Genomic DNA, 142828 nt, shown 5'->3' with positions numbered 1-142828 from the left:
TTTTTCCAGAGCTGAGGGACACAACAGTCTCACTGCTGGGAACTCCAGAAATGGTTCCGAGAGACACTTCCCCTCCGATTACCACCCAGGAGATCCCAGACGAGCTACACTCCCCTCTGCGGTCCCAGCTGTATACTAGGTCCCAGAAACTGCATCGGGCTCTGGCCGTTCCAAGGTTCGGTTTCTGTCATCGGTGGCGGGGACTTCATGCTGGAAGGAGGAAGTGTGAAAGGCCCAGAGCCAGCAGTGCTGGGTCCATCTCAGGGGCCCCTCTGGGGAGGGAGCACCGCCCCGCAAGGTCGCTTCGCCGCCGCCTTCGGGAGGGAGGACCGCGGGGCCTGGAGTTCCCCCTGACACATATGGTCTGTGGATTTAGGTGTCAAAAACCGGAGAATTAGAAATGGTAATTTTCCGTCATTATGGCTGAAATGCGATCTGTCACAACAACTGGAACATGTCTCCGGCTAGCGAAAATAATGTTCGTGATTAGGAATCATTACACACGTCAAGCCGAGTCCATTAAGTTGTAGGGAGAAATTAGCCTTGACGGGCGGAATCAAACTACAAATATACAGGCCTCGCCTTCAGGAGTCCAAGCATCAGCCCCAGGGAAGAGGCCAGCCAGAGCCCAGTGTTTTCTTAATACGGAACTGCCCAGAGAATTAAAGCCTCCTTCCTTACCGACCCCACCCCCCGTTCCTCCTCCTTTCTCCACGCAGAGCCCCCACCCTAGGAGTGGGAGCAAGGCAGGGAGGTGTCCCTGGCAGTAGCCGGAAGCTTTGAAGTCCTGCAGGCCCAGGGGCCATATCCCTGCTCAACACTTGCAAGCTGTGTGACCCTGCCCTAGTCACTTGACCCTTCTGAACTCGGCTCCCTCGTCTGTAAAGGAGAGATAATCCCCTCCACTTCATGGGGTTCTCCTGAGGATTCAATGAGACCCAATGTGACCACATCTAGGGCAGAGCACGAGAGGCTCTGGGCACTTGTGAGACCCCCTTGTCTTTCCTGGAGCGCCCATTTCTGCTCTGGGGACTCCAGTGATGGGCCCGAAGTGTGTCTGGGGGACAGGGGGAGGTAGAAAATGGGGTTGAGAGTCTACTGCCAATCAAGCCCCGGGAAAGGAAGTCAGAATCTCTGAGAATCAAGGAAGGGTGAACTCAGAGCAATCATGTGCCTTGGCTAGACCTTGTATCCCCCATCAAAATAGACCTTGTACATCAAAATAGACCTCCCCCCATCAAGATAGACCTTGTGCCCCCCCATCAAAATAGACCTTGTGCCCCCCATCAAAATAGATCTTGTACCCCCCATCAAAATAGACCTTGTACCCCCCATCAAAATAGACCTTGTACCCCCCATCAAAATAGACCTTGTACCCCCCATCAAAATAGACCTGTACCCCCCCATCAAAATAGACCTTTTACCCCCCCATCAAAATAGACCTTGTACCCCCCCCATCAAAATAGACCTTGTACCCCCCATCAAAATAGACCTTGTACCCCCCATCAAAATAGACCTTGTGCCCCCCCATAAAAATAGACCTTGTACCCCCCATCAAAATAGACCTTGTACCCCCCCATCAAAATAGACCTTGTACCCCCTCCAGCAAAAGGTATGAAAGGGGGCCCTGAGCTCCTCCATCCTGCCTCCCGGGGACCTGGGCCAGCCACCAGCTCACGAGATCCACGATGTCGCCGGGAATCAGTTAGTCACCAGGGATAGGCAAATAGTAAGTGAGATCTGGATGTAAAAGTCAGTTCCCCTGAAGATGAAAAGGCAATTTGCTTTCTCTTGATGCCTTCCCAATAGGGCATTTGGGTGGTGGTGGGGGGATTCTGTCCCTCTTGCAGATGAGATGAATTCATAGGCTGAGAGTGGGGAGGACTGGATCCTGTTCAGCCTCGTACCCTTACGGCCTCCTAAGAGCTTGCTGGGCGCCCGGCACCCAAGGGCTCCACCTACACCATCTTCTCTTATCCCCATTTTTCCACTGGAGAGACTGAGGGCTAGAGGTTATCGAACTCACCCCAAATCCACGGAGCTGAGGAGAACCTTAAGAGAGACCCGAGCCTTGCCCTGCCTCCAAAGCCTGGACGGCGCGCTGCCATGTCGACCTGCATGGCCACGACCACGGCCGCGCCCCAGCGACCCTCCCGTACCTGGTTCTCTCTCCTCCTCCGCTAGGAGGGTGCGGATCCCGCGTCTCCGAGAGGCTGTGAAATGAAGGGCGCTGAGGAAGCTGAATCGTGCAGCTGGGCGCGCGGCCGAGCTTCCTCGCCGCGGGCCTCGTTCCTCTGCTCCGCGCACGGGCCCTCCCCGCGGGGCGCGGCGGCGGGGAGCCGGGCGGAGAGGCGCGGAGCCGGCTGCAGCCAGGCAGTCTGGTCCGAACCCCAGCTCCGCCAGGAATAGCCGCGGCCCCGGGTCGATCCCCAAAGCAGGATACTAGTAATTGAGCTGCCGGGAGGAATGAATGAAATAATTCACGGAAAGCACTCAGGGAAACAGATTAAACGCTAAATTAGGAGCTGGTTTACCAGCATGGTGATTGGCCCGCGCAGGCTGGGAGGGCTGCGTGGAGGGGGAACGAGAAGCTGCCCTGGGCCCCCTCCGGAAACTTCTCCGCGTTGCCATCAGCTCCCGGCGGGTGACGACCGGGGCTCCTGGGTCCTGGGGCTGCGCCCCCGAGACGCTGGCGCGGGCCGCCCGGAGACGGAGGGGTCGTTTGAAAGGGCGGAGAGGCCCGCGCTCAGGGCCCTGGGCCTGGTCTCGGCCCCCAAGCACCTGCGGCATAGGGAGGGCTCGGAAAGGGACCGCGAGGAAGGGACCGAACGACACAAAGGCCGCCGGGAACAGACGTGATGGAATCAGAGAAGGAGCGACGCGGCCCCAGCTACCAGCGCACCTGGAGGCCCTTACAGACATTCCGCACCCCAGCGATTTTCTGTGACTCTCCTCACAAATAAGGCCCGAACCCCACTCCGCCGCTCCGCTGCCTGCTTTGTTTCCCTCCGGGCACTTTCTTCCCGATCTTCCTTTGACCGCCAAGTCCGCCAGGGCGGGCCTTTCTCCGCGCACCCCTGCCGCACAGGTAGCCGCCTACCCAAGATCGCCGAGTGATCGGACAAACAAATGCATGGATCAGGAAAGAAAGCAGAAAAGGGCAGATCAGATAGCGGTTCTACAACAACAACAACAATAACAAAATTTCTCTTAAAAAAACACACACCAAACTTCTAGGCTTTTAATGAGCATCCAGTTCTCGTGAGGGCTTCCCCTGGTGCACCTGGGAGGCTGGGTCCCCAGTGCACAGCGCACACGGGGGCTGTCCTCCCGGCGTGTCCTGGAGTTGCATCCTCCTCCAGGCTGGCCAGGAAGGACCACCGCCCTCCTACGAACAGGAGGACCAGCAGGAGAGGCCCTGACTCCCCTCCCTCAGCATCGTGTGAACGACTGTAACCCTAGTGAACGGCAGGCACCTTAGGAAAGAATTATTCAAAGTCAATTCTTCTGCAGGTTCTTGTGTGCAAAAGGAATCCACTAGAAAGCAAAGCTCTCACATGTTTCTCTTCTAAACCTTGAAAGTCTATATACTGGATTTGTTTTTTAAACCCCACCTGTAGTTGCAAAGGATCCACCGAACCTGTCACCTCAACAATTTCCAGTGGGGGTTGACTGTTTTCACTATTGTTGTTTTTACAGTTGCTCAACTTTTCCTGTTCACCCCTTACCATCTTTATAGATTTAAAAATATATATGTGGTAGAATATTTGTGTATAACTTTGCAAAACTTACCTTCAGTTAGGCTGTGAGCACTACTGCACAGGAAGCAGGAGGTTCTTAGAAGATCCCATCTTCGTTAAAGGGATAATTATGTATATTTTCAGCACAGCAGTTCCAGTGAAGTCTTCCTGAATGGCCTGGTTTCACACCCCTGCTCTGTTCTCACAGGGTCTTTCAGGATAAAGCTCTTAACGCCTTCCCACCTGGAGAATCAGAAAGACCTCACCTGGGTCCAGCTTTCACAGCTGAGCACCCCAAGGGACACCAGCTTCTGCTCCTGTGGGCTCTCAGAGAACCGAGATCTTTGCCAGGAGATTCAACGGAAGCGACCTGAAGAATCCATCCTTGAAACAGGAAACGCCGCACAGTAGGAATCTCTCCTCCCCAAATACTTGAGTGCTTACTACGTGCCAGTCAGGAAACTGAGAACCCAGAGAGTTGAGGTGGTGCGGGAAAGCGGCTAACCCGACTAGATTAGCGGCGTTGACTTGAGCTTGCGATCCCAACCCCCACCCTGGCACTCGGGCAGGATCGGAGGCTCAACCCCAGGCTTTGGGGGAGGCCGCTCTGCGAGGGCAGCGGAAGCACAGGCCTCCTAAGCGCAGCCCCTCCACCGGACCGTCTGCCAATACCCCTCCAAGGGCATCCCCAGCCTGCCTGCCTGGGTCTCTGAGCTCTGCGGGCCACCTGTCCTTCACAGTCTGTCCAGTTTCGAGACTGGACGATTCAACACCCCCCCACCCACACACATATATACATACATACATACATACATACATGAACCCAGGACAAAACGTTTGCTCAGAGTCTCGAGCTGGTCGAGTATTATGTGTGTTATACTACGATCAAGTATGAGATGGTGAGATGTTTTGTAGAGTTGGCTCGCAGCTAAATCGCCTTCCACGGCCGGTGCCAGAAAGAAGCCTAAACCTGAGAACCTGGCCCAGGCCCTCCCGGCTCTGCGCTTGGGCTCTTGCCTAAGGGCGCGCGGCCTGGAGAAGGAGAACTGCTGCTGGTCCTTCTGCCCACCGCTGGCTCTGCGCCCAACTGTGGCCAAGAACTCAGAGTCCGGGCTGAGAGTAGGAAAGAGGGTGTGGAGGGGACAGGCAAGGACAGAGATGAAGGATCCTGAGTCCTTCTAATAGTATTGGATGTCGAAAAGTCACAGGCTCGCGCTCGGCACTCGGACCGTTCCCGGGGGCACGCGCTCCGGTCCGAGCCCTGCCTTCCCGGGGCCAGACAGTTCCAGAGTACGGCAAAGCCCAGTGTTACCTATCGCTGTGCCCATTGATAAGGCTCCTGATGGTGGTACTGGCTCCAGAGGGACTTTTAATCAACACTCAGGGGCTGTCAACTCAGAGAAGGCCTGAGACCTGTAGGTGGAGACCTGAAGGACAGGGGGTACTTAGCCAGGCGAGGTCTTCTGGTTAGCTGGTTTCACTAAGTCTCCTTGTCTTTCTCTGTAGCGTGTCTCTAGCTTACTTTCCCACAGTCCACAGGAGCCAAGGACACACCGCTGGACTTCCTTCTTAAAGAGAAGGAGGGTCGGAGTCCTGGGCCTCCTTGGGGAGCAGAAATCCCAGAAGTTAGAAATTTCTGGAAGGCAGAAATCCCAGAAGTTAGGGATTTCTGGAAGTCACCAGGGTCCAGGACCAGCGCTGTCCCAGCCCGGATGCCCGCCCACGCCTGAGGAATGCCAGCGACACCTGCGCAGGAAGGAATGCCAATTCCATTGTCACTCTTTGCAAAAACACAAGCAAAGACCTCGTAGAGCAGGACAAACCCTCACACCTGCGATTTTTTTTGTTTTTGTTTTTGTTTTTTGGGTTTTTTTTTTTTTTTTGCCACTTTGGACACAATTTGGAGGCCATATCTAAGGTCACTCGAGTTTCTCCGCGACCTCTGACCCCCATCCAGCCCTGTATCCTCCGCTGGCGCAGCCTCGCGGACCACGCAGGAAGGCATGAACCGGAGGGGACGCACCGTGGGCGCTGCCTGGCCACCCTGCCCCTCCAGCAACTCCCCCCACACACACACACCTGCGGAGAGTAGCAATAATCCTGCTCGTGTGAGCTGGAAGGTGTGTAAAAACCCCCGCCTGCACAGCTCCGCGGTGCACCGAGGGAGGCCTCAGCGGCGCACAAGGGGAGCCATTCAAAAATGTTAATAAGCTTATTAAAATAAGCGTCTTTACTAGCTCTTGTTTTACAGCCTGCTGCCCACCCTTGCTTTGCTTTCTGGTGGACCACGTGAGAGAGAGCACTTATGGCATTAGTTATTTTTCTCTTCTTCGTAACACATTTTCCATTCAAAAGACAAGGGACTCTCCGAAACTCAGTGCGTCCACAGAGATGATTAGCTTCACATCTCCTTCCTCCCAAGTCAGGGAGAAGTCCTCGCAGAGGGGGGGGGAGGCTGGACTTTCTAAAACAGCTGACCCCCCAGGAAAGACAGCAGACAGCTGGGAGGTCACCTTGGGGAAGCCTGTGGGCAATACCCTGGAGGACCCCAATTCTTCTTTTTTAATAAAGCAAACCCCCCCCCCAAAGAAAACCCTGTTCACAAAGGGCATGGCTCATTATTTAAAGCAGAAAGGCTTTTTCTTGCCCCGCCATACCAAGCCAGAGGCGATGCTTGTGGACTCCACATATTACCCAGCAGTAAAGAGCTTCCTCGCGGGTTTGTTTTTCTTAAACAGGGATACAGAGAAGAGAAGTTAATTGCCTAAGATTTCAGCAAGGCAGTGGCAGAGCTGACTCCCGCCTGCGGACTTCAGTCCCAAGGCAGAATCGCGCCCTGCATCTACAAGGCCATTGAACCTGACCTGACCACTTCCCACCCTGGGGGGTTCCAGCAGGAGAGACTCTCTCATCCCTCCCTCCCCCAACCCCAGGTGCCAGCCCAGGTGAGCAAGGCAGTGGCAGAGCTGACTCCCGCCTGCGGACTTCAGTCCCAAGGCAGAATCGCTCCCTGCATCTACAAGGCCGTGGAACCTGACCTGACCGCTTCCCACCCTGGGGGGTTCCAGCAGGAGAGACTCTCTCATCCCCCCCTCCCCCAACCCCAGGTGCCGGCCCAGGTCTGAGGGAGCGTAGGGAGCCGCAGGGAGGAGCCCTGTTCAGTCCGAAGGCCTGAGTGTGGCCAAGGGAGGAGGCTGGGCTGGGGGCAGAAAGGACTCTCCGAGGAGCTCCCAGGCCTGCACAGCCCCTGCGCTGGATCCTAACGCCAGAAGCTCAAGGTGCGACCACAGAAACAATGGGGTGAGGCAGGCACCCGCTGGAGACCGGGGAGCCAGTGCTGGGACCACACACTCTTCACGAGCCTGCCCAAAGGCTCCAAACAGGGACCGTGGGTGGGGCACCGAGGGAGAAGGCCGGGGTGCTTGTAGGAGAGAGAGTGGGTGAGAGCGTGGGCCTCAGGCTAGGGGAGCGCATCTCTCCTGCACACTCATGAGGGCACGGAGGTAACATTTGAGCCCAGGCGCCAGCCTACCTCAGAGGAGGCTCCAGGGAAGTGATGCCCACGCTCTGGCATACTGAGTATTCCCTTTGAACTGGACACCCCAACAGGAGGTGCATTCACTGGCTTGGTGGATTTTGGTTCAATTCTGGATCTGCCAGAAGCCAAGCTCATGTATTTCCCTGCCCACCCGAGAGCAAAAGGCTGCAATATATAATAGTGCCCCAGGTGGGTATGGGGCTCCAGAGCCGTTTGTCCAGTCCCCACATTCACAAATTGCCCCCCAAATGGACTTCTGTCGTTTTCTTCATAGGAGGCACAGCCTCACATACAGCCTACGAGTTCGAAGGAAGTTCACCGTTCACCATACCCTGGACCCCCACCAGACCACCCCTGCTTGTAGAGCCCTGGGAATTAATCTTCTTTTATAAGTGCTTTAATGATTTGAACAACCCAATTTCTGTTGAATAACTTCTATGTATAACTACAGAAAAAAAACCCTTAATTTATTACATGATGTAACCATTTACAATATAACACATTTTTTTTTGCAACCCTGTTTTGGCATTTCTTCATTTTTAAAAACGTATTTATCAGGAAAATCAAAAACTGTCCAAGGCCCAGCGTCTCTACACCCAAGGACCCTTCTCTGAGCACACACCACAGGGCACTTGGGGACCTCCGCAGAAGCAGGAGTTCAGGGGAGACTGTTGGATGTCAGCTGACTCAGCACCGCCCAGAAGTTAACAATAACATTAATAATAATAATAATAGCAACAATAAAGCAAGTCCTATGGACTGGACGGTGCTTCCTGGTTTTTAAAGCACACCCACACTTTGTGACCCAACCACCCCGGAGCCAGACCTGGGGAGGCCGGCTCTGACAGGCACTCTGCCCTGTCACCTCAGACCCTGGGCTTCCGAGCTCTGGACGACCCTGACTCAAGCCTCTCTTCGTTGCCTGTGGCCTTCGGGGCAAGTCCTGCCGCCTCTGAGATTCGGTCTCCCCATCTCTGAGAGCGAGTCCACCCGCAAAGCGGCCTTCTTGGACTGGTTGGTGTGGGACACAGGCAGGAAGCATTTTTTTTTCCTCCATATGTAACTTCGCACGGGACTGGGATTATTGTTGTGGCTGTTGTCGTTCCGGACTGTTTGGCTGCTCCGCTGGCCCTCCTTCAGATTAGGAACTTCTGTGGCTGCTTCTTTGGCGGCTCAGGGCACGGCCTTGCCCCGTGGCCCGGCCTCTGCAGCAGCCCCGCGCCACCAGCGGTGCTACAACCCGCCCTGACCCGCCTGCAGCGCTTCCCTACCTACAAAGCGCTTGCAGGCATTCGCTGCGTCCTGCAGTCGCCGGACAGCGCGGCGTGGTGACCAGGCGGTACTGTAAACAGAGAGGGTGGTGACCTGCGAGGCTGAAGCCCTGCGGCGCGCGGCCCGCCTTCCCCTCCTGTCCCTGGCCCGGGAGCTCCCCCACCGGTGTGCGGGGTTTCGGGGAAACGTCTGGGCCTCCCCGGCTCAGCTCTGTCGGCGACGCCCTTCCTCCAGGCAGGAGTCGTTCTGTGAACTCCGTGGACTGGCGGGCGGCCGGGTTCTACCTGGTGAACTCCAAAGGCTCGTGGGTGCAGCGCGGCCTGGCGGGACCAAACTCCGCCGGTGGAGGAGCGCGAGTCCCGTGAGCCCGGCCCCCCGGGCGTCTGCAGGCCTGTGGGGAGGTCCTGCCTCGGTGGGACGTTAGCTAGCGTGGCGCTGCCATTCCTGCGCCCCCGACGCCACCTCTCCCCAGCCTCCCGGGCTTGGGACCCCGGCCCCCACAACCCTGCCTGTCAGAGTCCTGGGAAGGGCGCGTCTGAGCCCCCCGACTCTCTCAAATAAAGTCAGATTCGCTGTCACCCTTTCCGCCTCTGCCAGGGGACCTGGAAGCCATTTATTTTTGGAGTGGAACCCATCCCTGTACTCCTCCTTCTTGACCAAGCTTTCCTGAGATACGTGTGGGGGTCTGAGAGGCCCCCAAGCCCTTCCCTTGCTGGGAGTGAGACTCCGTGTGGGATCACCAAGGCTAAGACCCACGGTTCCTGGGGTGGGAAGAGAAGGTTGAGTCACACACACACACACACACACACACACGCCCCGGAGACATCGGGCAGCCAATGGGTCCGTTTTCAGGGCGAGTCACAGCGTGTTCCGCTCCATTTCCCCGTCATAACCCCTGCCTTAGTTTACCCATCTCAGGGCGGAAGGTCCTCAGTGATCCCCAAGGCCAGCTGAGACTCGCTAAGGGCGGGAAGGGACTGAGAAAGACGCAGCGTTCAGAAGCCCGCCAGCAGCTCGGGGGACCAGGCCCGGAGGAGGAGGCGTGCGCTCAGCTAGCCCGGGACGCAGGGGTCCCCTCGGGCAGCAAGCCAGGCGGGAGGGGAGCAGGGCCGACTGTTCCTTTTAGAAAGGGGGGCGGACGTGCGTGCAGAAGGGAAGGAAATGAGAGCAGTTATATGGCCAATGTCCGACAGAAGCCGCGTGCGGCGCGGGGCCCAGTAGAGATGCGGTCCTGGTCGCGAAATGCAGCGGGAAGTCTCCGGGGGCCCGGCTGGACCTCGGGGCGCCCTCTGGCTCCCGGGCCCGGGGTGCTCGCGCCAACGCCAGACACGGAGCGGTTCGGGGCGAAGCTGCAACCATCCCAGTCAGGACGAGTTCGTTTGAATCATTCTCCCGGGTGTCTCCAGCCGGGCCAGCAGAATCGGCCCAGGCAGGGAGCCGGAGTCCCAGCGAGCAGCGGAGGGTGCCCCAGCCTACTCAGAAGGAGCTCCCCAGCTGTCGGGACTCAAACCCTCAAGGATGGAGCACAAAACGACCCTCTGAGGATGCAGCTACAACCAAATGACATTTTCAGCAGAGGAAAAAAAATCCCCCTCCCCCCAATCAGTAGTGGCTACCTCTGGAGAGATTCTAACATCATTGGAAATGTTCTTTCTACCTACCAAAAAAAAAAAAAAAAAAAAAAAAAAAAATGCATTCATGAGTAGGAAATTAAAGTAGAATTCTTAAACATGCCAAAAAGAAACAACGATGGCAGGATCTGTTTGGAGGGTAGCTGGGTTTGGGGACAAGGACGTGCGCTTGCCCGGGCTTCTGCCTTTCCGTTCCCAAACGGGAGTGTTTCAGGACGGCTGTGGAGACTTCCCGCTCCGCCGAGGGCCGGGGGCTGAGGACTTGGGGTTACCAAGACCCGGGGTCAAGGCTGGGTGAGGTCGCCCGTGGAAGAAGGCGGGTCAGCCCTTCCGGTCCTGGTTAAATTGAAAGTAGCGGGTCGGGCTCTGGCATTCTGGAGGCCGGGCCGCGCACCAGGGCCCGTGGGGCCTGCAGTGTGGACTCAGCCCTTCCTTGCTGGTCTGTGGCAGCGTGAGCAGAGGGCAGCGCTGGACATTTTGTTCTGACGGATCCACGTGGTTCTGGGGACTCTTGGAAGGCGGGCAGAGCGTGTCCATCCGTAGAATGGGGTAACAGCTAACCCTCTCCCTGCCCATCCTCTGCTCGCACCCTGGCCTGTGCGGATCACAGGGCGCTGGCCCTGGAGGAGGGGAAGCGCCATCTGCAGCGGGCAGAGGTCAAAGCTCAGGTGACCCTCCCAGGGAGGCAGCTTATTGTCACCTCGTTTGAACCAAATCGTGGCAGAATCTCAGCGAGAGTTTTTGCTGGTCTGTTCTCTGAAACAACATAAAACCATAATCCCTTAGAGAAACACCCGGAAAATGGAGAACAGAGGATGTGGGCAGGTGGGGGGATTAGCAGGTTAGATGAGGGATGGGAATTGACTTCGGGTTCAGCTATGGACTCTTCTGGACTCCGAAACCAATGCCCACGTGAAAAGTGTGGATTCTAGGGACCCATTCCTGATTCAGTGGGATTCAGCTTTGGTTCCTGCAAAGTCTGGGAAATCGAAATTCCCTGAGCTGCCAAGGTCTAGACCAGAGTGGGCAGCAGCGCCGCTCCGGGAGGGACCCAGGGCTGAAAAGAAGCCGGGAAATTGAACCCCAGAGATTCCATGTTACCGGTTTCCCCAAAGCCGGGTAGAGAGAGGCTCAGAGAAAACAAGGCGTCCAGTAAGTAGGGCATGGTAAACTAAAAGTTTATAAATTAAAGGAAAAAAAATACAGCAAATAGAGCTTCCAAAATTCACAAATCTTTTAAAGTTAATAGTCTAGTTGAGTGCACAGTGCCTTTACGGAGGCAAAAAGCGGCGAGGTTGACATGAGGTTGACAGGATCACCTGTCTTAGGAGGCGGGGACAGGGATGGGAGAGTCCCCGGTCAGGACGCAGGAGTGGCAGAGACTGGACAGGAGAGACAAAGAGACCAGCGCCGAACTGCGGAGGACACCACGGAAAGGCTGGTCAGGGATATTCACATTGAATACAAAAATAACCGTCATTTAAGTACAAACAACTGAAAAAGTGCTACAAATTTTAACCTCCTTTTTAAAAAATAAAAAGAAATGAAAAATTTCTGCGAAGGATTGCCAGGTTTGCTCTCACCATGTCCGGGGGCTCCCGGGAGCGTCCCAGTTTCTGAAGGCCCTGGACCTCAGAGTAAAGCTGGGGGCTGTCCTGTGGTCAGAGACTTCCTTCCTGACATTCAGCACCCGGCCAGGCGGGCGCCCTCACCCCAACTCTGACCCCGGAGAGGGGTGCGACGGAGGGCCAGAAATCCAAACCCTGCGCAGTTCAAACCAAGCCCTGGTCTGGGGGCTCCAGGGCTGGCCAGGTGCCACACCCCTTTGTTACAGACGCGGTATGTAGATACACATAGATGGGTAGCATGGATACCATGAACTGGTGTGGCCCAGCGCACCAAGCTCCTGGCGGGCCTGAAATTCAGGGCATTCAGGCTTCGTGGTCTCCAGGAGTTCGCTCCACTCCAGGGAAACGCCATCCCCAGGCGGATACAATCCAAATCCAAGGCTTTCGTGATAATAAATAATGTCTAAGGGCTTCCAGGCACGTGGTGGTGGTGGGGAGTCCAGGGCCCCTGGGCCACAGGGTGCCTCTGTTCACACTGGGAAAAGGCGCCCCCTCCGGGCAGACTCAGTCCCGTCACCAAGGCGCGCGTCCCGGATGCCGGAGCCAGGGCTGGATTTCGTCCTCCACCTGCCCCCTCGGCTGGGCACCTCCGGACAAACACAACCTGCACAGCCGTGGGCGGCCCGCTGGCGCTGGGGAGCCAGGGTCCTTCGCGGCCTCGCCCGCCTGGCTCACTGGGTGCCTGCGGCGGCCGCGCACGTGGACAGCGCCCAGCTGGGGAGGCAGTAGTACGGGTAATAGTAGGAGGGCTGCAGCGGCAGCAGCGACGGCGGCCGCAGCACCTCGCCCGGCAGGTACTGTCTCTGGTCGTCGCGCACCAGCACCTTCACCGCCACCTTCTTGGCGGCGGGCGCGGAGGCCAGGAGGTCGGCGGCCATCTGCCGGCGCTTGGTCTTGTAGCGGCGGTTCTGGAACCAGATCTTCACCTGCGTCTCCGTGAGCTTCAGTGACGCCGCCAGGTCCGCGCGCTCGGGCCCGGACAGGTAGCGTTGGTGGTTGAAGCGGCGCTCCAGCTCAAAGACCTGCGCGTGGGAGAAGGCGGCCCGCGAGCGCTTCTTGCGTGGCTTGGGCACCACGGGTTCCTCTTCCTCTTCCGCGCCGCCCGCCGGCCCGATGCCGCCGCTGCCGCCGCCGCGCGCTCCACTGCCCAGCGCCGGCACGCGTGCACCCTCGGGACCAACGCCCTCGTCCTCCGCCCTCGGGCTGCGGTCGCCTGCGGACCCCAGAGGAAACAGAAACAAGAGACTGTCAGCGTCGCAGAGGAGGGAGGTCAGGCCTCAATTGCGGGGGTGGGGCTGGGGAACGGAAATGTCCTTCGATCTCCCCCCTAGAAGCCCGGTTCCTGGAGACAAGCCTCAGAGCCCCGTCCCACTCATTTCCCGCATCTAGGCCCCTCGGGTGCGGCCCACGAACTCAGCTGCGGTATCAACACAGCGAGGCCCAGACCCAGCTCTCTGCTCTATCTGGGCCCCAGGCTCCCGTCAGTAACGGGGGGCACCGAGCCTGAAATTATCCTTGAAAGCCTTCTTGGCTCTCAGAGATGAGCTCTGAGCCCTGGGGTTCTAGATTGCGTTCTAGTCTTCTTCTTTGGGTTCGCCTGCCTCCCCCCCCCCCACACAGCTCACACATCCACATACTCATTGCACATTTGCATCGACTGAAAGTAAAGGAAAGGTTGAGGGGGACCGATCTCCCAGACAGGTATTTGGAGTCTTCCACTGCTTAAAACCACCCAGAATTGCTTGAGGGCTGTGGCAATGGGCTGCCCCTAGGCCTTGAATGGACCTCTCCCTCTCTCTCTCTCTCTCTCTCTCTCTCTCTCTCTCTCTCTCTCGCCCTCTCTCTCTCAGCAAGGAAATTAGACAGGGGCTGGAGCTTAGGGGTGACAAGAGCAAGGTACCCCTGCCTCGAGTCCTTCGATCTAAATCTAGCGCTAGCTCCTCGGCTCCTTCCGCGCTCTCGCCCCGGCATCCTAGCAGAGAGGTCCAGCGCTCTGGCCTCTGGCAGACACCATTTGCTTGGGGTTCCGGTGAGGCCTACAGCAGCGTCCACCCGACCGAGGCAGGCATGGGGGTCCTTCTGACCAAATGACTTGCCAGCCTTTGGCTGAGAAGGCCCCTTTCCCTGCTGTGTCTGGGATGACCTAAATCAGCCCCTGTGCCCTCAGCTGGCTGCTCGGTTTGCTCCCAGCTCGCGAGTCCTCAGCCCAGAACAGCTTTCCAGGCCCTGGGGTCTGGGAACGGTAAACAAGCTCTCCTTCCAAAGCCCGGGCTCAGCAGATCTTTGTGAGGCCCACCGGGAGGTGTCCCTCACTACCTGTCCTGGAGCTGTGGGGCCCGGGCCGAGGATCTCCAGCCAGGAGCCCAGGACACTGGTCTCTGGGCCCCTCACTCTTCCCCCTTCACTGATTTAGGTGGTTTGGAGACAGACACGGTCTCAGGCATTGGCGATGGACTCAAATCCAGGGTGCAGTGGTTCCCTCCCAGCCCATCCGGAGGACGTCTCAGGCCTCGCCCCAGGACCCGGGGCTCTGAGGAGACTGAGGACTCTTTTGGGCTCAGTAACCGTCGGTCAGAGTAGCCCGTGCCAGAGCGCAGAGCTTCGGGTCTGGGTCAGCCCGTGGTCCCCAGGGCGCAGGGTGCTCATGGCAGGCCTACCCTATTCGATGGAGTTGACGTCCTTACCCAGCCCCTCAGCCCGATCCCCTTCCCAGGGAAGCCTCAGCGAACCTGAGACGCTGGCGGACATCTCGCTGTCGCTCCGGCCTGCGGCTTCCTCTTCCAGGTCCTTGGCGGCGGGCAGCTCGCAGACCGGCTGGACGAGGCCCAGGGTCCCTCCCGCACGACTGGCCCGACCGGCCCTCGGCGGGTCCGCGCAGCGCCTCCCGCCCTCGTTCTCCTCGCTCAACGCGGAGTCCGAGTCCCAGCCGCCCGGGCTCTCCGCTGTCCGTCCCGGAGCCGTTCTGGTCCCCGCAGGCGACGCCAGCAGCGAGTCCTCGGCGCCCCCCAGCGCGCCCGCGTCCGTCTCCCCAAAGAGCCGCCAGCAGCACACAGCGGGCGCCCCGGCCACTGCCACTGGTGTGCCCCCGGATACCGGGCGCCCCTCGGACACGGGCAGCCCGCCGCGCTCCTCTTTCTTGTTGAGGATCGCCTGGATGGAGAAGGGCGTCAAGGTGCTGGCGCCGCGCACAGCCATCTGCGCCGCGGGCCGGAGGGGCCGGCCGGCCGGGCGGCTGGAGCGCCGGGCGGCTCCGAGCTGGACGGAGCGCGCGGGCCGGCGCAGCGCGAGTGAGCCCCGCGCGCGAGGCCCCTGCAGCCCCCGCCCCGCTCGGGCCCGGGCGCGGCGCCGACCTTCACCCTCACTTCCGAGGCCCTCCCCGCCCGGAGACCCCCGCCCTCCCGCTCCAGCGCCAGATGCGCTCCGCTCGCAGCTCGGCTGAATTATCTCATCGCCTGGCGCCCCGAGGGGCGGGCCGGGGTCGGCCCCTCGGAAGGCGTTGGGGGAGGACCCGCGGGGGCCCCTGCGCGGCTGCAGTCCTCTGCGCGGCGCCTCCGGAGCGCACGAGCGCAGCCACTTTTCCTTCGCTGCTCCGTCTCTTCCCCGCCGGCTGGAGTTCTCTCCCGGCGCGCCCTCCGCCTTCCCCGCTGGGCCCGCTCTTCCGGAGCCCGCCCCCGGCGGCGGCGGCGGCGGTGCTGGCGGCCGCTGGGTTCCGCGAGGCGCGGGGCACCTTCGTCCCCCCTGCCCCGGTTCTATCTGTTTCTTCTCTCGGCCCTTCCCCGGGTCCCGCCGCACGCCCCTCCCGCTCGGGTGTCATTCCTCAGCGCTGAGTGACAGCTGCAGGCCACGCCCCTTCCCGGGGCCGGCCCGGGCGCTCCGGGCCGCCCATTGGCTGGCTCCGGCGGGGCGACGTTCACTCGAACAGACAAAACCGGGCACGTTGCGCGGAGCAAGTCAGGGTCTGACTTAACCCCTTTCCTCCCAAGCCCGCTCCTCGAAGCATCCTCCAGCAACGAGGAGGCCCAGACACACTGCCCGGGAGACCGCGGTTCTTACCTTTGTCGACGTGTCCACCTATTCCCGCGCTTTTGTAGAACGTTATGTTTAGTTGAGTCAAAGTCTGGGGAGAAATCCAAGATAACCCAGTTCCATACATCGCACGCGCAGTTTCTGTTCTCTAGAAAGGTTCATAGATACGAAGAACAAAATGTGGGGTTTTTGTTTTTTTTGTTTTGTTTGATTTTCGTCCCCTAGAGACTCACGGCTCTTCATTGCTAATTCTTTTCTCTAAAATCAGTTAATTAAAATGACTCTGTTATTATTCTTTCCTCGCTTATTTGATTGGATTTCTGTAAAGGAATTGAAAAGGAAAAAAACCCGGTACGGTTAGCACTAAAGTCAAACGAGAAATTAAAAGGCATCTTTAGGAGAATTTCTGGAAGTCGCTTGATGATTCCCTGGACTGTCAGTACTGGATTTGACTAGAGTTAGTTAAATTTTACACCAGGAAGGGAAAAAAAGAAAAAAACCTTTCAATTTTTTAAAAAAAATTCTGTTCCTTGTGAGTTGTATAAGATTAGAGAATATGTGTTTGCTTAAAAGAATTTCTAGGAATTACTATATAATGATCTTGAGCCGACATGAAATGCTCTTTAAAGAAATAGTAAGGAACGCATTGTTTCTTGTGAAAGAAGGAACCAAACTAAGAAACACAAATATTGTGGGTATATCAAAACATTTTTTACTTATGTTGTTTATTTTTTTAAATAAAAAAAAATTGCTCCAGTGACATACTTTACTGTCTTCGATAAGTTTTACGAGAGGTTTAACTTAACACCAAATACACAAGTTGAATCATTAAGTAAGTTTTAAGAACTGTGATTTTAATTTAGTAAATTGCGGGGAGTGATTTTTTGGTGTCACTAAATAAACACCATGTCCCCTGGTTGCCTTCTTTTTGACGGTACTTGTTCGCACCGCAGGGTGGAATACACCTACTCTTCCTCGTTCTTCAGGCTCGGTGGGGGTGGGGGGGGGAGGAGGCGGTGGCAGCATCTCTACTACATTCCAGCATTTCACCCACATGATGCTTTCTGCATCCCAAATACATTACAGTGCAGGTCCTGTAGCGTATTTGAGGGGTAAGAAAACCCTCACACTTAAAGAGGTCATTACCCTTTATATCTCTTTACCATGACATCAGCTGCGTCAGTTTTTCAGAGAAAGGTGTTTAAATTTGGTGTCAGTATCCGGCCTTTGGAAGGAACCGGACGCTCTTCAGGCCGGGAAGGGAACAGAACAGAACTCTTTTAGAAAGTTTCAAAAGTAGCCTGTCCTTTCCTTCCTCTCGCTGACTTTTATTTATTCTCTGAATCGCCCCTCCCCCCATCACCTTAAGTTAGTTGTTGTTACTCTCGGTGGTCAAGTCAAGGAGATGGACCCAGGTCGCCTAGAAGGTGACAGATGGGCAGGTGTGAACTGCGTGTCTCAGCTGTCCCTTTGTGGGGTTAGGACTTGGTGTGGACAAATAATAGTGTGAGTCCGGACACACAGATGCGCAGACATGTTAGAGGGTTGAATAACTAAACATTAGAGTCAGTTTAGGACAAAGACTGACTTAGTTGCCCCTCCATTTTTTAAAGAACCCCCAAAGAAAGTAGGATATGCCCCTTGACACAGACTCGGGCAGAGGTTTTTCAAAGCAGGGAGAGACGTGCTCGGTGGTTGGTTTGCGCGGAGCGTACAGAGCAGCGGTGTTCCGAGTCCCCAGGAGGCGACCAGCCTGGGAGGCTCGCGTCGTCTCGGGCAACTGCGGCGGCCAGGCGACCTCAGGTCTGCTGCACGGCTGCGGGCAGGGCCAGGGGCTGGGTGTTGGCGAAGCGTAAACACAAGGGTCTGGGAGCCGCTCCTGTGCAGGGGTTGGGTGGGGATGAAAAGGGTGTGGGGGACGGAGAGCGAGGGTGGCCGGGTGCGGAGATCTCCCCGGGTACGCGCAGAGTCAAGGCCCGCGAGTGGGGGCGTGGGGGTGTGGCGAGGACTCAGCGGGTCAGTGCGTAACGCAGGGCCGGCGATCGATGGGGACAGGGACGCGGGCCCGCGGGGACACGGATTCCAGCCCACTGAGGGCGATGTGCTCCGGCGTGACCGCGAGCTCCCGCAACCCGCGATGGTGGGACCGCACCTGGAGTTGGGTCGGCGCTGCGCTTCTGCCTGGGCCGGCCGCGGGAATCGGAGGAGCCCGGAGCCCGGGCCACCCGCCAGTCTGCTAGAGGGCGGCCGGCTCGCTCCCCGCGGTGCCTTCCTCGCCCGCCCCTCGCCCTGCCCTTTCCTAGTCTCCCCCACACACCCCTTGCCTTCCTCCTGCGCAGTCTGGTTCCTGCGCGCCGCTCACGCGCCCCCCAAAACAGCCCAGGGCCGAAGCGCTGCTGGGCGGTGAGGCTGCCTCCCGCCGCGGAAGGAGCGTGGGACTGGGGTGGGAAAGCGCAGGAGGCGGAGAGGGGGAAACCCTGGCTTTCCGGCGCGCGCCGCAAGTGGTCACTTGGCTAGACCCCGCCGCCTTCCACCTGTGCGCTCGCGGGTCCTGGGTCTCCCGAAGAGGAGTTGCCATCTGTGCTTAGGGTGGCCCTAGGGCGCGCGCCAGGGGCTGCTTTGAAATGGGAGGCCATGCAAGACTTGTCTCAGACGCTGATGACATTGACTGAAGATACTTTGGCCTTTTCTGACCCCTAGCTTCCGGTTCTTTAAAAACGAGGGCTCGTCCCTGGTGCCTTTCGAGGCCGCTGCTGAACTGTGCGAGGTGGTGGGCGGGGAGGAGGCGCGGGCCCAGGCTCTCGGGAGCCAGGTGTAGGCAGACGCCGCCCGGGGACTGACCGTCTGTGCCCATGGGCAGGCTCCCGAGGGCGCCACAAGCAGCCTTAGCACCAGGCGACTCGCCACTCGCCCGCCAGCAGACACCAACTGCTGAACTCCTCAGTCATCGCCTCCAGACGTCAGGGTGTTTTCACGCACTTGGCCCAGGTATACAGGACGGCGCAGAGAAGTGTTTCCATGGGCCAAGGCAGTTTTATATTTGAACACACGCTGCTCACCAGCAAGGTTCCAGGAGCCGCAGCCTATTGTTCTATTTAATATACACAACCTTGAGGGTGTGGTGAATAGGAAACATTATTATCCTCACTTTACAGATGAGGAGACCGAGAATCATAGAATTTAAACGACTTGGCCATAAGTAAGGGGCAAAATCAGATTCAAATCTGACTTTGTCTAATGCCAGTCCTGTTGGGCTTTCTATTCTAACCGTTTTTTACATAAATCTTCACGTTTATTCTCATTAAATGTTTCTCATCATCTTCCTGACCCATTTCAATGGACTCATTCATCAGAAAAGGAGCCCAGAAATTCAGGAAGTCAAAGAAGGAATTCAGGCAGGCAAATATTATACAACGATTTTTCTGTTTTGTGCATTTGAAAATAAAGGACGCCAAGGCCTACGGATCTGAACCTAAGGCTTGTTATATAGAAAGAAAGAAACACTATTTATTATTACTATAATCAATAAACTAAATCGTGCGTAGAGGGAGACAGCCAGATGATGGAAGTTGGTTGGGTTTAGAAATACGAAGACCAAGTACTTCGCTTGAGGCGCTACGATGCAGCGATATGACCTCACAGAAGACACTTTCTCTTAGGAGCTCTGTTTTTTGTACCTGTAAAATAAAAATTTAAAAAGCCAGGGTTTAAGATCACTTCTCAGGTTTATAAAGTAAGCTGCGGTCTGGCGAACTCGCCCGGGCACAGTGGAGGACGAGCGCCACCTAGCGGGCACCCCTGCGGGGTCTGTGGCGACCGATGGACTGAAGCACCAAAAAGAAAAGTTGGTTTCACCAGACAGAATGTTCTTGCTGTTGGCTTTATGCCTCCACTGTCTGACGTCATCAGTGACCTAACAGCGGAGGTGTTCCTTTGAAAAGACTCCTGCGGACACAGTCCGGATTCCCACTGAAGACTCTCCTCACGGAAGGGCAGGGGGAAAGACGAGGGCGGGGCAGGGACAGGTAGGGACCAGTCCCAGAGTGCAGGTAAGGTTGCGGTGCCCGAGCCCAGAGCGCTCCTGGCCTGACACATCCCCGCCTGCTCCCTGCGGGCCTCGAGGCCGCCTCCTGTGAGCACTCGACCAGGCTCTCCGCCCGGGGGGGCTGGTGTAGGGCACCTGCACTCTGGATGCTTCCCTGGTGTCCTGGCAGGTGTGTCCGTTCTTCAGAAACTAACTTCTTCATAACTGTGGTATTTCACCCTAACCACCAGAAAGTTCGGGCATCACAAACAAGCCTGTCACGTCCTTCGGGGATTTTCTTCTTTGGGATGTCTATTACACAGTGGGTGAATGATGGTGCTATTTGTGTGAGTGTGTGCGTGTGTGTGTGTGTGTGATTTGTGGGGTGAAGGTTGAGTTTGAGATGCTGGTAAAATTCAAAGGAAGTCTTCTGAATGTATTATCTTTTGGAGTCTCCGTAGCTATCCTGAGAGTTCTCAAGGTGTTACGCCAGGTTCTCTCTGCAGAATTTCCCAACTAGTTTCCCTTTCTTGAGTCTCTTCCTTTTATTCATTTAATATTCAACTCACTTTTCCTGAGGACCTACCGTGTCTCAGGTGCTGTTCTAGGCTCTGGGGTTCAGGGCTCCCTAAGGCGCCACCTTCCGTGGGCTGAATACCATCCAGTGGCTGAATACCATCACGAAACACACGCTTGCTTACAGCAATGGACAAAACGTGAGATGGTGTAAGTGCTCCGACAGTCACCGAAGCAGCACGGTGTGGCAGAGGCGATTTGGAGCTCCTTGCGATGCAGTGAGATTCGAAGTAGAAAGAATAGAGAGGAAGAGATTTTCGGACGGGGGAACAACTAGTGCAAAGGGCACATGGTGGGTGGGGGAACTATTATAATGTGCTCAAGGGCCCAACAGGACGCCCTGGGACTGGAACCTGGTGGCGGAGGCACAGAGTGGCAAGAATTGGGGTCTGAAAGGCAACCAGCGACCAGATTGCAGGGCTTTGTAAGCCACGGTAAGGAGCGTGGGCTTTGTTCTAAGTCTGATGAGAAGTCGTGGGAAGATTTTAAGCAAAGAGTTAACTCGATATGATTTACATCTGGAATAGATGACTCTGGCTGTTGGCAAAAGAAGACTCATGGAAACCTGTTGGAAGCTCTGCAGTCCAAGCCAGAGAAGACAGCGGCTTCCACTAGGTGGCGCTGGGGATGGCGGGAACGGCCAGACGTAACATTGATTTTGGTAGAATTTATCACTTGTTTTTTAAAATTGTGGTAAAATATATATTATATGACATTTACCCCTTTAATCATTTTGTATGCCACTCAGTGGCATTGGGTACATTCTCATTGTTGTGCAACCGTCACCATCATCCTCATCAATCTCCAGAACTTGTTTTTTGTTGTTTTTTTTTTTGCAAAACTTAAACTCATGAACCTGTACCCATAAAATGTCAGTAGTGTTCGCTGGAGTGTGGGCCTGAGAATTAGGGGTGTTGGCAGAGAAGAGGAGTGGTCACAGACCTGGGCACAGAGTCAAGATCTCACAGGGGCTGAGGTTGCCAGTGGCACCCAGGGCCAAGGTGACAGCGATGGGTGGAGGCTTTGGTCACTGGAGGTGCTCATCCGCCTTCTCCCCAATTCCTAACACAGATGAGGTATATTCCTCGGCTACAGTCTACGATGTTCCTGTGAACGTCTTCCCCCCCAAAGCCCTCGGCCCTGGTTTCTCCTACCTACTCTCCATCTGTTCTGCTCCTTATTGTGGAGAGCCCGCCAACCCACATGTCCTGGCAAAGGCCATGGAAACAAGAAAATGCTGTTTCTTGTCTGGCCTGTGGTGCTGAAGTGGATAAAGCGTTGACCTGGAACGCTGAGGTCACAGGTCTGAAGCCCTGGGCATGCCCAGTCAAGGCACATATGAGAATCAACTACTACAAGTTGTTGCTTCCTGTTCCTTCCTCTCCCCACCTTCAATCTCTCTCTCTCTCTCTCAAATCAATCAAAAAAAAAAAAGAAAGAAAGAAAGAAAGAAAAAAGGTGCTGTTTTCTGTAACCAGCCTCAGCTCATGTATTCCTTTAAGTTCTGAGTCCTTCTAGGACTCTCTCACCCTACCTGGTGACCTTACCCCCCCACCCCACCCCCGAATCCAGGAAACCCCGGGGGTTTTATCTGCCAATGTGCAGAATTTGAGCTCTCTGTCCTTCATTAAGCCGACTAACCTGGGCAAGCTGCCACCTGGTGGTGATAAAGACGTATAATCCAGAAGTTGGCTTCCTTGCAGTAGCGTTTCCTAAATCACAGCCATTCCAGACCCCTCCGCTGACTGCCACGCCTGTGTGTCCACCCAAATCACTAGTCACGTAATACCATTGTGTAAATGATTACTGTTTGAACTCAAAAAACCATGTTTTTCAAAAGAACCTATGTAAAAACTACATAAAAATAATGGAAATGCATTTACTTATAAGTATATAAACAAACAGGACGCATCTTACTACATGCAATCTTAAAAATATATACAATGCTGATAAAGCAATGTTTGTGAACTAACTAGCTATAGCAGATACTGAGGCCCAGGCCTGAGGTTGGCTCTCTGTTATAAGGACAGAAAGACAAGGCTAGAGAGATACTATGGCATGCTGCGCCAACCTGGGGCTCTCTGGCACAATCAAGAAGACCAGAAAGGGGCTGACCTGGCAGAAATTTGCATGCAAGTTCACCAAGACATATGACAGATGTGCATAGCCTCACCTTCTAGTGGCTAAAAACCTGGAACCTACCCAAATGCTCACTAAGAGTAGACTGGAGCCCTGGCCAGTTGGCTTAGCAGTAGAGCGTCAGCCCAGTGTGTGGAAGTCCCAAGTTCGATTCCCGGCCAGGGCACACAGGAGAAGCGCCCATTTGCTTCTTCCCCCTTTCCCCTCTCCTTCCTCTCTGTCTCTCTCTTCCCCTCCCTCAGCCAAGGCTCCATTGGAGCAAAGTTAGCCTGGGCACTGAGGATGGCTCCATGGCCTCCGCCTCAGGCGCTAGAATGGCTCTGGTTGCAACAGAGCAAGGGCCCCAGATGGGCAGAGCATCGCCCCCTGGTGGGCTTGCTGGGAGGATCCCAGTTGGGCTGTTTCTCTGACTCCCTGCTTCTCACTTCAGAAAAATACAAGAAACATAAATTAAAAAAAAAAGTAGACTGGATAAATCAGTCTACTGATCTGTTCAGAGACCAGGATGCTATACAGCAATGAGGATGAACAACCCATAGCTACAGGCAGCCATCTGGATGAATCTCATAAACAACATTCTACATGACTCACTGTGTGTCTCCAGCACCGAGAGTGAGCCTGGCACATGGTATGCTCTTACCAAATATTTATTGAATGGATAGCCTCATTTGACCCTCACACAATCCTCTGAGATCAGCGGGACAGGCACCAGAGTTTCTGTTCACAGATGAGGAACCTGAGACGTGGAGATCCCAAGCAATTTATGCCAGACCACGCGGAGCACGAGCGCAGCGTTAGGACGCCTGCTAACGCAGCTCACTCCGTAAACCACGCGAGCTCACCATCGTCCTCAGGCGCACAGCTAATCCCATCGCCCTTCCGCACAAACGACATATTTCAGTTTCTTTTGTTGTTGTTAAATCATTTTCCAAGGCCTGACTTGGAGATATTTGTTTCCATTATGGGATATTTTGGAGCCCATTTTGCAAGAGAAAGGGCCAGAAGGCTGTGCTCTCAGAGAAAGGGGCTTAAGGAGGCGGGGGGGGGGGGGGGCTTCCTGGAGAGATTTATGTCCAGGCAGTACAGAAAACTGTCATTCTGTCTGAGTAAGTGTGGCTCAGAACAGGAAGGGGAGAACAGGATATCGTGGTAGCTCAGGGGCTTAATGGAATGTCAAGTGAACAGATGGGACCAAGCTGTCCTGGGATCTGTCAAAGGAAGACGCTTCGAGGAGTGTTTGGAGAAATCTCTGCACCAGTGCAGGTGAGCTGGAGCTGCGACATGTGCTTCCCTGTTGGTTCACGGAAAAAGAGAAAGGCGCCTTCTGCCCACGGCATGCTTCTCAGTCAATCTCTACCCAGCTCAGAAGGACATCGGGATCCTGCGGGTGAAGGGTGGACACAGTTACTGAAACACGGATTTCACGCAAGGATTAGATTCACTTTTTTAATTTTAAGGATCCAACATGACCAGTTACATCCTTTTAAACTCCAAAAATATTTCCTGGGGGAAAAATCCTTTTTGAAGGACCAGAGAACCCCAAAGTGACAGGGGTTAAGTTAACGGTGTTTGAGGGTAAACAGACCCAGGAGCCGAAAACAGGAAACGGCAAGTTCTTGTTGAAAGAGTTCCTTTTGGTTGGAAAAAAAAGAAGAATGTGAGTTTGACTGCTTCAAGTGAGAGTTGCTGAATACTAATAATACATTGGTTTCCACGAATAAAAACAACTCTGAGCTTTGATGATAAACTCCTTTTGAAAAGATGACATTAAAAAAAAAAAAAGCGTGGACCAGATTCTGCACGTGGTCCTAGAGAACGCATGTTTCAGATGCCAACGGAGAGGTTGATCCTTCAGGAGACTAAACTGAGGGAATGAAGATGCGATTTCTGCAGAAGACTTGAAAAATGTCTGTGGCGTTTTCCGTTTTGGAAAGCATGGCCCCTTGAGCATTTGTCAAAGCCCTGCTGCTGTGGGCTGCACCACACCCCCGAATTGTGTACTCAGGGTGCCCTGCTGAGCTGGTAAGGGAACATGGAAAATCCATAATCACTGTTGTTAGTGTCGGAAATTTCAGTTGTACAGGAAAGTGGGATGGATGGATAGATGGATGGATGGATAGAGGGATGGAGGGATGGGTAGATGGGTGGATTGATGGGTGGATGGATGAAGAAATAGAGGGATAGAGGGAGGGAGGGAGGGAGAGAGGGATGGAGGGATGGAGGGAAGGAGAGAGGGATGAATGGAGTGATGGAGGGATGGAGGGATGGATAGATGGGTGGATGAAGAGATGGAGGGATAGAGGGAGGTAGGGAGGGAAGGAGGGATAGATGGAGGGATGGATGGATGGGTGGATGAAGGGATGGAGGGAGGGAGGGAGGGAAGGAGGGAGGGGTGGAGGGATGAAGGGATGGAGGGAGGGAGAGAGGGATGGATGGATGGATGAAGGGATAGAGGTATAGAGTGAGGGAGGGAGGGAGGAATGGAGTGATAGATGGAGGGAGGGATGGAAGAATGGAGGGAGGGAGGGAGGGATGGATGGAGGGATGGAGGGATAGATGGATGGGTGGATGAAGGGATGGAGGGAGGGAAGGAAGGATGGATGGATGGGTGGGTGGATGAATGGGTGGATTGATGAGTGGATGGATGAAGGGATAGAGGGATGGAGGGAAGGACAAAAGGATGGATGGGTGGATTGATGGGTGGGCGGATGGATGGATAGAGGGAGGGACAGAGGGAGGGAGAGATGTGGGTGGGCCGACGTGTGTGTCCTGCTGGTTATTTAAGCTGTGGTCCCTTTGCCCCTATCCAGCCATCGCCATTCTGCTCTGCGGTGCCGACTGGGAACTTGCACATGCAGTTTCTCCTCAGCCAGCTGACCCTCCACCTTCCATCAGGCAGGGGCCCCCGAAAGGAGACCGGAAGGATCGAGGTCCAGAAGGGGCTTGTTTCCTCGTCTTTGGTCCCTGTTCCTTTCGTTAGCACCCCCAGCCATTTCTCTTCCTCCCGGCAGGGACGGGTGATTGCGGATGCCATCGGGTCCAGATTCCCCACTTTCCCACAACAAGCCCCAGTGTCCCCATCGGGGGGTGTCACCCAATGGGCAGCACCCTTCCTGAGGTCTGTGTCCCAGCTGGGCCTGGCTTCCTCTCCCATCGCCTCCTAACCTCAGTCTTAACGGCTTTGTTCCCCAAGCCCAGGGTGGTGACGGCTGCTTCCTGATGTTACTCCATGTCATACTGTGTTGCTTTGTTGCTGTCTTGGTCCTTTGGTAGGTGTGGAAGCCCATTCCCAGGGTAAAATTATTTGTTAAAACAACTGACGTGGCTTGACCTGTGGTGGTGCAGTGGATAAAGCGTCGACCTGGAAATGCTGAGGTCGCCGGTTTGAAACCCTGGGCTTGCCTGGTCAAGGCACATATGGGAGTTTATGCTTCCAGCTCCTCCCCCCTTCTCTCTCTCTGTCTCTCCTCTATCTCTCTCTCTCTGTCTCTTCCTCTCCTCTCTAAAATGAATAAAAAAATAGAAAAAAAATTAAAAAACAAACAAAAAACAACCAACGTGGCCCTGGCCGGTTGGCTCAGTGGTAGAGCGTCGGCCTGGCGTGCAGAAGTCCCGGGTTCGATTCCTGGCCAGGGCACACAGGAGAAATGCCCATCTGCTTCTCCACCCCTCCCTCTCTCCTTCCTCTCTGTCTCTCTCTTCCCCTCCCGCAGCCGAGGCTCCACTGGAGCAAAGTTGGCCCAGGTGCTGAGGATGGCTCTGTGGCCTCTGCCTCAGGCACTAGAATGGCTCTGGTTGCAACAGGGCAATGCCCCAGATGGGCAGAACATCGCCCCCTGGTTGGCATGCCGGGTGGATCCCGGTCAGGCGCATGTGGGAGTCTGTCTGACTGCCTCCCTGATTCTAACTTCAGAAAAATACAACCCCCCCAAAAAAACCCCCCAAAAAACCCCAAAACAACTGACGTGGTCTCTAACGGCTGACCACACCACAACTAAAACAAGGTCTAGAGTGAACGGCTGTGTTGCGTCAGGAAGAAGATGGCTGGCATCGGGCCTTCAGTCCACAGGGAGGGACGCCGCTGGCAGAGGAAGAAAGTATCCTGGTGGTAGCGATTCTCGTTGGCGTCTAAGGTTTGGCCTTCAGACAGACAGACAGACAGCCAGGCAGAGGGGGAGTTGGTGCTTAAGGAAAGCCTTTAGTGGGAAGTGCCTGGTCTCCCTGGGACTGCTTGTCACGACGACACAACAAGCAAAGGAAACCCTGGGAATCTTTGATTTGTGGGGCCGAGCTCCCCGGGAAAGGTCGCACAAGCATTGTAACACCCGAGTAGCGATGTCCCATCACTGTAATGGCCTCCATCTGTGTGCAAAACGGCAGGAGTTCTTTAGACTTTGTGCCTCTGCCCGGTCCCGTGTGTCCCGATGAGAAAGACCCAGGGAGGTAGGCCGGCTGTCCCAGAATGCTCTGCTCCCCTTGTGCCCGGTGACTGCTTACACCCCTGACACATGAGCAGAGCTTGAGGCTGGTGTGACCTCGCGTGCCTGTGAGTCTTCGTTGTCGCAGAGGCCACCTGACACAGCGCTAGAGGCCCTTCATCCAAGTACGGGAGCAGACAGCCCGAAGAAGATGTGGGCGAGAGGGGTAAGGGACTCGAGAGTAAGGGAAGTACAGGGCATTTCCAGCAGTGGTTAGAGGAGATAACCATCTCCTGGAGCCGTCTGACTGAAGAAGCTTTTCAGCCCCAGCCTCCTGGCCTTGCCTCCTCCTTTAACCTCGAGGGGTGCCTGGGAGAGTGTGTCCTAGATTCCCTGCATCCTCGGCTTGCTCCGGTCGGGCGCTAACATAGCTTTTGCTTTCTTCTCTATGCTGTAAACACGGGAGGCAAAACAACAGAGCCTTTAGGAGAATATCTATATGATCTTTAGTCAAGACACAAGAACTCACTACAGAATGAAATTTATATTCAATTACATTAACATGAAAAACTGTTCACCAAAAAGTACCATGAACTAAAAAGATCAACTACACATTGTGTAAATGTGTGGACATGTGTGTTGGCAGGGGGTCATAATGTTCACAGCACATATACGCAATGGACTACTATGCTGAATATATAAAGATATATGATTATATCTTTATTGATATAAAGAGATATATAGAGAACTCCTAGCCTTATCGGTGGTGGCACAGTGGACAAAGTGTCAACCCAGAATGCTGAGGTCCCAAGTTCGAAACCCTGAGGTCGCCAGCTTGAGCGCAGGCTCACCAGTCTTCAGCATGTGTGCACCAGCTTGAGTGTGGGGGTGCTGGCTTGGCACAAGCCCCCAAGCAAGGCACGTGTGAGAAAGCAATCAATGAACAACTAAAGGGAAGCAACTGTGAGTAGATGTTTCTCTCTCTCACCTCTCTCTCTCCCTTCCTGTCTCTCTCTTTAAAAAAAAAAATAAACTAAGAAAAAAAAAAGGTTGGTTTGATAAATAATTGAGAAACTGACCTGGAGTTAAAAAAAGAACAAAAGAACTCCTATAAGTCAGGAAGAAAAGCACCTTGAACAAAGAGGGCAGAAGACAAGAGCTGGCATTTCACACAAGGGTGGAGATAAACATATGGAAAGATGATCTGGCTCCTTTCAACTAATGCAAATAAAGACCACGGTCAGTGAGACGTCTCCCACCTACTGGACAGGCAAACCTGATGTACTGTGTTACTCAATGTCATGGAAGAACAGGACACTGCTGGGAGGAATACTATGTGTGCTAACAGCATCTGGAAACAAGTTGGCATTACCCGGCAAAGCTGGAAACATGCTTGTCTTAGGAACTGGCAGTTGTACCCTGGAGCTGAAAGTTGGTATGTCTTGGTGTGGGGGGTTGAGGGGTGGGGCTGTATTAAAGCCTGAGCCTTCAAAGTGGCTAAGTGGCCTGGTCCTCTGGTTCACCGCCTAACACTCTCCTTAGGTAGCAACCAGCCCTGCCTTCCACTTACCTTAATGTGCTGACAAAATATCATTTTCTATATGTGCAATAATATTAGTAAGTTTGGAAAAGTCTGCCCCCAGAATATTTGTGAAATATTCATAGAAGTATTGTTTAACCTGGAAACAACTTCAAGGCCAGGAACAGGCAAATAAATAGCTTAGTATATGGTGATATAGTCTTTAAATGGAATACTATACAGCCGTGGCCAGATAGCTCAGTTGGTTAGAGCATGTCTCAAAGCACAGAGGTTACCGGTTCGATCCCCCTCAGGGTACATACAGGAATAGATTGATGTTCCTGTCTCTGTCTCTCAAAAGCAATCAATAAAAAAATTTAAACAGAATACAGCAATGAAAATAAGTGAGAACTTCAAAACGCAGCATAGGAGCCCTGTCAGCTCAGTTGATTAGAGCACTGTCCCGATGTGCCAGGGTTGCAGGTTCGATCCCCGGTCAGGGCACATACAGGAATCCATCAATGAATGCATCATCAATAAGTGAAACAACAAATCGATGTTTTTTTCTCTCTCTTTTTCCTCCTCTCTCTAAAATCAATTAAAAAAACTTAAAAACCCAAAACAGAATGTACAAGAAAAAAAGCAAGTCAAATGATTTTTAAAATAGGATTCTATTTATATCAAGAATAGAAACATTGAAAACTTAAAATACTGTTTAAGGATGCATTATTTACATATGCAGTAAAATGATAAACCTTTAATTAGAAAGGTGGTAACCTTGGAGGCATGCTGGAAGCTTCCAAGGCATTGTGGGTAAATGGGATTTTAAAAAATAATTCTTTACATCATAATCATGTATGTACATTATATGTTATATACATATGTACATATAATAGCTCTTTATTTTTTTATTATTTTTTAAATTATTTTTATTTATTCATTTTAGAGAGAGACAGAGAAAGATAGAGAGAGAGAAGGGCGGAAGAGCAGGAAGCATCAACTCCCATATGTGACTTGACCAGGCAAGCCCAGGGTTTTGAACTGGCGACCTCATGGTTCCAGGTCAGTGCTTGATCCACTGCGCCACTACAGGTCAGGCTCTTTATTTTTGATTATAAGAAATAGTCTATAAAGTTCTATTTTTTCAAAGTGTATTAAAAGGTAGATATGTGCAACCTCATTTTTGCAAAAAAAGAAATCTATCTACATATTTCATGAGTTCAAAGGCACACTTCCCCTATGCACATTTTAACATCTCTGAAATTAGGAAGCATTCTAAAATTGCTCCTGACCCACAGCAGGCATGCTAGAGTCATTGTCATGCATGAAGTTCTTCATAACCATCCACATTCTTGTCTCTTCACTGAGTTATGTGCACCATGTAAAATCTCTTTTAAAAAGATTGCATTATGAGTTGATAGCCAAACAGCTACTGTGTACTCAGAAAGTCACAGAAACCTGGCAGAAGAAATAGATTTTGTATAGGTGAGGGTGAGGCAAATATTCAGTGTTGGAGGGAAACCCGTGATATTATTTCTTCTTTTTTTTTTTAACTTAGACATTAAATTTAATGGGGTGACATTGGTCTACAAGAACACAGAGGGTTCAGGTAAACATCTCTATAGCATTGAACTGCTCATTGTGTTGTGTGCCCATCACCCAAAGTCAAATAATTTTCCGTCAGCTTGTATTTGGCCCTGTTTACTCGCCTCCCCCACGGCCCTCTCTTATCTTTTCTTGAGAGCGACACCAAGTGCTTTCTGAGACCTAAAACAGGATGATATTCACAAGTGGGTGGTGCTGCTGTGTTTTGTTCCTGAGACATATGTGAAGGATTATCTAATCCGGGGCTTTCAACATTTTCACACTTGGGTACCAGCGAAAATAGAATCATTTCAGGGACTGCTAAAACAGAAATCACCCTAAGCGTATAAGCAAATTTGACTAAGATCACTGGGTCTATTATCTTCCTCTACCCTCAGGGCGGTTAACTCCTTGCAGGCTGGTACAAAATTTCCGGTGGACCCAACTGCAGATGAGCAGTTGGAAACTACAGATTTAATCCCTTCCCAGTCGCCCAGCTAAAGGTGGGAGGAATTGAGGAAAGATATTCCAAAGCAGCAACAAGCAGGTATGCTGGAAGGTATTCATTTGTCAGTTTTATTTTTTCTTTCTTAGTAGTAGATCAAGAAATGATGATGCATTTTTATAGCCAATAGCATCTTAGATTTGATGAAATATAGTATGACTTTTGTGTATATATGAAAATAGAAGGAAGTCCAAAGAAACAACATATCAAGGAGATAATATATCTGACTTGTGGGATTACAAGTGATACCCCCCCAACCCTATCGTTTGCTGTTACCTTCGACTTTCCACAATTGAGACATTACTTGTAAGACAAAAATATGATTACTTAGAGAACATTGAGATTTTATAGCATTTGTTTAAAAAAAAAATCAAGCTTCCTGCTAAGAGAATGTGGAAAGAGACTCACAGCTATAGCCACACGGTATACCACAGGTATAGCCACAGGTTACACGGCTCCCACTGCGACACCAGCAAGGCCAAGTACAGAAAACCCTCCGAGAAGCATGGGACCGTGGTCAGGCCTAGACGGGCTAACACGGAAGTTGTTCAGTGAGCCGTATAACCCCCCTGAGCTTCCGGTCCCCAATTATAGAACGGGGAGTCTGACGCACCTTCACGGGGCTGTCAGGCAACTGCGCGGAGGGTTTTCAGTTTTGTGCAACATTCATTTCCAAGGCTGTTAATTTGTGAAGTTCCTGTGTGTGCGTCTGTGTATCCTTTATGGGGGAGGAAGCAGGGATTTTAAGATGTGAAAACATGGAAAATTCTGGGTTCAATAAAGTTAGCCAGATTTCTTGGAAATCTGTTTTAGCATGTCCGATGAATTTCCCAGGACTGCAGTGAGAAAGCGCCTCTCACAGCTATTGTCTGTGCTGTACAGCTCCGGCTCCATCAACTGTTACTCCGGCTCCATCAACTGTTACTCCCTGCAGGGCGCTCCTGCAAGACGTCTCTGGCCGGGCCCATGTGATGGTGAGAATAGAACCCACCTGCTCCTCGGCTCCCAAGCTGCCCGAGAGGTGCTCACCTTGCTTGAAATACCCTTTTCCTAAGCAAAAGAATCTTCCTTCTTTCTGCCTGGAGCTAGTCCTTCGTGAGGCTTCCCAGAAAGGCCGTTTGTCCCCGCCTGCCCTGGGGCAAGCCACATCGCAGTGCCTGCAGCTGTTTGCTTTGTGCTGTGACCCCCCAGGAGGACTCGGGCTGATCTCGGTATCAGTGGTGTTGGGCATAAGATAGGAGCCCAACAAACGTGCAGTGGAAATGCTGCCTCTAGTGTTCCACCTGAGGAAAGCGTCTGTCAGTGGATTATGAAAAACTTCCTTGCATCACAAAGTCGGCTCAGCAGCAGTTTTAGGCAATGTAAGGTACTATTGCATGGATGAACAATTTAAAAAAAGGTGAAAGTGAAAGGAAAAAAGAGAAGGAAGTGAGCTTTTTCAGCATGTGAGTCCCAATGATCTCCCCACCTGCCAACCAATGTTAGGTTTTATCATTTGCTGAGATGTTTGGGCAAAACCTCTGTGCTGTGGCCCCTCAGGTCAGTGAGCACAACGAACAGCTAGGTACAGGGGTGCCTCCCTGCCGTGGGGTTTAGCAGGAAGAACGCGGGCTGCGGGCTTGAAGACAGTTCAGTCTCAGCTTTGCCAGTTCGCGGTGAGATCTTGCTGGTGGCATCTAACGCGAGGGTGATGTCACTGGCTCTTATTTTACACGGGAAAGTGGAGCAACACATCAAAGAGCACTGATTTCAAGAGAAGGAAGGGTTTTCACATGGAGAAATTTTAAAGTTAGAAAAAAAAAATTCTTACCACTAGAGTTTTGGGAAACATTTTATAATTTATATATAAAACCTCAGTAAGAAACCATGTAAAATGACAGAAATATTCACTTTACATTGAGTCAAAAAAAAATTTCACACAAACAATGTAAATTTTCATTACAAAACAAGAATATGAATAAAACATTTTAAAATAATCTCAATTATTTGGCAACTTATCACACCATTGCTAGAGACAAATTTGATCTTAAGAAAAGTTTGATCTTATGAAAAACGTAAGTTGGACAGTATGCTCATATGGGAGTTTAAAGATGTTTTAAAAAGGAGCCGGCTTCTCTCCTGAAGTGACCATGTAGGAAACAGGAAGTCCTGAAGCGTGAGAGGAGTGGCCGAGTCCTCGAAGCACTTCTCTTCACTGGAAAGACGATGGCGATGGCGTCAGGATGGTGATGACGCGGGATGGCCGCGGAGCAGCAGAGGGCACGGCGCCGAGGGAGGGGATTCCTCCGCGGCAGGGGGCGGGCCCTGACGGCACTGAACCAGACCTCTTACGCCAGTGGGGCTGGTAAGTCAAGTCACAGATGCGAGTATAATCTAGAAACGAGTTACATTCTTAAAACAGAGTCACAACTGTGAACAGAAAAGCAGTGGGGTCCCGTGCGCTAAACTACTTGACTTGAACACATGCGAGAAGGTTCTCTATTTCCCGCCAGGTCCCGTTCAGAGTTACAGGGCAGGCGGTCCTAAAACATTTCTACTAACGAGGCATAGCATTTAAAACCTTTTTATTTTTATTAAAAAAATAGTAAAATAAAATAAACAGATATATAGTAAAGTTCACAGGTAAGTTTTCTCTGTAAAATAAATAAAGTGTTCATTGATTAGCATCATACACAGAGTAAAATACAACCTATTTTTACATGTTTATATGCTGTACACAGATGACCAGTAGGCAGCCCGGTGTCGGATGGGCTGGGAGGGCTTGCGTTTGTGACCTGCCTTGTTGGGAAATCCCAATTTTGAATGTTAAAATATACAACTACTTTGAGTTCAGATACAAAGTAAACTTATTTTCCTTTATCTGAAATAAATGTACATAATATCTTCTATGAACAATAGTTTATAAAGCTGTTTAAAACATGACAAGAGAAAGCTTGCACCTAGGGACTTAGAGCACATGCATGTCCCTCCCCTGGTTAAAACACAGGCCTACGGCCCCGAGGCCGGGGCTCCTCTCTTCGGCGCGCTTGCGCAGGACAGGCCCGGAAGCGCAGGCGGGGCTGCAGGCTGGTGACCGCAGGCCGGTGACCGCAGGAGGGTTACAGGCCGGTTACCGCTTCACCGCTTTGCCTTCTTCGCTGGGGCTTCCTCCACCCGCTGCTGGCCCCGTGTGCGCGCGCCGGGGGGGCTGCCCTCCCTCTTGCGCTTGCTGGACGGGGAGAGCTGTGCCTTTGACCTGCGGCAGACAAGAGGCAGGCAGTGGTGAGAGTTAAGAGGAGCTGCTTCAAATGATTTGGGAGTTCTTTAAAAAAGAACAACCCAACCATAACATTTGAACTTGAGAGCCACGCAGAGAAAACCAGGTGAGGTTTCCATAGGGACAAGAGGCTAAGGTTTCCACAGGGCCAGGAGGCTAAGTGTAGAAGCACTCACGCTGACAGGTTATCTGTGACCGTGTCACACCGGAGCAGTGGGCACTCGTGCTCTGGCCCTGCCCGCCGCCCTGAGGTACTGTGCTGACCTCGGTCAAGTGGACCCGCTCCTCTGGTCAGACAGGTCCACACACACTGCCCCAGCAGAAAGGGCTGCACCTCTGTGGTCTGGAGAAGGGAGCGCACAGCCTTCCAGGGCAGTGTTCCAGCCTCCAGCTGGCGCCGCAGGGACTTCAGAGGCGTCTGGACCCTCGCCACCCTGCCATCAGGTCCCGGTGAACCTCCACCATCCTGCTCCCTATCTGTACGGACGTCTGCCTCTCCTTCTCTGGCTCTCTGAGGCGCTCCGAGGATCAAGTCGTCCGGAGTGAACTCACACAGTCCTTGACTCTTCACCCTCGACTTCTGCACCAACCTGGCCTACAAGTCCTGCCAAAGGGTCCCTTTTCCAAACACGTGATATTCTTTTCTATCTTCATGTTTTGGCATGTGATTTCCTTTCCTTTCCTTCCTCCCTCCTCCACCCCCCTCCTTTTTGAGTCACAACATCTCCTGTCTGGCAAACCTCACTTTATGCCCCAGTTCGAAAGCAACTCCTCGGGGAAGCGGCTCTTTGGAAACAACCCTTACCATGGTAATTTATCCACTGTTATTTTTTTTTTAACTTTCTTCAAAACTCTAGGTGGCATTATTTTAAAATAAAGTATTACCAGAACACACTAGAAAAAGCCCTGGCATCATATCCGTGAGTCCAGTTCATGCCACTTGGGTCTGCTTCCCTTTCTCTACACGGGGATGGCCATGCACACACATCGCAGGCACGCTGTGAGGAGCAATGTGACCAGAGATGTCAAAACGGGTTTTGTATGCTGTGAAGAATATGGCATATTCTGATGCTACAACGTCCAGAGAGCAAGACAAGTCTCTGATCTCTAAGAGGAAGCTTCTAGCTCAGAGCGGAACAAGGCTAATGTGCCTAAAGCACTGGCCACCCAGCGTCCGCTGCACAGCCCGCCAGAAGTCCTGCAGAAGGGAGAGGCGACGGACAGGCTGGCCGGGCCGAGGGCGGGTGGCCAGCAGTCAGGAAAGCCCCCGCCCAAGCCCAGGTAAGGGGGCGGCTCGCACAGCCCGTGGGCGCAGCCAGAGGACGAGGCTGCAGTGGGAGGGCCCGAGGTGGGCTGCTCTCTGCTACTCCATCGCCTGGCCAGCGCTCCAACTACAGCAGCAATGGTTCTGGGCTGTGCTGCTCGACCACACTGCACTGACTGACAGCTCCCTCAGTGTGGCCACTCAGGGAGAACAGACTTGCCTCTGGCCCCGGTGGACAGGGCCAGCATGTGAGCTTGCAGGGGTCAAGCACAGTCCTGTGCGGGAGGGCCAGGAGGCGAGGCCAGACTGGCAAAGCCACCGAGATGCCCTCTGCAGCCTCCCTGCCGTGTCTGGGGTAGGTCTCTGCTTGGGGAACCAGTGGTCCCCAAAGACAGTGATTAGCAAGACAAGAGTCCCCCAGGAACTCAGAAGAGCACTGTCACACCAAGAAGAGTCTCGGGGGCTCAAGAAGGCAGAAGTGTGAGCAGGGACTCCCCTTCCAGTACTTACTTCTGAAGAGGGAATTTTAAAAGGCAAATATGACAGCTACTTTTAGACCGAGAAGGCCCCTGGAACTCTCTCTGGGATGGGCCCTATGGTACAGGCTGATCTGTCCGTGACTACGGCCTGTAGACAGTGAAGAGGCCGCTGTTCTACACCTGAGTGCCAGGGTGACCTCCGCTGACCTGAGCCGCTGCACCTCACAAGCAGCAGGACTCGCCACGTCTCCTCTAGCACCAGGGCGGCTCCGAGAGCTGAGTCTCCAGGGATGAGACCACGGCACGCGTGGCTAATAACGCACCCGGCTGGAGGAGTTAGAGACCAGCTGATTTTAAGTCTTTATGTAAACATAAGACAATACCATGACACGTGTTCATAAGTGATACTATTGAAATAAATGTTCTAGAACTTTCTGATTACTCTTAGATAAGGAAGTTCCAGATGATGATACCAAGATTAACAGCTTGTGACTCACATTAGAAATGGAAAACATTCTCACTTTAGAAAAAGTTATTAAACCATAAAGTGATGTAACATTTCCCAACATGGGCAGTGGGGAGAGGACCCCGCCTGGTGCTGCCAGGCACAGTGACACGCGTGGGGCGGGGAGTGTACCAGGCATGCACTGGCTCAGACAAACCTAACAGCTTTCTTCCCTTCCGGGCTACGCCACACCCACGTGACCACGGCCCTCTTTTCCAGAGGTGCTGGCTACACCGGGGTTTGGGAGACACGGAATCGGCAGTTAAGCAATTTAAGAATGGTTATGGGCAGTTCCACGGGGCCGGCCCCCCCCACGGCATTGGTCAGAGGCACCTTCCGACAGTGACGGCTCCCGCCTGGTAGAGGTGTGCTGCTGGGTCGTTCTGTGTGTACCTGTGTCCTCACCCACGCTGACCAGCACGCGAGAGCCACCTGCTCACGTTCCGTAACTGTTTCTACAGGAATCGAATGTGTCCACCGAATAGTGTCTAACCGAGACCCGGCCGAGACTGGGGGTGGTCCTCGGTAATGGTCTAAGATGAAAAACAGGCTCTTCTAAAGAACCCAAGTGTCGGTGGGCTCAGAGCACGTGCTCTCTGGGAGACATGACATGGAAAGAAGCCACCTGTCGTGACGGAGAGCTGGGAAGGGTCTCTGGAAACTGCGGTGCCCTGTTACCTCTGAGCCTCTGCTCTGGTGACGGACCTGGTGGTGGCGCCTGGCGGCTCATCGTCATCCTCCTCTTCCTCCTCCTCCTCAGACTCCTGCTCTTTCTTGTCCTCGGTGGCTTCAGAAACAGATTTCTGGCGTTTCCTTTCTGGTTCTGAGGATTCTGTTCGAATAGAAAGGTAACACCTGGGTTGTATAATCCCCACAGATGCTTCCCAAGGCCAGACCGTGGAGCTGAGAACGTGGGCTCTCGGGTTTTCCGCTTCCCGCCCCCGCCCCTGGGCCGCACGCCTGTTGAGCTTAGTCTCAAACACAGCGGCTAGGCAGCTCCGCCGGCACTCGGCGGCCCGCACTTGTGACACGGGGTTAGAGCCATTTCACACGTATTTATGTAATATCAGGACTAGCCGGGCCCCACTCAATGGTTCCTCATCCAGAGGAAAACTCTTAAAACAGAGATTCTGGAACGAAAAGGCCCGCAATCAAAGGCCTGGTCGCGCGTACCGGCATCGTCGGAGGAGGTGAGTGAACGCTTGGGCTTCCTTCCTCTCCGACGCCCGCCCGAGGCGGCCTTCTCCTCGCCGTCCTCCTGGAAGCAACGGCATTAGAGCTGAAGGTGCAGTCACCGAGCTTATTTCTAAAGGGCGCTACTTGATAAGAAAATCAGCACTTACATGGCTTACACTTCTTTCTTGCAGGGCGCCTGCTTCTCTGTTGGACTCATCTTTAAGAAAAGGAAATCTCTGCGTTAACATTTACTGGTGTAAAGGGAGACGTCAGCAGTCCGGCGTGTGGGCTGCGGCTAACTGCACCTGTGCTGGTTAGTGCAGCTTACACACTTCTCCACTGCCTGGTTGTGAGCCAAGCAGAGCCTGAGTCGGAACACCTGGCACACAGGAACGCAAGTCAATGCCGCGGAAGACTTGTCACGAGTAAGCTTATATGATCTGGGCGAATTACTTAAATCCCGAGTCTCCGTTTCTCCATCTGTAGGATAAGGAGTTGGGTTTGACTGCCTTTATGGTCCCCTCTCAGCTCTAACCCTCTGAACCCAGAAAGTGAGGAGGAAGGGGCCATCGAGGGATCCCCCCACGATGCACCGGGAACTGCAGCTCAGGACGGCAGGTGTACCTGAAATCTCAATGTCACTCTGGAAATGCTGCACTCCCATTTTACAGTTAGGAAAAATGAGACTCCAGACACTTGATTTAAGCAATTTGTTCAAAGACATATAACTGAAAAGTTGGGTGACAGCTAGAATTATCTAGCTCCAAATACTTACAGTATGATAACTAAAAAAATAATTATAAGATGGTGTTAGGTTGTATATGCCTGTTCCTTACGTATTTGCTTTCTGTAGGTGTTAAAATTTTCTGAGACTATATCTTAGAAAAATGAACTTTAGTTCAATTCACTATCTTCAAATAGCTAAAATTCTGGGATAGGTGTAAGACACTCAGCAGCCCAGATCCTTCGCATGGTATTAGTGAACAGGCTGCAGCAGCTGTCTTTCGGCAAGTTCCATATACGAACTTCCATGGAAGAGCTGAACCAAGGAAAAGGCCCACAAAGGGGAATCCTGTCCTGAACTGGTCATCACCACCCAGACTCAGAAAATCACTGCTGAACAACAGTGCCACACAAAATCAGACAGCTGAAGTTAGAATCTTCAAAGGGCTTTCAAGTCATAAAAATTATGTTATATGGATTTTAAATATTATGAATAAAAATTGGTTGAAAGCTAAACCTAAGCAGAATCTTCTTTTTATAAAACAAGCAAACCTCAATCTTCCAAGAGATAAGAAAAACTCAAGTATCATCACAAATAGTTAAATGCGGAGAAATTGTATCATTCTACATGTGCTTGACCTTGGTGATCAGAATACATTCTCTCCCGATTTGGCCACGCTATCTTTGACCCAAAATAGCAGTCACCCCCATTTTTTTGCCCATATCAACCCTTTAAAACCCACTAATGGCTCTTGTTGCTCTTGTGTACAATTATTAAACCATGAAATAAACATACACAAGTAAAAACAGTCTGGAAAATGCAGGCAACAGTAACAGATTAACATGGATGTTACCCTACCAACCAGAGCTAATCATCAGGATTTGGAGCAAGGACAAAAATACTCGAAACAATTGTTATCTCTTGCATCCTGGCTTTGTAAATGGCAAAGACTTTTTCAAAATTCTTCTTCTGAGAACAACAGGCTCTGGAACTCAATCCCTGTCTTCCCGATAAGAGCACCCGGTTCCAGGCTGATCATTTCCCCCTCACGTGTCCAGGACACTATGCTTTGCACAGGCCAAGGGCCTTCCTGAGTTTGCTTTCTCTCGCCTGCACCTGCTCTCTGAAGGCTGCCCAGACTCCCCTCACCGAGAGTAATTCAGAGCACAGGAAGAGCCAACAGGCACAGCCTCTCAAGCTATCAGGACAACTGTCTTCAGCAAGGAGGCCCCCCACCTCAGGGAGGAACAAGGGGCGGGGACAGCCGCCCCACACCGGCCTCCCGACCCTCCCGACAGCACAGCACGCGCAGAGCAGCCCCCCAGTACAGACCTGTCTGCGTCACCTTCGGCTTGCTGCCAGGCGGAGACTGTTCTGCCTAAATTCAAACAAACAAACACGACAGTGAAGCCAGCTGTATCATTGTCACGCAGGAAGAAGGTTTGGGACCTCTATATTGTATAGCAGGCAGAACAGCGGGGTCCCATTTTCTGTGGGCAATGAGGCACACCAGGCGAACATGGACGCCGTGCCTGTCCGGGCTGCCGCGTCCCCACCCCCCCGCAGTGCGGTCCCCGGCACTGGGGGACAGCAGCACACCCCTGCTAGCAATCCCAGCCCCAGCGGACCAGCTCGCCCACCGGGGAGCGCGTTCACGGTGCCTCTTTGGCTCTGTGCTCTCAGTTGCTCTATGACATCCAAGGAAATGGGAGTTTCAACAGGGCCACATGACCGGTCCAGCACCACAGGCCCGAGAGTGGCGGAGCTGAGACTCCTCGGTCAGCGGACGTGTGTCTGTCCTAGTGATACTGTCACCGAACTCATGCATGGAATCTGGACACAGTGATCTGGCTGGGTATATACACTAGAGTCAAAGATAAAGACTGCTGAAGTTGTATAAACTACCGCTGAGGATTCATTACAAAAGAGACGCCACTGAGAGCAGTGACATAGGGAGACAGACACTGAGCGTTTCCATAGAAGGCACGAACGTTTTTAAGCATAGCCTAAAAACCACGAACACAGCAGGTTTCTGTCCTTTAATCAAGGGTGACCACAACAGGGTGAGTCCCTAGAAAATTTTTACTGTAGCCAAACTCCCAGGTGAGGAAGGGACCAGACTGAAGAACTAATAATGTTTATGTAAAAATATTAGTAATCAGGTATTACTTGAGTGGTTATTCAATGGTTTATTTTTAAATAGTCTTTGAAAGCTTTTCAAATACTTAAAAAAAAAATAAGGTTACTTAAAATATTAGAGACGGCAGTATACCCTTTCTAGGTCAAGAGCAAATACTTGAAGAAGTCTCCTTTCGCAATTACTTACAGTGACAATGCCCGTATCTGTTTTGCAGTCTTCCTCTAAAATAAATGCAGAAATAAATCCCACTTAGGAAACCAGTTTGAAAATGTCTTGTGTTAACTAAAAACCCACCAAATACCTACTTGTTTTTAATGCTGTTTCCACAGGGTATTTACGAGGTCTTCCCCTCTTTCTTTTAATAACTACTGGCTGATCTCCCTAAGGGGGAAAGGGAAAAAAATGTCATCCTCTATGACACAAATAATATCTCATTTTCCTAGAATGAGAATTAGACTTTCTTCCTGTGATGTTTCAAGTCCTGGCTCTGTCACCAAATAAGCAAAGGGCGTGGGCTCAGTGCGTCCCTCCCCAGCGACAGCGGCAGTGTGGACCCCAGCCCGGAGGCGCTGCGGTAACCAGGTAACGAAAGTCAGCGCCCCGGGTAAGCTTTCCCTTCTGTAACAGACGTGTACCTCCGCTTAAATTCAGCTCTAGTCCATGTCACTTGTGACCAAACGTTACTCCTTATAAAGGACAAAGGAGGCCACCGAGTTTCTCCTCCAGGTAAGTATGAGAAAGAGAGAGACCTCTGCGAGGACGGGCAAACTTAGCAATGGTTATCAGGGTCTGGCTGGGGCGCAGGTTGTTCCCCTTGATTTTTGGGCCGGCCCCAGGCCTCTGCAGCCTCCCACGCCCCCTGCGGCCGCTGCTCCCATTCTGTCTCTGCCGGGACTGCCGCCTGACCTGGCAGAGGCCGCCCAGCGCGAGGCTGGCCCCGTGTGGCTGTGACAGAAGTAGGTCTCATATGAATGTTTGGATGAAATGAAGATGAAGAGAACAAAATTAATCAAAATGACACGGATAAATGCCCTGTATGAATGGTGGCCCACTGGAGTTTTCTTTCTGCTCTCTTTTTAAAAGAGAGCTCTTTCAACTCCTTCACAAAGAGTCAAGAAAACTTCAGGTAAAGAGCACTGAATGCGTCTCGCTCTGAGGCTTTGAGCAAACCTGCACAGACACAGATGGCCTCCCGTACCTCCTGGGACTTGACGCTGTCGTCGTCATTGTGCTCTGTCCTCTCGCCGGTGGCTTCACTGCTGCTGTAGTCATCTGCAGAAACGGCAGGGCTTGGTCACCGCCGGCGACCCTGGTCCGCAGACAGCTGTGACACCGCCGTGGCGAGCAACGTGGGCCCATCACACGCGCACATGCACACACACACTCCACGCCCCGGCCTATGCCACCAAAGGTCCTGAGCCAGCCTCTGGTTAACTGGGGAGCACCGCACTTTGGGTAGAACAGGGTGCAAGTTAGAAGCCCTACGCATATGAAGCAGGTGCCAGACCGGACCACCCAGGGGAAGCGAGGAGAGAACGCCGCACCAGTTGACGTTCTGGCCGGAGACGCCGGCCGCTCGAAGGGCGTGCGCGCTCACGACAGCCCGTCTCAGCAGACGCCGGCCGCTCGAAGGGCGTGCGCGGTCACGACAGCCCGTCTCAGCAGAGGCCGGCCGCTCGAAGGGCGTGCGCGCTCACGACAGCCCATCTCAGCAGACACCAGCCGCTCGAAGGGCGTGCGCGCTCACGACAGCCCGTCTCAGCAGACGCCAGCCGCTCGAAGGGCGTGCGCGCTCACGACAGCCCGTCTCAGCAGACACCGGCTGCTCAAAGGGCGTGCGCGGTCACGACAGCCCGTCCCAGCAGACGCCAGCCGCTCGAAGGGCGTGCGCGCTCACGACAGCCCACCTCAGCAGACGCCGGCCGTTCGAAGGGCGTGCGCGCTCACGACAGCCCACCTCAGCAGACGTGCCCCTCACCTCTGTCTTCCATGGCCCGCAACGCAGCGCTGCTGGCGTGGGGACTTCCGTTAAACGATTCCTCCAAGTCGCCAGAGTTCTCCTCCTACAGGGGGTTGGACAAGGCAATAAGCATCTTTTTCACACTGCCTCCCTACAGCCTCCCCAAGTTTCCTTTCTATTCTGGACACAATTTCCCAATGCTCTTTTAGAAGAGTTTGTGGCAAACTGTTTTTAAAAAGCAACTATTGCTGTTGTTTGTATAACATAAAAGATACAAGTTTTGAAGGCAGAAGAACAGGAGGTAAAGTTCAACTATAAAGCACCAAGGCCACTCTCTTTTCTTCCCTGCAAAATGGCACTCCCCCCTCCCTCACCCTGCGCCTGCCTGCCAGAGAAACTCCAGAGAGAGACAGGGATGTGCAACGGGCTTCTTCTCGTGGGGGGGGGGGGGGGGGGGGGAGCGGCTGCTGAGAAAACGCCGGGGCGGCCCGTGTTCCGGCGCTGGTGGAGAGCAGCGCTCTCTCCACGGGGGAATTACTCCCTTCGGTTGCAAAGAGTTCTGAGCATGAAACACCACAATGTTTACATTATAATATTAATATGGAAATAAAAATATAAAAGTTAAACTTAGACTACTGCTAATACTGATAATTTCCTCTAAAAATTTTTATCTATATATGTGACTTCTTTTTTAACTGAAAATGGTGGGAAAATACAAAGATGCCCTTCACTCAGCGTCTCTCCAAATCCCGGACCCCTGCTCCGCACAGGGCAGGGGTGACGGCCTTAAGGACCCCTTTTTCCTTTGCTACAACCAATGGGCATTTGTAACATGTGACTTTCTCTCTTTAGTTGTTAAAATTCCTTTTCTACTTTTTAATACTTAGTTCATCAGTTATTGAGAGGAAAAGGGGACTATGAACTAGTTTTAGTGACTAGAAGTCAGCTCCATATATTGATATTTCTATAAGCTGACTTAAATCCTTTTGGAACCAGGTAGAAAACAAATTAGGGAAAGGGAGAGAACAAGGAGACGGAGCTCATTCGGAATGAGACACTGAGAAGAGCTATGAGACACTGAGAAGTGCTATGAGACACCGAGAAGGGCTATCAGGTGTATCTCAGAATGGAAGGGCGCCCCAAAGAGGTGTCTACCAGCAGGCGGAGCAAGCTGGGCTGAGGGCTAGAGAAGGTGGCGCAGAAGTAAAGACTGCGAGCCACTTCCCTGGACAAAAGGTGATGGGGAAGGTGATGGGGAAGGTGATGGGGAAGGTGATGGGGAGGGAGGGCCCGCCCGTTCTCGATCGGCAAATGTTTCAGGGGCAGGAGATACGGCAGTTAGATACTCAAGTTTTGAAATAACACACGACAGTGCATTTCCCTATTTGGTGTAGAAACACCTTATTACACTCAGCAGGAAAGCACCCAGACACCTAAAGAAGTCAACAGTGACTGAATAAAACCCATGCAAGGGTTATATCTAAAGCTGTGATGAAATACAATCATATAGTATAATATTATGTAAGTCTACAATGGAAACCTGTATCATTTTATTACCCAATGTCACTCTAAAAATTTAGTAAGAAAAAAATGGTACCTGGATTTCTATTAGTGTCTACCTTATAACAAACATATTAAATGAGATTATTTTTCTGTAAAAAATAAAAAAATAATAAAGTGCAACATTTGTTTCTCTTCTGAGTCTTAAACATAGACACTTTCTTTTTTTCTAATATGGCAACTGTGGTTAGAAGTACATACATAAAAGGAAAACTGGAATGAGAAAACGGAGTCAGTGAGCAGTGACGCAGTCAGGTCACTACCAAGGTTTAACTCTCAGACGCAGATGAATACCTTCGCGTCCCGCGGCCCGCAGTCAGTGCTCTGCCCCGGTGCCGCTGCTATTACGGGATCCAGGGTGTCGGAACTATCATCTATAAATCAGTTTGGACAGAAGCACAGAGGAACAAAAGCTAAATGAAAAACGAAATGCATAGTTTTATTTTAAGACAGGCTGAGATGTCTTTCTTAGTCTCGTGATACAGCGAAGCTAGTTATTCTAAATGTGAGTACAAGGTCATGTGAACTGAGCACTGAACACTGGCCCTGGCCAAGCCAAAGCAATAAATAATAATATGAAAGTCCACAAATGCTCAAATGACACCAAAAATATCACAGCTGTTCTATGGAAAGGGCTAGGCACGTAGTCCTCAGAGACACCTTCCCTCCCCACCGATGGCCAGAGAGGCAGTTTAGTGATTACGGTCATGGGCTTGGCTGGGACGCTCTGAGAACCTGATTTCCCTTATTAAACGGTGACAATACCTGGCACCTAGTTACTGTCAATGTGTATCAAGTACCATGAATAATACCAAGATATTGTACAGACTCAGTAATTATAAAAAGTTACCTTTCTCACCAAAAATGTTACGGTTAAGTATTTATTGAATTTGTACTTGTTGTCAGGGATTCAACTGTTCAAGTCTCTGCACTGTCCAGTATGGTAGCAGCCACTAGACACACGTGGCTATTGAAATTTAAACTGCTTTAAGTGGAATGCAATGAACTACTTCAGTTCTCCTTTTACACTGCGCACAGGAGGCGCTCAGCGCTCACACAGACCAGTGGCTCCTGCACTAGACGGAACAGACAGCATATCCATCACAGCGCAGGTTCTCCAGGATGGCACAGCTGCTGACCAGCAGGAAGACCACGGCACGGGGCGCTTCCTCAGCCTGCAGGGCCTTTGCTTCTGATCTAATGTGAGGAGCTCGGTGCCGCCTGGCTGGCTCCGAGGCCTGGGTTAGGGACGGAGCCCACATTATGAGTTCCAGGAGGTAGGTCTTGACCTCGTTTCCAGATCAAGTCCAGAAAGACCCCCGAAGGTGCCAAGCTAGTCCGGAAACTGGCCTCAGGAGCTGGGAAATAAAGATTACAGCTCACCCTTGAACAACGCGGGCTAGGGTTGTTAAAATCCGTGTATACCGGCTAGACCCGTGCAGTTCAAACCCACGTTGCTCGAAGGTCAGCTGCACGCCGATCCTCAGCTGGGAAACCGTGCACGCACAGGGCTGACTTACTGCTACCCTCGGGTTTCAACTGCGTCGGGGCCCACAGGGCAACTGTACTACCCTCTAGAATTTTCTGTTACTGACCCACTAGTTTGCATGTGAAAACAGCATGACTGTCAAAGGTGTGTGGAACAGGAAGACGTATAGTCTAAGTACCCAGCTCGTCTTCTGAAGAGGGGTAATGCTTCTTCCTCTTCCTCCGAGGCGCATGCCTGTCCTTCTCCACCTGGAATGGAGGACTCTGTTAAAGGCACTGGAGTTGGCATCCTGTCCACCAAAAGGGGCACAGTAGTGTCTAGTCTCTGGAATACATAACTAAATAATTTTTTTTTTTTTTGGTATTTTTCTGAAGTTGGAAATGGGGAGGCAGTCAGACAGACTCCCGCATTCGCCCGACAGGGATCCACCCAGCACGCCTACCAGGGAGGGTTGCTCTGCCCATCTGGGGTGTTGCTCTGTTGCAACCAGAGCCACTCTAGCGCCTGAGGCAGAGGCCACAGAGCCATCCTCAGTGCCCAGGCCAACTTTGCTCCAATGGAGCCTTGGCTGCAGGAGGGGGAGAGACAGAGAAGAAGGAGAGGGGGAGGGGTGGAGAAGCAGATGGGCGTTTCTCCTGTGTGCCCTGGCCGGGAATCGAACCCGGGACTCCTGCACGCCAGGCCGATGCTCTACCACTGAGCAAACTGGCCAGGGCCTAAATTTTAAAACCTAGAATAACACTTTGGCATCTGGAGGTTTGCATTAGACTAAGCTTAAGTCTTTCCTTTTTTTTTTTTTGGATTTGAATGTAAACCCATAAAAAATGCTCAAATCTGTTTCTGGTTACCAATGATCTTTTAACAGTTCAAAATACATTTAAAAAAGTATTTCTCACATTACCATCTCTGAAGTGAAGCTATGTCTTACAAGTGATGGCCTGTCATAAATTAACTGGGAGTTTCTTCCTCTCTCAGTGGCCCATGGGAGGGTGAGGAAAGAAGTATCCTGATTATAAAACATGGACACATCCACATGACCTGGGGGCCTGATAACACCCCCCCCCGAAACCACAGGTAACGTGAGGTGGAGGGCTCTCAGCACCTGTTTCATGTTCCACACACACAGAGAAGGAAAGGCTTTGGGTGCCGCTGAGAGCACGGGACAGAACAAGAAACCCGAGTGTCTCAGGAAAAGCACCTCTCTAGGGTCCGCTTCATCGCTGTGGCCTCCCACGGCGTCTGTGTCATCTTCTCTACCGCCGGGCATCTCTGAGCAACAAATACAAAAAAGAAGAGCACCCTGAAGCATCTACTCATCCTCACGCTATTTCAGGAAGGTGTCTGGCAGGGGGAGGGAGAGGGAGGGACACACTACAGACGACTGACGGGACCTCATGACAAGGAAGTCGGGGCGTCCTGTGGCTCCCACTTGTGGATGCGAGTGACGGGTCAGGGCGAAAGAGGGTCTGGACGCCGCTCAGCGGGCGCCCGGCCACCTTCTCCCCACTCGCACAGCAGCACAGCCTGAAGCGTCCCAGGAAAACAGGCAGGTATCACGTCCCAGTCACCAGGTGAGCAAACGTCCCACACCACATGGCAATACCAGGTATGGGAGCAGGTGTGCAGTGACAACTGAAAACCACTGGGGGACAGTTTGGCACATTCAGCAAAGTTGAAGTGGTGTCTATACACCCAGCAGCTCCACACCTAGAGTGACAGGTGCACTCACGACGGTGCACTGGGAAATACGTACAGGGTCGTGCGTGGAGTCCTTTCTGTAACTGGGATAAGTTACAAAAAACCCTCAAGAAGCAGAAAATAATAGCTGGTCTATTCACAGATGGAATACTGCAGAGCGATGGAAGAGTAACTGGAGGCAGACACATCACCATGACGACAACTCAGAACACAGCGCTGAATGAACGCACGTGCTGCAGACCGCTCTCTAGCGTGAGGCCCTCTTCCTAGAGCGCGCACCACTGACTCCGCTTGTATGGGAGCAGGCACAGCAAACGCAGCAGGTCCCCAGAGTACAGGAAACTGGAAGGGTATACTGGGTATTCAACTGTATCTGCAACATTTTTTAAAAGGCGTCTGAAGCAAATATACTAAATTTTAAGATATGACAAAAGTAGGTGATGAGTATGTGTGTTTCATAACTATTGCTACTTTACTTCAGTTTGAAACACGGTATCACACATTATAAAAATAACTGTATGGGGGATGAAGACCGCTTTCTCCATTGTTGGAACAGAGAATTAACAAATTGGTAGGAATAAACAGAATTCTATGTTCTGCTTCACAAGAGAATTTTCTCTCTGAATTGGCTGCCTCAGGAAGCGAGGCCGGACCCCTAGGAGAGGACCTTCACAAAGGGGACATCCCTTATCCGTGCCAAACTGAGACAGCCTGTCCAAAGTTAACCCAGTTGAGGGTGTGGAGAAAAGGGAACCCCCTGCCCTGACGGTGGGAACGCAGACTGGCGCGGCCCCTGTGGAAAGCAGTACAGCATTTCCTCAAACCATTAAAGATGCAGCAGCTTATGACCTAGCAATTCCACTTCCAGGAATGTATCCAAAGAAACCCGAGGCTAATCGAAGAATACATGCACCCTGGGGCACACTGGAGCGTTATTTACAACAGCCAGGATCTGGAGGCAGCCCAAGCGTCCTTCAACAGGTCAGTGGGTAAAAGAGCTGTGATACATTTACACTACAGAGTATTACTCAGCTGTATACAAGAAAATTTTACTCTTTGCGACAACATGGATGGACCTAGAGAGCATGCTCAGTGAACTAAGCCAGTCAGAGAGACAAGCAGCACACGATCACCCTCCCATGTGGAATCTAACGAACAAGATGAAGTCAATGCAGAGCAGAGACAGACTCAGGGAGAGACAGCAGGCTGACCGCTGTGGCGGCTGAGGCGGGGAGGTGACAAGGAGGCGGTGGCAGGAATGAGCAACCCAGGGGAAAAAAGAGAAAGAAAGAACCCAGGGGTCCGACCTCAGGGCGGGGACCGCGCAGGGAGGGGCGAGGGCAGGCGGAGGAGGGAAGGGGGATAAATGGAGATGGGTAGATGCCTGACTTGGGGAGGTGAGCACATAGCAGTGTACAGATGACGTGTTGTAGAATCGTGCACCTGAAACACGTACAATTCTGTTAACCAGTGTCACCCCAATAAATAAAAAAAAAAAAAGTCAGCAATTCAAGCCCCTTGCACAGAACCCCTCCTGCAGCCCAGACCACAGGGGACGACGCGTGTCCGCACAATGGACTGAGTCCGCTGCGAGGTGGCTGGCCCGGCTGCGGGGCTGGGGCAAGGCCTCCCCTGGAGGCTGCATGGCCCCGACCCAGCCCTGGGGCCCCACGGCCCAGCTGGGAGCACTCACCTTCCCGGACTGCAGCCACGCGGGAGGAAATCCACCAGGTACCCGGCACAGGGAAGGCGCTTCCTGAATGGTCATTACAATTACTGCTAGGAAACTCACTAACTTACCTTCTTGGTTAGATTTGCTGTGAATGCCTTCATCTGTTCTGGAGCCTGAAGTTTTGACCTAAACATACAACAGAAAGCGTCAAGGACAGTCTCGGATGTCTGGAAGGCTCAAAGAAAGGTGGCTGACGCAGCTGGCCGTGTGGGAGTGCTGACGGCGAGTACCTGTGCTTGCTGATGTCACCGAGAAGTCCGAGAGCGCAGAGCACCCTCCTTTGGGAGAGGCTTCCCTGCAACCAATCATCTTCCCACCACGTTTATGCGCCTTGTCTTTAAAACGACTTTGGCAAAGGAGTAAGAAATAAGAGAAAATATTTCTGAAGTCTATGAATTCTCTTCCCATCCAATGATCCCTCATGATTTTCATGTTTCTTTACTTAAAAAGGCTAAAGGATTCTGTCACTCAGTCATAAGATTTCCCTTTGGCAGACTTTGTCAATTGTACTTTTTGTTTCTTTTTTTCTTCATCATCGTGGTTTTTTTGTTTTTGTTTTTTAATTGAGGGGACATCTCAGAATATTCTACAACTTCCCAAACCCAAGTTACAGAATTCCATGCATATCAAGGACAGCTAGGCCTGGATGGGGAAAGGCAGCCGCTGGGCTTCCTAGATTCAGGGAAACTGAGGCAGGGCGGAACAGGCGCCTTGCTGGCTCTGCAGGGCAGACCGGAACCCAAGCTGGAGGGCCTTCTCTTCCTCCTTACTCAGCAGACAGGGTGGGGCTTCCAGCTACAGAAGGGACGGTGGCCGGGGCAGGCAGGCCCCAATGCCAGCTGCTTTACTTCAGGGGCCCCGACCTTCAGGGGCCCCGTCCGTCAGGGGCCCCAGCGAAAAGGTGGCAGTCTGCAGTGTACGAGCGTCTTACGACACGTCTGCTCCTGGTGTAGTACCAGGTCCCCTCCCCGATCAACGCCTTCAGAAACACAAAATAATTCTCTTTTAAGCCCACAAAAAAATTCTCTTTTAAGCCACATGTGAAAAAAAAAATGTATATGTGATCTTTATGTTTGGCATCTTAAGAAAAGCTTTCCAAAAAGAGTCCACTTTAGTTCTTAAAATGCCGTCTTCTGGTCTGCAGCACCACGACCCATCTGGGTCCCAGTGGGTTTGTGATTCCGCTGGAGGAACAACAGAGAAAGCCCAGCTCGCTGGGGGGCTCCATCGGCCCCTGCAGCACCTGATCTCCTGGCCGAGCGCCTGGGCCTTCTACACCCTTAGCTTGATTTCACGACATTGCCTAGATTCAGGGCTGTTGAATGAACAGTGACTTTTCTTTCTTTCCTTTTTAAGAAAAACAACTGTATCTCAGGACATCAGTGGATATAGTTGAAGGTAAAAAAGGACAAGTAAAAATTCTGGTCAGTGTGTGTTGAGCTGGAGTGGAGACCATGCCACCAGCGCCTCCTGTCCCCTATGGAAACGCACAGACGGCCCCTGCCCAAGCTGCCCCTCTCAGTCCCCTGCAAACACTACACCCAACAGCCCGACAGCGGTGACAAAACCCAGCCCCGAGCGGCTCACCTGCAGCGACTCGTTGCCCAGCCACGGCTCCCTGTGTAGTTCAGCTGTTCAAAAACACAAATGGGAAGTAAGACAACTGGAACTGTTTCTGAACCACAAAGAACCTAACTTAGCGACGTCCGGGCAGTCAGGAAGAACACGCTCAGTGGCCTGGCCGCCTCTGTGACCGACAAAGCTCGGGCCCCTCCCTGTCTCTGGGCCGTGTCTGTCCCATGACCAGGAACTCAGGCACGGCGCCTGGTCTCCCTCCCGTGCTGGCGCTGGTCCCTGTGGCCATCGGCACCAGTGTCTGAGGCTCAGAAGAAAGACGGAAGGCCTCGGCGGACGCTGGGCCACGGGGTGACCAGGGTGACACTGGCTCATTTAACAATACTGCCATCAACTGAAAAGTCAGGTCTTACCCCTGCAAACTGCAACAGTCTATTTATAGTCTGTGGAAACTTGAAGTACAAGGTCTGCTGTTTCTACTCAACAGTAACAGCATACATTTTTCTTTTAAACAACTTCCTTTTACGTAAGTAGGTCTCTTATTGAACCGTACCTACACACAGTAATCGGAATGTATCTGTGGGAACAAAGGACTTCGGAACCTCCAAAATATTACCTTTTTGACAAATTAACAAGTGGGATGTTAATTATCTGTACTGTAACACACAGATACAAATTTACCTAATGCCTCTGAGTTTTAGGGACACTGACCATCCTTAGGCCTTAAACACGCTAGCATGAGGAGGTTACCAGGTCTCGGGGTGTCCTCCAGGCCTGCCTGATAGACACTCCTGCCTGGGAGGCCCTCCACATCACAAACCCTGAGGGCTGCCGGGGAAGGCCCCGCCTGACCGCCCGGACCGTCCTGGTGAGGACTGACATACTCTCCCCCTTGGACACACCGTCCGCTTGCCTCTTCCGCCTAACGCACACCTACGCATCCTACGGTATCCGGCTCCCAGAGGGATGAGACCGGTGCTTCCTAACCCACACTGATGTCTTCTTGGGCCTCCCAATTCACTTTTATGGAAATAATTAGGGGGAAACACATGGTTACATGCACGTGGAAGTTCACTCAGCTTTATTTATAATAGTAAAAACTGTAAGAACTGGATATTGCTGAAAGATCTAACAATGGGAAAATGTATTATAGATCACTATTCAGCTAAGAGAGGAAGTCAATCTGTAAACAAGGACAATGAAGGCTGCTCACACATATGGCTGAGTAAAAAAAAGGAAATGATATATAGCACAGTATAATATCACGGTTTTACTTTTGTTTACATAGTTGTATTTAAGGTGGGCTCACATGAGGAGAACTTTATTATGCATTTCTATGTATCTTACTTTACAATTAAAGAAGGGGGGAGAGAGAGGTTGGGTCAGCATAAACCCAGGCCTTCCCACGGCCCTCCCCAGCGGAGCTCACCCCAGACCGTGCCGTCCCCCTCTGCGCGGCCATCTCAGCGAGCCCTGAGGGCAGAGACGGCAGTCGCCACCTTGGGGTCCTAGCAAGGAGTGGCTGCAGGCTGCAGACGCCTTTCCTAAATGAGCCAGCCAGCCAGCCGTGACCACAGCAGGCAGCAAGGCAGGCAGGCAGGCGCAGGACCCTTCTGGGGCCGGAGCAGGAGTCTGCTCAGAGCAATCTTCTTTTTGCGGCAACGATTTGGGGCTATCGGCTTTAAACAGTTCCCTTGTATCAAACTGCCTGACCGTTCGTTCATAAGAAAAGGTGTGCACTGAAAACGACACAGCAGGGCCCTCTTTCTCCTTAAAGAGGGAGAGGCGACGTCACACAGCCCGTCTGCACGTTATTAAGAACTGCTCTTTTAACTGCCATGAAAGGCACAACCACACCCAGGGAAAAACGATGGGACTCCCCGAGTGAGGAGCTCACCTGTTCCAGGCGGCTTTCTCCCACGAGGACTTTCTGAGGAGGCTGGGCTCCCATGATCACTCTCTTCCTCTGCTGGCACAAATGTCTAAAAAGTCCAAAGTGCCATAGAAAAGTCAACTGAGGTTTTTATAACAAGAATGCAAGACTAACCTCAAGTGAATAAAAAACAAAGACCCAGCATCTTGTAACAATATAGAAGTCTACGCAAAATGAATATGTGTCAGCCTTTAAAATGAAACAAATGAATACGTGTCAGCCTTTGAAACGAAGAGACAATAACCAACAACCTACCCTCGTTATTCCACCCCTCCCTGCTGTCCTGCTGCGTTCCCTTATCACTCCCTCAGCACAGTGCAGACGCTGTACTTCCCGCCCTTATCACTCCCTCAGCACAGCGCAGACTTGTACTTCCCGCCCTTATCACTCCCTCAGCACAGTGCAGACGCTGTACTTCCCGTGGGCTGCTCTGGCCCCAGGCTCGTGCTCCTCCACAGTGGCCGTGAAATGCCGAAGCCACCATGGGGGACACTGCTGGCCCTTCCCTCTCGGTGTCTAGAACAAGCCTTTCTTGTCTCTTTCCTCTGGTGAACTCCTCTATTTGCAGAATGCAACTGCAAACTCAAATGTGCTCCTTGCAGAACCTCCTCCTGCCTGCCCCTGCTCCTGCCCGGGGCGCGGAGCCTCCGGGACCTGGTCGGCCCCCATGCCCACAGCGACCCTGTCAGGCACACCTGCAGGGTGCAGGCCATGGGGCCGGGCTGGGAACCTGGAGACCGAACTACAGAAACCCCCTCGGAGGCCATGATAAACTACATTTTATTCCAATGATGGGAAATCATTGGACATTTTAAGCAGAGTAATGACATGACCTAATTAATTTATAATTTTCCAGACAGCTCTCAGGGCTGTGTTAGTCACGGAGCAGGGGCGGGCTGGAGAGGACGGAAGCCCCACAGGGCCACCACGGAAGCAGTGGCTTGTGCTAGGGCAGTGACTGCAGAAACACAGCCAGGTGGGCTTGTTCAACTTTAGAAATGGAACCTCTGAGCAATGGCCAAGGCCTCAATGTGGGTGACAGGGAGGGACAGGGTGTGACTCTCGGGTTCCTGGTTCGGGTAAAGGGAATCGGTGATGGGACTATCAAGGGATGACTGAGGTTCTTTGCTCCCCTCCCCAGGATGTAAAAATAGCAACACTTAAGTGACTGAAGTCCAAGAAGAAAAACAAGAGAGCTACACGCTGCTTATGTGTGCACGTGTACACACATGAAATGCACTCACACCACGCCCCGTAACCAACTGTCAGCCATACCTCCGTTGTCAAGCTGGCTTCCAAGTCCAGTCCTCCCGACAGGCTGGCCGGAGACTCCTCCTTGCCTAAGGAAATTCGCAACCATTAAACCAATTCAAGAATCTGCCTGCAAAATATATCCTGATCCGAAAGGTAACCAAATGTAGAGCAGCCACGCCCCTCTGCTGCTTTGTTCTGCAGCCAGTGGGGAAGAATGAGGTCTGTGTGAGAACACGATCACAGGAAATACGGGGGGGGGGGGACACAGGACGGGACACGACGACAAGTCATATTTTCTGCAAGAGGATGAAAATGTTTCTGCTGGCCAGATGGCTTCCCCAAAAGAATCCCCACAATGTTCTCCACGGGGACATCTTCTTCCTAAGTGACCTGTATCAAGTTTGCCCCTATAAGATGTCCTGGGCCACTGAGGAAAATTCATGATACAAAAGGTGATTTATGAATAGACTCACTTCACTCACTCTGTGCTGATGCAGCAAAACTGAACATCAAGTTATAAAAAACTGTGCAGTAGACACAAGAAAATGGAACTTTTCTCTGGTAGAGACTCAAGTCTACCCCCGCTTTGGACCTTTCTGTCTTTCTCTCCCCTGTCCTTCCTCGAGTTGTGGCTCAGTTTTTCTCACCTGCCCACCCACACACAAGCTTCCAGAGAAACTTCTCCTTGCTCAAGTGCTGCTACTTTCACTGCTTCAGGGGAAAACGGGGGTGGAGGGAGTCATAGACTGTAGCAATGACTATACATCATAAAACCTGCAGAGTGGTTAATTTACCTCGGGCTCAACTCAATGAGAAAATCTTCAAGTTACTACTTCAGCCTCCGGACCATCTGTCACCTATGGAAGTCCCTACAGGGAACAGGGCTCAGTCTGCTGGCCGCAGCGTCCAGGCTGCACGAGGGAGGCGGCACCTGAGGACTGGTCAGTGAGAAAGTCCAGGCTGCTAGTTTATGCAGCCCAAGGGGAAAGCACTCAACGCCCCTGACCCTGAAGCCCTCTGAGTCTGCACAGCGCCCTCTGCTGAGCACCTGTGACATTACCGTGTCCTGCCCACTGACAGGAGGCGGCTGGGCGCCCGCCGTCTGCCCATCTCGACTCCTGACCCTGGCACCGCCACAGCCTTGCACAGCGGGCGCCCGCCGTCTGCCCATCTCGACTCCTGACCCTGGCACCGCCACAGCCTTGCACAGCGGGCGCTGGCAGCAAGTGTCTGAGCGTGGACGGCACACTGAGTGACTGAGCTCAAAGCTTACACCTTGGGAGTTACCAACATTTCTAAGACCAGCACTCTCTGAAATCTGTCAGGAGAGAACACATTTTACTGCTCTTTTAAACAAATTCTAAATCAGAAACTAACTCTATTACCGGAACAATAACCTCAATTTTAAATAAAAAAGTGCTCCCTTGACCACAGTTGCCAGTTGGACAGAACCAACACAGTACAAGTCTGTGCGTCAGACAAGAGCAGAAGTGACACTTGTTTTGCTGTCATCCCCATTTGAAGCAACAGAAGATTGAGGTTCAGAAAGAATGTTTTCTAAAAGGCACCAAGAACCACGTAAGTTGGTGACATTCTGTGAACTTGTTTGCTCATGTGTACAATGGGGGTGATAAAAAGTATTAATTTCACGGGGTGGCTGCAGGGAGCTCACTGGGACTGACAGGACCCTGAAGGTCAGGGCGGCGCAGTACCTGCCGCGGCATGCAGACGGCACAGGGCTGGCCGCTGGTTTCCGGCCGTCAGCCTCCTCCCTCTGCCCTCCTCCGCCACAAGAGATGGGTCTGAGGTCTGAAGCTTTTGAATACAAGTTTCTTTCAAAAAAGACTGACCTTCCAGTTTGATGTTATTTTGTGACATTCTGGAATCAAGGTTGTTGTAAATGTACTCACTCTATAATCATCTGTAAAATGCTACAATTTGCAGTTAGAGATTCTCACCTGTGTCACCCAAATTTTCTTCAGAAGAAACAGCGACCGAGACATCCCCTTCCTTCTGGGCTGATTTCACCAGGCCCTCTCTGGTTTTCTCAGCCGACACCGGGACGCTCTGTTGGCCACAGCGCTCGCTCTCTGTGGTCAGGTCTGGCTGGCCTGTAGCTGCCGGCCGGGCCCCAGGGCAGGCCGTGGGAAGGGGCGGGCGGGACGGAGCAGGCTCTGGCTCCCGGCCGGGCGCACACTGGGTGGTGGCGGCTTTCAGGCTGAGCCCGGGCTCCGGTGGGGCAGGCGGGAGAGCGGGCTGCCCTGCCGCGGTGTCTCTGCCATGTGGCACGGCAGCTGTTCCAGCACCTGCGCTCACTGCTGTCACAGAGCGAGCACTGGCAGAGCAGTCCTCTGCTGCCGGCCCGGACATGGGCTCCGGTCCTCCCAGGTCCACAGGTGAGGCCACACTCCTCCCCAAGTCCCTCCCTGCTGAACCGCTGGCTGGGGTGCTGTCCCCCGCAGTCCCCGGCTCGGGGCTTTCGTCCCGTCTCTGCACTGAGCACAAGGACACACTCCTCTGTTCTGGCTGGCCACCCTCTGCACAGAGCACGCTGACCGACGCCCTGGGGCGCCCTTCCCCGGTGCTCACTGCTCCTCCTGGGAGTGGCCCCGGACACAGACATTTCTCGGCGATGAGGCTGGGCATGGGGACCTCAGCCTTGCTCTGCTTCGCAGCCGACAGGTCCTGCCGCCCGGCTGGATCGCTGTCCAGGCCTGGGGCGGCCAGCACATACTCCGATGTGCTGGTGGAGATGACGGCTGCGTCACTCGGGTCCTCTGCTCTGGCCACAGAGGGTCGGTCCTCGTCCTGGGGGGTGGCACCCCGCATAGCCGCCTCCCGTCCTTCAGAGATGCTTGTGGAAATCACCGCAGCGTCGCTGATCTCTTCCACGGATGTGGCCGAGCGGTGGACGTCCTCCCGAGGGACGGCACTGGACACTGGGCCTTCACAGTCCTCTACTGAGCTCGTGGAGATGACGGCGCTCCCGTCCTTTTCTTCCCCGACAGTGACAGACGGCTCCCTGCCGCTCTCCGCAGCGGCCCTGGCAACAGAGGCCTCGCAGCCCTCGGCGATGCTGGTGGAGATGAGCGCGCACTCGTCTTTCTCCTCCTTGCTGGTCGTGCCAAGGGGACTCCTGGCTTCTGTGGGCGCGCTGGGCATGGGTACCTCGAACTCATCCACGCCAACTGAGACGGGGCCTTTGGCTCCTCCTTCACCTACCACCACCGGCTGCTGGCCGGCAGCAGAGAGGACGGTGGAGGCACTGGACACGGGCACTTCACACTCCTCCCCGAGGCTGGTGGAGATCATGGCGCACTCGTCCTTCTCATCGCCTCTCGCAGCCAAGGGCTGGCTCCCGTCTCCGGCGGCCGCACTGGGCATGGGGGCCTCGAATCCTTCCGGGCCTCCTCTGGCGCCGCCCACACCATCGCCGGCTCTCGCAGCACTCCTGTGACCCTCCGCGTCTGCCACGGCACGTCCCTGCGAGGTGCCGTCGTGCGGTGTGCTGGTGGAGATCACCAGGCCCGCGCCCTGGCTCTGGCCCCCGTCGGAACGGGTCTGGGGAGTAACACGGTCGCTGGCTGTGGCAGCCGGGAGGCCATCGCACCCCGCGTTTTCCGCAGAGGTGATGGCGCCCTCATCTTCCTTCTCCCCGGGGGCTGTGTGACGCACTGTAGGCTCTGGGACTGCACCAGAAACCAGTCCCTCGTGGCTGTCCCCCACCAGCCCGGTGGAGATAGCAGCGTCCTCAACTCTGTCTTCTCCGCTGAGCTGACTGTCGCTTTGCCCTGAAGCTGCACTGGTCATGGGGTCCTGGCATTCTGCGGGCACGAGGGCTGCCCCATCCGTTCCCAAAGCTGCGCTGGTCACGCTGCTCTCCACGACGCCCTTCGCACTGGAGCAGGTGTCTGCGTCTTTCCTGTCCTTCTCGGCCCCGCTTACGCTGTCCACGCTGTTCTCCAGGGCATTTCCTGGGGCGGCTCCAGCCTCGGCCACCACGCGCCCTGCCGCGGTCCCAATCAGACCGTCCCCTTCCTCTGCGCTCCCGCAGATGGGCACCTCCTCGCTCTCCTCTGCTGCCCCCGTGCCGGCGAAGGCCTGCCCGACGTCGTTGCCTCTCCCCGTGCTGGTTACAACGCCCTCGCCTTCCTCGTCCTCCTCTTTGGCGCCCGTGCTGGTGACAACGCCTTCGTCATCGCAGAGGCTGGCAGCGACCAGTGGCGCGTTACTGGCCTCTTTGGCGACCGTGCTATCCGTCGCTCTCTGCCCGCTTTCTCCCGACTCCGAGCTGATGGCGAAGCCCTCGGCGCTCTCTTCCGAGCCGGTGCAGCTGGCGGGCCCCTCCGCGTCCTCCTCCGTTATCCCCGTGCTGGTCACGGCACTCTCCCCCTCCGCGCTGTCGTTCGCAGCTCCGGCCCCTTCCAGAGCGGCGCTGGCCCCTGGGGGCGCGTCACTGTCCCCCAGGACCGCGGTGGCGCCCGAGAACAGGCGCTCCTCCTGCGGCCCTGCCCCGGTCACTGGGCACAGCACTAAACTCTTGCCCCCCCTTCCCGTTCCTGTACATGTCACAGTCCCGTCGGTTTCTTTTTTGGGGCCCACTCTCATCCTCGTTCCCTGGAACCGGTCTACCTCTCCACTGCTTGACGAGCCCTCTCGCAGTTCTGTCCCGGCGCTGGTCACGGCCCCGTCGCTCTCGCCGTCACCAGTGAAAGGGACAGCCCCCGCGACACGCTCCGAGTCTCCACTGGAAGAACCGTCACACTTTCCTTCCGAGCCAGCGCTGGTCACAGCATCGTCCTTCTCCTCTGTCGCAGCGCTGTTGATGCCGTCACCGACTGTGGCCCCCTGAGGGGTAACGGGGTCCGCCGCTCGCCCCGCGGACCCGGCCGTGGCACACTCCCCACTCTCCCCCGCCTTGGTGCTCGTGAGGAAGGTTTCCCTCTCCGCGCAGCCCTCCGTGACCACTCCCCCGCCTTCTTCGGCTGCGGCCAGGACTGTGCGCCCGCTGGCGCCCGCCCCGGCCCCGACATGGGGAGCACGGCCTCTGGAGCCCCCGGTCAGGCCTTCGTCCGCCTCAATGCTCGTGCAAGGAACGGCCCCCTGCCCCTCTCCCGTCTCTGCTGAGGTGGTGGTGGCGTCCCCAGCTTTGACTGGGTTCAGGGGGACGCCATTGCCGCTCCCGGCAGAACTAGTGGCAAGAGACATCTTCTCCGCTCTGCCGGCCCCCGCGGGCACGCTCTCCGTTCTGCTCCTTGGGTGCGGCGCAGAGGGGGCCGTGGGACCTCCCGCACTGGTGCCCACCTCACTGCTTTCCTTCCCCCTGCCAACACGGCTTGGCGCAGGCTCTCCTTCACCAGGGCCTCGGCAGTGCCTCTCCCCAGCCTCAGCCTCCTTCTCGGAGCTCACGCTCATGGCACGGTCCACAGCAGGGCCATCTCTCCTGCCGTTTTCCACAGCGGTTCTCACCGTCTGCGTGGAAACGGGCTCTGCACGGCGGTCACCATCCTTCCCGGCCGCGTCCACCAAGCCACCTTCTTTGAGAACGTCCTCATTTTCCAGTCTCGTGTCTGTCAACTTGTTACCAAGAGGCGGGTTTAGTTTTCCCTGTTTACTGTGCAGTGTGGCGGCCAGGGAACCTTCTGGAATGTGTCTTTTGCTCTCTAGGCTGGCTTTCGCCGGCGTGTCTGCTGTGGACACTGCACCCCCTTCCTTGCTGTGACTTGTCCTCAGGACCTCTGATTCCCTAGCAGTCAGACCTGATTTAGGGGGGTCAGAATGCTGGCTGCCCGCGCCGCCCTCCAGAGCAGGTCTGCCGGCTATGGGCACCACACCTGCATCAGGAGGTTGCTTCTGAGGCACAGCAGTCACTGAACTTAGGGACGGAGGAAGGTCTAAATTCCTGGAATGTTCGAGAACAGCATCTCCTTGGGCAACGCCCTCTTCGGCAGGTCTTGTGTGTTTCAGATTCTTTTGTGCCCTGTCATTTTCTGCCGAGGCACGAGGTAACGTCCTGTGAGTAGCTTCCGAGTCCGCAGCCGTTTCGTGGGCTCCGTGCTGGGTGGGCTCTTTCTCCGGGGGACTCGGTTTGGAAGCAGCACTCTGGGCGTGCACTTTCTTGGTCAGGGTGCTTTTATGGTCGGCGTGCTTGTCAGTGTCAGCAGCAGCCCCTGTCCCACGCGCCGACTTACAGGCGGGCGCGGCCGGTTTCGCGTCTACCGTGGAAGCTCTCGATTCGTCCCTCAGAACCATGGCTGTTGTTCTTGGTTTTGTCACATTTTCAGGGTCCGTGTCTTGCTGAGAACTATTCCTGCTACTCTCCTGAGTTTTTGAGCCTTCGAGCACAATTTCGCCAGCAGGCTCAGAATCGGTTTCCATCGGCTCTTGTTCGGGGACCCATGATGTGGCATCACCCCCTCGCTTTGGTCTCTGAAGGGAGGAGGAGGTGCTGGGGGTGCCCGGAGCATGGGCTGTGAGTTTCTCCTCCCCTCTGGTCACTTCCTGGGAGGAGCTTCCTCTCCGACTTTCACACAGCCTCCTGCTGGCTTTCCTCTCACTGCCCCCTCGGGCCTTTTCGTGGCTGCTGTCCACTTCTTTGCCCTCCTTGTCGTCTGCTCTGTTCTCTTCCTTCTTTCTCACGTCCTTACTGCTGTGCCTTAAGCTTCGGCTCCTGTGTGCATCGGACAGCTTCCTCTTGAGCCGGGAGGAGCCGGAATCTCTCTCGCCCTTATGTCTGTCCTTTGCTGGCAGTAGCCTAGCCCTGTGACTGCTGTCCTTCTGCGTACTGTGGGCTGAAGGACCTGCACTCTCGACTACGGGTTCAGAACCAGCTTCCTCGGAAGACTTGTCCTCAGCTTTAGCCTTCCGTTGTCTATCTGGGTCATTTTCTTCTGTGCTCTTCTCCTTCTCTGGTTTTGAAGTGCTTGTCGGTTTTGTGACACCTTCTTGCAATTCTGTTTCAGTAGCTTTTGTCTGCTTGCCTTGACCTTTCGATTTAGACTTGAACACAAGCTTCTCCTCCAACAGGCTCTTGGTCCGTCGCTTCTCCCTGTGCACCCCCTCTTCCGGCTTCCCATTACTGTCTAAACTCATCGGGTCAGCCTCACACTTCTCCTCCAACAGGCTCTTGGTTCGTCGCTTCTCCCTGTGCACCCCCTCTTCCGGCTTCGCATTACTGTCTAAACTCATCGGGTCAGCCTCACACTTCTCCTCCAACAGGCTCTTGGTCCGTCGCTTCTCCCTGTGCACCCCCTCTTCCGACTTCGCATTACTGTCTAAACTCATCGGGTCAGCCTCACACTTCTCCTCCAACAGGCTCTTGGTCCGTCGCTTCTCCCTGTGCACCCCCTCTTCTGGTTTCGCATTACTGTCTAAACCCATCGGGTCCGTCTCACACTTCTCCTCTGAACAACTCTCACTCCTTCTGTGCGCCGTGGCTCCATGCTGCTTGGAGCTAAGAGCATCTTTCTGAATTCGAGAATCGCTCGATCTTCTGGATTTGTGCTCCGCCTTCGTCTTTTCAGTCGACAGGTGTCTCTCCTTCTTGTTGTTTTCCTTACGCACATTCTCATCTGTCTTTATGATATACTCGGAAACGGGCTTTCCATCTTTGCCGAGAACAGACAACTTCCGTTCGTTCCTGTGCTTACTCCTCCGGTCGGCCCTCTCGTCCCCGGGAAGCCGGGCGTGCTGGCTCTGCTTCTGGGCGCTGTCGTCCGCCTTCGCGCCCTTCTCGGCCGCGTGGGGCTCGGCCTCGTCGCCGGCCTTGTGCACACTGTCCCCTCTGTGCCTGTGCTTCGCAGGCAGCTTGTCCTCCGACAGGGCTTTCTCTTTCTCGGGCTTCTCCTTGGAGGACTTCGGCTCTTTCTTAGGGAGGGTTTTCGGGTGCGGCGTTTCGGAATCCTCCTTCTTCAGGTGCTTCTCACTCCTAAGCGTGCTCTTCTGTCTCGGGGGCTCCTCTGCGGCCATGTCGGCGCGCTCCGCCGGCCTCTTCCCCTCCCGCGCGTCCGCCTCCTCCTGGGCCCCCTCCCCCACCACCGGGGTCGAGATCCGCCTTCTGTGTTCTCGCTCCGCTTTGGGTTCGGCTTTGTTCTCATCGGCCGGATGTAAACACTCCGAGAGTCTCCGGGCTGGTTTACTTGCTTCACTTTTTGTGTGAACGTGTTTCAGATCCTTGGAAGAAGACACCTTCTCCTTTTCACAATGCTGTAAGAAAACAACGTCAAAGTATGAGATACCAAGGTCAGTTTTTATATTCAAATATGACACCTGGGTGCATTTAACGAGTGCTGTGCCATGTCTTACACCCTGCAGGCGGCCTGTGGCTGGAATTCCCAACTTCATTCTGCGCCCCAGGAAACTGAGCTCCCACAGCTCAGGAACCGGACCCCCAGGCAGAGAGTCTGGGCGGTCCTGGTCCACGTCTAGTCTTCTTCCCCCCGACTACGGGCATCTTCAGAGAGAATGGCGACTTGTCCAGACCTGCGCATGCCACTGGGCCTTCTCTCACCCTCCGTTGCTAAAGCCCACAAATACCCAGGCGTCACTCGTAACTCTGAAGTGAACGAATGACAAGCCAATGCTCTTTTCGGTCCAAAACCATGAAGACAACTAAAATGTTTTATACTGAAATAAGGATTTGATTATTTTAATTTAGACACCAGAAGTTTTTAGGGAATCCTTATGAGTTTAGACTACTTGTCCGATGGTCTACTTAGGAAGTTTCAAATGTACAGGATAAATCACAGTAATAGTATCCACATCATATCCAAGTTCTGTGTATGTTTCTATGTCCATCGGGAGATACTGGGAAATCATAGCAGCTAAGATCACCCCTCTACCCCATAGCACGGCACAGAGTAGATTGCTAATGTTAGTAAGTGGATCCTGATGAAACACACTTCATCATAGAGACTCGCTGACTATTAGCTACAATTATTTTTATTCAATAACAGGCTGAAGTCCCCAGAAGGACCTCTGAACCTCTGGGTCAGCTTACCACGCGTCTCCTTACAACCTAACGCACGCACTGACGTACTTCTACTAATATAGGGACCAGGATATAGCAAGATCTTAACACTTTAAAATTAAATTTCTCAACAAATTAAAAGGATTTCTTCAACCTAGTTTCACTGTAAGTTCCAACAAATTAATATGAATAAAATTTTGAGATCATCTGTCAAAGAAATTTATCACCAAGTAAAGTATTTCAAAATATGACATTAACCCTTTGAGTAGAGTAGTGAGTGTTTTTCATGCTCACTGACCACCCCGGGAGTGAGATGTTTTTCAAAAAATGAAGTTAGTTCCAGTTACTCTTAATGATCAGGAGGCACAAGGACATACATGAACGTTCACACTGCTCAAAGGGTTAAGATAACAAAATATACTTCAATATGCCCCAAATTTCTGAATAAAGAAATCCAAGACTATTTACTGGCTATAAATAATCATTAAATGATTAGTTCTCCCCTTGGAAGTGTTAAGATAGTTCAGCTACAGAACTACAAATTTGGCATTATAAATTCAGATTTAAAACTGATAAAAGCAAAAGTTTATCCTAAGACAATGATCCAAAAAAGGAGAAGAAAGGTATCCACTGCCCATATTTTTACTATTAAAAGTGACCAAATCTTGGAAACAATGTAAGTGCTCAATTATAAGAAAATGATTATATATTATGGTCTATCCATTCAATATGTAACATTATACAATCATGAAATATAATGATTAGGAAGTTTTATAAGGTAATACAAAATAAATAAGAGTGAATGTTAAAAATATTTTGCAAGAACACATCCACTCTACAGAATTGTGTGCATCTGTGGCTGAGGAATGAGAGAATGAAACAGACAGAGGGGTTGTTACCCCAAAGAGCAGAGAGGAGGGGGTTCGCTGCCCCTCCCTCCTATGCCACCATTACGGGCAACTTCATTACTGTCAATACAAGAAATGAGGTGGGCGGGGGAGGGGAAGTAGAAAGTAGCTACCTGTTTCCCCAAAATAAGACCTAGTGTAATTCTTTTCAAACTTAGAAATATAAGGCCTCCCCTGAAAATAAGACCTAGCGCATCTTTAGAAGCAAAAATTAATATAAGACACTGACTTATTTTCGGGAAAACACAGTCCTATCTAGATACATGATCACATGAACCAGCTTGCAAAACTAAGGAATTCACACCATAATAGGATGGGGGTTCAAGAATGGTGAATGTGAGGGACTTATTTAACTCAGAAAAGATTAAATTGCATTTCCAAGTGTTACTCCAAAGGACGGAGTGACCTTTATCAAATAAAAAAGCACTTACAATGGGTTTATTATTAAGACACACCTCATTTATTCGGAGGGTTTCTTTGGAATCTTCTTCAGCTTGCTGCTTCTTTTTAGAATTCTCTTCAACGTTTCTATGTGGGGGAAAAAGTCAAACGTGAACTTTGAATGAAATGTAAGAGATTTTCAGGAACAGAATACAAAAAAGCTCAACTTCCCTTTTAAATAAACACTTGATCCGTCCCGGAGACTTGTTATATTTCAACTGAAATCCTGGTCTTAGCCCCCAGAGAACACAGTCCCGAGTGAGACCGGGACTACTATAGGTGCGATGGAGAAGTATAACGGAGACAAAATTTCCTGAATTGTTGCTCAATATTGAGTATTTTATGAACTATAATTATACGTTGAAAATCCTATGAAAAAACTGAGAGCTGACTCCTCTCAAGAGGTTTGCAAACTATTGCTTCAGGTGTCTTGAGGTTGTAATAAATTTACATAATTGCATCGTCACAGCCTGGCACAATTGTAGTCCCCGGCTCACCAGACTTCCCAGTCACTCGGTCTCCTCACTTCCTGATTCTTACAGAATTCACTATGATAATGCCGATCTACAAAGGAATCTGGTCAGACATCTGGTTTATGGGGAGAAGCACGGGGTACTGATGAAGAGAACTGCCTGGGAAGACAGGAATATGAACGCCCTCCTGTAAGGATGTGGTTACTGAATGTAGAGACTAGAGATACTTCCTGAGTCCACTTAGATGGTCCAGAAACCCTCGGAAATTCTAGGAACAGCTGCTATTTACATTTGTGCATTTTTCTGGAGAGAGGATCCCAAGCTTCTATCACATTAGCAAAAAGGTCCGGGACCGTGACCCCTAAAGATAAGTATTAACACCTTGAAATACTATAGGTATCAACACAACGGATTACGATACTAAAAACAGAACGTCCAGGTCTTTACTCAGCATGCAACAACATCCACATTCCAGGTCTGGCTCTTCCAGCTCACTTTCATGCCTGCTCTGAGGCACGCGGAGAGAATGTTACAATGGGGACACTGCCAGATAAAATACGTACCTTGAATCTTTTTTTCTTCTTTTGCTTAAGGCTACCTTTTTCTCTAAAACTTTCCTTTCTTTAAGGACTTCTTTAATTCTGGGGGCTTTAGGTTCCAAGCTCTTTGTTGATGATTCTTCTGGGTCAACACTATTTTTGCCTAGGAAAGAAAGAAATCAATAAACTGTTTCACCAGCGGTTCTGCACTCTTAATATTTTTCACTAAGATTTTCTAATCACTGTAAAAAATGCAAAATGGCTTTAATATCAAGTTGTGTTGGGATAAAAAATATTTTAGATGGAGAATGCTTGTCTTTTTTATTTCACATGCTGATACGGGGGTGAGCAACAGTAGGTCAATAATGACAACAATAATAAAACAATAATAAATAATAACCCAAGAATAAACTTTCGCATACTCGCGCTGTAAACTAGTTTTGCCCCCCTCCTGTATCTGTGATTTGTGTTTCACACAGGAACAGTGTCCAAAGGAAGTTCCAATTCGCTCAATGAAATGCTGCAGACAGATGTTTGACATGTTAGTTAGTGTAAAGCCTAGATTAATTCCGCTAATATTACCAGTACAGCTTCATTACTCACTTGTTAAGAATCCATTTTCCAGTGATAATTCATTCCATAGTCATTGGAAAATCAATTGCTAACATGTGAGCTGTGTAAGCTAGTACCTGATGGAATATTTCATTTAAACACAGCAATATAATAATAATAATAATAATGATAATAATGTGACTAAACACATCAGATTAAAAAAAGTAAGAAAATCTTCCACTCCCAAAAAGTTTTTAAAAATTATAACAGCTTTACTTAAATATAATTTATACCATCTATTTTATAATCATATCTTGTAAGTAATATGTTTATAGACATGAATGGAGTATATAAGATGCTCTATAGTTGAAAATATTAAAGTTGAAACATCCCCTATACCTTGAGTCTTAGCTTTCGAAGACTTTGTCTTTTCTGCTTTCTCTTTTCGTTTTTCTTCAAGTTTTTCTCTATTAATTTGCCTTCTTATAAGCCTCTCTTCTTTTTCTTTAGCCTAAAACCACAAAATACAATTATTCTGATTTATCAGGCAAAAGCAAAACACTCTGAAAAAAAGATGCGTTCCTTTCAAATGTTCTTACAAACTAATGGGCTCCACACGAGTGCACCCGCAGGGCCCAGCTGAGGCTCCCGAGTAAGAGACATGTGAGAACGCCCCTCTCCTCTCAGCACGCCACTAGTTTCAGCCACTAGTTTCAAGAACGGGAGCGCTACCACTCGGGAAACGTAGCTCCACTAGACTGGCTGCCTCAACTAGGAGAGCTGCGAATACCTCCACGAGTAGGAGGCGCTCCAGCAGGTCGCCACCATCCTGGACTCTTCTTAAAGGAGAAAATGCAGAGTCAGGCGACAGCCTAGTCCCACAGCGAATGTGACTTGCTGGGTGCACTGTCAGGACCCAGGTTTTGGACGTGGAACTTTCTGCTGTTGAACTTTAAAGCCGGGGAGCCTCCAGCCACGCGCGGCCGCCCGTCTCGGAGTGCCCCAGCCGGGACCCTGACTGAGCATACCTTTCAAGAGCTGCGCCAGCAGGAGCACCCAGTGTGCGTCCCTCAAGTCACTGTTCTATGCAATCAAGTCTCTTCACTCTAAGATGCATAACCTTACACATTTTAATGTTTCTGACATTTTAAGTCACCTTAAAACTGGTGTACACGACTGATAAGGTAGCAGTTACTTTTTTTTCTAAAAAGCTCTTGTTAATTCAATGACCCATCTTATAATCAGAAGTATTCGCAAATCCAGTAAATACATGGACTGTCCTTCCCTCTCAATACTATGTTCCTGGCTTTGCCCCGTAAGCTTGATTCGTCCTGGATTCAAACACGTCCACACCGTGGAACATCCGGGAAGTTACTGCTACCAGTCGGTCACTACTGATAACGATGACACCCACACCTCTGTCACACGTGTACGTCTACGCTGCCTCGTTAGATGACAAGGTTCCCAAAGGCGGAACCTTTGGGTCACTGCTCTGAGGCTCCCCGCGCCGCACTCTGCCGAGGCGCACTTGGCCAAGGCGAGCCTGTCGCCCTGCTCAGCAGGTGGAGACGGCTCCAGACCTGCTCAGCAGGTGGAGACAGCCCCAGGCAGCGGACCTGCTCAGCAGGCGGAGACAGCCCCAGGCCGCGGACCTGCTCAGCAGGCGGAGACAGCCCCAGGCCGCGGACCTGCTCAGCAGGCGGAGACAGCCCCAGGCCGCGGACCTGCTCAGCAGGCGGAGACAGCCCCAGGCCGCGGACCTGCTCAGCAGGCGGAGACAGCCCCAGGCCGCGGACCTGCTCAGCAGGCGGAGACAGCCCCAGGCCGCGGACCTGCTCAGCAGGCGGAGACAGCCCCAGGCCGCGGACCTGCACAGCAGGCGGAGACAGCCCCAGGCCGCGGACCTGCACAGCAGGCGGAGACAGCCCCAGGCCGCGGACCTGCACAGCAGGCGGAGACAGCCCCAGGCCGCGGACCTGCTCAGCAGGCGGAGACAGCCCCAGGCCGCGGACCTGCTCAGCAGGCGGAGACAGCCCCAGGCCGCGGACCTGCACAGCAGGCGGAGACAGCCCCAGGCCGCGGACCTGCTCAGCAGGCGGAGACAGCCCCAGGCCGCGGACCTGCACAGCAGGCGGAGACAGCCCCAGGCCGCGGACCTGCTCAGCAGGCGGAGACAGCCCCAGGCCGCGGACCTGCTCAGCAGGCGGAGACAGCCCCAGGCCGCGGACCTGCTCAGCAGGCGGAGACAGCCCCAGGCCGCGGACCTGCTCAGCAGGCGGAGACAGCCCCAGGCCGCGGACCTGCTCAGCAGGTGGAGACAGCCCCAGGCCGCGGACTCACGATGGACTGCCGCCGCTGCTCCACCGTGAGCTCGTCGTCCGAGTCGCTGTAGTACTTGGAGTACAGGTACGGCTTGTGGACGTATGCGTGCCGCCCGCCTTTTGCTTTTCCTTCACCGGGATCGCAGGTTTGAGCTTTTGTTTTACTCTGTTTGTTCTTCTCTTCATCTGGAAGAAAGCCAATAGAAAGCGGAATGCCCCATGATTCGGCAGCAAAACCAGCACTGTGCTCGATCGACACCAAGCAGCAAAAGCAGTATTACGGTGGTGCAAGTTATCCGTAGGTCCGATAGCGGAAATATCAGTACGTGAACTCTAAGAAAGGTAGACGTTTGTAAAGGCTAGAATCCACACCTAAATTTATTTCTAAGCAATCAGCTTTTCACACGCAAAGGAAGATGGTCAAGAAAAATTAAACCTTAAAGTTATTATATTTTCTTGACAAATAGTTACTTCTTATTCGTACGCAGGGGACTTGACAGGAATGCTTTCCCTGCCAAGCTGAACAAATGCACTTGAAGCCGTGCCTTAAACTAGAGCACCTATGCAACTCCCACTCACGGGGGACGTGACCATCCGTGACTGGCCCCACGCTGAGCAGACGCTATAACCCTCTGCCTCAGGCTTCCCGTACACAGCAAGAACACACAGGAAAATCATCTTTCTTTCTTTCCACTGGGGACTCTCAAAATAGCTATCTTCTTACCTTTAGGATTCCATACATATAAAATCGAGCCCTGTCCAGAAAAAAGACCCGAAAAAGCATCTAGAATTAGAATCGTAGCTAGGCTAGAAATAGATCTGCAGTACTAAGGGCTTCTACATTTCCTCTCTAGGTATTCTATCCAAAAGCCAGCTTCAAGTTTACAAGATGCTATTGCATTTGTAACAAGACAATTACAAGGCAACTGCAAATAATATTCAGTATTTTTTATTTTTTTACAAAGTCATCAATGGAATTTAACCATGTGGTAAAGAGCAGCAAAACCGACCACTGAGTAAAGAGAGGTCTACTTCTTGCCCTTGGCTTCTGGGAGGTCATCTTTAAGCCTCTGGAGCACCGGGCCTGACAGCAGCGCTTCTGTTCACCTGGGGGTCTGGTGTCAAGCCAGATCCCCTAAGGGTGTGATTGAGGGTGGGGACTTTGGGTCGTGGACTATCAGCTTGACCTCCCGAGGGGCTGGGGATCGCCAGCAAACACACGAGCGGTCACTGTAACTCTGGGATGGAATCTCAGTAAAAACACAGACATCAAGACTGGGGCAACTTCCTGGTTGCCATGTGTCCTGCCTGACAGCGGGCTTGGAAAGGAACGCTGTTCCCCACTCCACAGGGAAGGGACCACTGGAAGCGCCGTGTCTAGAACTTTCCTGGGCTCTGGCCTAGGCCCCTTTCCTTGGCCGAATGTCACTGCTGTCCCTGCTGTAATAAACTGCAACGGTGAGAGTAACAGAGTTCAGAGAGTACTGGGAGCCCTTTTAAGAGATTATCAAACCAAAGGGTGGTCTTGGAAATCCCCTCAGAAATGAGGGGCTCTTGTGGGCAGTGCTCTCCCAAATGTCACACACACACTGCCTTCAGCTACAGCACCTCGTCTAAGTCGCACACTAACCCTAGGGAACGGAGAAGGGACGGAGAGCCAGGGCCTGCTGAGGTTCCTAACCCGGCAAGCTTGCTCAGACAGAAAACGCCAGCGCTGGGACTCAGGAACAAACCTCCCACTGCACAGTCCCCGCTCTGGCCACCAGGCCGCACTGTCCTTCACGCCCAGCCGTCCGAATACACGAGGTCTGGAGAGAAGCTGCAGAGGCATTACTAAGTAAAATGCTTTACCATCTGACGTGATCTCGCCTTCTTCCATGCTGTCAGACGTCACCACCTCCTCCTCAGTGTCTTCTTCAAAAGACGAGAGGTCACTGGTGTGGACAGAGCTCACGGTAATGTCTGTAAGTCCGTCCACATCGGAATCCATCACCGAGCCATCTTCAGGAAGACAATAAAACACACAGATCATCTTGTTACAAGAGCAGACTTGGCACCCGATTCCTAAGTCACAGTTAAGACCTCCTGCTTTAAATACATTTCAAAGAACGTCAATTTTAGATATAAAAACCTCGCATTAGCAACCAATATCAAATAAGGTAGAATTATTCCCAGAAAATTCAACAGCAAACTATTATCCAGTAAAATGAAAGTATTCACTTATGATATAAATGACTGAAACGAAAGCAAATGTTAAGAGGCTAATATAGTTACTATGGAATATTTTAAAGATTAGGATATACGACTATCAATTAAGTTGCTTGAAAGAATGTATGGCCGTAAATCCTGAGTTACATCACAAGGCTCAGAGCTCCTCTGTTCATTTCCGATGTGAATTCATACACACTAGCATAGAGAATACACAAATGTTTATTGCTCATCTTTTAGCAAAGGGGAGGTAAGTTCTCCAGCTTCTGAAATGGAAGAATCAAATCTATTAAAATTGGAAGGCAAATCTGCTACCCCCAGTGGACACCCTTAGTTCTTTCAAGGGCCGTAGATTTTTGCAAGTGTTTACCTTCTTTCGTCCCGTCCGTGGCTTTAGCTCTATTACTGCTCTTTTCCGAAGGAACTCTCGTGCCCTCCGACTCTTTATCCTTCGCTTGCTTTTCCTCTTTGGCCTTTTGTGTATCTTCACCCCTTTTTGAGTGATCAAATTTCTTTTCAGTCTTTTCCTTCTTTTCTTTCTTTCTTTCTCCTTTTTCGTTGCTGTCTGTTTTCTTTTCACCTTTGTCTGTTGGTTTAGTTTTTTGGTCACTGCTTTCCTGTTGAACATCTTTATTTAGCAGAACTGAACTATTGCTCTCCTTTGTGTGGTTTTTAATGTCTTCCACTGGACAGGAAGCGTCACTGGGCTCGTCCGCCTTGGGGCCCGTCTCCTGCGCCTCCCCCGTGGAGTCGGGGGCCGCCCTGTCCCTCTCAGCCATGTCCTCGGGAGCTCTCTCTTTCTCGGCGCCCGCGTCTGCGCTCGGCTGCGACGGGAGTCTCCTGGACACCCGCTCACCGGCCTTGGCGCTGGACGCTTCCGTCGAAGCCCTGGCGGCGGTGGCTTCTTGGTTGAGAGAAGTTATGGTTTCCAAGATCAACATGGCATCATTGGCAACATTAGCACTGGGCCCAGGAGTGGGCACACCTGTGAGGGAAAGGTAAGCTGTAGAATAAATTTATGCAGAAGGCAAACCCCCGGGGTTGAGTCAAGGCCACTGGCCACCATCATCCTTTCATGAGGCACACGCTGAGCGGCGCACACTGAGCCCTTAGACTTCCAGGCCTCAGGGCCAGCCTCGGCACACGCCGGTTCTCGGCTCCTCTGACACGGCAGCTTAAGAGAGGCAACACCGAGAACAGCCTCGTTCCCAGAAAAACAGCATCTTCTCTAATGATTTAAATTATTCTCACTGTTGAAACATACACATACCTGCATACATCATAAAAATGCCTATTTTATGTTAAGGCAAAAAAAGTGTTATGCCTGTTGAGGAATTTGGTGATATTTGAAATAATATAATTTTACTTCTGTGGCCAAGTAGAGAAAAGCTTCAGAAAACCAAACGCCCTAACTTGAGCCTCAGCTCAAGAGGGAGCGCGGTGGCTGGCCCCAGCGGAAAGGCGTCACCTTGCGTCACGACGGAGGGGTCCGGCTTCTCCTCGTCGGGGGCCGCGCTGCCGCACGCCTCCTCCCTGTGATTCAGCGTGGCCAGAAACTCGTGCACAGCCTTCTCCACCTGTGGCCGGAATGTGTGGTTGATCTTTGGGTCCACAACCTGAGAGATGATGCGGTCAATCCCAGACTCCAACATTCCTGATCTGAAACACAGAGTCATTCACAGAAAGGTTAGAATATATATATAATTTTATGTTATTTGCACTAATTACTTTTAGGTCAAACTTATCTCCCCAACTTTAACTCTTCCCAACCCATTTATCAGGGCAGAGAAAGAACAGGCGCTGAAAAATGAGCTTTCTCACTCTCCCGACATTTAGACATACCTCAGTGCAAAGTCTCCAAACCCCGCACCCCTGCGTCACAGAGTTTCCACTAAAGCAGACAAAACAGAACAAGACCCCTGCAAATAGACACAGGACACCATCTAGGGCCCAGGCTGACAGGCTGCCTGTCTCACGCCACCCTGCCCCTGGCGCCCAGGGGCACATCAACACTAAACCTGAGTTCTGGGTATAAAATACATCATGGACTCTGCACCTTTATTTTTAAACAAACAAACAAACAAAAAATGAAAGCCTTTTACAAATATTAGTCTCCAGGAAAACTGAGAAATACACACAAAGTATAATTTTATCAAACTGACAAAAATAAAACTTAAGATTTCTGGCTTTCTTTTTATTATCTTCTTGCTATAACAAAAACCTGGATGATTTATTCATTCAACAATTATGTTATGAGTGTCTCCTATGTTAACAAGCACCATGCTGGCAACTGAGCTGCCACAAATCAGGCCTGGTCCCTGGTCTAGTGAGAAAACTGACATAAACAATTCAAATACAAGATGACAGGCCCTGGGCCACACCACACACCGCAGGGGCAGAGAGGAACAGGAAAGTGTTAGATATATGAGATAACTGGGTCTTGGTGTCTCCAGAAGAGAAGAAAGAGCTTAAAGAAATGTCAGCTACAGGAAGCAGAGGAGCAGACGGGGCAACTGAGTTCAAACGCGCAGATACTCACAAGGAGCTGCGAGCAAACTAAGAAGATATGAATTTAAGAAACACACTTGGCCCTGGCCAGTTGGTTCAGTGGTAGAGTATTGGCCCAGCGTGTGGAAGTCCCGGGTTCAATCCCAGTCAGTGCACACAGGAAAAGTGCCCATCTGCTTCTCCACCCTTCCCCCTCTCCTCTCTCTCTCTCTCTCTTTTCTCCTCCTTCAGCCAAGGTTCCTTTGGGGCAAAGTTGGCCCTGGGCGCTGAGGATGGCTCCATGGCCTCTGCCTCAGGCGCTAGAGTGGCTCCCGCTGCAGTGGAACAACACCCTGGATGGGCAGAGCATCACGCCCTGGGGGGCATGTTGGGTGGATCCTGGTCGGGCTTATGCGGGAGTTCTGCCTCCCCGCTTCTCACGTAGGAAAAATACAAAAAGAAAAGAAACATACTTAAACTTGTTTCTTCCTAAAGAAAGAGCTTGAGAAGCCCCCTGGACAGTGTAGAAGAGCAGAGTCCGGCCCCTCCCAGCTTCCCGGCCTCAGGCTCTCTGCAGAGAAAGGGTGAGGAGTTTCCCCTTATATTTAAATGCTAGTTTTGAGTGCAGCTCTGTCCAGACTGAAAGATGAACTTCATTTCATTTCCTGAGGCAGCTTGCAGCCGTGTGTTACACTACAGTGCTACGTATGTAGGCCACAAAGAAAAATGAGTCAAATCTGCTCAAAGTAGGTAACCTGCTTTTTGAAATTCTAAGATTAAAAAAAAAAAAAAAAGCAAATCCAGCAAACATTGCTACATTGTAGAGGTGTCTTTAAAGTGTAGCAGGTGGGAAAGAAACAAGAACAAGCAATCGCAACCTTTAAACTTTAAAATGTTTAGATTTAAGGCACCAAGTATAAGGGCATAAAATAAAAAATCAAAGCTGCCCACCCAAGATGACTGCTTCAGCCTCTGCCTGTGTTCTGGTCCCAGTCTCCTCAGTCCACTCTCACAGTGGTCGGCTCTGATCATAAACAAAGTTGGAGGCCAGCGCTGAGGCCCCCGCCACTCTCGGTGGGCTCGCTCCAGTGAGGTATGGCCACGGACAGCTGCCTCGCTAGAGAGAAGCTACACTCTGGGTCAAGGACAGCTGTGTCCATAGCTGGTGGAAAATATTACCTTGTCTTTCGTTTAAATCCCTTTTAGCCCATTTGGTTAGGATATCTCTGAGCTGCCTGACCAGGCAGTGGCGCAGTGGATAGTGTCAAACTGGGGCGCGGAGGGACCAGGTTCGAAACCCCAAGGTCACCGCTTGAGTGTGGGGTCACTCGCTCTGCTGTGCCCCCCCCCCCCGTCAAAGCACATATGAGAAAGCAATTAATGAACAACTAAGATGCCACAACGAAGAATTGATGCTTCTCATCTCTCTCCCTTTCTGTCTGTCTGTCCCTATCTGTCCCTCTCTGTACCTGTCACACACACACACACATACACACACACTCAAAGATATCTTTGAGCTAGCTAGCATTTTAAAATTCGGTTGTACAAAGAGATACATAGGTAAAATAAGATTTTCCCTGTATTGAGTCTGCAGATTAGTTATTAAGTTGAACCATTCAAAATTGCTGATATAAGACTATTTTTGTCCTACAATGTGGCAAACTGTAGGTGATTCAACACAACAGTCAACTGTGTGTGTCTCTCAAAGACAATGTACAAAATACTGGTTGCAATTGTATTCATGGGGGCCAGTACATCCCTATACCATTAATTAGACCCAATGAAATACTTCTTTTTAAAGGAAGCTTTAAAATGTCATTATCAGTAACACAAACTTTACTAATAGAATTTAAGTAAGAGACTAGTTCATTCAAAATAAATAACATAGCTAGAAGAAAGTTTGGGCGTGTCCCAGGAAGAGCACTGACTGGCTTATCCAGGAGCCGCCTGCTCCCGTCACCTACAGGGGGAGCTCCAGCACGCACCTGCCAGTCCCAAGAACCCCTGGCCGACACTCACAGCCAGCCCTCACCTCGCCCGGATGCTGAGAACACACGTCTCACACGGGTCCAGCAGGCATTCTAAGTGCCTGGCTTATCCGGGAGCCGCCTGCTCCCGTCACCTACAGGGGGAGCGCTCCAGCACTCTCCTGCCAGTCCCAAGAACCCCTGGCTGACACTCACAGCCAGCCCTCACCTTGCCCGGATGCTGAGAACACATGTCTCACACGGGTCCAGCAGGCATTCTAAGTGCCTGGTTTTAACATGGGCATTGCTGAGCTTAGTTCCCGTAAAAGAATGGAATCAATGGCTGCTCCCTGCTGGCAGGTGCTGGATGCTAAGGAGTAGATGCCATTGCAGGAGACTGTCCCTCATTTAAGTCTCTCTACACAAGGAAAGAGAACGCAAACATGCGCTTACAGCAATATACTCAGCTGTGAAAGCGAGGCCGCCAGGCAATCAGCAAGGCTCTGTGGAGTGTGGGAGTGACAGCAGGTCGGCTGGCCCCCCCCAGCCCACCCACCCACCTGCCACTTTGGTGATTGTTCTCCTAAACGCCAGCAAATGAGTCAACTTCCAGGCCTGTCAACCCAACAGGCCCCTCCCAGTCTCAGCTTTTCCAGGAAAGACTTTGACTCCCAGCCTACAGGTATTACTATGCAGCCCTCTAATGGGACCTTTTGATGTCACCTGAACTCTTTACAGGTTCCCCCAACATCCTGTAAAATGTAGACAACCAAGTTATTGTTAGATCTCCGTCTTTCCTTCTTCACAGGGAGACGGTGTGAGCCCCCGCCTGGTTCTCGCATTACTTGGGGCTCAATGGGTCTTTGAGCTGGACTGTGGAGCTGGCTGTGTAGGGCTTCCTGTGTAGGGCCAGCACTCAAGGTTCCCAGGGGACAAGAGGGAATTCAGAGGTGGCAGGCTGAAAGCCGATCTGTTTCACAGTTTTAAAGCCACACTTCAATCAAAAGGATGTGCTTGGATGTAAATATTTGTCCAGCAGGAAGAGTAAGTAGGTAGGTGCTCCTTAGATAACTTGTCACCTTTGTTGGGGGCGGACGCAGGGATAGAAGGCCGAGTCGTCTTGTCCTGGCAAATATTTATACTTAAGAACAAGATAATATTGTAATAATATTGTCTTTCTGCTTTTGGGGGAATAAATATGATATTTTGATTTCTCTAAACATTTCAGCTCTTCTTTTTCTCTTTATTTTATGATGTTCATCGGGAAATGGTCTTAGCAGGTCCAAATGCACCTTTCTCCCTTTATTTTTGGCAACATCATCAGTAAAGAGCAGTTAAACTCACAACAAAATGCAAGAGACAAAACAGGGGGCAGGCTGGGAGAGAAGACAGAAGCCACAGCCTCGAAAGCCAGGGGAAATTAATTTAATTTCAGTGGCTTTATATGTACAAATAAAAGACCTTTCAGCGGGCTTTATTTGTAAAATAATGGAGCCCTCTCTATTAGGGCCAAGACAATGGCTGTGAATGAGAACTGTATAGGCTAGCCTGGCATCCGCCATCTGCTCACAGTATGCCTGCACTGACATTCCCTTCCTTCAGTAGTTCCAAAGGAGAAGTCAGACTGCTACAGTTTACGGGGAAATGTGAAGTGATTAGAGCCTTTATAAAAACCACACTGCATCACAACACAAAGCAGCCAAACTGCACAAATGATCAGGAGGCGAACACACTTGTGCAGCACGTTCCCGGGGCGTCGGCTGTGAGTTCTCCAGCCCTCGGAACTCCGGGATTGCCAGACTTACTTGAGGACTTGCTGTCGGATACTGTTTCTCAGCTGGTTCTTGTTGAGGTGGGGGCTCCATGTATGAGTTGCCAAGTGGTTCGCAACAAAGTTGTCAACGCGCTGCCTCAGATTCTGATAAGCAGGCTAGAAAGAAAAGAAAAAAGACAAATGTTGAACATCTCCAGTGGTATACAATAACAACATTGACAACTCAGGTCTTGAGTATCTTTAAGTGTCCAAATTTCTTAGATTAGTGTATCAACATGGCAAAATGGCAACAAAGTTTTGCAGCTTATGCTTGGAGAGATAAGAAGTACAAAGAAGAAAGACATACCCGTCATTTGTAGACAAGAAAAAAAGAAAATCGACACCTTCAGTGTTACTGTGATGACAGGGAGCAAAGGAAGGGAGGAGGAGGAGGAAGAGGAAGAGGAAGCCTGTGCTGAGAAGGTGGCATTTGAGCTGGGCCTTCAAGGCTGACAGTGCAGCTGGAAATCGAAGACCACCTTGCAGGTACAGCCAACAATACAAGCGAAGAGCAAGTGGACGAGAAAATGCAGGGATGGGAGCATTTGTCCCACCAACTGTTAAGTCCAAATTTGGTTGAAAAAGAGAATGCAGAGCAGTGAGGCTGGAGACATGGCTGGGACGGGACCAGGAGGAGCTGGGAACCTGATTAGAAGTGTGTGTGTGTGTGGGGGGGGGGGGGGGGGATGGCAAGCCACGGCACATACGAGCAGAGGGATACGGGATGGCTGAGCTTTCTGATGATTAATCCTCCCACAGTGAAAGATTAATAGACACAACATATACTTAGGAAAGTATGCAATTAATTGGTGATAGGTCTGTACTGGGGTGGTAGAAATGGGCTGCAAGGCATGGATCCAAGAGAAGTTATGGAGGGCCAAGCACAGGAACTAGGCGTTACATTTGATGTTAGGCAGTGGGTCTCAACTGGGAGTGGTTACCCCCATCCCCACCCCAGGGGACACTTGGCAATGTCTGAAGACAAATGCGGGGAGCTGCTACTGGCATCTATGGGTTGAAGCAGGGGTGCTGCTGAACATCTTACAGTGCACAGGGGAACCCCCCACAGCAAAGAACCTTTCAGCCAAAAAGGTCAACACTGCTGAGGCTGACAACCAACCCCTGACGTAAGGAAAGCAGAAGAGAGAACACATACCATGTCTCTACTGAAAAGGCCACTGCCTAGAAGGAACGTCTAGCCACTCAAGCAGGACTGCACACTCCGTTCCTAGCTGTCCCCACCACTCATCTTCCTAGGGTCTCCTTAGGCAGACGGCTTTGAGTGTCTCCACATGATTTTACACAAGGGTGCAAGCTCATCTTCTGCTATCTGCTCCCCCGCCCTCGGAAGCTTCTGCTCCAGCCGGAGTTCTCCTGTCCTTGCTCTTCTGTGCCGACACTCCCGCTACTTGTCCGTTTGGCAAGCTGCTCGCCCCCCGAGCCCGCCCTAATTTGTGCAGTCATCCTGACTCGCAAGGCGGCTCACGTGGCCCTTCTCCGCGTTTCTCCCGTCTTCCACACACACTATCCTCTCCACAGTTCTTGCACTGCATTGTATTTTGGGGAGGGGGGGATATTTATTTCCTCACTGAAGCATAAGCCTGTTCCTTCCATGCTCCCTTAATCTCTGTTTGCAGGAAGCTCACCACACTGCTTAGCAGATAAGACCTAAAACACAGTTGCCGGATGAGATGACTGGGCAGCCATCGCCAACAGGGATGATGAAGTTTCCAGCCCTTGGTGATGCCCTGGTGTACCTTCCAGTTTCTAGACTTTTGCTAATTCTTGTTTTCAAACCTACAAGAAACAGCCTCATGATCACTACTCATGTTCTTCTCCATTTACCCAAAATTAATGTGAACTAAAACTAATCCTTTCTCTTGGGGATTTTCAGCAAAACTGTAAAATATAATTCTATTTGCCAGTATCCCCAAAGCTCAGAAATATTAGGCTAAAAACATCGAAGATGCAAGGGGCTGGGCGAGGAGGGTGGAGAGATTGAGCAGGAAAAGGACAAAAATCCCCCCAAAACTCACGGACACTGGCAAGTGAGGCGATGGGGGGGGGTAGGAGAAGGTATAGAGGTGACAAATGGTGACGGACGAGGCTTGACCGGGGTGGGTGAACACAGTACAGCCTACAGACACGTATCTGTGGAACTGGGCACCTGAAACCTGCAGAACTATGCTAACCAGTCTCACCCAGTAAATTTAATTTAAAAAATAGAAATATCAAAAATACATTCAGCACTCTGGTCACCCACAGCAAGCTCCAATCTGAACTGTAACAGGTCATTTTCCATGTTTTGCATTCTCCTTTCAGGAAAACACCTGGTGGCTTTCACTGAAAGAACAAGGACTCCTGTATTCTTCTGGAAATCTTTCTCTTTCTCTCTTTTCTTTTCCAGTGCTGTCTGGTCCAAAGCCTTGGAATCATTCTTGATTCGCTCCTTCTCTCCCACCGCAAATTCAAAACCATTAGCAAATTCTGTCAGCATGAACACCACAGCACATCCCGAAGCTGACCACTTCCCGCATGAGCTGGTCCGCTGCATTCTCATCTCCTGTCCAGGTTACAGCAACCCAACTCTCTGCATCTGCCCCTGCCCACCCGAAGTCTATTTTCCACATGGTGGCTAGTGCAAATCTTTTAAAATTAGGGCAACCATATAATTTATTGCCCAAACCAGATCACGACCAAGCGTGAAGGGGACACTTCGTAATTACACATGGCCAACCCATTTCTAAACTGGAAGTCAGAGTATGTCCTTCTTACACAGAACACCTGCCAGTGGCTTCCCAGGCCAGGGAAAAGGCATACTCTCACAATGGCCAAGGCCAGCCAGAGCGGGAAGACGGGAGGGGCGCTGGGTCCCAGCTCCTGTCACTGTCTCTGCAGTTTCTGCCCGAGGCTCTCTGCACTTGCTGTGGCCTCCACCTGAAATACTCCGTCCCAGATGGTGCACAGTGCCTTCAGAAGTGGCTCAAGTCGGTTCTTATTTGAAATCTTCCCTGAACTCACTCAAAACAGATCAGTCCTTTCCAGATGCATGTTTCCTTATTTCTTCCATGGGCCCTATCACACATTAGTTAGTGCCTGTCTGTCTCTGCTGCGACGGAAGCTCCACACAGCAGGGACATTTTCTATAAATATTTTATTTATTGATTTCAGAGAGAGGAGAAAGAGGAGGGGGGGGCTGGAGAGTGGGAAGCATCAAGTCATAGTTGTTGTTTCTCATATGTGCTTTGACCAGGCAAGCCTGGGGTTTGGAACCAGTGACCTCAGCGTTCCAGGTTGACGCTTTATCCACTGAGCCACCACAGGTCAGGTCAGCAAGGACTTTTTGTTCATTGCTATATCCCTGGTATCTAAAACAGTGCCTGGTACATCGTACCAGGTGAATAAACTGATGTATTTTTGTCTTTGATATTCCTTTAGAATCTAAAGGGAAAAAAGACAATAATCACAGTGACCAGGAGTCATTTATACCTGAGAAAGTATCTAAAAATTGGCCTTTATGACCTGGGAAGAGAGACGCTATATTTACTTGTCTGGCAAGCTCCTTGCCTGGGGCAGAAAGATGGACCAGTGGACCTTCCCTCCTCTCACTCTCCAGCTGCTAATCAGTGCAAAGGGGTCGGAATGGCTTTGTAACCTCTTAACCTACTCGAGGGATCTGGGAACTGGAAGTCTGCAACAGAGGAGTCTCAGCATTAGGTGGATGCTGGGATTGCCCAAAGTTTCAAGTCTCTGAGTGGGAGGGCTGATTTGGTCTGCTATTTTCAGATCTCAGACCCCAGGAGAGTTTAGGGGCTCTACGATCCTCTGCAGTGGCAGCAGACGCTGGAACTTCTTATCTTGCTTGGAACACACTAGGCTGGATGATAGGGTTGCTCTTAGAGAACATCTGGTAGGTATCAAATGCCTTGATGCTTAACTATGCATGTGACTGACAATTCAGTTAACTGCTACAATGCTGTATACCATATTACTCCAGACCAGAGTTTGGCAAAGTCAGTCTTTAGGGTTCAATGATCAAAAGCACCATACCACAGGTAGTCTAAGAGTTCTGAACAGATGAGAGACCCAAGGATTCCACTACTGATGCTCCTTTGTATGAATAGGGAATCTTATTTCTCCTTTGGCCCCTTTGCCACATTGATAGGAATGTTAAACCCATATAAAGAAAATTTTGACATTTGTATGTTTTTTGAGACTTTCAAACTTACTATTTTTGAGAGGGAGAGAGAGAACCCAAGACCATACTCTGTTGGGAGGGGCCATCATTTCCATTCTAATCTTTTCTAGCATCAAACATTCAAACAGGGACCTTATTCTGTGGTCCTTGAAACTACACTTTAGATTAAGCCTCACGAAATCTCCAATAGGGAGCCATTTCTGAATTGTAAAAATAGCATTTTAATATGCATATGTGCATTTTTCTTGAGAGAAGGTCCTTGCTTTCATTTGACTGTCTAAGAAACTGTGCTTCCCTCCAAGAAAGGTTTTAAGACCTCCCTTTGAGAGGCCCTGCCAGCAAAATTATAGACACAGAGCAATCACACTTATGGGGATAGGGTGAAGAGAAAGATCAGTTTTATATAGGGGACCCCCCACCAGTTTATTTAAATTTTCAATTTACATACACAATACCACAGAGCTGTAGGTTTCTGTGAACAGAAAAGTGAAATCTCTACTTGCAGGATACAAATAACCAGCTTTATCAGGATAACATTTATCTGGCCATGTCTATCTAATCTTATCCCCTTAAAAAAAAAATAGGCAATAGGCATTACATTTTAAAAGGTGGCTGTGCCTATTACGTAAAACAAAGTGAGAAGATTTCCCGCAGATAAACACCCCAAGTAAATGGAATTCTCGGTGGTGCAGAAACTCCAATGCCCTTGAAAAATCACATCGTATTCTGGCCTACATGGTGGGTCTGAGATCTTATTAAGGGTTGTCCCGAAGGTTTTCCCAGAGGACACAGCAGAACTGCCTGCAGTTCACTTTCAAAGGTTGGTGACAACGTCGCAGGGGAAAATTGGTGGACACTGCAAATACCCATTTCTGAAAGAAGTGGGCTTCTGAGAACAGCTCAACATGCTATGAGCACACTTCTCCCAATCAAAACTAGTCTTTGGACCCAACAAGATTTAAGCCAAAACCAAAGTCCCCTCTCCCTCCCCAAACAAAACAAAACCCAAAAAAGCAACAACTTTCCAATTGTTTCCAACTGAAGCTTCCTGCCTCGCTTGCTTCCAGAATTCCAGACTCTCTCGGCTTTCCATCGATCTCATTAAGATTGCTCCTCCTTGGTGTCCTCCGCTCGTGCTTGGCGGAACCAGGTGCGATTACTGGGTTCCTGCTAATACCCCTTTCACTCTGACATTTGGTACTAAGTCCCTCCCCCTTTGCAGCACCTAAGTCTTTTTGTACAGGGGAGCCCTTTGCAGACTTCCCCTCTCCTCCTAACTCTCTCGAGCTCTTCTTTCCAGCCCTCCTTCCATTTTATTATCTGCTGTCACCTGTCCTTCCATTCCCCACTGAATGGTTCGGTTCTTCCTCGCCCCAACACCTGCCCCTCCGCCCTGAACCTCCCTCTCACTTTGCAGAAGTGACTTGACCTAAGTTATCTAAATCAGTCCCTGGTCCCGACCTCCCCAACCCACTCCGTCGCTGTCCAGCTCTACCTACCTCCTTATCTTTGCACACCAGCCCCCGGCCCGCCCGCCCCGCCAAGCCAGCAATGCCTACTCCGAACAATTGGACTCGATTACCCCTTCACTTCTCCAAAGGACAACGACATGGCCCAGAAGTCTTCAAGATAAGAGCACTGGATACAAAATAAACCGCGAAAAAAATAAACAAATAACCAGAGGTGAAAGCACCGGTGTTTCCGAACGCGTCTGCAAAGAACAACGCCAGTCTTGCTCACGGGAGTATTCCCGGCGCCCGAGCAGCCCGGTAGGTGCTCGGCACCTGTCGGGTCGAACCCGGGAGCCCACAGGTGAATGAATGGGCGCCCGCGCCGAGCGGCAGCGCCGGCAGGAAGCCCGTGCACGCACGCGGGAGACCGGCCGACACGGCGGCCCGGGGGCGCCCCCCTGCCCCGCACACCCGCGCGCCCCTAACCTTAGTGTCCACGTCGGCCAGGCAGTCCCTGCGGAACTGGTCAAAGAGCCCCTGGCTCTTGAGGTGGTTCACGATCATGGCCACGAGCTGCGGGTCGCCCGCGCCGGCCCCCGCGCCGCCCGCCCCGCCCGCGCCCGAGCCAGCCCCGGGGCCGGGCGGCGGCGGCGGCGGCTGCGGCTGCGGCTGCGGCGGGGGAGGCGGCGGCGCAGGAGGCGGCGGCTGCGGCTGCGGGTTGGTGGCCATGGCGGGCGGGCGCTCCCGGGAGGAGGCTGTTGCAGCGGTCCCGCCGCCTGAAGAAGGCCAACGGGATGTTGTTACGGAACCAGCGGATCCAGAGCAACCCCGGAAGTGAAAGGGAACCGGGGGAAGGGAGGAAAAAACTGTGACAATAGCAAAGAAGGTCTGGCGACGGAAGCCGCAAGGGGCCAGTTCCGGGCGCCGTCTGCGCAGGCGCGCTCGCGAGGTTGTTGGGCGGTGTCCCGGGCGGCGGCGAGAAGGCGGGGCGGGAGCCGGGAGCCGGAATCCACGGTGGGCCGGCGTTCGAGCTCCGTTACTCTGAGGGTTCGACACCGACTGGGCGCCTGCCCGGAATTGCCCGTTGCTGTCGGTGGCAGTTAGGTCTGACGCTTTGGCTCCTGCGAACTGGGAATGGAACTGCTTATTCTAAACTCTCCAACCCCCCCCCCCCCCCTTGTTCTTTTGATCAAACCCAGTTTTCCTACAAGGAGGTGGTAGATCCAGGGGCCTCCTGTCTCGTCCCCACCCCATCATCCCCATTTTCCGAGGGCCCGTTCCAGGTCACTCCCAGTGTGCCAGCCGGCTGGCTAGACCCGAGCCCTCCAGCGCCGTTTTCCTGCGGGCGAAGGCGAAGCCACAGGCGGTTAGTGAAAGGGTTTGCTTTTAATTACAGTGATCATAGCGAGTCACAGTGATCTTGGCGTCCGGAGCTCTTACAGGCATTAGCTCATTCCTTTGCAGCGACAAAGTAGGAAGCTGAGGCCCAGAGCGATGCACTACCTTGTGGAAGGTTACAGAGAAAGCAAATAGCCTGATTCTGGACTGTTGTCTTTAAAATATTAGTACACGATCAAAGCAAAAACAAATATTACCGACTTTCAAAAGTATAAGTAGAATGTAAAATTTATTGGAAAATGCATCTTGATGAAGTGAACATCATTGCTTTTTAAAATTCATACGTCTGTGGATGAATACGCCAATGTTAGAACGACAAGGGTTGTGCATCAATTTATTCCTAGTTTTTATCGCTGTATGTTCTCAGAAACCTGTTCATATAAACAGGTACTGGACCTGCGGACGGAGTTTTAGCGTAGCAATGTCTCAATTTTTTATCTCCAAAAACTGGATTTGATGAGCTGTGAGCTGACTATTCAATTGGGCCCTCCAATTTCGTTTAAAGAAAAGAATTGAGCCCTGCCTGGGTAGCTCAGTTGGTTAGAGCATTCTCCCAATCTACCAAGTTTGTGAGTTAGATTCCTGCTCAGGGCACATACAAGAATCAACCAATGACCTAGTAAATAAGTGGAACAACAAATTGTTTCTTTCAAAAAAGAAAAGCAAAGAATTGAAAACCCACCTGACTGGCCAAAGCATTTGTTTACCTAGTCCTTATTCTTTCATTTTGTTTGTTTGTTTTTGTTTTCCCAGTTTCTGGGGAATGACAGGCTTTACCAAGACAGCAAATGGTTTTGGAGTAGACCCCTCTTCCCCCCAATGAGCTGTATTGTATTTAACCTGATATATTCAAACTTTGGGGGAAATCTAAACATTTTTTTATTTTCATGAAGTTTTAGATAAAATGTTGTGGTTGTTGTTGGGTGGTTCAATTTTGTTTTTGCCAAAACTTTTCAGCTAACGCTGCACAGCTCATTCAGGGTGAAACTGTCAAGTATGCAATGTTTGTCATCTAACCCAATTAATGGAGCCTGTTTTCATCATCAAACTAGCCAAATTGGATTTACTTTCCCGCAGAAACAGTTTGACTTAATTGCTTCAATTCCAATAACATGTCACGCATCTTGAGGGGAATAATGAAGGCTGCAGAGAGACGGTCATGCGATGAGTCTTAAAAGATTTATTATGAGAAGCAATCAAGATTAAAAGGGTGGAAGATGTAATTATTTTATCCATTTTCAAAATTAGTTATGAAAACAGGATGAGATTATGACATGTTTCCCTTTACCTAATTACCAACAATGCAATATATGTTGCTAAATGTGTATGCTACTTATTAAGTGTGTAGTATGATGAAAACATAGTCTTTTTTTCCAGATATGTAGCTGTATCAGATTTATTTAGATTTTTTGAAATTGCTAAGTGAGAATAACCCATAAAAATTCAGCAAGACTCCACAAGTTTAATTAGGCATAATAATCAAACTTTTAAAAAACAATGAAACAATAAGGTTATTTGCTGCTAAAAATGAATTGGCTCAGGCGCTAGCAAATAATTTTATGCCTCTGAACAGCATATAGGAAACCTTAAGTATTTTTAAAGTTGTAATAAGGCAAGAATTGATTATAATGTAAATAGATAATTCCCAACTGATTTTATAAAATGTATGTTAACTGCCTTATTGAAGAACACACTGAATAAATTTTTTTTAAAAAGCCCATAATATGTGTATCATGAGTTTAAGTTACACTAGACACACAGGTAGCCTTAGAAAATATTTTAGGTACATTGAAAAGAATCAGGGTCTCTGACCTGTGCTGCTTGGGCTGTTCCAAGGTGCTTTTCTTCCCAAGGCAGGTAGGTCCTATGAATGAGTATTTTGAATACTGGGGTGGGGGTGGGGGGTGGTTAGCACATATTTAAATATATTTTTAAAAAGGTTTAAATAGTCATCATTTTCTACCAGTGACATCTTTGCTTTGTTCCCCCCTCTGTTTCTTTAGAAAGAGTAATATCATATTTGACAATAGACAATAGTGAAGGTACGAAAGAGGTGAGGTCTTCAAAACCAATGACCCCCTCTATGTATATCTGATTTGACAACACCCTAACAAGGATCCAGTATCTTCCCGAGCATGACTGAGCTCTTATTTCCTAAGTCTGATGGTCAGGTGACAGTTAAACACACTTGACAAACATTTTGGGAATAAGGGAACAAAGGTATGGGTACTTTGTGGTAGCCAGCTGTATGTATCCTGGAGCACGAGACTCCGCCCAGCCCAGGATCTGAGTCCTGAGATTTCTTCGTTTTCTCCAGTCCAGCCTGCCGGCCGCCCACCCCTCTCCAATCCCAGCCCTGTTCCCTGGGGCTAGTCCAGTGAGAGTCAAACATTGGTTTATAATATGATGTTCTCCTAACCCCGGGAAGCCCATCTGCTTATTTGGCTGTTGTTTGTGTCTTTTCTCTCACATCCCCCCGATGGTCTCACTGCAAACCATGCCCTCGCCTGAACCTTTCATAATCAAGAGGATGATGACTATCATTTCCTAAATGGCTCTTCACCAGCCCAAAGCCCAGTTGAAACTTTTTTTTTTTCCTTAAATTGGAAACAGGGAGTCAGTCAGACAGACTCCCGCATGCGCATGACAGGGATCCACCCAGCACGCCCATCTGGGGCGTTGCCCTGTTGCGACCAGAGCCATTTTAGCACCTGAGGCAGAGGCCACAGAGCCATCCTCAGCGCCCGGGCCAACTTTGCTCCAATGGAGCCTTGGTTGTGGGAGGGGAAGAGAGAGACAGAGCGGAAGGAGAGGGGGAGGGGTGGAGAAGCAGATGGGCACCTCTCCTGTGTGCCCTGGCCGGGAATTGAACCCAGGACTCCCGCACTCCAGGCCGATGCTCTACCACTGAGCAAACCGGCCAGGGCCCAGTTGAAACTTTTGAAGTTCACTTTTTCCATAATAACAGAACACATTCTTGGATGGGGTTCGACCCATCAATAGTTTCTATAAGAAAGGGAATGAGCGAAAAAGATGTACTATTTGCCTTTGCAAGGCACACTCCATGGTCTCCACTATTCCTTATTACTATTGCAGAATAAAACAGCTGAGGAACGTAGAGATGGTGGTTGGGCTGAGCATTATACAGTCTTTATGTGGGAAGGGGGACTGCTTTTATCCCTGCAAGAACTTGAAAGAATGGTCACTCCTTCTGGAGTCAGGACATGGAGAGAAGGGTGGCATGGGTTAATGGTGGACAGGGTGAGGGCTGTTTCTGTAACACCTGGCAGACACTGGGAACCTCCTCATTCCCTGCCAGTCGGAGTGCCCAGGAGTAGAGTGCTTTGGAAACGGTGGCTGCGTGAGCATGTGTTACCTAGAGATGCTGTGGACTTTAAAAGTGTCGGTGAGTCCTACCTGGTGGAGAATGGAAGGTGGATTGGGGATGCGAAGAGACTAGTAATGGCAACAGAGAACCAGGGTGGGTTTCATAAGCCCCTTGGATAGTGAAGCAGGAGCTCCAGCGGAGGGGAAAATTCGTGACATGCGGAGGGGATGGGGGGGAGGGAGGCTTTCTGGTGAAGAGGGACATGTTAATTCCCATAGTTACTCATACTTTATGTAATGAGGGAGTCCTGTGTGGGTCATAGGAATGTTTGTCCTTAGCAAGGGGGCATCCCTGAAAGGCGTCCCTCACACACATTGGTGTCTTCCCACAACGCCGGATTCCTTAGGGGAGAGCTCCCCAATTAACCAATAGAGTCACTCCCAGGCACGAAAAGGGGAGCTTGGGTGCTAGAAGCTGGCAGAGCTAGCATCTGGCAGGAAGTGCCGGTCACATAGCCACACCCATTGGGCTTAGTTTCCAGGCTATGGCTACTTTCGCTGCAGGACTAAAGCTGAGACAGACTGTATGGCTTGCAAAGCTGACAGTATTTACCATGTGGCCCTTCATAGGAAACATTTGCCAACCCTGGACTAAACGGAGGCAGCAAAGGTGTGGCTGTGACACTGGAGTGGGAACTTCTGCGCTTCCGGAGATAACCACTTGCTTCTCTGAACAGTGGAGAGAATGCCTGGTTCACAGAGTTGTAGGGAGTAAGCCAGGTCATATAAATGACAAGGGTTTGTCATATGCTGTGCAGATGAAATGAATTATTAAGAACGGGTGGAGTTTGGACAAAGAGTGAGGGGAAGCCCTGCATGTTGAGGAAAGGACAGGTTAAAGAAAAAGGTCAAAGTCAGAGTTTGCAATTACGGAGTTGTAATAGTCTCTAGTTGTGCCATAAACGAGAAGAGAGTCAAGGCAGAAAGCCAGGTCTCCAGTGTGGTCCTGGGTACATGCAATGTGTTTCATAAATGCCCATTTAGTGCAGTACATGGCGGGCTCAGCAAATGCTCATATGCTTGTTTTATCTCCGTTAGAAACATTCTGTGATGCAGCTCATCAATTCATATTAAACTGTCCGTTAACACTCATGCAGATTTGCCATTTTGTGAAGAAATTGCTCTCGGCTTTGGGAGGAGCAGTGGGTATGCTGACATAGAATTTGAAAATAACAATTTTTTTACTAATGTTTGGAGAACTCTGATGGCCATTTATGGTGTTCCTTAAGTGATTGTCTTTTTCTCATATTCTCATTGCATGTTTTCTTATTTGTTTGTTTGAACACTGTTTCTTTTTTCTGAAGAGGACTCCTCTTATGCAAGTAACATTGCTTTTTTCATATTTCTTTGCTGTTGAGTTATTATCTGGAAGTGATAGTGTGGACAAGGCCCACCAGGGGTGAGGACGACGGAGACGCAGAGACCCGACTCCGGAGACCAGGTTCAGTGATGCAGACCTGCTTTATTCAGGAAGTAAGCTAGCTTATATACACAGGTTCAGCCTATAGGGTGTTACAGCGTGTCCTTCAAAGCCAATGGCTGAAAAGATCAGGGAGCTGCCTGGTTGGTGCTGAGTCACTTCCTTACAGCGGGCGAGCTCCCTCCTGGGTGTGCCTAGGAGGGTTTCAGGTGCTGGAGTGTTCTCACAGCATTGCATCAGCCACAGCTGCTGGGAATGCGCTCTGCGCTCTACCTACACGATAGCATTCAAATGAACAAAAGTAAGGTACATTATGAAGTTAAATAGCTAGTAGCTATTAATGTTAGTGAGTAGCTGGCTATGTTGGTCATTGAGATGGCAATCTAGAAGATGGCTTTAAATAAAAGATATTCCTTTTTATGTTCATAAAGATAGAAAGGAGTTTTACATTTGAAGAGTTGGTATATAAGAACATTGCTTTTATTTTTTTAAAAATAGCCTTGTGAGGCTCTAGCCAGTTGGCTCAGTAGATAGAGCATTGGCCCCGCATGCAGATGTCCAGATTTGATCCCCGGTCAGGGCACACATGAGAAGCAACTATCTTCTTCTCTTCCCTTCCCCTCTCCCTTCTGTCTATCTTCTCCTCTCGCAACCAGTGGCTCTGTTGGTTTGAGTATCAGCCCTGGGAGCTGAGGATAGCTCAGTAGGTCTGAGCATTGGCCTCAGGCACTGAGGATGGCTCCATTGATCTGAGCATCAGCCCCAGATGGGGTTTGCTGGATGTATCCCGGTTGGGGCATATGTGGGAGTCTGTCTTTTTATCTCCCCTTCGCTCATTTAAAAAATAGCTTTGTGGGTGAAAAAGGGGCCACTTGCTGACCCTGACAAGCTCAGGGGAAGCTTGCATGGTGGCCTTGCAAACTCAAAGACCTAAAGTAACCCCACAGGAGGGTCTGAAATAAACACTTTCTAACTAAAAGCAGTTCATGGTGGGGAGTCATGTCCTGGGGAGGGATTTTTCTCTAACAAAGGTCTTCTGCATGTACAGTAACATATGGTACCTGATAACATGCCTATGATATGTAAGGGGAATCTTTTCCTGCCCCCTCAGAACAGGCATCCCACCAGAGCAGAAACCAACCCCCATTGTTATTATCATGTTAATTAACTTAAATCTCTAATTCCTGCTTATGTAAAAGAAGTTTCAGGTATATACATTTTTACTTTTTATCCAATCCCAGAGATTGCTGATATATTTTTACTTTTTATCCAATCCCAGAGATTGCTGATACATTTTTACTTTTTATCCAATCCCAGAGACTGCCGCCCCTTGCCTTCTCCCGTCTCCCAATCAATAACCCCTTACACGTTCCCCTCCGATTCTGAGATATACAATAAGTGGTAGAACCCCCGTTTTCCGGAGTAGTTTCCCATCCCCTTGGGACTTTGCCTCCTGGCAACTGTCGACAATTTGGCCTGACTTTAAACTCAAAAAATTCTTACAGGCTTGGATGTTTCTTACGTTGCAGCCTTAATGTCTGTGTGTTTCCTGAATATTCTAAATGGCACATGGTGCCCTGAGAACTAAATGTCACTCCTCCCAGAATGAAAGTAGGCAGAGTAGAAATGAAAGCAAGAGCTGTGGTAATGATGTGATTATTAGAATATCCTAAATCCAGTCCAGGCCATCTAGGTAGGGCTTCTGAGGGGATGAGGAAATAGTGATTTATACCTAAGTCATGAGGATAGTGTACCTCAGAAAAAGGAATCTTTCTGCAGGGGAGATGGCGGGCACAAAGGCCAGAATGGAAGGGGTCCACGGTGTCTGGAGTTGGTGTTGTCTCGGTGGGGAGCACGCCTTTGCTATTAGGGGGAAGCCGTTGGGATCATCTAATTCACTCCTCTTCAGACTCTGGTCATTAGGCAACATTTGGGTCATATTTGCATTTACCTATAGGAAAGAAAAGTACTGTCCAGCCAATACAGGAAGCGCTGTGTACAGTAACCCCTCGATGGTTATCTCTCTCCCCGTGAGTGTCTCTCCCTGAGAATGGTTTTTACATACAAGGTTCAAAGAGCTGGGTTTATTGGAAACTACTTGGGGTTCAATTTTATTCTTCTTTTTTAAAAATTAAAAGAAAAAGTATTGATTTTAGAGAGACAAACAGACAGAAATAGCGATCTGTTCCTATATGTGCCCTGACTGGGGATTGAATGTACAACCTTCGTGTATCAGGACGACGCTCTAAGCTACCGAACTCTCTGGCCAGGGCAGATTCATTCTTCTCGGACTGGCGAGGCTGGAGGCTGGGCCCACACTGTGGGGACAACAGAGGCATAGCTGTGGGGACTAGTCCAGGTGGCTGGCTGGCCTATCTCCAGTACCATCTAACTTTATTGACTTAAATGGCATTATTTCAAATTTTTAAAGATTTTACAATTTTTTAAATTTTATTTATTCATTTTAGAGAGAGGGGGGGGAAGAGAGAGAGAGAGAGAGAGAGAGAGAGAGAGAGAGAGGAACATAGATCTGTTCCTGTAAGTGCCCTGACTGAGGATCAAACCAGCAACTTCGGCTCTTCGGGATGATGCTCTAACCAATCGAGCTATTCGGCCAAGGGTGCATTATTTAAAATTTTATTGCTTTAAATTCAAATGGCAATGATTACACTGGTAACTAACTTCCTTGTAGAAAACTAGGAAAAGACAGAAGTCAGAGTCTTCCTTATTTGCATATGGCTATATAATAAAGCAAACCTGGGGCTGTTTTGCTCTGTGTTGGCATCAGCTTGCAGAGGCCTCCTTGATTCCCATCCTATTTCTCTTTAAGTCTATTTTCCTCATTCTGCATCGTTCTCCCTCAGGGATGTGGAATTACTAGCGGGGCTGGATGGCGGTAATTTCAGGTTATTATAAGCACGTACTTTGAAGTGGTAAAGATGTCGAACAACTTACTGTGGTGGTCCAACAGTGAGTTTGCTATAAAGAGAACATTTGTGTTGTTCCCCAAACTCAGATCTTTCAACAGGGAATGAAGAGAGAAGAACATGTGCGTTTGTTCCTATGTTCCCATTCCCTGCGGTTGGGCAGCTGGGATCCCCGTGGCTGTGCCATCTCCTTGGTCCTGTGTAAATTGGCACAGAAACGGGAGCCCACTGGGCCCAGGCCTCCAGTCTCAGAGAGCCAACGTGCTACTCGTAAAGACAAAACATGCTTGTTAAGTAAGTACCTATAGTGCATATGAGATAAAGGAAGAGCAGCTGGATAATGTAGAGACGAGGGTGAGGTGGAAGAGAATGCGCATGCGCACGTGCGGAAGGGTGCGGGGCGGGCTGAGTCATCCGTGAGGCGCCCTGTGGGGAAGCGGCCTTGGAGTTGATTTTGAAAGAGATAATGGATGCTGGACGGGCCGCGGGAAAGGAAGGAATGAGTAAGTGGTTAAGTCGCTTACGATTCAAGGTCAGTCGTAGAAAAGATCTATGCCTACAATTATAGGCATATTCGCTCCTGAAGTGGACATTTTTTCCCTTCATTTTGATTTACATAGAACAGGGGAGAGTCCTTTGACTAATGAATGTCAGAAGAACTAATTTAAATTTAAGTCTCAAGCAAGGGCAGATTTATTTGCATTTCCGAGGCTAAATGTGTAATATATAAAAGGAGGAGGGTGGGCCGAGATGCTGGCTCTTGTCATGGTGATGAGGTGGGGCCCCAACTGAGTTTGAGCTTCAGCTGGATGACTGTGGGCCAATGGCTCAACCTCTCTGTGCCTTGTCTTCTTATTTGTGAAATGGAAAAAATAAGAGACCGACCACGGGGTGTGCAGGAGGCCTGATTGAGATAATTTATTCACTCATTCCACAAATACATTCTAGGCTCCTCACAGGCACCCAAAACAAGTGGGAGAGAAAGCGGGTGAGCAAAACACGCAAACCCTTGGCCTGTGGGTGCCTTCACTGTAGCGGAGTTAGCTGGTCACCAAACACAGGCATGGATAAAACAGAAGGCAGAGGTAAGTGCTCTGCAGACAAAGGGTGACTGGATAGCAACTTGCATGTTAGGGGAGGTCTTTCTCAGATCTGAATGTCCCGATGAAGCCAGCCGTGAGGAATGAAGAGGCAGGGAGGACAGCTAGTGCAAAAGTCCTGGGGCAGAAATTGGCTTGATGCGTGTGAGGAGCAGGTACCAAGCTGTTGCAGATGAAGAATACTGGGCAAGGGGCAGGGGAGTAGCAGGTGGAATCAGATCACATAGGGCTTTGACAACAAGGACTGGGGTATGTGTTTTGTTCAAGTGCGACAAAAAGCCCCTAGAGATCTCTAAAGTGGTGGGTGACGTGATTTCATAAGGGACGTCAAATGCTTGCCACCGATTCTGGCTCTGGATAAACGCTCAGTCTACGTTCACTGCTGTTCCCATGTCATTGCACCCTCACACCTGCCCCCTGTGCTGGCTACTCCGAGAGGAAATCATTCCAAACCTGATCTGGCCCAGGTCTTTGTGGGCTGATGTGATTTTTTCAGCCCCTTTGGGAAGGATCCAGCATTTTGGATAAAGCGGTGGAGTAGTTTCCTGAGGGACTTGAATGCAATCGAGAGTCCTTCCGGGAAGGTGGATCGACCCACTCCGCTACCTCCTGTTCATTAGATGGGCCCAATAACCATTAACCAGATTTCAAAGGTGCAACAAGCGCCCAGTAAGCCTGCTGTTATCCTAAGAACCAGGCATTCCTCTTTTAAAAGTCTAGCCAAGTAGTGTTTATTAAGTCACATTTGTTTTCCTCCCTGAATAACACCTTTGAACTAGTTTTTTTTTTAAATTATTGTAGTCTTTTCCCTTACCAACAAGCTTGAATTAAAATGTGGATACACATTCACACTCACTTCATCTCAGCTCCCGTTTGACTGCATCATTAACGTCGCCATTCTACAGACAAGGGAACGGAGGCGTAGCCATGTTCCATACCAGGGGTCCCCAAACTTTTTACACAGGGGGCCAGTTCACTGTCCCTCAGACCGTTGGAGGGCCAGACTATAAAAAAAACTATGAACAAATCCCTATGCACACTGCACATATCTTATTTTAAAGTAAAAAAACAAAATGAGAACAAATACAATATTTAAAATAAAGAACAAGTAAATTTAAATCAACAAACTGACCAGTATTTCAATGGGAACTATGTTATGCTCCTCTCACCGACCACCAATGAAAGAGGTGCCCCTTCCGGAAGTGCGGTGGGGGCCGGATAAATGGCCTCAGGGGACCGCATGCGGCCCGCGGGGCCGTAGTTTGGGGACCCCTGTTCCATACCTTGATCAGTTGTACAGATTTCCACCTAAAAGCCTATGCATTTAAGCACACCACTCTGCTTCCTTCCGGGAAGACCAAACTCCACTTAGAACTTACTGTTCTAAGAAAGAGCAAAGAAAATCTGACCCCGAAGGAAGGCATCGGTCCTGGTGGTCACATCCTTCTTTCTTTCATTGCAATTCCACTGTTAATTATTTCATTTTATATTGGTATTTAAAGACTGTTATTTTGTGATTAATTGTGACCCACCCTCAAGATTTATGCAGGTGGGCAGAAGTAGGTTTACAGTTGCTCTTATGGAAAAGGACCTGCAGGTTATGGTGATCACAATCGCTTTATCAAACCCAGAGAATGTCACCCACAGTGATAAACCTACTCTTGTCACACACTCCCTGCCCCGTAGGGTGGCTCATCTTCACTGTCACTCTGCTTTTTGATTTTTTAAGAGTTCTAGTTTGTTCTTCCACTAAGTTAACTCAGTCTTTCGCTAGGATGGAGCTTTCCTCCAGTTTGTCAACAGCCACGAAATGACTTCTTCTGGCCTAGGATGACACTCGTCTGAAGAACTGTCAGTCCTTCATGCTCTGAGCTTTTCTTTAAGAGTGGATGCGACTCATGCCAATTACACAACCCCGCCGAGCTGAAGGGAATTACTCCTGTCAGAAAACACCCTAAGTGAGATTCTTAAGGGATGCTAAAACACCCCAGATTACTTGGCACCGGAGAATGGCAGAAGTCCCCACTTCTAACTAACAAGTGCTGTTTCCTTAGAACAGAACCGACCCCGGGAGTGTACCGACGTCGGCTCACTCACGCGCAGGTTGAATTGTCAGAGAATTGCTGGAGCAGCTGAGGCCAAGTTGGTGGCTTGGAATTGGCCACAACGGGAGCACTGACACCACAAGAGTCGGCAGGTGCCACAGACCAGGGCTCTCTGTGCCCCATGAAGCCCATTGTACACACGGATGGGCACAGCACTCTCAGTGCCCACGTGGTTCGCCCATTGTTCTGCCTACTCACGGGACGAGTCGATGACCTGGAGACACAGTGGGATGGGGGCCAGGGCAGGTGCCACAGACCAGGGCTCTCTGTGCCCCATGAAGCCCATTGTACACATGGATGGGCACAGCACTCTCAGTGCCCACGTGGTTCGCCCATTGTTCTGCCTACTCATGGGACGAGTCGATGCCCTGGAGACACAGTGGGACAGGGGCCAGGGCAGGTTTCTGGCGGGCATTCAGGTCCCTGCCTGCATTTCCCCGTGTCATATACTCTGCCAGGAGTTCTGTAGTCAGATGGGTCCCTTGTCCCTAGTAGCAAATGAGGATGGCTCTAATCCCCCCTAGGGCTGAACCCTGACTCTATCATTACTTGCTGTGACCAGGGCTGGTGAGTTACCCAACACGCTAGGCCGGATTCCTCATCACCACGACAAGAAAAATAGTGCCAGTCTCATAGTGTGTGTGTGTGTGTGTGTGTGTGTGTGTGTGTGTGTGTGGTAGTGGTGGGGTTGCCCACCAAAGGCTTTGCTGAGGACCCGATACAGTGTAAACTTTCAATAAACCATAGCAGCTCTAATTGAAATTGCATTACTTGCTGGATATTCACAGACACTCAGAAGCCTCCTGCCCCGGTTCCTAAGACCTCACATCTCTGGTCTGGTTGGAAGCTCTGGAACCAGCCTGGCTTGCACGATCTCCACAGCAAGGTGGCGCTCGCTCTCTCTCTCTCTCTCTCCCTCCCCCCCCCCTTTCTCTCTCTCTCCCTCTCTCTCCCTCCTTCTCTCTCTCTCTCTCTCTCTCTCTGTCTCTCTCTCTCTCTCCCTGCGCTCGGGCAGCTAGGAGCCCTGCCTGGACAGGTGTGGCTCCCTCCTATGCCCAGCTACACCAGTCACACACTTTCTCCCTTTAATGCAGGGCATGCCTGCCACTAACACTTCGGGTGCTTTGAGCTTGACAACATTTGCATACAGAAAGAAGTGAGGGGGGGGGACTCTTTCTTGAAATATGTTGATTTGACCTGGATGGCTCTTCATTAACAGGCAGGAGGTGTATTTGGTGTCTCCCTGCAAAATGTCCCCTTCATTCAATGCAAGAATGATTTTAAGGAGCAGGAAGCTAAAAGTCTTTGGGGGAGGGTAGGAATCGTCTATTGTCTGTCTTGGTTTCTTTTCCTTCATCCTCCGGAATCCTCAAGGCAACAGATAAAATGAATATGAGGTCAGCAGTCAGAACTAGATTTGACATATTATTCTGCCACTTATTTGCCGAATGACCTTGGGCTACTCACTTGAACTTCTAACCCTCAGCTTCCTAATCCATAAAATGTGGGCATCTATCTATCATCTATCTATCTATCTATCTATCTATCTATCTATCTATCTATCTATCTTGGGTTAGTCCTGTACTTCAAAGCCTGGCTACACATTAGTTTCACTTAAGAAGCTTTTATTATTTACTTATTTATTGAGAGAGAGGGAGAGAGAAAGAGAGAGAGAAACATTGATCAGTTGTCCCACCCACTGGGAGTGGAACCCACAACCTTAGCATGTCAGGATGATGCTCTAACCAACGGAACTACCATTCCGGGGCACTCAGGGAGCTTTTAAAAAATAGTTTATTGCTTGGTTGCACTCACAAAGACTGATTCCGTTGCCCTGGATTTCAGCTGTAGCGTCTGTCTGTTGTAGAAGTTCCCTGGTCGGTCCTTTATGTGCAGGGAGGGTAAGAACTGCTGGGAGCCTTTTCCTCAGTCTCTCTGAGCCTCTGGTGGTCCATGTGCTCACAACCTGGAAGTCCTGAGACCGAAGGACTCATACAAATACAACATGAGTCCCCTCTGCTAGCAGCCACTTTGTGCCAGCAACCTTCCCCCTACTCAGCTCAGCAGGCGGTGCCCTCGCCCTCACCCCTTGGGGGCTCTTTCATGAGATGCCCAAGAACTCCCGGAGCCCCTGTCCCCTGCTGACGCTGAGGTCAGGACAAACGCCAGCCCCAGCCCGTGCACTGGCTCCTTGGAACAGTGGGTGATGGTCCTTCTCGTGGGTTACCCTTGATATTCCTCTCCAAGGGGCCTCAGTTCCCCATCAGATGCCAGCTCCTCTACTTGATATCACAGCAACTGTGTTTCCTAAGGCCCAGCCCAGCCCCCAGCGAAGTCAAAGTCTCATGAGTTACAGTCTCATCCCCTAGCTGCCCAGAGCCCCGGTCCACATGCCCCCAGCCCCCACCCCCAGAGGAATCCCCTCAGGAAGATTCTTCTTTTTTTCCTAACCCATGGCTGGCCTAAGATCATCACGGCAAAGAGTTACAGTTTTTTTTTCTTCTTCTGGTGATGAGAACAAGTAAGGTCTAATCTCTTAGCAACATTCAAATGCACAATACACCATGATTAACTGGTGTCCCTGTGTGGTACCTCACACCCCCAGGACTTGTTTCTTTTGTGGCTGTAAGTTTATCCCTTTTCAGCACATTCACACAGAGCATTTATCTTTCTTTGTCTGACTCATTTCACTTGGGGTACTGCCCTTAGGGTTCATCAATGTTATTGCTGCAAATAGCAAGGTTTCGTTCTTTTTTTTAGGGCTGATTAATATTCCATTTTGTATAGATAGGATTTTCTTCATCTATTTATTTATTGGTAGACAGTTTATTTCCATGTCTTGGCCAGTGAACGTGGGGATGCAGGTATCTTTTTAGAATTAGTGTTTTTGTTTCATTCCGATAAATACCCCAAAGTGGAATCTCTGGACCAAAAGACAGTTCTATTTTCCGTTTTTTTTGAGTAGCCTCTATATTGTTTTCCACAGGGGCTCACCGATTTACATTCCCACCAGCTATGCCCAGGGGCTCCCTTTTCTCTGCATCTTTGCCAGCACTTTTTTTTTCTTGTCCTTTGATCCTAGCCATTCTGACAGGCATGAGGTGATATCTCATTGTGGTTTTGGATGAACATTTTCAGTTTTTATAGTTAATGTGTTTGTTTTAATGTCTATGTAGAAAAACATAACTAGCCCATTAAGTGTGTGATTTTATTGACTTATTGCGGAGAATGAGGCTACATGTAACCACGTGAGCGGGCTGGCCGAAAGAGGACGAGTGAGCAATAGTACAGGTGGTACAGGCATATGGGAACGATCGGCATTCGGGAAAACGGGGCCCAGTGGTCTCGGCGGGCCCTGCTGGCGCCGGCATTGAGCATTCTGCCTTTCTCGCCGCCTTCCCTCCTGCTTTCCCGCGTTCCCACAAGAGGGGGCATCACAAGGTCCACTTTCAGGTTCAAACCAGCGGCCCTGACATGCACGGGTCAGGGCTCGCTGCGTCCTCTGGGCCCTCCCCAGCAAAGGGCCGAGTGTATCCAGGGGGCAGCTCTCCCTTCCCACCGTGGTCCCTGATGAGATACGTGTCACCCGCAGGGGAGCAGGACGCACTGAAAGTCGAAGAGGTGGGCGGGGCCCCGCAGCGCGTGCGTAACTGCCCCTCACTTGGGATTAGCCAAGGTGCTCTCGGCTCCATTAGCAGAATAGCTAATGTGACCGCGTTTGAAAAAACAAATCTGCAGAACTAGCAGCCAATACGTTGGTAGTCTGGCAGGCTGTTGATTCTGTTTTGCTCCTTTTTAACTCACCAGACTTATTTTTATTTACTTCTTGGCATAAAATCATTTCCCCTGGCCTCTTTTTAGCTCATGCTTAATGGGATAATACATGTCCATTTCCCTTGCCCTGGATTCTGAATAATTCATCCATAATTATCCATCGTCCTAATGCTAGACATGCATTGGGTGTCCATAGTCGATGAAGCGTGGCATGTCATGGTGGACAGACCCTGGGCGCTGGGGCAGACAGGCCTGGATATGAACCTGGCTTAGCCATTTACGACCAGTGGACTGGTGTTCCTAACTTGAATAAGCTCTGGTATCAATCACTTCCTTTGACGACTCAGAAAGAATGGTGCTTCTTTAATGGAATTTTTGTAGGGATTTTAGAGGTAACACACACACACACACACACACTCACACACTCACACCCTGGCCAGAATATGCTGAGTATTAGATGCTAAATAGAAGTCCTTTTGTCATTTTCCACAAGCTCAACAAATCTTTGTGCTAGGTGCTGCAGCCAAGGGGAAGATGAACATGACCTAGGTCAGGATGGCACGGAGGTTGTTCTTCACATGCCCGCTCTCCTGGAGCGTGGGAGAGTGTGTCACAGTAGATTAGCCAGTCCTCGGGCTCAGGAGGAGCAGGGTGGGGGACACTGGCCCACATTTGACATCCCTGACACAAGCCCGGCTTCAGGGAGGCGGCAGCCCCTGGAGTGTGGAGTTGTTGGAGAAGGAAAGAAGAGCCATTGAGCATAAGGACAGTGGTGGGTACTTTGACTTGTATGTCTCTTCTCAGCAAACTGGAGATGAAGGGATCATCTCTCTCACTTTGTAAATGAGGACAGGGAGACTCGGACAGGCTAAGTAAATCCCTCAAGGTCTTACAGAGTAGGAAGTGGTGGCAATGAGTTTTGAACCCAGATTGGTCTGATTCCAGAGGTCTTCTGTTTGCAGTGACTAAGTTTTTAAATGGGGGAGTTCAAATAGAGTCCTTGCAAAAAAAAAACAAGTGAGGTCTACTTAAGTACGTTAAGGTTTGTCAAAGCACACTACTCTTAAGTGTTCAGCTTGATGAACTTCTAATTATACCCGGGTAATTTAAATACACCTGCATACCCGTCAGTCAGAGTAAGAGACAGAATTCTCTCGGCTTTGCAGAAGGTTCCCTTGAGCGCTTTCCTCGTTAATAACCTCTCCACCAAGAGACAACTGCTTTTCTGATATACATCATCACTGATTAACTTTGACTGTTCTTGAACTTCATGTAAATGGAATTCTACAGTAATTTCACTCCTGTGTCCTGCTTTCTTGTTCAACATAATGTCTGTGAAATTCATTCATCTTGTTGTATTAGCAAATTGTCCTTTTTTTTTTTTTCAAACCCATTGTGTGAATACACGACAATTTATCTATTCTCCTCTTTGCAGACTTTTGGGTTGTTTTCAGTTCTTGTCTGCTGTGAATAAAACGGCTTTCCACACTCTTGTAATGCCTTTGGGCGGACACATGAGCATATTCTCTTGAGTACATGCCCGGTAGCGGAATGACTGGGCCAAAGTTTAGGCGAATATTTAACTTTCGTAGACAAGGACCTTTGCTCTTCCAGTGAAAGTGCCACAAGTCAGGGGCTCAGGCCTTCCCTGTCTCTGGGGCACCCCACACCCACAGCAGTCCCTGCCTCAGAGTCAGGACTAATGAGCCACTTTGGGGGAGGTGGAAATACTTGCATGTTGTGCATCTTGGTTCCCGGCTTTGGGTTGGGGCTGTCATGTTTCATGTACAGGGAGCACAGCACCTCTCTCCCTGTGCCCAGTGACTCCTTTAATTTTTTTTTAATTATTGACTTTTTTAGAGAGACAAAGGAAGGGAGTGAGAGAAAGAGAGACAGGAACATTGATCTGTTCCTGTATGTGCCCTGACTGAGGATGAAACTGGCAACCTCTGTGCTTCAGGACAATGATCTGACCAACTGAGCTATCCAGCCAGGGCTTAAAACAAGTATTTTATAATGTCTCTTGAAATATCTTGAAATTCACAGATAATACAACCACTCTACACAGGTGTTTTCTTTTCAGCCAACACGGCACCCACAAGTATGGTTCTGCAAGGAAAACATGAAAAATAATTTATAGTAAGGTAAGGAGCACTTCAGTATAGAACTGTGTGGGGACCACTACAGTAGAAGATGCAATGAAACACACAGACACTTGTAACTGCACACGCCATCAGGCCACATGCAGGGCGGAGAGAAGGGTGTGACGGTCTGCCGACTCCTGTCATGAGTAGCATTGCCTGTCTGCACGGATTCAACCTTAGTTCTAGGCTCTGTGATGAAGGAATTCCTTCAAGTATTTCTTTCAGTATGAGCACAATGTCAAGCTTTCTCAGCAGAGGGCGCTGGAGAGATATTGCAGGAGAAGGAAGGGCTCCTGCCATTCTTGTGCCAGATGGGGCTCAACGGTGGGTGTGAGGACATCTCGTGGAGCCGGCCCCAGCCACGGGCCAAAGCGAGGTCCTTCTGCGACTTTGTAGCCTCGGCGTGGTGCTGACCTCTGTGCTGTCCCCTCAACGTGGAAAGCAGAGTTGGCAGCGCCAGCCGCACTCCTCAGAGGATTCCTCCCCCGGCGCCCCTGGACTGCACACCCCAGACATGTTGCTGGTTGCCTGCTCTCGTACATGCACTCTGGAGGGGGGGGTGTCTTGCAGTTGCAACACCCGCAGACCAGCTCCAGCCTGGCCGAGCGGAGGACTTCTCTGCTAGTCAGTGGGCAGGACCCCATCTTGCCCAGAGATGCTGCACCCTCCCAGGAGTCTCCGTGCACGGGCGCTCACCCTAAGCTGTCGGCGGCCTGACACAGCTCCCTTGTACTGTACAGGTACTCTCTAGCATAGTGGTTCTTGGCATTAAACTTTTTTTTTTTAAGACTTTATTTATTCATTTTAGAGAGGAGAGAGAGAGAGAAGAGGGGAGCAGCAGGAAGCATCAACTCCCATATGTGCCTTGACCAGGTAATCCCAGGGTTTTGAACCAGCAACCTCAGCATTCCAGGTAGACCCTTTATCCACTGCGCCACCACAGGTCAGGCTTAACCTTTTTTTTTTTTTGTTTGAATTATTGTGTGGTTTCTGTCTCCGGGATAAACCTAGATTGTCATAGGAGGTCATTCTAGGAAGAGGCCAAGACAGTGGAGAAGGGAAGAAAGGAGGGGGTTCATCAATTGGTCACTACGACCGCCACTCTGGGAACCTGGGGCCCAGTCACACTGGTGTCTGTCTGGGAGTCTGGATGCCACAGGCTTCAGCATTGTCCTGGCACGAGGACATGGGCTGGAGGCTGCTCTTTTGGGACCTTAACTTCTTCTTCTTTTTTTTTTTTTTTCTGAAGCTGGAAACAGGGAGAAACAGTCAGACAGACTCCCGCATGCGCCCGACCGGGATCCACCCGGCACGCCCACCAGGGGCGACGCTCTGCCCACCAGGGGGCGATGCTCTGCCCATCCTGAGCGTCGCCATGTTGTGACCAGAGCCACTCTAGCGCCTGAGGCAGAGGCCAAGGAGCCATCCCCAGCGCCCGGGCCATCTTTGCTCCAATGGAGCCTTGGCTGCGGGAGGGGAAGAGAGAGACAGAGAGGAAAGTGCGGCGGAGGGGTGGAGAAGCAAATGGGCGCTTCTCCTGTGTGCCCTGGCCGGGAATCAAACCCGGGTCCTCCGCACGCTAGGCCGACGCTCTACCGCTGAGCCAACCGGCCAGGGCGGGACCTTAACTTCTTAACACTTCTGTCCTGTGAGCCTGAACTGTTCAGGGTGTAGTTTTGGAGCCAGCAAAAGCCCTCAGGTAGAGAGAAGCAGGCCCCTTGGTGGGCAGATATCTGCGTGCCTGGGAGCTCCTATCGAAGCTGCAGGTGACTCTGGGCTGGGCCTAGGGGGTATGGGTGGGCACATGTGTTTATCGCAGACAAGGCCTCGGTGCCCAACGACAGAAGGAAACCGGTCAGCTGGACGCTGTTGAATAATAGCTGCATTTGAGGGTGGGTTTTCTGGAAAAGTCAGCTGCGGATCAAATGTTTTCCTAACTGGTATAATTTAATTGTACAGACAGTGTTTACAGCGGATAATTGGATTTTTCTTTGACCTTGGCAGCCTCACTGGCTTGCTGTCTGCATGAGAAGGTGCTGTTTTATTTTATTTTATTTTATTTTATTTTTTTAAACTTTTTCAAATACAGTAGGCCCAACCCGCCTTGCATCCAGAGCCCTGCCATTTGCAGGAGGTGCCGATGGCTGGGGGCATCCAACCAGACAAAGGCTGCCGCGTCTGTATTTTTCGTTTTGCCCTTTACAAGAACATTGCAGCTGAAGCCAGAGGCTTTTTTGTCACCCTGGGTGTTTCAATAGAAATCTTGGTGGCATTAAAGCCCTTGTAATTCTGAGCAGCAGCTCTTCCAGAGTTCAGTGACGGCAGACCCGTGTTTGGGCACCGAACCCAGTGGCCAGAAAGAGGAGAGATTTCAATCAGCAGGAGCACCAGGAGGGAGATGTGAGCAGGAGGCAAGTTCATCACCGAGGGATAGGGACAGCGTCTGACTGTGGGGAACGTGGGCTGAGGAAGGTTGTTTCTACATTAAAAAAAAAAAAATTAAGTCACTCACACCTTGCCATCACGTTACCAGCTTATGTGGCTGCCCATTGGGTGACGTGTTCTTTCCACGCTAAACCGCTCCATGAAGAAAGCTTAGCCTGTCCTGAGCTGGAGAGATCTCTGGGACATGGGGTTAAGTGAAAAAAGCCGTTTGCACCAACAGGGCGGAGTAGCCAACTATTGTATGAGAAAGAAAGAAAAATAAAATTACATAGTGATATTTGCACAAAATCCTAATAACGGTGTCTGGGTGCAAAAGGCAGAACCAGAAACAAGGGGTGATTTTTTTTCCCTCTCAATCTACAATGTTTTCCTCGTTTTGATTTTGAACTCATGTCCACTGTATTTCCTGCTCAATTAAAAGAAGGCATCGCCCCGGGGAAAAACACTCGCTGGCCAGCTAGCCTCTGTTCTCCGATCGTTATTTTTGACCCGTGAAGGTAACTTCAGAGGGAAGATGCATTCCACCAAATGAAAGCATGCAGTGACTCCTTGCCCACGGTCAGCATTTGTTTGAGTGTCGATTCGACCGGGACATTTTTTACGTCTCTGCTGCTATTTGCCATCCAGGCAGCAGGGGGAAGTGTTTCTCTGCTTTTTCCTTCCCTTTGTGTCTCCCCTCGCCTCCCTAACTGTATCTGCAAAACCACCCAAGAATTCCGATTCAAATCTATACACAAAAATACGCCACGTTTTCCAGATTTCTGTTGTTTCTCTTGCATTCCCCCAAATTTTGGGGGGAACTCGAAGCTTCCAGCAGGCTAACTGAATGATTATTCAAAAGGGGCTGATTGTTGGGTTTGCTGGTGTGAAGTCTTTCTTCCCTCTCCTCTCTGTCCCCTTCTTGGCATTCCACTCACTCCCCAGAATGATTTTCCATAATCAAGTCACAGAAAAACCCCCTCACATTATGAAAATTTACAGCTCTGTCTCTTTTTCTCTCTCTTACTTTGCAGAGGAGACTCAGGTTTGAAAAGGTAAAACAAACAAACAAACAAGTGAAAAGAGGGTGGATTTGGGGAAGAAAAGCTATAAGAGGGAGAGAACGATTGTTGGGTGTTATTCTGTGCCTGGCTGGCCCCGTACCTGCCATAACTCCTTACATCTTCCCAACACATGACGCAATGTGTCATCAGAGCCATTCTGTGGAGGGGGGGGGGGAACGAAAGCTCACTGGGGTGAGCAACTCGCCCAAGTTCCTGTTGCTGCAAAGTGATGGGATTGGAATCGGAAGCCAGACTGCATCTAAAGCTGAAAACGTTCAGATATTTTTCCTACAGCATGCTAAATAAACAGAAGGCATGCCTTCCCTACGGCTCTCTTTCTTGTCCCCTTAACCCCCTGAGTCCTTGTGTCTGCTCTCTCACACGTGTGCACCATCCTGTCCCTGCTCCACACAGTGTCTATGAAGACAGGAAAGAGAAAACGGGAAACCACTTTAAGAACTCCCTAACCTGACCAGGACACAGTGGTGCAGCGGACACAGTGTCAGACTGGGACACTGAGGACCCAGGTTCAAAACCGCGAGGTCACTGGCTTGAGCGGGAGCTCACCAGCTTGAGTGCAGGATCATCCAGCTTGAGCAGGGGATCATAAACAGGACCCCATGGTCTCTGGCTTGAGCTCAAGGTCGCTGACTTGAACAAGGAGTCAATGGCCTAGCTGGGGCCCCCTAGTCAAGGAAAGTATGAGAAAGCAATCAATAAACAACTAAGGTGCAGCAACAATGAGTTGAGGCTTCTCATCTCTCTCCCTTCCTGTCTGTCTATTCCTGTTTATTCCTCTCTCTGTCTCTCTCTCTCTCTCTTGCTAAAGAACTCTCTCTTACATGTTCAGTGGAAGCTGGTCTTTGTTGCACCTGGGCAGTGATTTCCTTTAGAAAAGGCAGCCATATTGAACATGCCCAAAGTCAAAGACTCCTAGAGCTGTGAGCTTGGGAAGTGCCCAGGAAGGCACTGAGCTGTCTGCAGGAGTCTTCTGGAGCACTTTGGGCGTGTGTGCATGGGGGTGAGTGTTTCTGGGTGCCTCTGATGTTCTCATCCCAGCTCTCCGGCAATGCTTGCAGGTGAAGCTGATGGTGAAGATGCTGACACGAACAGTAGTGAACAGAAAACAGTAGTGAAGACGTTTTACCCATAGTGAAGGTTTTGGGAGTGATCTCGGGTGGCATCCAGCCTCTCTGTGTTCAATAACATCAACAGCCTTTGGGAGAGAGATGTGGCCCTTCCAATGCAGAGAAGGGCAAGGAGAAAATCTCCTTCAGGGAGAGCATGCCTTCAGCATATTTTAACACTTGCTACGCTGCCATTTCAACAAAGAGGGCCAGCAGCGGACCGGGTGCTGGGGCGGGCAACAGCACCCAGCCGCCGTTTCCTTAGTGGTTTTATTTCCCTTTAGTAACACTTCTATTTGTGGCAAAGGATTATGGTTTGCTGTTTACGGTCCTGATGAGGTGGCCCCCTTTGAAAATACATGCATTCAAGTAAAAAAAAAAAAAATTGAAAAGTCACTAGAGAAAAACAGTTGAGTGAGTGATGGGATACGTGGTAGGTAGCCGCAGAGAAAGGGAGGTGGCGCTGAAGACGCATGTGTGTTGTTGTGAATGACTTCTAACGTGTCTCCCCTCTCAGGCAGTTTATGACTCGAACTCCAGAATCGTGGGACATTAGAATTGTGACGTGTCACAATAGACAGGGATAATCTAGTCCATGCTCTTCATTTTATAGTTGACGAAATGGATGGAGGCTTAGAGGGATGTGCCTGGCTCAAGGACACACAGTGGTCTCTTGGACAATAATCCATGAATGCGCATGCGCGAGCGTCCTGCTGGGGTGAGTGGGCGGAGCAGGACAGTAGCCTAGGCATGGAGCTGGAGGCAGAGCTGCCTCAAGTCATTTGGGTTATCCTGGCACCATGAAAGGACAGAGAGGGAAGGGCAGGGACAATTTTTGAACATCGTGTAAACTCCCAGATAATAACGGAGGGAGGGGGGGAATCCTTAAACTCTAAGTTAGTTTTGCTTGCCACAGCAGCAGGGACACACAGCGGGAGCTTCTTGCAGGGACGGTGGCGTTAAATACAATAGGTCAGTGTTGCGCTGGAACAAAATGTGATGACTGATTAGGAAATGAATGGAAGTCACTGCCGGCCAGTCCCAATCACGGTGATGCTTATCAACGCGCTCGCCCCACGAGCGAACAGAGCGGTGGAGCTGTGCTTGCAGGCTGATGACACAACCCAGATGTCCTTGCTCTGAGGACGGTTTAATTCTGGCTACGACAGTCATCTGGGAGGAAATCAGGTGTTACAAAACTCAACAGTGCTGCAGGCGTTTCAGGACCTGCTCTGGGGGTTCGGGGGAGTGGGGTGAAGGAGCACGTGGTCCTCTGCCTCCCCTTCATTGTGAGGTCGGCTCTGGTCGCCTCTGAATCTTGCTTTTTTAAGGGCATGTTGAGGCTATGAAGTGGGATGCAGTCCAGGACTAAACACAGCGCCCCCTTGTGGATGGGGCTGGGGGGCCCAGTGCAGGGTCCAGAGCAGGAACTTCTATTGTTTGTGGAAGGCAGGCATAACCCGAGGGTGAATAAATCTACCCGCGTGCCTTGCATGTCTCTGCACAGAGACAGCCCACTGCTCACCCACATTCTGGTGTGGACAACTACCTTTTTCGGTGTCACAATTTCTTCATGCCTAATAGTTAGATAAGAAACTGTGTCCTACGAATATGCCGTTGGGACACAAGAGATGACTCGAATGAGTCTGGTGGCTGTCTTCTCACTCATTCTCTCATTAAATCACCCATCCATTCATTCAAGCAGCTGACAGTGGGGGGCTAGCCCAGACCTCTCCTCCTCGACCTGAAGAGCTGGTAGGGAAGGCAGATAACGACTTTGCAAATAAGTAGATAACCGAGATAATGCTTTCAGAATATTACACATGCTAGAACGAAATAGGGAGGAGATAAAAATAGTCAGGATAATGTCGTTAAAAGCTAACATTTATTAAATGCCTCCTGTGTGTCACAATTGCTGTAAACTGGTGCTTGTAGGATGCATGTAATTCTCACCACCATCCTAAAAGACATATAATCATTATCACTTCATTTTCTAAGGGAAACTGAGGCACAGAGCTAGGCAGTAATGGGGAGAGGTGAGATATTTTAGACAACACGGTCAAAGAGTTTATGGGAGATGGCATTTAAGCAGGGTGGAGGCGTCCCCAAACTACGACCCACGGGCTGCAATGCGGCCCCCTGAGGCCATTTATCCAGCCCCCACTGCACTTCTGGAAGGGGCACCTCTTTCATTGGTGGTCAGTGAGAGGACCACTGTATTTGGCAGCCCTCCAATGGTTTGAGGGACAGTGAACTGGCCCCCTGTGTAGAAAGTTTGGAGACCCCTGAAGTGTGTATTTCTAGTTTATCTCTGAAACCCACGATTCCCTTTCTACTCACCCCACTCCTGCCCCACCATTGTTTGCTGAAGCCCACCATGTCATTCACTGTCATTGCAGCTACCTCCTAACTAGACTGGCCTCCTCTGCAGCCACAATGGTGTGACAATGACTGGCGGGTGCAGACAGACTGCTAAATGCATTGGGGCCCACTTAAGACTGCTCCGCTGACCCTTCCAGTATGTGACTTACTGGTGTCCTCTGAACTTGAAGTTTACAAGGCTTAGCGCTCTCGGCTTACGTAGGTAGTGTAGAGTAACGGCTTGTCACCGTGTGCTTACCCCTGGGGAGGCTGTATGCTTTCCTTCTCCTCCCTGAAACATTAAGTCCTGGCAATTTACTGTGGGAATGGGGGCAGAAGCTAACCCAGTGGTGGGGGCAGCGATCAGAATAATGTCATCCACACACATGGTGCAGTAAGGTTCACGGCCTTTCACCTCCCTGGAGCCACGGGGGCCTCTCAACAACCTTGGGAAACAGGGGTTGCTCTGCACGTTTGGAAGATCAGAGAAGTGAAGGCTGAGATGCTTCAGAAGTGTAGCCAAGGCCATGTAGTGGGTGAGGAACAAAGCTGGTGCTTGACCTTTCTGATCAATAAAAAAGTCTGTTAATCCATCTGATCACAGGCTACAGGATGACATCTTTCTCAACAACAACCAGCATTTGTTGTTGGAAACGCTTACCCTGTGCTGGATTCTGAACCAAGGGCTTTATGTAGGTGAATCCATTTAGTCTTTTGCCCAGGGTAGGGCACAGCATCTAGCACATGGTAAGAACTCAATTAATGTGAATTGATCTGACTCTATTTGGAGGTAAAAGGAAACTGAGGCCCAGAAAGGTTCATTGCAGCAATAATGGGGCTGAGACTTAAATGCAGGCCATGTAGTGATGGGTTTGTCTCTTTGTCCGTGATGCATGTGGCTTGGCTCACATTTGGGTCCCCAGTACCACAGTGTGGCGGGGGCAGGACACACTGAACTTCACAGACTTTTGCAACTTGCCTCCGGTGACACCTGGAGTTTCTGCAGTTCCTCCTTTGAATTATAGCTCAAAACCGTGTCAGCTGTGGGTCTTCAGCCCCACAGAGATGACTGGGCTGTGCCCCTGGGCTTCCCTGCTGGAGCCCCTTCATTTTCTCTTCACTCGGGAGGGGCGGAGGGTTTCCCCCTTCGTGCCGGAGAGACACGCTTGTTGGAGGGGTCGGTAGAATTCCACCCCTGTGAATGGACTGAGCTTTGGAATGTGAGCTGTAAGGGTTTCCTGCTTTGCATTTTGCCAGATTTTCAAACATCAGTAGATGACATCCTGGAGTTCCCTCCTCTCTGCTCCAGGCAGCCGCATGGTGTTTGCTTCGCTTCACTGGGAAAGGGATGGACGTGGGGCGCCCTGAGCTCAGCCACACAGAGAAGGCAGTGTGGGCGGGACCCAGCCTCTGTTTCCAGGTCGCTGGGAGAAGACAGGGACAGGGAGGTGACACAGAAAGGGCAGGTGACTTCCGTGGGAGCTTTCACTCAGGAGGTAGAATTTTAGTCAAGATTTGGAGTGCATTTGAGTTAAGAAAAAAAACAAAAAAAATTTTTATTTATTCATTTTAGAGAGAAGAGAGAGAGAAAGAGAGAAGGGGGAGGAGCAGGAAGCATCCACTCCCATATGTGCCTTGACCAGGCAAGCCTGGGGTTCTGAACGGGCGACTTCAGCGTTCTAGGTCGAGGCTTTATCCACTGTGCCACCACAGGTCAGGCCTGCGTTTGGATATTGATAGATGTGGGAGAAGGCAAGCACACCTGATAAGGGGTTAATATAAAAAAATATATAAGAAAATCAACTCAATAGCAAAATCTTCCCCAAATGACCTCATTAAATAAACAGAGGCAGAATCTAATAGATGTTTCTCCAAAGAAAACATACAAACGGTCAACAGGCATGGGAGAAGGTGGTCAATGTCTCTAGTCATCAGGGAAATGTAAATCAAAGCCTCTGTGAGACATTGCTTCACACGTGTGACAGCGGCCATTATGAGAAAGAAGATAATAAACGCCGGCGAGGCTGCGGAGAAACTGGAGCCATGCACGTTGTTGCTGGGAATGTAAATTGTGCAGCCATAATGCAAAATAGTATTATACAGGGTTCTCAAGGCGTTAGCAGCCACACAATCTCAGGTCTAACGGCATGTCTCCAAAGGGAATGAAATCAGCATCCTGAGGAGGTATGGTCACCTCCATGTTCACTGCCGCATTCCCTCCAGGAGCCAAGATATGAAAACAGTCTGTGCGTGGAGGGATGAACGAACGAAGAGAAGGCGGTGTATGTGTACAATGGAACATTCGTTAGCCTTGAAAAAGAAGCAAGCCTCACTGTTAGGGACGGTCTGGATGAACCTGGAGGGTAGTATTATGCTAAGTGAAATAAAGCCAGACACAGCAGAATGATCCTATGTGATCTCACGGACACGTGGCATCTAAAAATGTCAAACATATAGAAGCGAGAGCATAATGGTGGGCGCCAGAGTGGAGGAAAGGGGGAGGAGACGGCAGTCAAAGGGTATGGAGTTTCATTTCTGTAGAATGAATAAATTCCGGCCACCTTTAATGTATAGTATGGTGGCTACAGTTAATAATACTGTATTATATACATGAAACTTGCTAAGACAATCAACCTTAAATAGTCTGATCTCACACACACACACACACACACACAGGTAACTAAGTGAGGCGACACATATGTTAATTAACTTGATTGTGGTGATCATTTTATAATGTATACATATAACAAAATCTCATGTTGTACACTTTATACTTGTACAAATTTTTAATTTGTTAATCTTACGTCAGTAAAGCTGGGAGAAAAAAAAATCTAAAACACCCCAAACTCAGTGGCTTAAACAACAGAGATTAATTTTCTGACAGTTCTGGAGGTGGGGTGTCCAAGATCAAGGTGTCGGCAGGCTTGGTGCTGGTTTTTAAATGCCTGCCTTGTCGCTGTGTTCTCACACGGTCCCGTCTGTGGGTGCACGCACCCTTGGTGTCTGTCCGTGCCTCTGACTTTTCTCTTCTCACAAGGAAGAACTTATTAGTCAAATCAGATTAGGATCCACCCTAAAAACCCCGGTTTAACTTAATTGCTTCTTGAAAGGCCCTATTTTCAAATACGATCACATTCTGAGGTGCTGGGGTTTAGTGTTTCAACATATGAGTTTTGGAGGGACACAATTCAGCCCATAACAGATATCAGACTAAATATTTTATGTAGTTATTATAATATTCGTAATAATCCTATGACTACCACTATTAGTAACTTCATTTATTAAGTGTCTCACTTATGGTCACACAGTGGCAAATGGCAGAGCCAGGATCTATCCATAGCCAGGTCTGTCTGCTAAGAGTCTTCCCTCTTGCCACCCAATCTGGCTAAATGGAACATGGCTGTCGTTCTGACGGCATACTTGGGGTGTGAGCAGGGCTGCTGCATCCTATTATGCTCGTGTGGGGAGCAGCAGCACCGTCAGGGAAAGGTCTCCAGAAAGGCAGGGAACTTGAGAGCACAGGTGACTTTCCCTGTTTCTTCACAGATTCACTTTGAGCTTAGAATGGAAGGCAAGGCCGGCTGTGGAGATGGGGTTGAATAATGGGATTGGCATCCGAGTTAAGGAGGAAATGATGACGTCTTCTTGAGCTGGCTCCATCCCTAAGATTGAAGAACAGGTTGTTTGTGCTACAGTCCTGCTGACTGAACACAAGGATCCAAAGGAAATGGTACTGGTATCTTGGGTTAAATTTTGTCTCTTCAAAAAGGTATGCTGACATCTTAACTCTGGTACCTGTGAACGTGACTTTATTTGGAAAGAGGCTCTTTGCAGATGTTAGTTAAGACGAGGCCATATTGAGTTATGGTAGCTCTAAGTCCAGTGACTGGTGTCCTCACAAGAAGGTCATGTGAAGACAAAGATAGACACATAGGGAAAGGGTGGGCATGTGAAGACGGAGACAGAGGTAGGCATGCTACTTCTACCATCCAAGGTACATCAAGGACTGCTGGCCACCTCCAGAGGCTGGAGAGAGGCATGGGACCAGTTGTTCCTCAGAGCCCGCAGAAGGAACAGACGCTGTATACAGATGGATTTTGTACTCCTAGAACTGTGTGACAATATATTTCTGTCTTTTAAAACCACCAGGTTTGTGGAAGTTGGTTCAGGCAGCCCTGGGACACTAATACAGATAAAAAAGGAGAAACACTCATGAAAATAATTGCTTTGGATGACAGATAATAAGTATGACTCAGGGAAAAGAATAGACGTGCAGAGAGTGTCTGGGGACTTACAGGAAAGAACAATTTCCCGAGAAGGATAGGAATTATGGTCTCAGAATCTCCATACAAATGAGCAGATTATGAGAAATAAAGGAAACCAATGACAAAGGTGGTAGATGGGATATTTTTAGAATCACTGAGATTTAGAGTGGAACTTAATAGTGGTGCTTGCTAACACGAAGGGAATATACCTATTGTGAGTAGAGGTAATCCGTAGTAAAAAAAATAAATAAAAAAGTTAGACAAGCTGCTTATGGAAATCGGAGGGCTTGAGAGAGGAAACAGGTCAGCAGAGCATAGGGTGAAGATAACACACACACACACACACACACACACACACACACACACACACACACGGCAGTGTTGTCCTAAGAGGTATAATAAAAGCCAGCTGGGCCCAGGCTGATTGGCTCAGCGGTAGAGCAATGGCCCAGTGTGTTGAGGTCCTGGGTTTGATTCTTGGTCAGGGCACACAGGAGAAGTGAGCATCTGCTTCTCCACCCCCCTTCCCCCTTCTTTCTCTCTCTCTCTCATCTCCTCCCACAGCCATGGCTCTATTAATTCGAGCACATCAGCCCAGGTGCTGAGGATGGCTCCATGGAGCCTTCCCCTCAGGTGCTTCACTATATTCTGAAGGAAGATTAGTTATTAGGTATCCTCATATCCTTTAAATATAAACAACAGCTTGCTGTGTTTCATCATTGCAAATTCAGATTGTTCCTTATTATTAGATGAATCTTTCAGTTTTTGTTGGCCCTCTTGTGGGAAATGAAAATATTTGCAACACTTGTATTTTGAAACTATAGTTCTTTATTCACTCTATCTTAAGATGCATATTACCGTGGATTCTAATGTGAAATAGCAACCCCTTATGTGTTAAAGCAGGGGTATACATCATCTTCATCACTCTCAGCATTATACATTTTGATGTTCACACTACTAGGGTCAGATTGGCAAGTTTGAATCATGGTCTCACCTAAGCTGTTTAAGCCTCACTTTCCTTATAAAATAGGAATAACAGGACCTACTTCAGCGAGGACTACATGACATTATGCATGGATGCTATATAGACAATGCTCAATAAAATGGAAATAATAATTACCAATAGTTAGAGTGCTTACAATTTGCTAGGCACTGTATGAAGTCCTCAGAAAACTCCATGAGGCAGGTATTACTATAATCTCTGCTTTACATATGGGAAAAAAACAACTCAAGGCCCAGGACATTTAGATGCTCCAGATCACAGAATTAGTAAGTGACAGAGTGGGGATCTGAATCCCGACGGTGTCGTTCTAGACTAATTGCTGGTGACTATGATACTACTGATGATAATAACAAGAATGTACCATTTCTAGCCCTGGCTGGTTGGCTCAGCGGTAGAGCATTGGCCCAGCGTGTGGAAGTCCCTGGTTCAATTCCCGGCCAGGACACACAGAGGAAGCGCTCATCTGCTTCTCCACCCTTCCCCCTCTCCTTTCTCTCTATCTCTCTCTTCCCCTCCCTCAGCTCCATTGGAGCAAAGTTGGCTCTGGCACTGAGGATGGCTCCATGTCCTCTGCCTTAGGTGCTAGAATGGCTCTGCTGCAATGGAGCAATGCGCCATATGGGCAGAGCATCGCCCCCTCGAGGGCATGTCAGGTGGATCCCAGTCAGGTGCATGCAGGAGTCTGACTGCCTCCCCGATTCTAACTTCCAGGGGGAAAAAAAAAGAATGCACCATTTCTTTTCCAAGTGGGTCATAGGATGAGATCAAGGTCCAATGAATGGTTTCTATTAACCTGCAAACCGCTTCTCTGTGGAAATCTGGAGGGGCTATGTCTTACTCACCCTTACATGCCCAGAAGTTAGCTCAGCCCTTGCTCTACGAGTCGCTGAGTCAAGGCCTTCCTCTCTTGACCTTTTTTTAAATTTTTTATTTTTTTTGTATTTTTCTGAAGTTGGAAACGGGGAGAGACAGACAGACTCCCGCATGTGCCCGACCGGGATCCACCCGGCATGCCCACCAGGGAGGACGCTCTGCCCACCATGGGGGGATGCTCTGCCCACTATGGGGCGATGCTCTGCCCCTCCGGGGCGTTGCTCTGCCACGACAAGAGCCACTCTAGCGCCTGGGGCAGAGGCCAAGGAGCCATCCCCAGCGCCCGGGCCATCTTTGCTCCAATGGAGCCTCGCTGCGGGAGGGGAAAAGAGAGAAAGAGAGGAAGGAGGGGATGGGGGTGGAGAAGCAAACGGGCGCTTCTCCTGTGTGTCCTGGCCGGGAATCGAACCCAGGTCCCCCTCACGCCAGGCCGACGCTCTACCGCTGAGCCAACCGGCCAGGGCCTCTCTTGACCTTTTTAATCATCCTAAGTCTTTGCCGAGGACGCCAACACAGGCTCGCTGAACAACGCTGACGAAGAACACCACCTGGGTGGGAGTCTTCCAGGATTCCACTTTGAATCCAACGCTCCTCGAGTGCAGCTTGTTGAAATGTCAGGAGCGTAGGCTTCCTCCAGGCTGGAAGCCGTCCAGTTGAGAATCTGGCAAATGTCACTTTTCCACTCAAACTTTTCAGCATTCACGGAGCTCCCTAATGATAGCTTTTTAGTCTTGGAAGGAGCCTTACTGACAGCCTACAAAAGGAGAAGTAGGTATCCAGTGCTGTGTTACTTTCTGAGGCGTACGCACACAGCGAGGGGTAGGTTCCAGGCAGGAAACCGGCACTCCTGACACTGTCCAGTGTACCTTTCAACTTGAATTTAACAGGAGGAGAATCTGGAATAGTATGGATTTTGCAATATGAGCTTTGCTTATATGTGACACAGCATTTGGCTTAAAGCTAAAAAAAAATTCAAACAAATATTTATATGTTTGAATTTTTTAATTAACCGAGACAGTCGCTTAAAAGCTATTTTAACAATGAACAGGTTTGGGACCAACTTAAAGACAATTTGCAGAATGCAAATAAAAACTATGATAATATTACTTAAAGGCACTCAGTGAAGATTTCGTACCATTAGGGTTTTGTTTTGCACATCATAAATCAAGTAAGTATACTACAAAAGATGAAAGACATTTGAACCATTCAAAATGGTATCATTTGTGGAAATTGCTAAACACTCACGAAGCAAACTAGACAGTGGTTCAGAAAAACTCAAACGATGCCACTAATGGAAACTTCAGAAAAGAGGGTTTGAATCAAGATCCATTAAAACATTACCTTAACAAATGAGCCATTTGTGAAATTGGATTTTCAAACAAATAACTCTTCCACATTTTGAAGTGAGTAGTTTATGGTTTGATGTGGAAGGAAGAAATTTGTGAGTTTATAGGAAACATATTTCCGTAGTGACTGTATTAATAGTGGTCAAAGATAACCGTGATGATTAATTAATCAATGCTGGGAAGGTTCTAGATGTATGACCCAATTCAAGCTGTCACTCCTTCCTCAGAGCTGCCTCTGTCATTCGCACCTATTCAATACTTCTCGCATGACAATAACACGTTAATAACCTTAACGTGTATGCTGCCTGTGTGTTCTTCTGGGTAGGAACCTGCCTCTTTAATATATCTATTTTAAACTGATGAGTTATTTAATGTCACATATGGAATGAATGGCGGACACAGGATTAGGGCTCAGATATTTTGATTCCAAATTCCGTGGAAATAAATGGAGATCAATCAAAATGAGATAAGCAAAAGCTATTTTTTTTCTGAACGTGGCCTAGCCAGGGAGTCATCCGCCACCAGCTATGTTTTGACAGAGACCCAGCGGCAGGCAGAAGAGTGGGGAAGCTTTTCCGTGGGAAAAGGGAAGGTTGCCGGTGAGCCCTGATTGGAGGAGGCTGCGGGCCGGGGGAACACGGGGGTGGGACAACTAAAAGCGGGGCATCCTGATTGGCTAAGATGCAGATGTGACTAATTTGTGGGGCCTGATTTGGGAATGGGGACAAAAATGAGGAAAGCTGTCAGTTAGTAATCAGGTCCTGCCTGTTTTGGACTGACTGTTACAGGAGTTAACATTTGGCTCTTTGGACCTGTTGTTAGACGGTGGTCTGACTTCCTACAGGTTTGACGTACAGGGAGCAGGTCACTGTAGGTAGTGGGTTAGCTACCCGGGCCTGTAGCTGTAGATGGTGAGTCAGAATGCAAATGGGTTCCGGTGGCTCCTTTTTGTGTGTGGTGTGGCCAGTGTTCATGAGTACACTCCCTCTGCCGGCTTGGTTCTCTTCCTTCTAAATCAGGGGGAGCAAACTCTCTGTAAAGGGCCAGGCAGAGCATGCTTTCAGCTTCGTGAGCCCCGAAGCCTCTGCAGCCATTACTCAACTCTGACATTTCAGCAACTAGGCAGCCAGGAAATATGTAAACAAGTGGCACTGGCTGGATTCCCACAAAACTTTATTTGCAAAAACAGGCAGCAGGCTCGCTGTCGCCCTAGGGCTGTAGTCTGCAGAGCCCTGTTATACAGGGAAGCGTCTGCACAGAACCAACAAATACGCGAACAGCAGCTGTCTCTGCGTCGTGACCTGTTTTCTCTAGACCCCTTTCTGTGCCGTTGAAACGGTGTTCGTTGTAGTCTAGTTTCTGAGTGGTGCTGTATTTCAGAAGCATAGTCCAACAATCATAAACATATTTTCTTTAATTTTATTATTTTATCCTTTCTCTCAAAGGATATTATATGGCACCCACTTAATAACTAAAGTGATCCTTCTTCCAGTGTTGTTTGCCTGCCGTCCTGCTCCCCCATGGTTCATAGTTCATTTTCAGAACCTCTCATTTGTCATTCCCGCAGAGAATCCCTCCGTCATGCGCAGCCGATCAGCCCAGTGAGCCATCTTCCTCTCAGTTGTCACAGGTCATCCAACAGTAGACAGAGCCACGCTGTTCAGTTGGTAAAGGTGATCTTTCCCTAGCCTGGTTGCTGCATGTTTGCAACATGGCTGATGCAGTTCTAGGCATCAGGGAGTTAAAGTTGGACTCAGGGAAGTAGAGACCATTTCTTTCTTCTATCATCTTAAGAGTGAAGACACGATTTCCAGAAGCTTCCTCACAGACTCACCCTCATGTCACATGGGCCCAGTGGTACTGCATGCTCATGTCTATAGCCGTGTTGGGGAAGGGGGCCACTCTGACTGGCTCGGAGGAAGCGGCAGTCACCTGCCGAGGTTGGAGATGCATCTTGCTTCCTCTGATGCCCCTGACAGAGGCTGGTGGGTGTGACTAAATGAAGGTGAAGTTCTGCAGCAGGGATGAGGGGAGGGGACCGATACTGAGACGCCCACCAGCTGTATCTTCAGCGGGAGGCAAAGGGGCAGGAGGAGAAATGGCCACAGAGAAAAGGCAGCAGGCAAAAACTCATGACGAATTCATCTCTAGGTTTTTAATATTCCTCAAAGTAAAAATAGTCTGGGATTCCTTTTTGTGGAAGACAAAATGCTTGAATTTGTCAATTAAGAGTTGTCTCCCATCTTTCCCAAACACGTCACGTATCAGGCAGAAACAGATGGCAGCAACCTTTTCAAACAGGCGAAGACAGTCTTTTCTGCTCTCCGCCCAATTTTGATGCCTGCTTCCCTTGTGTCCCCAAGTCTCCCCCTTTGGTGTGTTGAGTACCTTGCACACTTCACCATGAATGCTTTCAGCAGGGGGAGGTCTGGCTGCGGAGATGGAAACACCTGGTATGGATCCTGGCTCAGGCACTTACTAGTCCGTGGCCTTGGGCAAGTCACTCAACAGCAACGGGTATCATTTACCCTACCTGTAACCAGGGAAGAGGTCTGTCTTCCTTGTTCGTGTAGTTGTGAAAAATAAAATAATTTTTTAGTGCCTGTGGCACACAGACACTAACTCAATATTTTGTTTTTCCTTCAGTTGAACGGGCCTAGCTACTCACTGTTCCCTGAAGTCGCTTATGTGTGTTTTGATTTTCTTCCATCACATGCAGCTCATGGCAGTTTCTCTTCTTCCTCCTCACCCCCCCCCCCCCCCCCCGCCAATGCCTTTCCCATCCTCTCCACCTTGGACTTAATATTCTGTCTGAAGTCTGGCTTGGCTCCACATTGCTTGTGAAGCCCTCTTCTCCATTCCAGACCCCGGGTACCATTTTCTGGAGAAGCCATCAAGGGCTGGTGGGACTGTGGGCATCACTGGGGAAGCCCGTGTGGCATCGATGGACCTGCAGTGGGCCCTCATTGCCCAGGAGATACGGGGTCCCCAGCCCCATCAGAGCATCGGAACCAGGAAGCTGCCTGCCCTGGGATCAGGGCTGACATGAAAACAGGAGCTCAGGACAAAACCTAGAGAGAAATGATATTGGCAGTCTTTGGCTAAAGTCCTTTTTCCCTCCTATGTCAATGTTTTCATGGATGACTTATATATGTTATTTAAGCATTGTTTTTCCCAGGCTCAAATTGAAGTTCATACATTCCTCTTCTTCCCTCCTATTCTCCATGGGAGTGTAAATTCCAAAGAGGCAGGGGCTATATTTAATTTTTATTTGTTATTTATTTATTTATTTATTTACTTACTTACTTACTTAAAGACACAGGAAGCTAGAAGGAGAGAGGAAAGAGAGAGATGAGAAGCATCAACTCACAGTTGCTTCACTTTAGTTGTTCATTGATTGTTTCTTATAAGTGCCTTGACTGGGGTGGGAGCTCAAACTGAGCCAGTAACCCTCTTGCTCAAACCAGCAAACTTGGGCTCAAGCCAGCAACCTTGGACTTCATGTTTCAACCTTGGAATCATGTTGTTGATCCCATGCTCAAGCCAGCTGCCCTGCATTCAAGCCAACAAGTTCATGTTCAAGCAGGTGACCTCGGGGTTTTGAACCAGGGACCTCAACAACCCAGGTCAATGTTCTATCTACTGTGCAACCACTAGTCAAACTTAATTTCCCAGTTACACCTAGCTCATAGTATACTATCTGGTCCCCAGTAGACACAATACATATTTGTTGAAAATAAAATGAATGTAAAATAAGAAAGCATAGATGTAAATTCTTATGAACTTAAGGTACGATACAAATGTAATCTACGTTATCACCACCTCCAAGAGCTTATCACACATCTCTACACATTGTAGTCATGCGGTTTATATCAGTGGATAGGCCACCTGTCCCTTACGGGATGTGGAATATACTGTGAGGTTGTTTTAATCAAAATCTGAGATCTTTTAGAGAAGAACTCCTGTCTTGTGTCAGCTCATCACCCACAAGTCTTGCCTTCAGGTTGTCTAATGACTCATGGCAGACAGGTAACAGGCAAGCCTACCTCCTCCACACCCAGGGAAGACATAGCTTATTGGTCACAATACTTCTCCACTGGACATGGCCTCTACATTCTTTTAAAACCATCGTTACAGGCAGCCACTATCAATAGATCAGAATTGATCAGAATTCTATCTAACTCGCAGCCTATTTGTTACCACTGGTCTTCATTCCAGAGCAGTCCCCTTTTGCTCGTTCGCTTGTTTTCCTGAATGTCTCCGTCGATGGGATCACTAGCCTCCTTTTGTGGATCATTTCTTTGTCTTCTGCATTAGCCTTCGCAGGTTCTCATATCCACATACAGTCTTCTATGGTAAGAATAAGGCTGTCCTTATTCTTTAACCCAAACGAGTATCTCAAAGAAATATGATTTGGTTTTGCTTCAAAGAAATAAGAGAAATATCAAAGGGGAAAATAAATCAATCCACCTCATGGAGATCCCTGTGAAATTTATTAGAAACAAAACCCCCTGCACGCAAGGGTCACACCTAGAACACCAGCCTCCCTTTGAAGTGCACTGCCCTGTTTCTGTAATGGGCTGCACTTGCCCACACTTTTTATTTTTTAAAGCACTTTACTGGCACCTCCTAATTGATTGATGGCCCAGGAACCCGTTCAGAGCATGGCAACAAGAGTGATTAAAAGGCCGGAAGCACTGATTTATGATGAAAGATTAAGAACGGAATATAATCTGATACTTGAGCAAACAAAGACCCACGGGCCGGCATCTCAGCCACCTGTAATTACCTGGCCGAGTGTGAACTCCAAAGTGAACGACAAATTATTTCACTCAGCCATTAGAGATTTCAAAAAAAGAAAGTTGATTTTTTTTTTTAATGAAGAAAAACTCAGAGAGGCAGATTGATTCTTTAGGGCTTCGGGCTGTCCCAGAATGCTACAGATTCAAGGTTGTTAGAGGATCAAGGTTGAGAACAGAGAATGACGTTCTAATATATTCTGAAAATGTGACGTAAACCATTCCCACCTTCCCCCCTCCCATCTACTTTTCATGTATGATTTTAGGAGACTTGGCTCCCTTTGTGTCTCTTGGAAGAAACTGAGAATCTACAACACTCAACCAAAGGACAATGGCAATCTGATCCTCCAGGGAGATACACCCTGGTGGTAAAGATGGTCTATCGGTTATCAGAGCCCAGGCAGGCATCTCTGTAATTCATTGTTCCAGGTGTTTGGTTAGCAAGTCTTCTCAGATTTACAGAAAAAAATAATACAATCAAGGCTGGCCAGTGATGGCGCAGTGGATAGAGCATTGACCCAGGATGTTAGGGTCCCCAGTTTGAAACCCAAGGTCACTGGCATAAACACGAGTGACTGGCTTGATTGCAGGATTATCAACATGATGCCAAGGTCACTGGCTTGAGCCTAAAGGTTGCTGGCTTGAAGCCCAAGGTTGTTGGTTTGAGCAAGGGGTCACTGGCTCAACTTGAGCTCCCCGGTCAAGGCACGCATGAGAATTAATCAATGAATAGCTAGTAAAGCAACTACGAGTTAATATTTCTCATCTCTCCTTCACCCTCTCTAATCAATTTAAACAAATCAACAATATCGCTCACAGATTATGTTTCCAAAAACTTTTGGGTTAAATTTTTATTACAATAAGCATACATGTCCCTCAGCTAAAGATAAATAATGCTTCTTAGCTCCAAACTATTCATTAATTTATAAATACATTCCCTGAAATACATTAAGTGGGTTATTTTACTTTGTATACCTTGTGATTTAGCCATTTTGGGGGGATGGAAATAATTTAAAATTAAAGTGAAGGTGTGACCCTCGACTGCAAGAAATTGACGTGGATACTAAAAAGAGTAGGGGTTCTCAAACTCCTCCTACTCTGGCTGAATTCCTCAGGTCAGTGAACTGAGGCCTGGGACCCTGGCCAGGGTGGCGTTTTGGGAATTGGTGCTGCGTGGGGAATGGTGTGGCTTGTCCTGGTCAGATATGCCCCCAGTGGAAATCAGTGCTCGTGACCCGGGCGAAGCCGAGTATGAGAACCACTGGAAAAACAAACACTTTCAACTCCCGAAGCACAGGGTCTGCAAAAGGGGCGGCTAGTTTTCTGGAGTAAGTAGGTTCGAAAGGGTGGGCAGCTCCGGAAGAGGATCCAAGGGCTCACAGGCAGAAGAGGGAGGTTCTGGAAAAGAGCTGCGGTCGGTCGCAGCTTTAAGTGGGTTTGCTACGGGGGATGCAGGGGTTGGGGTGGGAGATGGACGGGCCAGCGAGTGACCTTGGGGCAAAGTGCTGCCATGTGGCCCAGCTCCCTGCAGGCAGTGCGAACGGGGCGCTGGAGCTGGTGGACGTGGACACTGAAGAGGCAGGGGTTCCGGGGTGCAGCAGGAAGGCATGAGCTATTTAGCAGTATTCGGGAAGAGTTTCAGAGGAAATGACATCTAAGCTAATTTATGATGATGCAGAATTAACTAGACAGAGAGAGAGAGAGAGAGAGAGAGAGAGAGAGAGAGAGGAGGAGGAGGAGGAGGAAGCAGCTATAAATATAAGGGGGAATGGTGACCACGAGCTGTTCCAGGCATGGCCTGCAGATGGCAGAAGGGAGCACGTGGGTACAGAAGGAGGAGCCTGAAAAGGAGGCGGGGAGATCTGAACTCCCCTCCCGAGATTGGTGCGCAGCACGTGGGAGTGCGGGCCTCACGGAGACTGGAGGAGCCACTGCAGAATTACCCAGGAAGCCTTTTGCTACAATGGAGAAAAATCCCATTGTCAGTGGTACAGAGGATGAAGGTGGGGACCAGTTAAGATGCTGTTGAAGTAATCCAGGCGAGAAGCCATGCGGGTCTGAGAAACACCGCTGCAGGGACCCCTGGCTCTGTCCTTCACGCTTTAGCCCGCGTGTGCCTCTTGTTAGATGTCCGGCTGGGTTGTCTTTGGCTGTCACGCCACTGCTGGAAATACCCGAAACACCCCAAAAATGTTTTCTTTTTAACCAGCTTGGGCACAGAGATTGACAAATATCTAGAACAACAGAGCCTGGCACGTCCTTCATCATTTGGCGAAATGACTCCAGCTTATTAATAGTGGGAGCCAGTTCATAAGTCTTTGTCACATTTTATAACAAACATTTCTCCTTTCTCTGGGATTGTGAATTTGATAAAAATATGGAGGAGGATGGAAGGGTTATGTGGAGCATATCACACATCCCACAGGTGGAGAAGCAGATGGATTTTAAGTCATAGGCTCTAATAATGTGTGATATTACAGGAAGCGAGAGACAAAAAATATGACAGCAGGTTCCACGCACGATAACTACCACAATCTCCTGAGTTGACAGTGCTCCCACCAGACTCCCAATACAGAAGATTGCTGCCCAGTGCTACAAAAGGAATCTAAACAGTCTTCTGAAAATCTGGTACTTCAATAAATAAGTGGTGGAACCAGGATATAAGGAAACATATAAAACACCTTTAGGAGGTCAACAAAGCCTCAGGAAATAAAACTCAATAGTTTAGGGACAGGAATGGAATGGAGTTTTCTTTGTTTTAGACAAAAAATTACAAGGTGCTATTTGAGGTTACAGCTGGAGGTGGAAGAGTCTCTTGCAAGAATGCAGTTTAATAAGCCAGCTAGGTGTCTGACCCTGTCTGCAAAAGGAAACATTTCTTTTTGCTGGCTTTTCACCACGATGAGAAATATTCCACTAGAAAGGTAACTTCAAAGGGGATGAAAAATGTTTGTGCCTTGTGTTGAGTGGTGGTTACATGGGGTTGTACCATTGGCAAATCTCATCATAATGAACACCTGGGATGGGCACACTTTCCTGATTTCAGTACATTAATAAAAAGAATATGAATCATTTTTAAAAAGCAAAAAAGAAAAATAAATATTCTGACACTTGTCTGGGTGGCAAATTAACATAAACTGGGCAGGGGGGCAGCTTGGACCTCAGGGTCACAAAACACATCTTTTGCTTGGAGGTGGGGGCCAGATTCACTCCATGCAGTGGGAAGTCCAGGTCATCTTCAAGTAGCAGGCAGACTGGCCAGAGGACAGGCACCATCTATGCCCCTAGCTTCTCTGTAACCTCCACCTATGGGGCAATCACTGTGGTGATCAAGTGTCACAGTTTGCTCAGAACTGAGGAGTTCCTTGGATATGGCACTTGCAGTGCTTAAACTGGGAAAGTCCCGTCTAACTGAGATGGTTGGTCAAACCAGTCCTCACAATCTGACTTCAGTTACCATTGGTTCATTTTACCCAGTTTTGAACTTTATTTAATGGTGTCTGACCTATGTACTCTTGTATCTGGCTTCCTTCAGGCAATGCCATATCTGTGTGAAGTCAGTCCTGTATTTCGCGTAGGTAGTTAGCTGATGCTGAGTAGTATCTCATGGTATGACTATTCTGCAATTTGTCCATTCTGTTTAAACGTATTTGGGCTCAGATATTTCTTTCCCTCCCTAGCTTCCTCCATCCTTTCCTTCTTTCCCTTCCCTTCCCCTTCCTTTTTTCCTTCTTTTCTTCCTTCCTTCCCTCCCTCCCACCTTCCTTCCTTCCTTCCTTCCTTCCTTCCTTCCTTCCTTCCTTCCTTCCTTCCTTCTCCTCTCTCCCTCTTTCCAATTGAGATTTCTTTGACACATACATTGTCCTAGTTTCAGGTATACAACATATCAGATCCTTTCTAATGTGATTAATCAAGACACTGATTAGCCTGCAAGGTATACTTGTCTTTACTGTGAGCTTCTTCAAACTTATAGGAATTAGGTAGTGGGGTAAATTATAAGCACATCTATAATCAAATAAGGGTTGGTGATTCCTCCATTTCCTTAAAACAACTTCGTTTTCCTGATGACCCTAAGTGGTACCACAATCCATCCACCGCTTGCCTGGCGAAGAGAGGTTCAGTAACTCGCATACGTCGGTGTCAGAAGTTGAATCCAAACCATCTGGCCCCAGAGCTTGCTTTCTCAACTTCACTCAATGCCTCTCACAGAAATGAGCAAAATCTTATCGGGAGGGAGTTCCACTGTACGTCTCCTTGATTATAATATTGCAATCTGCATGGCCCCCATAAATTTGGAAAAGGCATGCTTTCCTGCCCACCCCAGGGCTGTGAATGACTGTAGACCCTAACTTGTGTGTACTTGGAAGGCATCAAAGTGTTTCTTCTGATAGCACAGTGGTCGATCCGTTTTGTGGCTTCTCACTGCAGATCTGCCACGCTTTGTTCCCTGGCTTGGATAGCCTCGAATTTTCCACGGAGTTCTGTGTGCACATTCCCAGAGGAGGATATTCCTGGGGTGAAGGCACTTGTGTTCTGTGCTGGCAACAGCTGGAAGCTCTGAAGGACACACAGACAGAAAATGGAGATCGCAATTTTAGTAGCAGAGTGAAAAAGACCGTTTCTAACATTGTCCTCCTGAGGACATTGAAGCCCTGGGTAGCCCTCAGACAGGAAGAAGTTTTGTACCCAAGTCACTAGTGCCCAGGGGTCTGGAGAGAAAGGACCTGTGAGTGGTTTGGTGGAATGGAGTTAATCAGTACCATCTTTAACAGAATCGTTTTCCACAGAAACCCAAGGTTAAAGGAAAAGTGGGCAGATAATTGCTTTATTTCAGGGGTGACTCATTTCCAGCCCGAGGCTCTGGGTCCACGCTTCAGTTTGAGTTCATCACATTCCTCCAGTTACTCCTGCCTTCGTGCGGAGATTAACTTCTATCCTGGTGGGCTTGTGCAGTGAAATCATTAGGCAAGATGTTGAGAAGTTTAATAATTAAAGCGGGTGAAGATCTGTGAATAATGAAAGGGCCAAACAACTGTGACTTTCAAACGCAGGGCTGGAAGAACAGTAGGCGGTGACTTAGAAACCGCAGGCATCTAAAAAATCTGCCGGGTGGACGCATGCCTGCTTTGTTGGAACCCCTCACGTCCAAGCTTTTCCTTTCTTCTCCCTCTTTCTTCCTTCTACTCCGACTCCTCTGTGTCCCCTCCTCCCTTCAGTTGCCTCCACACGTCTCCCACTCGCCTACCTTCACTGACTGCCCACCATGTATAACGGCAACGCTGGATCCTTGGCATTATGAGCAACCTCTGTGCTTTGTAGATGGGGAAACTGAGGCATAGGTTAGGGCAGGGGTTTGAAGTAGAGTTAGAGCAGGAGCTTGTCTCTTGTGACTTACCATTCAACACTCTTATGTAGTGTTTGCCAAATGTATTTAAAAATACTGATTACTTTCCTCCTGCTGCAAAATATTATATAGCTCTTGTAAAATACATTTAAAAAAAACCATAGAGAACAGTAAAGAAAAAAACAGAAATCAACTACCACTCGCCCAGAGATAACCACTCTTAGTAATTTGGGAGTGCATTTCTTCCCAATCTCTTTTGCATTCAAATAAATGGAAATTTATCTATTTCAAAGATTCTGTTTTAGAGGCACATTGAAATTCTTTTTTTTTTTTTTTCCATGCTTAACCTTCTCTTGGTAACATTGTCTCATTAATTTTTATCCTATTTCAACTAAACATTCTTGAAAACGACGTGTAGTGAGGTAGACTGTTCCCATCTATGGCTGTCCCATAATTTGTTGGAACATTTGGAATGAAGTTTCCCATTTTTTATTTAAAAACAGGAAAGTGAGATTTTATTTGTCCGGGGTGGGGAAGAGAGATCTCCAACAATTCCAAATGAGTTGTGTTTTTGTCTAAAACAGTCAGTTAATTCCCTCCCTCCCCCTCTGTGGGTCGGAGACTGTCACGGGAGAGAAAGATGGTTCGGTGCCGTGACTGTGTTGCGTTAAGGACCACGTTTGCCTAGAGGCTTTCTCTGCTTTCTCTTCCTACCCCGGCCCCAGGGTCCACTTCACCCCCCAGCTGCTGCTACCAACCTGGTGCTAAGACCCATTGGCGCTCACGTGACCAGCGCTGGGTGCGGGGTGCATGCTGAGCATAGCCAGGAGGCAAAGGAGACAGTGCCCGTTGTTTGAGGATGGCACTTCACTGTTCGCGCAATCCTACCTGCCCTGGGGAAGGAGGAGCATCACCTGCCCCGGGATTGTTCAAACTCCTCCTGCACTACAGCAGGAGAAGTGCGTGCTGGGTGCATGCGGAGCATAGCCAGGAGGCAAAGGAGACAGTGCCCGTTGTTCGAGGATGGCACTTCACTGTTTGCGCAATCCTACCTGCCCTGGGGAAGGAGGAGCATCACCTGCCCCGGGATTGTTCAAACTCCTCCTGCAGCAGGAGAAGTGCGTGCTGGGTGCATGCGGAGCATAGCCACGAGGCAAAGGAGACAGTGCCCGTTGTTCGAGGATGGCACTTCACTGTTCACAAACCCTACCTGCCCCGGGGAAGGAGGAGAGAGCATACCCTGAGGTCCATGGAGACTCACGCATGGACCTGGTTTTTGGACTTTTTCTTTTCCTTGTTGCAAAGATGAGACAGTCTGTGGTAACACAGACATTGATGGGAAACAGACCTTGATAGACTTGCCCCTCTGATCTATCTTGCCGTGGGACTTTAGGGAGATGATTTGTATAAGTCACCTGAGCCTCAGTTCCCTCATCTGGAACTCAGGACTAACCACAGGCCCTGACTTATGGCCTGGGACAAGGATTAAAACACATAATCAAGCCTGACTGGGCAGTGGTGCAGTGGATAGAGCGTTGGACTGGGATGCAAAGGACCCAGGTTCAAAACAGTGAGGCCGCCTGCCTGAGCCTGGGATCATAGACATGACCCCGTGATCGCTGGCTTGAGCCGAAAGGGTCACTGACTTGAAGCTCAAGGTTGCTGGCTTGAGGCCAAGGTCCCTGGCTTGAGCAAGGGGTCACTCAGTCTGCTGCATCCCCCCCCAAGTCAAGGCAATCAACGAACAACTAAGGTGCTGCAATTGATGTTTCTCATCTCTCTCCCTTCCTGTCTGTCCCTATCTGTAACCCCTCTCTTGCTAAAAAAAAATACAAAACAAAAAAACAAACAAAACAAAACCAGAAAACCACATAATCATGCTGAAGAGTGTAGTGTGATATCTGGAAAATCAAAGAAATAAAAAGAAAGAAATGGTGGCGAAGACCATCATTCACCCTGCTGGTCCCGGTGTTTCCAAGTTCAAGGTCAACATTGATCTTTTCAATGAATAATAGAAAGCAAAAATTCAAGTGCTGTCCTTGAGACGGCCCTTTTCATGTGTGCATACAGTGATGCATTCCCGGGGTTCAGTTGAGTGAGAGCCATTGATTACTGGATCTTGAGGAGGCATCTTACCGCGCATCTTAGAGGAAGACACTTAACTTTCCATCTTCTAGGTGCTCACAGGCCTGTGAAGTCCCACAGTCGTGACTTTGAAGGCCTCGGTTCTGCCTGCTGCACTTCCAGGACAATAGCCCCTTTTCAGGGAGCTGTTTCCTGGTCCCCGGCTGTCCCCTCCAGCTGCCCTTTGGCTTTGGAACTGGACTGGAGCTGTCACATGCGCTTACTCAGACTGGTGTGACCCTTGTCCCACACCTGAGGGTGTTCTCTTTGAGCCAAGTGTGGATGTACCTGGGGCAGAAAAGATGTTGTGTGCTGGGGAGATGGATTTAGAGTCATATCTGCTGGTAACCAGCCGTTCCCACAGAACATGATGCCTCCGCGGCTGGCTGGTCTGGGCTGCTCCCCGAGGCTGAACCGCAGGGAGCCAGAATCACCTTCCCGAAGCACCTTGGGAGCAATCTGCTGATTATGTTTATGATGCCAGGTCAGCAACGCAGGCGGCCTTCCTGCTCCGCTTTGGTCCAGAGCCGCAGGACCGGAGAGGCCCTTTTCCAAAGCCGAGCTCCAGCGCCCAGCCCGCGGGGAGGGCGGCCCTGAGGGGGTGCACGGAGGGCTCTCGGCTCCTTGTCCTTGTCCACCCTGGTCCCTGGTCCCAGGCCTGGGAGTCTGAAGGTGTGCTCGTTTTCCAGGGCGACCCTGACGATGCACGGCAGGCTGAATTGCCTAAAACCCTGTGTGTGGTTCTTGGGGGGTGGACATCCCAGATCAGGTGTCAGTCAGCAGGGCTGTGCTCTCCCTGCAGGCTGGGGAGCGGGGGTGGGGGGAGTGGGGGGAGTGGGGGAGGGGTGGGGGGGAGGGGTGGGGGAATGGGGGGAGGGGTGGGGGAGTGGGGGGAGTGGGGGGAGTGGGGGGGAGGGGTGGGGGAGTGGAGGGTGGGGGGAGTGGGGGGAGGGGTGGGGAAGTGGGGGAGGGGTGGGGGGGAGGGGTGGGGGAGTGGGGGGAGGGGTGGGGGAGTGGGGGGTAGGGGGAGGGGTGGGGGAGTGGGGGGGAGGGGTGGGGAAGTGGGGGAGGGGTGGGGGGAGTGGGGGGAGTGGGGGAGGGGTAGGGGAGTGGGGGGAGTGGGGGGAGGGGTGGGGGAGTGGGGGGAGTGGTGGGGGAGTGGGGGGAGTGGTGGGTGGGGGTGGGGGGAGTGGGGGGAGTGGGGGGAGGGGTGGGGGAGTGGGGGGAGTGGTGGGGGAGTGGGGGGAGTGGTGGGTGGGGGTGGGGGGAGTGGGGGGAGTGGGGGGAGGGGTGGGGGAGTGGGGGGAGTGGGGGGAGGGGTGGGGGAGTGGGGGGAGTGATGGGTGGGGGTGGGGGGAGTGGGGGGAGTGGGGGGAGGGGTGGGGGAGTGGGGGGAGTGGGGGGAGGGGTGGGGGAGTGGGTGGGGGTGGGTGGGGTGGGGGGGGGTGTTCCACGCCTTTTATCCTAGCTGTTGGTGCTGCCTGCAGTCCGACCTCCTCCTCCTCTGGAGCGCAGTGGTACCAGTTCCATCACGGCCTCTGCTGTTACACGTCGTTTTCTCTGTATGACTACGTCCGTGTCTTTCTTCACGTCTTATGTTGAATTGAGGGCCTACTTTACAAGTTATCTCTGCAAAGGCCCTATGTCCCAATAAGGTCACATTATAAGGTGCTGGGGGTTAGGATTTCAGCCTGTTTGGGGACCATAATGGAAACTATAACAGAAGATGTCTAAGGGCAACTCATGTATAAAAGCTTGGGGCATTATCTCCAACTATTTACCAGTCCCGAGACTGGTAAGGGGCTGCTTTAAGTGTTCGCTTTGCAGGTAGAAAGAGGGGATTCATCTCCAAGCTGACACTTGTGTGCACCTGTATCTGTGAGCGTGCCCCTTGTGAGCTAGATATGGTTGTATGGGTGAAGACAATTCTCTCTCTCTTTTTACTGTTTCTTTTTTTTTTATTTTTTTTTAATTTATTCATTTTAAGAGAGGAGAGAGAGAGACAGAGAGGGAGAGAGAGGAGAGGCCGAGAGAGAGAAGGGGGAGGAGCTGGAAGCATCAACTCCCATATGTGCCTTGACCAGGCAAGCCCAGGGTTTCAAACCGGCGACCTCAGCATTTCCAGGTCTGTGCTTTATCCACTGCGCCACCACAGGTCAGGCTTTTTACTGTTTCTTTTATTGATTTTAAGGAGAGAGGAAGAGAACAAGTTGAGAGAGAGACAAGAATATTTATCTATTCCTGTATGTGTCCTGATGGGGGATCGAACCGGCAACCTCTGTGCCTTTGGGACGATGTTCTAATCAACTGAGCTGTCTGGCCAGAGCAAAGAAGGCAATTCTCTTAATGTTCTAACAAGATCAACAGAAAAAGAATAAGAGGGCTCCCACCTCTTACTTAGTCCCAGGCCCCATGTGCTCAACACTCCCTCCTTCTCCATGCACTTCCTACATGAGGAAACCCTATTTTCAACCTGGAGGAAAAAATTTACAGGGTCATATTAAAATTACCCCAGAAAAGTGAAAACTCTAGAATGCGTCATTTCAGAAAAGCCCGAATTCTGTAGGGTAACTTCAACAATTAATGGAAACCTTGCCAACTGTTATGTAACGGGAAACTATTCCTTTTAGTTACTTCACGAGAAAATGAACACATCTGAGGTGATGTTCATTGGAAGAGTCTCAAACATCGTACTCGTTTTATAAATTATGCTGTCCATGGGGCTTCCGTAACCTGCCCCCATTTTTCCCCTCAGTGTTCAAATCCTGCGGCGGTTCAACCCCTACTGGGGTCCCCATTGAAGGGTTCTGTGCTGTAACAACTCTACTTAAATTGAAGTGCTTGGGCCTTTGGGGAATTCCTCACTCCTAAGTTATATTGCAAAAAAACCCCCCCAAAACCCCCAAAACAAACAAACCCAAAACAAAATACTTGGCAGAATAGAAGGAAATGTGGATTTGAAATTAGCTAAGTGTCTGGCCTCAGTTTCCTGGGCTGGAAAATGGGGTGTTTGTGCTGAAGCCTTGGGAGACGCTCTACTGAAGTCTAGACATCCAGCAGTCTAGGGCCAGTGATGACTTCTCTAGATGGCTTCAAAATGTGGGCCAGGAAGTTAACCATGTTTCCCGGGAGCCATCTGTGACTTGGCATGCTGCTCGGCTCTGCTGACAGAATGGTTCTGCTGCATGAAGGATTTTCCTGGTACCTGACCTCCGTGTTCTTCAGGGCCGTCAACGCCCGCAGCTGAGCAGTGACCTTGCGAAAGAAACAACCACTTTGCATTCTTTCCGCCTGTAGGTTTGCTCCTTAACGGCTGTCCCAGAGATTATTGATGAGGGCTGTGGCTCGCCGTGATCCCTAATATTTGGGTAGCTCTTTGTACTTTTCACAATGAATTCATGAACACTCATTTATCTAATCCCTGCAATAGCCTGGAAGTGAGCAAGACTGGCATTATCCTCATTTGAAGAATGAGGAAAACAAGGATCACTGAGCCTACGTCACCTTAACAAGGTCACAGAGGAAATTAGTGGCAGCGAGACGGCTGGAATACAAATATTCCAGCCCTGAATGGCTTCTCGTTCCAGATTTCTTCCATCATGTTTAAATCAAACTGTCCAGATGAGGAAAGGGAAAAACTTAACGTGTATCCCTACTATGTGCTGGAAACTCAATTAGACAGGATTCAAACCACCATCTATCTGATTCCAAAGACTAAATTCTTTCTATTGCTCAGTATTCTCCTTTGGTAGTGGCTGGAGCATGCTTTGGAGTGGACAGACCTGAGTTCATATCCCGGTCTTGCCACAGATCTGAACATCTTTGGGAAAGTTATTCATATTATGTTTAGAAGTCACATGTGGGCAAAACGAACTTTGAAAGTGGCTTTGCTTGAATACCCTTAAACCACGAGACCATCTCCCTGTCTTTTCTTGTACCCAGTCAGCCTCAGAAGACCGTGCAGCTTTGCAAGCTGTCAGGACCTGGGCTCCCCTGGCAGGGGCCAGTCACTCTTGATGACCATAAAGATATATATGGATATCTGCCTGGCTGTCCTCCCTGGCACAAAGAAAGGATATTTATTTTGTAGATATAATTGACATGTTGTTTCTCAACTGCCTTCTAGTCTGTGGTCACCTGTAATAAAACCAGGAGACCCTGAGGAGGGTCAACGTATCTTCCTTCTCCTGCTGATACAGCTGCCCTTCAATATGACCTCCTGTTCACTAGAAGTTTCAGCCCCCTGGGGAGGCAAATGGTTTTAACTTAGAAGCCAACCTGATCACCTGGCAGTGGGTACCTTTAGGCTTCATTGAGAAGGTCACTGAACTCCCATCTGCACGTGGGAAAGAACCGTGATTAAGTTATGGTGGGCATGGACGGAGGCGTGGTACGCCATGTTTCCCATATCTTATCCATCCTTCGACATTCTGTCATAGTGCCCGGGCCCTCTCTTTGTCTTTTACCTTCTTATCAGACATTGGCAGGACACAGGAAGGACATGCGAGACAGTGAGATCCATGAGAGAAGAAATCCATCAGTGAGTTTGTGAGAAACCATAGCTAATTTTTACACAGATCCTAATCATACACAGGTAAACAAACAGTAGTCAGGGTGTTTCTGGATCTGAGATAAACTGCCCAAAGGCAGAGATCTAATACCTTAGGCTTTCTTTTTATATAACAAATATTTCATAACATATTCTTCACTGTACTGAAAAGGTATTACAACCCATCCACAATATAATTTCAAAAACAAATCAGTATGATACCTTAATCATTTGTGATTAGTCAAAATAAATTCTTCCGTTCAATGAAAGAAAAGGGAGAAGCTATTCTTGTTTCAGACAGAGGAGTCAGAAAAGAGAGGTCCTCATGGGCTTTTCCACCGAAGCTCCTTTTGATTGGGTAGGAGCTTGACAGTTGGCCGAGTGTAGAGAGCGTGAGGTGGAGAGAGGGTGTCGGAAGGACCTGGCGTGAAGAGAAGTATGGCGCTGTGATCAGTTCAAGAATAGAAGAGGCATCATGAATTTTTTTCTTTGACATCGAAACTGTGTATAAATATCACTTAGTAAAACTCAAGGACAAAAATCAAGTTTGACATGTGAGAAGACACTATGAATGTCGCATGAGACATTAGTCTGAGGGACTTAATTTCATCAGAATGAAATGCAAGAGGAAATAAAAAGAAATGTATTCTTGAGTAATTGGCCTGAGACTGATAGGAATACTGAGGAAAAGATGGATCGAGGAATAAATGTCCCATAAGACAGATATCTAAGTGACGTCCTGAATGGTAAAAAAGCACTCATTCTTTCAAGTCGGTTTCATTAGGACGTTCTCTCTTCAACAATTTGATTCAAAAGAGAAGCTATGTATGAAAATGTTATTAACTCTGCGGTTAGGAGCCTTGCAGTCTGGGTGCAAACATTTGAGAGGCGCTGGGAAACTGATCGGCCCTCAGACATCTAGCTATCCGAGTGATGCAGCAAAAAGAAACGGGCTTTTCAGCTGCACAGACAGGGTTCAAGTCCAGACCTTGCCTTTATTAGCCGTGTGCAGGGAAGGCAGTTTGTGAAAAGTTACAGGTAGCCCTTGAGGAGAAGTGGCCGTGGTCATGGGCTGTGTGTGTTTATCTAAAAATGAGGTGATTGATGACCCTGTGGGAGAAGAAATACCCGTTTATGAAATACGTCCTTCCGACATAGAAGGGCTTGGGGTTAATATGCTGTTTTAATCAAACGCTGACATCATAATGCTCCTGGGGTTTGAGAGCACTGTAACGTTTTGTTGAGAGTGTATGTGGTGCATATGCACACGTATGCATTGCTCCTGTATGACTGTTTGCGACTTGTCTGCGAGCGAACATGAATATTGAACTCCTTTGCTTTCTGATTAATACCCAAGTTGCCTGTGAAATTTTACAGTCATCTCTCAGTTCTTTTTTTTTTTAATTGCATGTATTGGGTGACACTGGTGAACATAATGTTACAGGTTTCAGGTGCCCAATTTTACAACACATCTTGGTACACTCTGTTTTTGGTAGATAAAAATAATCAAGGCCTAAAATTTAAGTGATTTACCTAAACATTATTATACCTGAGGCTTGAACCTAGCTCTTCTGACCCCAAATTTGTTGGCATTTCTGCTATATTATGCTGATCCTGTTTGGGGACTTCAGCATTAAACATGGCACAGGGAAATTCCGTTGGCTGTGGGGAATAGTATCCCTTTTCAAATTCCATTTTTGTTATAAACGAGAACGTGCAGATATCATTCTCTCCTAATTGTCACCCACTGGAACTGTTAACAATCGGAAATACCCATCTCTCTTTTTGAAGATAAGGACTATATTTCCCCATTTTATTTTATTTTTTATTTTTTATTTTTTTTTAAATTATTTTTATTTATTCATTTTAGAGATGAGAGAGAGAGAGAGAGAGAGAGAGAGAGAGGAGAGGGGGCGGAGCAGGAAGCATCAACTTTCATATGTGCCTTGACCAGGCAAGCCCAGGGTTTTGAACCAGCGACCTCAGCGTTCCAGGTCGATGCTTGATCCACTGTGCCACCACCAGTCAGGCTCATATTTCCCCATTTTAGATGCTCACATGAGAGTTTGAAATATCAGTCAATAGTCCTTATGATATCTGGAGATTGAGACCGTGTGTCCTGAGGGCAGAGAGGGACCCAATCTTTACCTGGGTGCTTTTGTTTTTCATAAGACACTTGAGCGTCACGGGGATGTGTCTAAAAGTTCTCATGTTTCATTCTGTGGGTTCCCAGCAGTCTGGCTCAGGACTGATGCTTCTTGCAGACACCGTTTATCTGTCAAGGTCAGTGGCTGCCGCTTGCTTGATTCTGTGTTTTGAGTTGGAACTTCAGGGCTCATTTGCCCGGACGTGCTCACCTTGCTCAGCTGCAAGATCTATTTCCCAATTGTGTCTATCATTTCAAACTAGTTTAGATTTCTTTTTCTTTTCTTCTAAAAACGTACATTTTTCTATCATTGAAAAAATAACCTAATAAATAGGATAAAACACTAAAACAGTGCAAATGGTATAAAATTCGAAGAGTGAGAATATGAGTTTTCTCCCCATGAGAAATGTGCAGTGCCCCCTCCATTGGAGAAGAGGTTAGCATTAACATACGCATTAATTTATTTTTTAGTCCAGAGACTTTCTATGTAAATTTATGCAAAAACATGTATATACATAACTTGAAACAAAATGGAGAGAGAAAGGTACACAGGTCTGCCTGCCCCACCTCTTCTTTTTCCAGTGAAAACTATGTCTTGGCCCTTCTGCACAATCAACGACCTATCTCAATAACGCACACTTTAAAGGGATGGTTGACTAACATTTCTTCATTTTTCTGTGGCATACTTTATTGAATTAGCCCCATAGATTAACGTTGTTTCCCTTCCCCCTCCAGCCAACGCACACAATAGTCTGGGGATCTTCCTTGTGCGAACGTGTTTGCACACACAGGCATAGGGATCTGTAAGAGGTTTGTGGGTTACATTTTTTCAGAAGTGGAATTGCTGGGTCAAAATATCTGTTCAAAAAAATCATCAGATTTATATGGAACTATAAAAAACCCCGAATAGCCAAAACAATCCTAAGGAAAAAGAATGAAGCTGGGGGCATTACAATACCTGACTTTAAACTATATTATAGGGCCACGATAATCAAAACAGCATGGTATTGGCAGAAAAATAGACACTCAGACCAATGGAACAGAATAGAAAGCCCAGAAATAAAACCACATATATATGGTCAAATAATCTTTGATAAAGGGGTCAACAACACACAATGGAGAAAAGAAAGCCTCTTCAACAAATGGTGTTGGGAAAACTGGAAAGCCACATGCAAAAGAATGAAACTCGACTACAGCCTGTCCCCGTGTACTAAAATTAATTCAAAATGGATCAAAGACCTAAATATAAGACCTGAAACAATAAAGTACATAGAAGAAGACATAGGTACTAAAATCATGGACCTGGGTTTTAAAGAACATTTTATGAACTTGACTCCAATGGCAAGAGAAGTGAAGGCAAAGATAAATGAATGGGACTACATCAGAATAAAAAGTTTTTGCTCAGCAAGAGAAACTGATATCAAAATAAACAGACAGCCAACTAAATGGGAAATGATATTTTCAAACAACAGCTCAGATAAGGGCCTAATATCCAAAATTTACAAAGAACTCATAAAACTCAACAACAAACAAACAAACAATCCAATAAAAAAATGGGAAGAGGACATGAACAGACACTTCTCCCAGGAAGAAATACAAATGGCCAACAGATATATGAAAAGATGCTCATCTTCATTAGTTATTAGAGAAATGCAAATCAAAACTACAATGAGATACCACCTCACCCCTGTTAGATTAGCTATTATCAACAAGACGGGTAATAGCAAATGTTGGAGAGGCTGCGGAGAAAAGGGAATCTCATCCACTGTTGGTGGGACTGTAAAGTAGTACAACCATTATGGAGGAAAGTATGGTGGTTCCTCAAAAAACTGCAAATAGAACTACCTTATGACCCAGCAATCCCTCTACTGGGTATATACCCCAAAACCTCAGAAACATTGATACGTAAAGACACATGTAGCCCCATGTTCATTGCAGCACTGTTCACAGTGGCCAAAACATGGAAACAACCAAAAAGCCCTTCAATAGAAGACTGGATAAAGAAGATGTGACACATATACACTATGGAATACTACTCAGCCATAAGAAATGATGACATCAGATCATTTACAGCAAAATGGTGGGATCTTGATAACATTATACAGAGTGAAATAAGTAAATCAGAAAAAAACAAGAACTACATGATTCCATACATTGGTGGAACATAAAAACGAGACTAAGAGACATGGACAAGAGTGTGGTGGTTACCAGGGGTGAGAGGAGGGAGGACATGGGAGGGAGGGAGGGAGAGAGTTAGGGGGAGGGGGAGGGGCACAGAGAACTAGATAGAGGGTGACGGAGGACAATCTGACTTTGGGCGAGGGGTATGCAACATAATTTAATGACAAAATAACCTAGACATGTTTTCTTTGAATATATGTACCCTGATTTATTAATGTCATCCCATTACCATTAATAAAAAATTATTTAAAAAAAAATATCTGTTCAACTTGCTTCACTTTGCAATCTTTACTTCTGTGTCTGTCCAATAGCATCTTTAATTAATCAACTAGTTCACTAATTGCCTTCTAACTTCTTTACATAGCTATAAACATACAAATTAGGTCAAAGGTTAAAAGAAAAAACAAACAATTAAAGTTTCCTGGTCTGTCCTAGCCCAGTAGCTCAGTTGGTTGGAGTGTTGTCCTGACACACCAAGGTTGCAGGTTCAATGCCTGGTCACGGCACATACAAGAATCTACCAATGAATGCATCAATAAGTGGCACAATGAACTGATCTTTCTCTCTCAAAATTAATTTTAAAAATTTAAAACACCCAAATAACAAAGCTTCTGGTCATTAACTTGACTTCTTTTAAATGTCAGATAAAGATATTTTCTTTCACCTTTAGAACTCCCCTTGGGACTTTTTCTGCTCCTGATTGTTATTTTCTGCTCTAACCTGAACTTGACTGATAAGCACCTAAGAATCAAATTGCTTCTTTAAAATATCTGACAACCCCATGTCCATTGGATGGTTTAAGTCTTCTCTAGGTTGATTTCTTAGTCTATCCCTGGTCTCACTACCATACAGCCATTTGGATGTCCTGTTAATATAGCTAGACACGTGGCATCTTAGTTTATAGCCCACATCTCCACTATTAAGTCAACACTTTGAAAAGACGCAATAACTTTCATCCTCTCCTCAGTTACATTTGCATCTCATATGCTCACAGAGGAAGCTGTTAGTCTACCCTGGGCATCGAGATTTGCCCCAATCTTGGCAAAATCCTGCATTACAAAGCAGGTTCCCGCCTGACCTGGTGGTGGCGCAGTGAATAGGGCGTCGGACTGGGATGCGGAAGGACCCAGGTTCGAGACCCCGAGGTCGCCAGCTTGAGTGCGGGCTCATCTGGTTTGAGCGAGGCTCACCAGCTTGGACCCAAGGTCGCTGGCTCCAGCAAGGGGTTGCTCAGCCTGCTGAAGGCCCGTGGTCAAGGCACATGTGAGAAAGCAATCAATGAACAACTAAGGTGTTGCAACGCGCAATGAAAAACTAATGATTGATGTTTCTCATCTCTCTCTGTTGCTGTCTGTCTGTCCCTGTCTATCCCTCTCTCTGACTCACTCTCTGTCTCTGTAAAAAAATAAATAAATAAATGAAATTCAAAGCAGGTTCCCATAGGAACAGAATCTCCTTTATCTACCTTTATGTTTCACCCACACTCACCTTGATCTAGTGCCTTCAGGATCCAATCCTGTACACCCTCCCCCCCAAAACTGTTGGTTTATGTTACTCATGCCATGAGGCTCCTTCGGAGTATAGCCCTTTTATTCCTCATGCAGCCAAACACTGCCCTGGCTGTGACGTTGTGATTTGACCCTAGGAACCCGTCCAGTGGCCAGGCAGTGAGATGAATACACATCTGGGAGTGTGGTTGGGCTCATGGTATCTTGCAAGATGGAGACCTTTGCCTCATTTTTATGCAAGTGGAGGAGAACGAGGCTTTCACATGGAGGAATGGGTTGCTCCTCCAGGTCCACAGAAGTCAGAAGGATCTGCATATTGAAGTTTTCTGAAGACTTCAACACCAAAGTCTCCACCCACTTCTAATCAGGACCCTAATCAGGACAAGCAGACTTGCCAGGATGGAGAATTCAGTCTTCTCTGAATTCTTTATCCCTGTATCCCCGTTATCTCCATACTTAAATCCGGGGACTGATTCTCAGAGTTTCGTTCTGTCCTCTGACTGCTGATTCCTGGTCCTGCCAGGAGGCCCTCTGGGTTTCGCACTCTGCCTGAAATCTGTGGCTGGACGTGTTCAGCTTCTCATTGTAGTTCTCTAATGTGTCCCCTGGCGGAAGCCATCCACGTCCATAATACTCGTCATTATTGCTCTTTCTAAATATCTGCAGCACTTGATATTTATTGCCTCTGCTAGCTCATTCCCATCTACAGATACGTCTCCGATCAGCCCCGTTGAAAACTGTAACAACTGCAGCTGCAATATGCCCATGGTCATTAGTCCTTCATCTCCGCTGGCGACGACGGCGTCTTCACGGCCAACCGGCTGGCCACCGTCTAGCTCTGAAATCTGTCTGTAGAATCTGCTGTCCGGACCACTTCCAGCACCGACTGTCTCAGGCTGCGCTCCCTGGGAGATATTCCGAGATGGAGCTTTATAGAGAGGGAGTTTATTTGAAGGGTATTTGGGGGGGACAACACTAACCAGTGAGGTCAGAAGGAAAAGTTAGCTCATGCGCAGTAGAGCTCTCAGAGGGTGTCACGGGGGATTTTCTCCCAAACCTAGATGGCAGCTGGGTGTGTATCCCCTGCTTCTCCCACCCATCGAATGCAGCTGTCCCCGAGAAAGTAGTGTGAGACGGGGCGCGGCAGCTCTCTCATGCTGAGGGTCGTTGGGCAAGCACTCAGCTGCGGACCTTCCGAGGAGGGCCCTCCCAGCTCCTGGGGCGTTGGGCGTCGTGAGCACCGGATGAGAAGCTGCGTAGGGAAATGTTTACCAGCAGCTTCACTCCGCAAAAGCCCAATCACACAGTAGCCGATGTAAGACAAAGAGCAAGGGTAAAATCAGACTCCTATCAGCTCAGTTATTTTCACTTTATTTCTTATGCTTTTTTTTTTCAGAGACAGAGAGAGAGAGAGAGAGTCAGAGAGAGGGATAGATAGGGACAGACAGATAGGAACGGAGAGAGATGAGAAGCATCAATCATTAGTTTTTCGTTGCACGTTGCAACATCTTAGTTGTTCGTTGATTGCTTTCTCATATGTGCCTTGACCACGGGCGGGCCTTCAGCAGACTGAGTAACCCCTTGCTCCAGCCAGCAACCTTGGGCTCAAGCTGGTGAGCTTTTGCTCAAACCAGATGAGCCGCGCTCAAGCTGGCGACCTCGGGGTCTCAAACCTGGGTCTTCGTCATTCCAGTCAGACGCTCTATCCACTGCGCCACTGCCTGGTAAGGCTGTTTTCTGAGCCTTGGTTTTTTTTTCTTCTGTAAAATGGGGATAGATATATTTATATTATATATAAATATTAATATTATATAATATTATATAATATATCAATATATTAATTTTCCTTTGCTCGCTGTTCCAATTCGTGTTTGTACAACATTCTTTTGGAAGTGACAAGCAAGAGCCCAACCCACCAGCTGAGGAGGGTTAGCCCTGCTGAGATCTCAGCTCACTGGGCTGGCTGCGTGGGAATACCGAGTCCTGACTTCTCCAACGTGCCCCATCATCATTATCTGCCTTTCAAGTCAAAGTCAATGACAACTCGCTTGCCAGGGGAAGATCCAAATGCATCTCAAGAATTTCGGTGATACAATCACTGCAAGCAAACCGTGTCTGACCTGATCCTTTGTAAGGAAAAATGGGCTCTGCAGGGTGTGAGAAGTGTCAGCGTTTTCAGTTTTGAGAGGCAAGAAAGGGGGAATGGTTTTCACAGCACCCATCCATCACCGGACTCCAGTGAGGCCATTAATGTTCAGGCTAGCGATAAGGAGGGAGCAGTGCATGCTTTTCTGCGGCTGAAAAACCTCGACACCATTCAGTTCAGTTCAATTCAATTCAATTCAATCCATTCTTCAAATTCAACTCAATTCAATTCACACCCATTAAGTGCCATCATTGCACATGACTTTACGTTAGTGGCCCAAACACCCAGTCTGTGACTGTTTATTCGGTTTCTCTCATGCCAGACTCTGCTGGTTGCTGGGCAGAAACATGTAGAGAAAGAAAAAGAGACAGACATGGAAAACACACTGTGATCAGTACTAAAGGGTATGGCTAAGATGTCCTAGAGTTAATTTGGGTGGAAGCATGAACTATGCCTTTGTAGAAAAGGAAGGTGATTTTTGAATTGGAACTTCCAGGATGGGTAGGACCTGATGCATGAGTGGGGAAGGGTCCCCTGTGTTGCAGTTCAAGGATTACTTGTGGAGGTGTACTCTGGGCCGGTCCCTGCAAGGGGCACCAGCGTGGAAGAGGCCCATGGGGCATCGTCACAGCCCTCAGGGAGATGATGCCCAGTGTGATATAGCAAGTGTCGGCAGCAGTCTGACAGAGGTTGTAGCCTGGTAGAAAAGACAAGAGAGTTTAGAAGGAAAGGTTTCATTTGCAACTTTGTTCCTCGTATTTGCTGTCTAAGACAATCTTTGGTCTGGTTGCGCTGTCCTGTTTTGCCCTCATCATGGCAACAACATTCCCTGAAAAATGCCAGAGGGCTGGAAACAAGTCAGGACACGTGCAAATATATGACGTCAACATGTCTATGGATTATGGCGCATAGACGCAGAGGGATACAGCACGTTGTTCAAAATGTGCAATTAAATACATTTAACATGGGACATTATTTACAATTCAGAGTTGAGTTAAAAATGTAGCTAACAATATACTATGTACAATGTGATTCCACTCCTGTACATTTTTATGGTATAGTCACAGGAAAAAATATAAAAAAGATGCCATAAAATGTTAATAAAAGTTCTCTTTGGATGGAGGGATTATGAATGCTTTTTCTCTCTTCTCTCCTCCTCTTCCCTTCCCTTCCCCTTCCCTTCCTCTTTGCCTTCCTTCCCCTCCCCTCTCCTCCCGACCTCTCCCCTCCTTTCTCTCTCCTTCCCTCCCCTCCCTTCCCTTTCCTTCCTCCTCCATATTCTCTTCTCTCCCTCCGTCTTTCCCTTTCTTCTCCTCCTTCTCCTTCTTATATTCTTATTCTTCCTCCTCCTCTTCTATTTTACTCACGTGCATTTTTCCCCCCAACAAATCTCAGTTACCTTAGGAATAAAATATAAAACAAAGGAAAAAGTTAATTTTAAAAGCCTTTAAGGCAGGTAAACATTTCTATAGTTACGACAATCCTCCTTGTATGACCTTTGATTCTCAGGAGACTCTGACATCATCCAAAGGACTGATATCATTACTATTACTGTTGTTTTTTTTCTATTTCCATGGACTGATAGTATTTTGTGGTTTTAACTGGTGTGCTTCCCTCATTCCCAGATTATGCAACGAGACACAAATCATGTTCTGGAGAACTAGAAACAAAGGCTGCAAACACTTGCCACCAGATTTGGGTTCAGTTTTTCAGAACAAATTTTCTTATTGGCACAGATCATGAAAATAAAAAAAAAAAGGTCACTGGCTGGGAATGGAACATGCGGGCAGGAAGGGATAACAGAGAGGAATGGAGAGCCTCAGTCTGGGAACCGGGGGGGGGGCATGGAAGCTGAGGGGGCACAGTTTTAGGTTCCTGTCACCATCTATGAAGGATCACTAAGAGATAGTGATCCACCGACCATCCACCAATCTCCCAGTTTTGAGTGATGCTCAACCAAGCTTGGGGGTCCAGCTTCATTCCCACGCATCTGGGTGGCAACTAGGGCAGCCCACTGTCATATTCCCGTTTTACTGATGGAGGAGGGGAGCTTTGAGGAGGCTGAGCAATGTGCCAACGAGTGACCAGCAGGAGCGGAGCTAGAACCTGAGCCTCATGAATCCCTGTCCAGCCCTCTTTTCAGTGCTGCATAAGAAGACTGCCTACCACTTGATTTGTGGATTGCAGTTATTCACAGCCAACAGTTCTGCACCTCATTGCTCCTTGGGCAGTTACTCCTTCTTGAGACAAGACATCAACATGACGGTGACAGGTCCCCAAAGTTGTTATGTCATCTCTAACTGGGTGCTTCACTCCTGCAGCTAGAGACGGGGTTATTTCTGATGGAATCCTTGCTGCAAAGTACCCCAATCAATTTTCCTTACAAATGATTTCTAATATGTAATTATGTAATCAAGCGCTCCCATAAACAAGCCGGCCCTTGACATAGAGTGATGGGGTGCAGTAATATTTTAAATAAAAGATGATTGCAGAGCTATTTATTCTGAAGTCCAATTTTCAGGGCTGGGAACTATACGTTAATGGCAGTTTAGAGATTAACAGCAAGCTGGATGTGAAACTTGATGAGGCAATGCCTTCGACACAAACAAAGGCACAGAAATAGTCACCGGCAGCTGTCTGCAGAGTCTAGCAGAGTTACAGGGCTCTCTGCAGAGCAGAGGGTGCAGAGAGGGCCTGATTCATCACATTCCAGCAGCCATCCTTTCAAAAATAATGGGTTTGTCTGCAAATGGAAATGCTAACAGCTTTCCTCGTCCACTCCGATCGTCTTTCCATCTGCTTGGGTTTTATAATCACGTCGCCTTTGGAAAATTACAGCACAGAGCATATTCTCCTGGTGGTCTGTTGTTGAGCTGAATATCCTGGGCCACGAAATGGTGACAACAGTTGACATTTCCCTGCAAAAGCGTCACCACTAGCGCATGCCAACGAGCCGCCCTGATGCCGCAGGGCTCTGGCAGGAAGGGAGCATCGCGCTGCTCCGAGTGGAGCGCGATTTAAAAAACTGGCACGTACACCCGAACAGCCACACTCAACACTTGCAGTGCGTTGGAATAAATGGCTGCGTCTTTCCCATCTCCTTTCTTCATTTTTCCTTCTTACTCTTTTTTTTGTTTTTTCCATTTTCTCTACCACTCATGTGTTATTATCTGAGTGCCAAGTCAGGAGGGGTCTGGACAGATGTGCCAGCCTGCAGTCTGCTCAAGAAAGAATGCTAAGCATTCGTGTCTCCTGATCCCCTGCTCAGACCTCGGCACATGGGAGATGGGAAGTACCTCACCACTCCGTAAAAGAATGAAGAATGCTCTCTTTCCTCTGATGCTTTATACCTTATAAAACCTCAGACGCCGTGTAAGACATTTTCACTGCCACCGCACTCACAACACCACACGAGGCGGCCGCTGTCTCAGTGTGTTAGTTCAGGTCCTTAAAGAGGCAGGTGCTGAGACGGGATGAAATTCGAAGAGATTGACCATGGAAACCATCTTGCAGGGAAGACGAAGGAGGGGCAGTGAAGAATGGAGGAGCCATCAGACCATGATGCAGGTTTCACTCTGGTGAAGGAGAGAGAGGAAGAAAGGTTGAGCAGTAGAAGTCTTTGATTGATGTGCCGTTCGAAGG

The 142828-nt window shown here is 49.6% G+C and overlaps 2 protein-coding genes across 3 annotated transcripts; both read right to left on the bottom strand.

Moving 5' to 3' along the window:
* Nucleotides 1–12439: 12439 nt before the first annotated feature.
* Nucleotides 12440–15573, bottom strand: NKX3-2 (NK3 homeobox 2). Its single transcript, XM_066280303.1, has 2 exons — nt 14539–15573; nt 12440–13022 (listed from the first exon to the last, which is right to left on the bottom strand). Exons 1-2 carry the CDS (start codon nt 15002–15004, stop codon nt 12481–12483), a joined length of 1008 nt encoding a protein of 335 aa, XP_066136400.1. The 5' UTR covers nt 15005–15573; the 3' UTR covers nt 12440–12480.
* Nucleotides 15574–32427: 16854 nt separating this feature from the next.
* Nucleotides 32428–82494, bottom strand: BOD1L1 (biorientation of chromosomes in cell division 1 like 1). Of its 2 annotated transcripts, none has more exons than XM_066232601.1 (26): nt 82158–82494; nt 76015–76139; nt 71224–71414; nt 70126–70740; nt 69399–69548; nt 67567–67733; nt 65626–65737; nt 64699–64837; nt 63677–63749; nt 55304–61550; nt 53367–53431; nt 52056–52140; nt 50171–50214; nt 48652–48709; nt 46352–46422; nt 45332–45401; nt 43959–44038; nt 42123–42207; nt 41343–41416; nt 40450–40525; nt 40331–40365; nt 39337–39382; nt 37448–37497; nt 37278–37362; nt 36783–36936; nt 32428–33835 (listed from the first exon to the last, which is right to left on the bottom strand). In XM_066232601.1, the coding sequence occupies exons 1-26, from the start codon at nt 82398–82400 to the stop codon at nt 33718–33720; spliced, it is 9258 nt and encodes a 3085-aa protein (XP_066088698.1). In that variant the 5' UTR covers nt 82401–82494; the 3' UTR covers nt 32428–33717. The 2 variants fall into 2 exon arrangements, with proteins under 2 accessions (XP_066088698.1, XP_066088699.1); XM_066232602.1 differs by having other exon boundaries at nt 36810–36936.
* Nucleotides 82495–142828: the final 60334 nt, after the last annotated feature.

This window comes from Saccopteryx bilineata, chromosome 5 (assembly GCF_036850765.1).
Source record: "Saccopteryx bilineata isolate mSacBil1 chromosome 5, mSacBil1_pri_phased_curated, whole genome shotgun sequence".
Lineage (NCBI taxonomy): Eukaryota > Metazoa > Chordata > Mammalia > Chiroptera > Emballonuridae > Saccopteryx > Saccopteryx bilineata.
The sequence above is the reverse complement of the archived record's forward strand: the minus strand, read 5'-3'. Positions and strand labels throughout refer to the sequence as shown.

What these genes read in the sequence shown, in the direction of transcription:
- BOD1L1 (XM_066232601.1), bottom strand. Translation starts at nt 82,400, where the DNA reads ATGGCCACCAACCCGCAGCCGCAGCCGCCGCCTCCTGCGCCGCCGCCT. An exon ending in AGAAAATTTGGGTGACACAG is followed by an intron (nt 53,432 to 55,303) that starts GTGAGAATCTCT and finishes GAATTTCCTTAG; the next exon opens with GCAAGGAGGAGTCTCCGGCC. An exon ending in AAGAAAGAAGTGTAAGCCAT is followed by an intron (nt 37,363 to 37,447) that starts GTAAGTGCTGAT and finishes CGTTGCTTCCAG; the next exon opens with GAGGACGGCGAGGAGAAGGC.
- NKX3-2 (XM_066280303.1), bottom strand. Translation starts at nt 15,004, where the DNA reads ATGGCTGTGCGCGGCGCCAGCACCTTGACGCCCTTCTCCATCCAGGCG. An exon ending in GATGTCCGCCAGCGTCTCAG is followed by an intron (nt 13,023 to 14,538) that starts GTTCGCTGAGGC and finishes TGGGGTCCGCAG; the next exon opens with GCGACCGCAGCCCGAGGGCG.